The following is a 144,179-nucleotide window of genomic DNA, read 5'->3' as shown; positions in this document are numbered from 1 at the left end:
ACAATGGCACAGAGCACAACCTACGCTGTAGACACTGAGATTGCCCACGTTTATGATGACACATACACCACTGAGGAAGAGCTGCCCCAGGGGACAGTAGTGGGCACACAACTACATGCTACTGAATGGTAATGACTGCAACACACGTCACCATCCCTGCAATATGTGTATCGCACACTCATGCACATCATGTCACAGGCCACTACATAGGACATGCGCGCTGTAAGGCATGACACATGAGAGACCAACTCCCATGTCTGGAGTCAGCATCAGTGCCAACTGACATGGAACCCACATGCAGTGAACTTGACAGTGCACAGGCAAGGTCCCACAACCTGTTACACACCACCCCCACACATGATGCTACAGTCATTGTTCTCGTGGACAAAGCGCCAGCCTACATTACCTTGTGAAGGAGTGACTACACACAGACCAGGGAACACATTGCAAGGAGGGGAAGGGTGGCAGGGGCACAGCGCTATACTGGGGCAAACAGGATCTGCACAGCACCTTTAAACCCTGCCAGTGAATTCATGCTACTGTGCCCTTACAAATGCCGGTGACACACAACAAACACACATGTACCTACCCCCTTCCGGCTGCTGCATCGCCTGTAAGCGCCTCTCCAGGTCTGGAAAGACCACCGGCAGCACACGCCTGTGGAGGTGGCTCAGACGGCGGCGGCCGCGGTTCTTGTGGCTCTCAGGTGAGTCCCCCAGCAGGAGCCGTGCAATCCTCCGCGTCCAGCACCGGATATCCTGCCAGCGTTTCCTCACCTGGGGCAGGCTCCGCCTCCGACCATCCACACCCCTCACGGCACTGACGGCGGTCAGCCAGATCTGCTCCTTGGCAGTGGCGCCTACCTGTGAGGAGGAACAAGTGACACCACATCAATACACCAGCCACATGTCACAGAGAGACATATGGGTACAAATTAGCTGGTTACAACAAGGCATGTCATGCAGCCAACGCATTGCACCTTTGTCATAGGGACATCATCCCCTGGTGAGGGAAAAAGCAGTACGTGCCACAGTGGGTACACAGGTGGAATGATGGCAATGTCACAATCAATGATCAAGGCTCACACTGTGCATCACACCCACCCCTCATGTCTCAGGGCACTGCTGGGAGTGATAGGCCCCCACCCCTCCTGTCCCAGGGCACTGCTGGGAGTGATAGGCCCCCACCCCTCCTGTCTCAGGGCACTGCTGTGAGTGATAGGCCCCCACCCCTCCTGTCTCAGGGCACTGCTGTGAGTGATAGGCCCCCACCCCTCCTGTCTCAGGGCACTGCTGGGAGTGATAGGCCCCCACCCCTCCTGTCTCAGGGCACTGCTGGGAGTGATAGGCCCCCACCCCTCCTGTCTCAGGGCACTGCTGGGAGTGATAGGCCCCCACCCCTCCTGTCTCAGGGCACTGCTGGGAGACATCAGGCACCCCCCCCCCTGGGACCCCCCCGACAGTACATGGCATGTGTGTTACACCTGGACGCAATGGCAGAAGTCACAGTCACAACATAGGGACAGTCTGTGGCAGTGGCCTATGCACTCACCTGATACCCTGGTCGCCCATACAGCATGGAGTACTGTGGGAGGATCACATCCAGCAGAGCCATGTTCTCCTCCAGGGTGAATGGCTGTGTCCTCTCCACAGCCCTTGACATGGTTCCAGGGAATCAGTAGCAGCAGCTGGGTCGACGAATGCAAAGATGTGCAGGCAAGTGCTCCCTCATGGGACCTGGCTGCCTTATATGTGCCCTTCTGCCCAGTCTCATGCACAGGAGTACAGAGTGATTGGTCACTCACATTTGCATCCTATGTTTCCACCAATCCCTTCAAACCTAGCAGTCTGTGGGTTCTCTATCGGTTTCATTCTCCTGCATGATGTCAGCCCCACAAACACATTGCAACAAAGTAGAAGAATTCCAACTGACTTCTGCTGTGCACCTTCCAGAACAATTTCGAATTTTGAACTTGGTCTCCATGACAACCAGCATGCATGTAGGCCTTAATACTTGTCCCCTATGTAATTTGGAGCATCACACACAGGTACGATGCGTTTCGGGGCCCTAGGGCACCCCAAATGCATGGCAACGGCCCGTACATGCATGCCTACGCTCTCCATCACTATGGGTCTGCACGCGTATGCGTACTCCTAGTGATAGTGAGCGTACATGCGAGTGTACGGTCCGTACCACTACGGGTACGCATACGCGTGCAGACCCATAGTGATAGTGATCGTAGATGCGTGTGTACGGCCCCATCACTATGGGTCTGCACGCGTATGCGAACCCGTAGTGGTACGGACCGTACACACGCATGTACGCTCACTATCACTATGGGTCTGCACGCGTATGCGTACTCCTAGTGATAGTGAGCGTACATGCGAGTGTACGGTCCGTACCACTACGGGTACGCATACGCGTGCAGACCCATAGTGATAGTGAGCGTACATGCGTGTGTACGGTCCGTACCACTACGGGTACGCATACGCGTGCAGACCCATAGTGATAGTGAGCGTACATGCGTGTGTACGGTCCGTACCACTACGGGTACGCATACGCGTGCAGACCCATAGTGATAGTGAGCGTACATGCGTGTGTACGGTCCGTACCACTACGGGTACGCATACGCGTGCAGACCCATAGTGATAGTGAGCGTACATGCGTGTGTACGGTCCGTACCACTACGGGTACGCATACGCGTGCAGACCCATAGTGATAGTGAGCGTACATGCGTGTGTACGGTCCGTACCACTACGGGTACGCATACGCGTGCAGACCCATAGTGATAGGGCCGTACACACGCATCTACGATCACTATCACTATGGGTCTGCACGCGTATGCGTACCCGTAGTGGTACGGACCGTACACACGCATGTACGCTCACTATCACTATGGGTCTGCACGCGTATGCGTACCCGTAGTGGTACGGACCGTACACACGCATGTACGCTCACTATCACTATGGGTCTGCACGCGTATGCGTACCCGTAGTGGTACGACCGTACAAATGCCTGTACGCTCGCCATCACGATGGGTACACATACGGCAGCACTCCCACAGTGATTTGGGAACATGCACAGGCCCTCTCAGCAGCAGTACGGCGGTTTTTACACATCACTGTGGTGATAGGCGACACACATGTAGGAATAGGGCGGACATACTTGTCCATGGATGGACATACTTGTCCAGGAATGGACATCAAGGCATCGTCTGTGCATTACTACATGTGTGGGGCACAGGTGTCACAGGCTGTGATGTGGAACATGCCTCCTGAGTGGAGAAGGCACCAGATGTATGATGAGATGTGTACATGTGTACTGTGTGAGGGTGCAATGTGTGCCAGGCATGCCCTTGACTCCTTTGACATGTGTGCATGTGGGACTGCGCACTTGGGGTGAGCGTCACTGGCATGGCACGGACACCAACACACGGAAGTGTCCCATGATGCCCGGTACAGGGGTCATGACACATGACTTGTCACTACCCACAGTGCACAATGTGACTATGTCATATATGTGTCCGGGATTTACATCAGGTTGATGTTGTAGCACCCTCAAAAGCTGCAGCCGTTGCAGCAACCAACATGTGGCTGTGTGTAGATTGTCATTGCACACTGTTCCCAACACCATGCCACATGTGTTATCGGATGTGAGGTGCGCATGTATGCATGGGACACGGAGTAGCGTGACAAGGCCATGTCAGCAAACTCACAAGGAATGTGTGGTGAGTCATGACATGTGCACCTTCATGGCAAGGTGTGTGGGCTGGACTAGTGTAATGTCATGTGACCTGTGGCTCCAGTGTTCCGCTACCAGTCTCTGCAATCGGCATCACACTTCTGCTGATGTGTGGGTGTATGTCACTCCTGTCTTGCGTCGGCAGTGCACTTGCACTGGGACACAGCTATTTCCATGGCGTGGCATGGGGAGGTTCTCAATCACCGTGCGTAGCTGGGTCTTGGAAGGAGTGTCACCTTGCATCCATACGTGTCCTGGGCATGTAGCACATGCCTGACTCCCTATGTGGCATGTGTGTATTGCCAGATTTACATGTGCTCAGTAGACATTAGTTGTTCTCGTAGTGCACTCACTCTTCCTTGTCACTTCCAAATTACTGCAGAGCGCCTCCTGTTGCCCGAAGAATTCCAGACTTGGCTACCATGCAGGAGAATGACAGGATCCGGCTCTACCGCTTCACCCAACCGTTGATTCTAGAGCTGACGGCGAGACTGGCACCACACCTGCAACCGCAGCACAGGTATCCTACGGCACTGACACCCCAGCTGAAGGTAATGGCTGCCCTACATTTTCTGGCCACGGGTACCTTCCAAAATACCATAGCTCATGTTGGTGGCATGTCCCAGAGCATGTTCAGCGGTGTGCTGCATGATTTCTTGGAGGCCATGTTGATTCACCTGGATGACTTCATCAAGTTCCCAACCCCTGAACAGATGACTGAGGTCAAGCGTGGATTCTATGCCCTGGGAGGGATGCCCCATGTCATTGGGTCCATAGATGGGACACATGTAGGTTTGGTACCACCACACGCACGGGAGGTGGCGTACCGCAATCGGAAGCACTACCACTCCATCAATGCCCTTGTGGTGTGTCTGTCCAATATGGTGATTTCACATGTCTGTGCTCGTTTCCCAGGATCAGCACACGATGCCTACATCATGAGGCGTAGCGGGATGCCTGATATGATGATGCAGCTGCGCAACGAACGGGCATGTGTTGTTGGTGGGTACAGTCTGTCTGTCCTGTATTCTGTATAGCCGGCCAGCACGACCGCTACACCAGTTCTAACGATGTCCATGTGCTTCCCATGTAGGGGACGCTGGCTATCCCAACATGCCTTGGCTGCTGACACCTCTCCGCAACCCCATCACGCCGGCCCAGCTCCGCTATAACACCGCCCATGGCCGGACAAGGCGAGTGATAGAGAGGACGTTTGGCATGCTGAAGAGCCGATTCCGGTGCCTCCACAAGACCGGCGGTGCACTCCCTTATGCCCCGGCGAAGGTCTGCAAGATCTTCATGGTCTGCTGCATGCTGCACAACATGGCAGTTGAAAGAGCTGTGCCACTCATCCTGAATCAACATGACGAGGACCATCCACCCGTGGAGGACGAAGGGCTTGGCAATGGGGCTAGTGATGTGGAGGATGTGGAGCCGCAAGAGGACATCCGGACTCGGCTCATACGCGACTTCTTTGCTTAGTGGTGAGTACCAGTGTCTGAGTGTGCACGCATTGGTCCCCGTGTGGCATGCGTTGTGATGTGTGTCTCCACCTGCATGTATGGCACGTGGGTCAGAGGTGTGTGTGGGTGTGTCACTGGAGTGATGGTGGCAGTGATGGTAGTATTTCCCCAGTCATAATTGTGACCTAGCATGTTGTCATCCATACATGTGTCGAGTAACTGCACATGCAAGTGGCTGTGCTTTTTGTGGCTGACTTCTTGTGTGTCTCCCTTCCCCAGGTCCCTGCGCATGCCGTTTGCTGGTTGCATTGTTGTGGCACTGCTATTCCTCATGGACATGACATCGTGGGCTGACTCAGCGTTACAGGCACGGACACGTTTGGAAGTCTCCATGGGGTAAGGGATGCATCTGGGGTGTATTGGGTGTGGCAGTTGTTCACGATGTGTGCACACTGCCCCGGTCGGGGTTTGGTTCCTCTGCAGACATGTGGCATCCCCATGGGACACGACATGCAGCTGGGTACACCTGAATAGATGGGCTGCCTGGTTGTCAGTCATCAGTGATGGGATAGTGGATTGTGATGATGGCATCAATGTGTGTGACACTGCCCTCGGACACATACGGTTAACATTGTCTTGACATGGCGTGGGACTTCCACATCAGCGGATGTATGGTGTATGGCAGGCTCTCCGTGAGCAGCTGTGGGTGTTTAGCTGTTAGCCGACGCTTGTGTGCCAGTTCCATGGCTATCACGCATTTGTGCTGCAGAAGGGGGGTGCCAGTGTTGGAGCCACATGTTACTCCACATGATGTGTTCATGTGTACTTCAAGTTGCCTCTGCAATCCCAAAAACATGACTAATAAAGGTGTCCCTATGCCTCCAAGGTGCCTCTTCTCAGTCAGTGCTGGTGTGTTGGCACGGTGCATCCTGCATGTCTGGCATGGTATTCCCTGATTGTGGCTATGTGTCAATGTGTCGAGTGGCAAGATGCAAGCTGTGTGTGTGTGCTGAGACTGTGTATTGGGCATGATGTCCATGACTGTGTGGGTATTGTGACATGTGCCATCCCCATGCATCCAACGTTGTCCATGACCCCATTCTCTGCATCCACCGGACTCAAGCTTGCAGGACATGGTTCTGCCACCTGTCTACACATACCTGGGTGCCCCCCAGGACACGGGCCAGGATCCCTGACCTCTGCGCATGACTGTTGCTGTACTCAATGTGTCTGTCAGCACGGTTGTTCGGCCACCCCCTCAGCTGGTTCTGACCATCACGGGTGTGTATGGTGCTCCATGTCTGTCTTGCCTAATAAACTGTGACCCATGTGTCCTGTGCCAGACTCAGGCCCCAGGGTGTGGATGGTTGAAGTGAACAGATGACTCAGGCATGTTTAGACTGTACAAGACACATGTTAGGTAATAATGCTACCAGCAGGCATCTACGCTTAATAGTGTGATTTATTATTGGGGGGGGGGGGGACAAAGTGAGGGGCTTTCCGGGATTAGGGAATCCAAAGTTCAGTAGGGGAGTTGGTGTCCTTGCCATTGGAAATCCTCAGAGTCCATGCCACAGTCTTTGTCAACATTGGTCAGCCAGTGACCAGCAGGGCCATGTGGCAGAGAATGTCTCTTGATGCTGTGATGCTGTTGCTCCAGTGGGCCAGGTGCCAGGCCAGGTGTCCTGGGAGATGGTGATGTAGCAGCCACCCTCACGGTCCTTTCCGTGGATGACCCGGCTTCCTGCGGGGAACCTCAGCAGCAGGCCGTGACGACGTCTGGGATGCTCCGTCGGATGTTTCCTCCTCCTCCTCATGATCCCTCCCTGTGGGTGGTGATATTCTCCGCCTTCTGGCACAGGGAGGGTCGGCCATGGTGTCGGCCATCCGACGGAGTTCAGCGTGAATCCCCTGGGACGCCGTCACTTGCTCAGCCTGTCTGTCCTCCATCCTCCGTTGGTGTAGCTGTAGACAGGCTATTAGCTCCGCATGTTGCTGGGCCTGCTGGACCTTGATCCCCTCGAGGACGGACACAACCTGGGCCATGCCCGTGGTGTCCTGCCGGTATGAGTCCAGGATGTTACGGACATGGGAAAATACCGGATCCCCAGCCAACTGGTCAGGCTCGCGCCTCCGCCGTCCTCCACTCCCACCACCCCTGCCCACTTGCGTCTGGCCTGCACTTGTGGGAACATCGGGTCTCCGGGACCCCTGAGGGGTGGCATTGGCGTTGTCGCCTGCCTCCTCCTGGGTGCCCGGGACACCGTGTCCCTCCTGGCGAGCCTGGCTGCATTGTGGTGTTGGGGCAGGGATCCTGGGTGTCTCCTGGGATGTGGCAGGAGTGGGGGTGGTGGTTGGCACGGTTGTACCTGACGCAGGTGCTGCAGGTGGTTGGACACCAGAGGGGCCAGGTCGGTCGGGGTCGTCCGCAGAGTGGTGAGAGTGGTCGCTGCCGGTGGGATCGGTCTCCTGCAGATCCGGATCCTGTGAGTGTTCCCCCCCAGTGTTGGGGGGTGCAGCACGACGTTGACCTGTGTGTGAGAGAGAAAATGTTAATTTTGATCCATGCAACATCCATGTTTCATCCGTTACAAAGTTGGCACATTTCCTCTTGGAATTAGGATCTGTCTTGCATTCCACTCACAGTGCACTTGTGCATGGGTGTGTCCCTTGGACACCAATTTGGCCCCTTTAACTATGTGTGGCACAGTCTTACTTGCTGCGTCAAGTGTGACTGCAGTCAGCAGTGGAGTGTGCATGTGTGGCGAGCCATGCATTTGCGCCTTCCTTGTAGCACTGTACATGTGCACATGGAGTGGATCCACACACTTATATGATGCAGGTGGCTGTCCTTGTGCTCGTGTACAGGTTGTGACATGGCCCTACGTTTTGCCATGATGAAGAGGGGGGGTTCTGGCACTGGCCACCCTTGTCTACATGCACGCAGTCCACCTGCTGACGAGCAGACATTCCCACACACCAAAGGACTGATTTGCTCTCCCTGTGTCTCCCTCCTTCTCTGTCCCCCTCTCCCTCCCTCTCTGTCCCCCTCTCCCTCCCTCTGTGTGTCAGCCTCCTCCCTCTGTCCATCTTCCTGTGTCTCCCTCCCTCTCTGTCCCCCTCTCCCTCCCTCTCTGTCCCCCTCTCCCTCCCTCTGTGTGTCAGCCTCCTCCCTCTGTCCGTCTCCCTCCCTCTCAGTCCCCCTCTCCCTCCCTCTGTGTCCCCCTCTCCCTCCCTCCGTGTGTCACCCTCTGTCACCTTGGCCCAGCTTCCTGGGCACACACTGTTAGCAGATCTTTGAGTGGCCCTTGGCCTGTTGATGTGAGTTTGTTTCTGATCTCCAGGCACCCATTTTGTCTGCTGTGTGTCTGTGCGCTGCTGCTGTGGTGGTGTGTGCTGCCACTCTTTCACAATGTTGGATGTTCATTAGCTGCTGTCATGTGCAAAACAGTGCCTTCACCCCCATGTGTTGATGCAAGGCGTCCGCCATTTGCTGGCAAGTCATTCCTGTGTTGGGACACAGTGTTTGTCTGGCTGTGACCTAGGCCATATGGGCAGAGGGCATTGTTGTCTGCTTTGGAGTCGCACTATGTGATTCTTGGTGCCCAGCCTCCCGCCATCCGGGTTACCGTGTCATGTGTTGTTGTCTTCTGTGGCCTGTGACTTGACATTGTCCAGCTGGGTGCATGGGGCATGGTGGCAGCAGTGGCATGTGCCTGCTCATGGAGTGTGGTTGAGTCATGCGATGGCTTGTGGTGGTTGCGTGCCTGTTATAAATTTTGGTTGTGGTTGCAGTTCCCCCCATGTGAGGTGCGTTGTTTGTGTACTCACCCGGGTCTCGGAGTCCTTCTACTCCTTCAACTGCCTCCACCGGCAGTATGGCCATCACCCTCTCCTCCCAGGGATGGTACTGTACGGCTCTGCGGGAGGGCCCTCCTCCGGTGGCGTTGGCCTGGTCGTGTTCCTCCTGCCTCTTGGCTCTGACCCTCCTCCGCAGATCGTACCACCTGTTCTGGCAATCCTGCTTGGTCCTCCTGGTGTCCGCAACAGCATTCACAGCATCGACGATGGTCTGCCACATGGCTGTTTTGGCTGCCTGGCTGGTGCTTCTGACCAATGTTCCAAAGATCTGTGGCTCGACTCTGAGGATTTGATCAACAAGGACCTCCAACTCTCGGTGACTGAACTTTGGATTCTTGGTAGTGGGCATGGTGAGGGATGTGGGTGGGGATGGTATGGGTGTGGGGGGTGTGTGGATGTTGGGGGGGGTGTGGATGGTTGTGTGTGTGTGTGAATGTGATGAGAGGGTGTTTGTGAGGGTGGTCGTGTGAAGGTGTGCAAGTGTAAGATGTGGTGTAGCTTGTAGTCTGGTTCTGTGGTGTCTGGCAGCAGTGAGTCTGTTGCAAAGGCTCATGGTTTGTGTGTGTGGGCCCTTTTCATTGGTCCATGGGTGGGTGTGGCAGTGTTTGAATTTTGGGTGGGTGTGTTATAAGGAGTGGTGGTGTATTGGGCCTCTGTTTGTTTTTGACAGTTGCAGGTCAGTGATTGTGTTATTTTAGTGGTTGTTGGCCATGTTTAGTGGCTGTGTGCCTTTCGAATGGTGTATTCTTGTGTTGTTTTGTTTTGTCCTTGTTGTGTACGTGCGTTTTGAGCGTGTGTACGGTGTGTACATGGGCCATTTGGTTGTACGATTATGTCCTTGTGTGTGGCTTTGTACGACTCGTACATGCGGTTGTGATGTTGGGGCATGGGGTGCGCTCCGTACTTAGGAGGTTGTGTTGGGGGTGCGCCAGGAACGTACTGGGGTGTAGGTACACGGGGGTATGACACGTACTGGGGTGGGGGTGGGGCTCGAACGTACTGGGGTGTACATAGACGGTGGTACGACACGTACTGGGGTGGGGGTACGACTGGAACGTACTGGGGTGTACATGGACGGTGGTACGACACGTACTGGGGTGGGGGGGTGTACATTGACGGTGGTACGACACGTACTGGGGTGGGGGTACGACTGGAACGTACTGGGGTGTACATGGACGGTGGTACAACACGTACAGGGGTGGGGGGGTGTACATTGACGGTGGTACGACACGTACTGGGGTGGGGGGTGTACATTGACGGTGGTACGACACGTACTGGGGTGGGGGTACGACTGGAACGTACTGGGGTGTACATGGACGGTGGTACGACACGTACAGGGGTGGGGGGTGTACATTGACGGTGGTACGACACGTACTGGGGTGGGGGGGTGTACATTGACGGTGGTACGACACGTACTGGGGTGGGGGTACGACTCGAACGTACTGGGGTGTAGGTTCACGGTGGTACGACACGTCCAGGGGTGGGGGTACGACTGGAACGTACTGGGGTGTAGGTACACGGGGGGTATGACACGTACTGGGGTGGGGGTACGACTGGAACGTACTGGGGTGTAGGTACACGGGGGGTATGACACGTACTGGGGTGGGGGTACGACTGGAACGTACTGGGGTGTAGGTACACGGGGGGTATGACACGTACTGGGGTGGGGGTGGGGCTCGAACGTACTGGGGTGTACATAGACGGTGGTACGACACGTACTGGGGTGGGGGGTGTACATTGACGGTGGTACGACACGTACTGGGGTGGGGGGTGTACATTGACGGTGGTACGACACGTACTGGGGTGGGGGTACGACTGGAACGTACTGGGGTGTACATGGACGGTGGTACGACACGTACAGGGGTGGGGGGGTGTACATTGGCGGTGGTACGACACGTACTGGGGTGGGGGGTGTACATTGACGGTGGTACGACACGTACTGGGGTGGGGGTACGACTGGAACGTACTGGGGTGTACGTGGACGGTGGTACGACACGTACAGGGGTGGGGGGTGTACATTGATGGTGGTACGACACGTACTGGGGTGGGGGGTGTACATTGACGGTGGTACGACACGTACTGGGGTGGGGGTACGACTCGAACGTACTGGGGTGTAGGTTCACGGTGGTACGACACGTCCAGGGGTGGGGGTACGACTGGAACGTACTGGGGTGTAGGTACACGGGGGGTATGACACGTACTGGGGTGGGGGTGTGGCTCGAACGTACTGGGGTGTAGGTACACGGGGGGTACGACACGTACTGGGGTGGGGGTACGACTGGAACGTACTGGGGTGTAGGTACACGGGGGGTATGACACGTACTGGGGTGGGGGTACGACTGGAACGTACTGGGGTGTAGGTACACGGGGGGTATGACACGTACAGGGGTGGGGGTGGGGCTCGAACGTACTGGGGTGTACATAGACGGTGGTACGACACGTACTGGGGTGGGGCTACGACTGGAACGTACTGGGGTGTACATAGACGGTGGTACGACACGTACAGGGGTGGGGGGGTGTACATTGACGGTGGTACGACACGTACTGGGGTGGGGGTACGACTGGAACGTACTGGGGTGTAGGTTCACGGTGGTACGACACGTCCAGGGGTGGGGGTGGGGCTCGAACGTACTGGGGTGTACATAGACGGTGGTACGACACGTACTGGGGTGGGGGTATGACTGGAATGTACTGGGGTGTACATAGACGGTGGTACGACACGTACAGGGGTGGGGGGGTGTACATTGACGGTGGTACGACACGTACTGGGGTGGGGGTACGACTGGAATGTACTGGGGTGTAGGTTCACGGTGGTACGACACGTCCAGGGGTGGGGGTACGACTGGAACGTACTGGGGTGTAGGTACACGGGGGGTATGACACGTACTGGGGTGGGGGTGTGGCTCGAACGTACTGGGGTGTAGGTAGACGGGGCTATGACACGTACTGGGGTGGGGGTTCGACTGGAACGTACTGGGGTGTACCTAGACGGGTGGGGGTATACATATACGGGGGGTACGTGTCGGACGTACGGGGGCTGGGGGGAGTGTTGGGCGCGTATGCGGCACATGTCTCCATGGTTGCTGTAGGAGTTCGGTGCGGACGGTGTTTTTTCCATACGGTTGTAACCTCGGACGCACGGGATGGATCGTGATTCCTCGGTCGGACTTGGATTTTCACGTTTGTAAGGTAAATCGTCCGAGGACGTGTCGGACACATTTTCCAACCCGAGGACGTGTGGGGAATGATTCCCAGTGCGGTTCGTATGGACTTTTTACCATGCGAATCGTGATTGCCAGTTCGTACGGCACTTGTACGATTCGTACGGTAAAAAGACCCGATACGAGTCGCACGGGGGAATTTTTTACCGGATCGTGATCGGCACCCTAGTGCTCTTTTTTTTGACAAGTGACAATCACTTTTACAGACTGACACATTATGAATCCACTTTTCAGATTCTTAAAAAAGCACATGTGCAAACTGCTTTTTCAGACCAGCACCATGTGTAACCTGGGTGACTGCCTACATACCAGCAAGGGCAACCAGCCTTAGTGATGCTGAATGTATTTGCATTACAGACTGAAACCTCAAACCCCACTCACTTGTAAATACTGTGCATGATTCTACATGGAAAGCAGCTGGGTGTGTGCTAAGAGTCTGCTTCTGCACCAAAAAATGGCTCCCCCTTTTTCCTACTAATGCAACTGTGAAATCACCAGAGCAAAACGCAATAAATCTCTACCTGTAATTCCTATTTGCACACAGAGTCATGTTTTCACATTAGTCACAAAACGAAATTTCTTTGCCAATTTGAAAGCACACTTACTGCTCTTTTTTTTGACAAGTGATAATCACTTTTACAGACTGACACATTATGAATCCACTTTTCAGATTCTTAAAAAAGCACATGTCCAGACTGCTTTTTCAGTCCACCACCATGTGTAACCTGGGTGACTGCCTACATACCAGCAAGGGCAACCAGCCTTAGTGATGCTGAATGTATTTGCATTACAGACTGAAACCTCAAACCCCACTCGCTTGTAAATACTGTGCATGATTCTACATGGAAAGCAGCTGGGTGTGTGCTAAGAGTCTGCTTCTGCACCAAAAAATGGCTCTCCCTTTTTCCTACTAATGCAAATATAAAATTACCAGAGTAGTGCACAATAAATCTCTGCCTATATTTCCCAACATGTGTAACCTGGGTGACTGCCTACATTCCAGCAAGGGCAACCAGCCTTAGTGATGCTGAATGTATTTGCATTACTGAGTCCAACCTCAAACCCTTAAACTATTCTTTTTTTATACCAATACACCTTAATTTATCGTGAAAACATAGTCCATATTATTTTACATGTTCCTCACATTTAAATTTCTCCCAAAACAGAAAATAATAAACACAACTTCAACAAAAGGAATTGCATTTCTATTATTCATTTCTTAATTTACCATATACATCCCCTCTCAAACTCTAAACTCACCTTTAAAATTAGTTAGTTGTGAAAGAAATGTGGCACTCAAACAGCAGATTATCAGAGCCAGGATCTCTGTTCTCTACACCTCTCTCCTCTCAGCAGAACCAGATAATGGCAAAGTTTCCCTCTATTTTTCCACACATATACATGTTAGTTTCAAATCTCAGTGCTTGCCCCTTTTTTTCAAATGTAATCACACATTTCTATTGGTTGAAAACCCAACCCTTTTCCAAAAGTACCCTTCCCCCAACTTGACTTCTGCCTAGTACCCTTACCCCAACTTGACTTCTGCCTGCTACCATAGCAACAGCTCATGGAACACTGCTGTGTGGAGTTAGGTCAGAAGTTCGCCAAACAATGTTTCAATTCCACAGAGCAAGAGTGCTTGACTTTTCTAACCTAACAGCAAATCTATAGTACTGTTCTTTGGTAACACATTTTTCTGTACCAATACAAAACATGCTTCTATAAATTTACACATACAGCCTAGTTTTTAGTGTAGAATGGTATGAAACAGCCAATCAGTTCTTTTTTTTTTATAAAAAAATATGTATGCCTCCATTTCCAAACTGTCTTTCATTTCTTTTTACCATTCTACTGAAATACACCTCCTGAGTGCATCCAGATCTCCTTTGAAGATGTTCACAGTGTGGATTGTAGGACACAGCTATGTCTTCTGGAGTGAAAAGTTTGCAGAGAAAACAGGTATGGTGAGAGACCTTGCTTTGCCAAATGTAGACATTAAATGGATTGGTCAGAGAGGGTTAAAGTGGCACCAATTGATGCCATTGGTGAAATCCTTCATGCAAATCCAACACCCTGACCTCATAATAGTGCACTGTGGTGGCAATGACCTAGGCACTTTGACTGGGGTAGGTCTGGAAATGCTTATGAAGGACACCTTTGCACAACTGTTTTCACTTTTCCCTAAAACTGCCTTTGTGTTTTCTAACATATGCCAAAGGCAAAAATGGAACTGGTCCAATCATTTCTGTCCGCAGATTGACAAAGCAAGAAAGCACGTCAACAAATCTGTTTCTGCTTTCCTCCGTGACTATGGTATGGGTTCCATTTACCACAACAACTTGCGTTACGACATGCAAGACATTTATAGAGGAGATGGTGTGCACTTCAATGATGAAGGGAACAGAGTCTTCCTCTTGAACCTTAGACTCTGCATCGGTACTTACTTGTAGGTACCACTAAAAAATAACTTCATAAACACAACGGCTCTTTTTAGAGCCCCCTAATATCTAAACTCTTAAATCTGCATTTCATTTCTTTTATTTATTTTTTTGTTACCGTACGCTTACCGTACGCGTACCCCGTGATTTTTTTTTAAATCAATAAATGTTTTCTTTGTACTTTTCTGTCCTTCTTTGACCCCCTCACAAATGTAAGGGGGTCTGTAACTCTCCTCCTTGCCCCCTTTTCTTGTTATCACTCTTTTTTTCTGAGTGAAACACACGAAATGGCGGCCGCCGCTTCCTGGTTTCGGCCGATTCGAATGTTTTCTAAGATCTAAGAGCCAATCAGAATCGCGCTCGCGCTCGCGCACGCCACCGTACGCGTACGGTAAGCGTACCGTAAGCGTACCGTAAGCTGGCTCAGATATATATATTGATTTAAAGGCTATTTTCTCAGGACCTACAGAACAGATTTACACCAGACCTACAAAAGGCACTTCCTTGACCTGAGGACTACCTCTCTGCCAAATTTCTAGTAATTCTGTTCAGCCGTTCGGGCTGTAGCCCTGTCTAAAGGTCCTATGGAAAAATGCATGGGAAAAACGCGTTTTGGGACCCCCCTTTTATCTCAGCCCCCGCTTGACGAATCCCCCCGAGACTTTCAGGGTAGGAGCGGAGCGTAGCGCCCCACCTATTTTGAAAATCTTGCGAGGATTTGTCGACCGGCGCCAAAGTTATTCAAAATAGAATGTTGCGGATTTCCTATGGAATCGTGGTCCTAACTATAACTACCTACTGGCGACCGCCAGTAGGTAATATATATATATATATATATATATATATATATATATATATATATATATATATATATATATATATATATATATATATATATATATATATATATATATATATATATATATATATATATATATATAGATATATAGATATATTACCTACTGGCAGTCGCCAGTGGGTAGTTATAGTTAGGACATATTTTCCATAGGAAATCCGCAACATTCTATTTGGAATAATGTTGGCGCCGATTGACGAATCTTCGGGAATTTTTCCAAACTTTTGGCCAGCTCCGGTCCGCTCCTATCCTGAAAATTTCACGGTGATTCGTCAAGCGGGGGCCGAGAAAAAAGGGGGGTCCCAAAATGCGTTTTCCCCATGCATTTTCCCATAGGACCTGTTGACGCAGCTACAGCCCGAACTGCTGAACGAAATTACACCAAATTTGGCAAAGAGGCAGTCCTCAGTTCAGACTCGTGCCTTTTGCTTAAATGGTTTAAATCTGTTCAGTAGTTCCTGAGAAAATTAGAGTTAAAAAGATAGATATATCTGGGCGGAGCCTAACCACACATCTTATCGTGAGATCTGATTGGCTGTCAGTACTTCATCCAAGAAGTGTTGGCAGCCATCTTGGGACAAATATACATGATAGCACCTCATTAAAAAAGCATTGCAGTTAATAGAAGGTTTTAAGACTTTAGGTACATTATAAATCACTTGTTGATGGTACCATACTCATTTTAGGAATTGTGGTGAGTTCTAAGGTGATTTTACCATGTGAAAAAGCATTCTGCTGTGATATACTCATTTTAGGAATTGTGGTGAGTTCTAAGGTGATTTTACCATGTGAAAAAGCCTTCTGCTGTGATATCATGAAGAATGTTTGAGAGAAAACTATTTTCTCATGCTTTTCCCACAGAGGTTTGGAAGGTGATCTATAAGCTAAACTGAAAGCATATTTTCAGTAAATTCACATTATCTTTCTCAGTCATGTGAGAATGAAGTCTGACATTCTCAGTAAAACATGTACATCCAACAAGGGCAGAGACTGTCAGTTGATTTCTTTGTGTTCTACTGCAGCTTCCCAGAGTGTTCTAAAGAACAACTAGAGCGCTAACAGTCCTTCTTATGACAAACGTATAGCACACCTGAAGCCATCTTGATTGGAATAAAGTGGTAACACTTAAAACATTTAATTTACAAAGGAACAAAATGAGGGGGTTCATTTTGCCATAGAAATTATGATTAGTGCTGCAGAAAGAAAAATTAGTGCACATTTTGACTACTCAAATCCTCTTCTATTTCATAAAAGAATTCTGACATGCAGACTGAAACATGCACTTTGAATACCAGCAGCAGACTTCCCTGGTGAGCAGTAGCTTTACTACAGTGATCTAATGAGCAACTAAAGTGCTAACATTCAGAATTTATGGCAAATGTGTGACACATCTGAATGCCTTCTTGATGGAACCAAAGTAAAAACTGAAAGTATTTCCTACTGAGGAGACTGCAGTAAATGAGGAAATTAGGAAACTTCATAACAAATAAATCTCCCAAGATGGCCACTAGAGACAAAAGATCCCAAATGTAGCCCAAATATCACCCAGATGTAGCCCAAGTATAGCCCAATGACAGAATGTCCCAGAGTGTTCTAACAAACAACTAGAGCGCTAACAGTCTTACTTATGACAAACGTATGGCACACCTGAAGCCATCTTGATTGGAATAAAGTGGTAACACTTAAAACATTTAATTTACAAAGGAACAAAATGAGGGGGTTCATTTTGCCATAGAAATTATGATTAGTGCTGCAGAAAGAAAAATTAGGGCACATTTTGACTTCTCAAATCCTCTTCTATTTCATAAAAGAATTCTGACATGCAGACTGAAACATGCACTTTGAATACCAGCAGCAGACTTCCCTGGTGAGCAGTAGCTTTACTACAGTGATCTAATGAGCAACTAAAGTGCTAACATTCAGAATTTATGGCAAATGTGTGACACATCTGAATGCCTTCTTGATGGAACCAAAGTAAAAACTGAAAGTATTTCCTACTGAGGAGACTGCAGTAAATGAGGAAATTAGGAAACTTCATAACAAATAAATCTCCCAAGATGGCCACTAGAGACAAAAGATCCCAAATGTAGCCCAAATATCACCCAGATGTAGCCCAAGTATAGCCCAATGACAGAATGTCCCAGAGTGTTCTAACAAACAACTAGAGCGCTAACAGTCTTACTTATGACAAACGTATGGCACACCTGAAGCCATCTTCATTGGAATAAAGTGGTAACACTTAAAACATTTAATTTACAAAGGAACAAAATCAGGGGGTTCATTTTGCCATAGAAATTATGATTAGTGATGCAGAAAGAAAAATTAGGGCACATTTTGACTTCTCAAATCCTCTTCTATTTCATAAAAGAATTCTGACATTCAGACTGAAACATGCACTTTGAATACCATCAGCAGACTTCCCTGGTGATCAGTAGCTTTACTACAGTGATCTAATGAGCAACTAGAGTGCAAACATTTAGAATTTATGGCAAATGTGTGACACATCTGAATGCCTTCTTGATGGAACCAAAGTAAAACACTGAAAGTATTTCCTACTGAGTAGAATGCAGTAAATGAGGAAATTAGGAAACTTCATAACAAATAAATCTCCCAAGATGGCCACCAGAGACAAAAGATCCCAAATGTAGCCCAAATATCACCCAGATGTAGCCCAAGTATAGCCAATTGACAGAATGTCCCAGAGCATTCTAACAAACAACTAGAGCTAACAGTCTTACTTATGACAAAAGTATGGCACACCTGAAGCCATCTTTATTGGAATAAAGTGGTAACACTTAAAACATTTAATTTACAAAGGAACAAAATGAGGGGGTCATTTTGCCATAGAAATTATGATTAGTGCTGCAGAAAGAAAAATTAGGGCACATTTTGACTGCTCAAATCCTCTCCTATTTCATAAACAAAATTCTGACATGCAGACTGAAACATGCACTTTGAATACCCGCAGCAGACTTCCCTGGTGAGCAGTAGCTTTACTACAGTGATCTAATGAGCAACTAGAGTGCTAACATTCAGGATTTACGGCAAATGTGTGACATATCTGAATACCTTCTTGATGGAATCAAAGTAAAAAACTGAAAGTATTTCCTACTGAGGAGACTGCACTAAATGAGGAAATTAGGAAACTTCATAACAAATAAATCTCCCAAAATGGCCACCAGAGACAAAAGAGCCCAAATGCAGCACAAATTTCACCCAGATGTAGCCCATATGTAGCCCAATGACAGAAGTGTGCAAAGCACTTATTTTTTGTGTATTTGCAGTTTTATATAGTGCACACTTGTCAGGTATTGGAGTGCTTTACATGAGCATTGGTTACATCGCACAAGATCAAGTTCATTTTGGTTGTAGACATGGGGAGATTAAGTGATTTGACCAGAATCACAGAATGTTGAGATGAAGCAGAAACTCCAACCTGGTTCTCCAGTTGCAAAGTCTGCAGCTCTGGAAGTAACACCACATCCTCTCCCCTAGGTGCAACATTTAATCAAGTGGTCAACTGGATAAAAAGACATAAAGATTACAAATAATTTAAAAGTTCTTTGTTGCTATTTGAAAACTCAGAAAATATGTCCTCATTTTAGTTTTTTAGAGCACTAACCTTAGTTTTGATGCAAATAAAACCCTCTCATATATGTAATTTCTAAAGGAAATGCGTCAGGCGTTCCACACTTTTGTAATAAATATAGAATGTTAGCAATCTAGTTGTTCATTGGGATACTGTTGAGAGGCAGAGGCCAGGGGCACGGACTCTGAAAATTGAAGGCAGGTAGGAGAGTGCAGAGGCAACAATTTGACCATACTGGGCATGCAGGAAAGGCAGTGGCAGCACAACAGACTATGGAGGGCAGTGGAAAGGGGGGCAGGGGCAACAAACCAACAATACAGGACTGGCAAGAGAGGATGTGGCAATATAATAGACCATTGTGGGCAGAAGGAAGAGGCAGTGGTAGTACAACCATACATGCCAACAGACCCGTTTCAGCCAGGAAACGTCCAATGTTTTTAAGCTCAAATGGGCTTTATTTGATCTGTCTACTGTCTACAATCTCCTCTTTTTCAATGTAACTCAAAGGGGAAAATCAATACCCCAGTTTTTTTTCAAAATCTCCCTCTTACCAAGTTCAAAATGTTCGCAAGTATGGTACATTGGATCATGGTAGGCAGGAGGAATTGGGGTAGGGACATGGACTCGGATATCAGAGGACAGGAGGGACATGGAGAGGTGCACCAAACTCACCCTACAGGGCAGGCATCAGGGTTTGCAGCAGCACAATACACCACACAGGGCATGCGGGACGGGAGTGCAGCACAACAATCCATAGAAACCAAAAGGGAGGGGACAGGACCATGCACATGGACAGCAGAGAACAGAGGGGAAAGAGGCAATGGTAGCTAGCTGACCATAATGAACAGACAGGAGAGAAAGCTGCAGCATAACAGACCATAAAGGGCAGGAGGGACGGATCAGGGGCATTACAATGGAACAGACAAGCCAGGAGGGAGGGAATAGGGGTCTGCACATGGAAACAGAGGGCTGGGGGCAAGGGGGCAGGGCAGGAGCAGCAAGATGACGATGGAGGTCAGGCAGGATGGGCACTAGAAACAAGACACACCATGGAGAGCAAGAGTGAGACTATGATGGCATAGACACAGACCATGGAGGGAAGGTGGGAGGGGGTCAGGGGCAGCTAGCTGACCACACAGGGAAGGTGGGATGGACCATGGCAGCACAGAAGACCATGGAAGGCAAGTGGGAGGGTTAGTGGCAGCACAATGGCTATGATGGGCAAGAAGGAGGGTGCAGGGGCATGCACAAAGGACCATGGAGGATAGAAGGGAGGGTCAGGACCTGGGCACAGACAAGAGAGTTCAGGGGCAGGGGCCTCACAACAGACCACACGGGGCAGGCAGGAGGAGCAGTTGCAGCACAACAGACCAGGGAGGGCAAAAGGGTGTGGCAGTAAAATGGACCATGGAGGACAGGAGGAAGGGGATAGGGGCATGGCATGTGGACAGGCAGGGTGGAGGTGGCAGGGACAGGTTACAGTCATCTGACAATGCTAGGCAGGTGGGAGGGGAGTGGCAGCTCAACAGAACACTCAGAGTAGAAAGGAGTGGCAGGTCCATGGAACATGGTGGGCAAAAAGGATGGAGCAGGGGCATGCACAAAGACATCGGAGGGCAGGGGGAGGAGAATAGGGGCAGCAAGCTAATCACAGAGGCTAAGCAGGAGGTCAATGATGGGCCATAGAATTGGGCAATGGAGGGCAGGAGGAGTGGACTGGTAGATCATGCTAAATGGAGGACAGTGCCAGCACATCAGACCATGCATGGCAGGAGGGAAGAGGCTAGTCCATGGATTCAGACAACAGAGGATAGGGAGGAGGTGGATGGGGCAGCAAGCCAACTGTTCAGAGAAGGTGGGTATTAGGAACTTTATTGTTTTTAAAATGTGTATCTGTGCAAACTACTTAAAATATGAACAAGTATGCAGCATAATCTCACTTTTATTCAGGAAGAAGAGGACGTTTGTGACTGTGATTCTGGGCTCACATGGCAGAAACACCCCCTGACCCTCCACCCCCCATCGCAAAATGTAATGCCCGTGAAAAGGGTAAGTGGACGCAGTGTTATATAGAAAATAGTCCTGAGAGCACGATTGAAAATGAAAACTAGATATAGTATATGGTATAAACTATGCACCAAAAACTGTGATATAAGATGAACCGGGGCGTGAAATAGAATATGCAATACATTGTGTGCAATGACAGATTTATTGGAGAGTGCAAGATAGCACAGGCACTAGCGCGTGCTATGCGATATGCACCTTGGAGTGTAATATGCACAGGGCAGTGTTGTGCAACCTAACTAGTCTCTAAAGTTGTAATATAAAATATGTGCTGGGGAGTGTAACGTTGCATATGCACTGTGACAAAGATATGGATCCCAGATTGTAATATGTATGGCATAGCGCTGTGCGTTATAACATAGGCATCGAGGAAGGCACGTTAGATGGGGCAATATAACCCGTGCAAAGGCAAGTGTGGAATGACCTATTCACGGGGTGGTGTTACAGTGCACATGGGCTAGAGAGTGTCATAGCATAAGCACTAGCTGGTGGAATACAACACAGAGGTGTGTGGCACTCGGCGGGCACTGGTGGGTGTAACACAGCATTGGGCTCAGCCAGGAGCACGCTGTGACTCTCAAGTGAGGTTTGTCTCCTTTCCAGGGGCGCCGGGATTAGGCACGGTAGGGCGTCAGACACATCAGAGCTTCACTAGCGGTGTAAATACATTCCACGTGGATTAATTGTATGCATAGTCGCCTTTTAATGAATATCACGCAAATCGTCATGGTGATAGGTACATACGGTTTGTCCAGCATGTCCTAGGTGTTTCTATAAATATATATTTTTTTAAATTATAAAAAACAAAGTCCAGCCCCGGGGGAGGGGGTCCCCGTGGCTATAAGTGACCTGAGGAGGAGGGCAACACAGCCCCCCTCCTAAAGAATAAAAAAAAAAAGGCCATGTCCCGGGGGTTGGGGTCCCCGGGCCGATTAAGGCCTTGAAAGGGCCAAATTAATTTTTTGCAACAAAAAAAATTAGGGTGCAGGCCCTGGGGGATGGGGCCCCCAGGGCAAATAATTTAGAAAAAGAAGGGGGGCACACAGCCCTCCTTCTTAAAATAATAAAATAAATAAAAGACCGGCATCGCGCCGGAGGCCATGCCCCCTCCTTGCAGCACTCTGCAATCGCGCCCCCTGGCCAGTTGTAAGTTGGGGAATTAATTCCCCTTCAATACTGAGGGTCCCTGAGGGCCAACTAGCCCAACAGGTATCTCCAGTATGCGCCAGGGAGCTGTGTTGCAGACAGGTGTTCTGAGGCCACGCTCCTTTTTACACCTCTATGCAACGCAGCTCTGTGGTGCTTTCTGGAGGTACCTAGTGGGTTAGTTTGACCCTAGGGACGCTTAGGATTCAAGGGGACTTAATCTCTCAACTTAGAACGGCAACAGGGCGTGTTTACACAGTGGTGAAGGGAAGGGACGGGGCCTGAGATGACGTGTGCAAACACACCCTGTGGCGCATTTTAAGTTGGGGATATAATTCCCTTTCAATCCTGAGGGACCCTGGGGGCCAACTAGCCCACCAGGTGCTTCCAGTAAGAGCCACTGCTCTGCGTTGCAGAGAGGTGGTGCAGGCCGTGCCCCTTTTTACACCTCTCTGCAATGGCACTTACTGGACGTACCTAGTGGGCTATTTTACCCCTAGGGACCCTCAGGATTCAAGGGGACTTAATCTCCCAACTTAAAAAACGGCCACAGGGCGTGTTTACACAGTGGGGAAGGGAGGGGACGGGGCCTGAGGTGACGTGTGCAAACACGCCCTATGGCACGTTTTAAGTTGGGGAAATAATTCCCCTTCAATCCTGAGGGCCCCTGGGGGCTAACCAGCCCACCAGGTGCTTCCAGTAAGCGCCACTGAGTTGCGTTGCAGAGAGGTGGTCCAGGCCGTGCCACTTTTTACACCTCTCTGCAATGCAGCTCTGTGGCGCTTACTGGAGGTACCTAGTGGGCTAGTTGTACCCTAGGGACCCTCAGGATTCAAATGAACTTAATCTCCCAACTAAAAACGGCCACAGGGCGTGTTTACACAGTGGTGAAGGGAGGGGACAGGGCTTGAGTTAACGTGTGCAAACACGCCCTGTGGTGCGTTTTAAGTTGGGTAAATAATTCCCCTTCAATCCTGAGGGACCCTGGGGGCCAACTAGCCCACCAGGTGCTTCCAGTAAGCGCCACAGCACTGCGTTGCAGAGAGGTGGTCTAGGCTGTGTCCCTTTTTACATCTCTCTGCAACGCAGCTCTGTGGCGCTTACTGGAGGTACCTAGTGGTCTAGTTGGACCCTAGGTACCCTCAGGATTCAAGGGGACTTAATCTCCCAACTTAAAACGGCCACAGGGCGTGTTTACACAGTAGGGAAGGGAGGGGATGGGGCCTGAGGTGACGTGTTCAAACACGCCCTGTGGTGCGTTTTAAGAGGTAGTTTTAATCCCCTGCCCTATTATATACTAGCGGCTTACAGAGGAGGTCATGCTAATCACAGGAGGACACCAACACATAGTGTTCCCTAGTGTATGTAGGTGTTTTCACTGTATTCTGAGTGTCTTTTAACATAGCACTGGCTCTAGGACTGGTTAGTCAGACTCAGTTACCACCAGTATCCGTCTGAAAAAGTTGAGGGTGCAGGATGATTTTGCAACAAGTCTTCTTCTGTTTGTTCTTTCTGCACGTTATCCTTCTTCCTGCACTTTTCTTCGTCTTTGAGGACTTCTCTTGCTTCTTTCTGCATTTCTTTTTTTTCTTTCTGTGCATTTTTCTTCTTTCTTCACATGTCCTGTCTCTGTAGGCATAGTTAGAAATTAGCAGTTAAAAAACCTTTGAAATTCACTGAAAAAGCCATAGGTTTCAGGGGCGTTATAGTTAGCTGGGCTTTTCACTCGTACAAAACCATTGAAATTCCCCCGTTATAGTTAGTTCAGTTAATTATAACTCGCGCTCCCGCAATGCACTGCTGATGACGTCACATATTACATCACTCATGACATGGTCAGTGACATCACTCATGACATTACTGATGACATCTCAAATGACATCACTGATGACATCATCCTTGTGATAGAGTGGCAGACCTTCTCTCCCCCTAATATAACCTTTGATACACACATTCAAAAATAGAAACTACAATTTTCAAAACAATGGACATACCAATACCAGTTACAACAACCTATTCAGTAATTCTAAGATCCACATACACATCCACTCATTCACCAACAGTCCTATACAGTCACTCATACATGTACTCACTCCTCATATGTACTCATACACCTATACATCCTGTTACACAACACCACTCATCCATAGAGTTACTCACACACATAGTCACTCATGCTAATAAAGAATCAAACATCCATGTACTTGCATATACAGTTATACACACACCACCACACTCTACAGAAACTTACACATGCTTAGTCTTTTAAACAGTCACTTATAGAAACACATACTTATTCATACAGGAACTCTTTCAATCTCTCACTCTCACATATAATCACATATATACACCAATCGTCACATATACTAGTTTAAAACATATGTAGTTACTCATAAAGACACTATTGAGACAGTCATTCACTCACTAACACACCCATGCACGCACTCATCCACCCATACAGTCCTGCACACATGCTGTCTTCAACACATACAAACAGTGAGTCACTCATTCATATTCCTATGCACTACGTAATACCCCCCACCGAATCATACAGACACTCATAATGATACTCAAAAAACCGACTAATAACCTATATAGACACTCATGTAGCTACTCACCAACCCATGCAGCCACTTATACACAAAGTGAGAGACTGATACAGATATTTACATATTTAAACATTACTCACTAAGCCATGTATTCACTAAGATACACTTAATCAGTCAGTTATACAATCAATTTTTCAAAAACAAATCCTCCATTTAGACACTTATATACCCATTTATTCTTCCATTGACCTTGAGATATACATATATAAAACATATGTAATTTTCAGAAGAACACATATTCACGGGATGATGTCATCAGTGATGTCATTTGAGATGTCATCAGTGATGTCATGAGTGATGTCACTGACCATGTCATGAGTGATGTAATATGTGACGTCATCAGCAGTGGATTGCGGTCGCTCGAGTTATAGTTAGCTGAAATAACTATAACGGGGGAATTTCAATGGTTTTTTACGAGTGAAATGTCCAGCCAACTATAACATGTGTGAAACCTATGGTTTTTTCAGTGAATTTGCTAGGTTTTTTAAATGCTAATTCCTAACTATAACGTGTGTGAAACCTATGTTTTTTAAGTGAATTTGGAGGTTTTTTAAATGCTAATTTCTAACTATAACGTGTGTGAAACCTATGGTTTTTTTTGTGAATTTGTAAGGTTTTTTAAATGCTAATTTATGTATGTATTATTATATTTTTTATATATTTATTTTACAATAAACTACCTATGTATATAGTTATAGATTGACTGTATCCTGTAATATGGAACGGCTCAGCTCTTTTTTTTATTAATTTGGATAAAGTTCAACAGCATAGTTAATATCTTCTATAAACTTATAAACAGTTTAAAATGTTTTTTTTTTTTAAGGGTTTTTCACCGTGTGCGCACTGTGCGCGCCCCGTGCGCGCACCGTGCGCGCACCCTGCAATTTTTTGAAGAAAAATAAAATGTTTTTTTCACCCTTCGGGGTCCTTCAGGGAACCCCTGACAAAGGCTAGGGGGTCAGGAACTCTCTACCCTGCCCCCTTTTCACGTTCTCCACCTTACTTTTTCACTGTCACACACAAAATGGCGTCCGACACTTCCTGATTTCGACCGATTGGAATGTTGACTGACATCTAACCACCAATCAGAATTACGCTCGCGGACATTTGGTGCGCGCCCCGTGCGAGCACCGTGCGCGCACGGAGCGCGCATATAGATATTTATGTACTTTTAACTGCAATTTTCTCAGGAACTACTGAACAGATTGACACCATATATGCTAAAGGCACATGCCTGACCTGAGGACTACCGCTTTGCCAAATTTCAAGTAATTCTGTTCAGCCGTTCGGGCTGTACCTTCGACTAAAGGTCCTATGGGAAAATGCATGGGGAAAACGCGTTTTGGGACCCCCCTTTTTTCTCAGCCCCCGCTTGACGAATCACCCCAAGACTTTCAGGGTAGGAGCTGAGCGGAGCGCCCCATTAGTTTTGAAAATTTCACAAAGATAAGTCAACCGGCGCCAAAGTTATTCAAAATAGAATTTTCAGATTTCCTATGGGAACTCGGTCCTAACTATAACTATCTACTGGCGACCGCCAGTAGATAATATATATATATATATATATATATATATATATATATATATATAGTACAGAAGTTTTACAAATTCCTTCTGACGACGAGCTGCTGCTGCTGACATATCGGAGAAAATGCGGCAGCTAGGAACTTCGCGAGTTGAAAATTGTCTCTTTTGGATGGCCCTGGTCAATATCTGTTCTTTGACCTGAAAATCTGTGAATTTCACTAGGATTGTAACCGGCAACTTTGAGTTCGGCTATTGCTGGGCTGGGACCCTAAATACTCTTGTGATAGTAAGATCTCCTGAGAATTCGGGCAACACATTGTCCTTGATAAATGTCTCGACCCATGCTCCTTCACAACATTCTGGAACCACATCCAGCTTCAGGTTGGAGCGTCGTGAGTGATTTTCCAGCTCTTCCAGCTTACTTTCGAGTAAGATTTTCTTCTTTTTATCCAAAGTAGCCTGGTGCTGCTTCGTGTTCATCTGATCTTCAAGCTGGGATATCCGAGATTCGGCATCTTGCATTCTTGCCGGATAGCTACCAACTGCCTCTTCGATTTTTGAAAATGATGATGCAATGCTCTTATCTCGCTTGCTTGAGTTGCTTTAAGGTCATGTATCTCATCCAAGATAAGATTTAACATGGTTTTGATATCATAATGGACGACGCCCACTTCTTCTGACGTCTGTTTTCCTTAGGGTTCTTCTGATGTTTGCCAAGCCTGATCTTGCTGTCCTGCCTCTGGGATTTTACCCTAGATGGAGGATAGAGGCTAACCGTCCATTAAGACCCTCTTCTGCTGTTCTAGGGGTCGAGGAGGCCCCTTTTCTTTTTCCAATACCATCTGAGGCGAAGTAGGAGCTTGAACGCTTTGTGGCACACTCACTTCCATATTACTGACAGGCTCTTGCTCTTGAACTTGAAATTTTGCGAGCAATGAGGATATTTTAGATTTCATAAAATACGGGTATGCCTGGGTTTTCCTTTGAAACAAGCTAGAAGAATCTTCCTTTGAGATCTCTTGATTCGACCTCTCCTCTATATTTCCTATTATCCAGCTATCTTTATAAATGTCCTCTTTACCGGCTAAGCCAGATTGTGCTGGGGGTAGCTCCTCAGAGCCTAATTCCTCAGCTGATCTTCCCTGCTGAGGATTTTCCAAAGTTTGACTACCCCCTTTAACCCCTACTCTGTGGTCCAAAAAACATCCTCTTCTGAGCTCAGAGGTCCTGATATTAGGGCTGACCCTCGGCAAGCATTTTGCGACCGCTCGGCTCTTGCTGCTGCTGAAGCTGTCTTCATCTGAGCTGTTCGAATTTTAGATTTAAAACCTACATATGAGCCAACATGAGCCATTACATTGGCAATCTTTAAATGCTTCCCCATCATGACATGGGTCAAAAAGCCAAACCGCAATGTATTTTCCTTATACGGAAGATAACTGCCCCAATGGCATCCAAATATGAAAAGCTATATGCAAAATTATATGCCTGCTCCTTTTACTGCTTTCTCAATAATTCTCAAATTCAACGCTTTAACGAACATCAAAGGGCGAGATAATAAATTGCTGCTGCCCACCATCAAAAAACAGTACTACCCGCACCTTATATTTAAAAAAAAAATTGTAGATTTAAGCGCTCTACAATGTGTAGGATTCAGCTTATCCTTTACTACAAAAGAGATAATGTTGGGGTTAAAGGTGTGTGAGCATCTTGCTATAAGGAGTTTTTTATCTCTCGTGTTAGTAGCTGCTTGTTTGTGCATTGCGAGTGAGTGGATTTCGACTAATCTTCCTTCTTTCTTTGACTGGCTGGTATTTAGGAAAGACATTTATGAAAGAGAACGAGCACTAGCAAAAACAAGAACTATACATGCATTGCAAAAATTTGGTCGAATATGGCAATATTTTGAGTAAAAAAGGCGGTTATTATGATTTATCTGTAACTATAGGAATTTTGAATTATTATCTGCTTTGCAGGACCTAACTTTACTGAAAATGTAGCTTATTATGCTATAGTGCTTATTATGATTATTAGTTGGTTTTTTTGCATCTCTCTTTGTGTATATGACTCTTAAATATATTGTACCCTCTGTCAAAATGTTAAAATGAAAAAAAAAACATTTAAAAAAAGATTTAAGCGCTATGACAGCGCCTGCCAAGAAGCATTCACCGCTTCAGAGAGTGCCCTCACAGCTCCATAGCGCCTGCCAGCAGTTAATATTCCTTTTGATTACTCACAGAGCCAAAAGAGCCAGACGATGGCTGCCTTGGTCTCACAAAAGCACACCACAATTCCTGTTTTCTTTTCCCCAGGGCTCAGCTCCCATTGCCTTCCCTGCCATCATGACAGTACTCCACAGCATCTGAAGTAGTGCCCAATGAGGGACCTCTTGGGGCGTCCCAGGCAGCAGCAATAAAGATACAGAAAATGTAATGTCTCTGAGGCCCTAAAGAGCCCACTCAGCTTGGGTTGCCAATCTGTGAGGGAGCGGCCTGACCTCTATACCTTCGCCATCTGACTTCGCAGCTGAGCAGACCGCCCTCTGCCACTGCTGCACTCTCTTTTCGGCGGACCCCCCACTGGGCATTGAGGTCCATTCAGGAGCAGGAAGGGCCTTCACAATATCCCGGGCAGCACACTTGTCCGGCACGAAAGATAGAAGCAGGCTTTGGGTGCCTCTGCGTCTCTGCATCTCCTCATCTCGCTGCTGGCTTTGGAATCAGCTCAGAGACAGGGGGAGGGGCTACGCAGTCACCTGCGGCTATCCGAGGTGGGATTTGCCATAGCTGCCCATCCCATTTTCAATGGAAAATTGATTGGTTTACGTTTGAATGGATTTAAATGTAGAATTCCATCAATCAATCAGGTGTTTGTTAAGCACGACTACTCACCCGTAAGGGTTTCAAGGCACTGGGAGGTGTGGGGGGGTCACAGGTTCTAGTCCATCAAGGAGGGTTTCTGTCAAAGAGCCAGGTATTGAGGTTTCTTGAGAAGATGGGGAATGATGTTGTCTGTCTGAGGTGGTGCGGAAGGTCATTCCAGGCTCTGACCACGCGGAAGGAGAAAGAGCGGCCTCCCGATCTGGTGTTTCTGGCACGGGGGACCACGGCGTAGGAGAGCTGGGCTGATCGTAGGGTCCTTTGGGGTGCGTGGAATTTGAGTCGGCTGTTCAGGTATGTTGGTCCGTTGTCGTGGAGGGCTTTGTAAGCGTGGATTAGCATCTTGAAGGTGACTCTAGCTTCGATGGGGAGCCAGTGGAGTGTGCGCAGTAGCTGGGAGATGTGGCAGTGTCTTGGCAGGTTGAGGACCAGTCTTGCGGTGGCGTTTTGGATGTTTTGTAGCTTGTGGTGAGGTTTATGTTTATTCCGGCATAGAGTGCATTGCCGTAGTCGAGCCTGCTGGTGACCAGGGCGTGAGTGACGGTCTTTCTGTGTTCGAGGGGGATCCATTTGAAGGTCTTACGTAGGAGGCGGAGGGTGTGGAAGCAGGAGGACGAGACGTAGTTGATCTGGCGGTGCATTTTGAGTTCTGAGTCCAGGATGATTCCCAGGTCGCGTGCGTGGTCCGTGGGGGTGGGCGGGCGTCCGAGGGTGGGGGGCCACCAGGAGTTGTTCTATGCATCGGGGTTTGGGCCCATGATGAGTACTTCCATTTTGTTGGTGTTTAGTTGTAGGCAGCTGTTTTTCATCCATTTGGCGACGGCTTCCATGCCTTCTCGGAAGTTGTGTCTGGAGGTGTTGGGTCCGTTAGATAGGGAGAGGATGAGTTGGGTGTCGTCTGTGTATGACACAATGTTGAGTCCGTAGGTTCTGACGATGGGGGCGAGCGGAGCCATGTAGACGTTGAAGAGCATAGGGCTGAGGGAGGACCCCTGGGGGACTCCGCAGGTGGTATGTGTAGGGTCCGAGAGATAATTCAATGGGAAAAGTTTTTGTTTTTCATCAGAACACTGCTGGCATGTTAAATTTCTTCTTCTCATGGCTGACCAGTGAGGAGGCGTGTACTGGTACAGCATTCAAATTAAAGTGTTGTGACAATAGAAACAAATTATCCCCTCAAATTTTTCATTTACTCTAAGGCTTAATTATTCTTCCTTGACCTATCCCGATTTATGCCATAAGTTACTCCTTTAAACAAGGCTGAACCTTCAAAGCAGTACAGAATCTCAACTGTCCTCTCAACCCAAAAATATTTATACACATATAGAATCATGTTCTACAGTTTTATGGCTAATGGGTTTATGATCTTGGAGATGGCAAAGGTTCTCAGGAAGCGAGATTTGGATTTGGGGTTCATGTGGTATAGTTTTATGTAATTGAAAAAAAAAAGTATCCTATTATGCACTGCCAGGCTGGGGCATCCCACCCTATTCTATCAGCTTGCTGTTGGTACCATTGTTTTTCGTGTTGGAGGTCGAGACATGCTTTAATTTGGATGTGACATAATATTTGCATTTACAATCCAATCCAATCCAACGGCAGGTGGGACTTGTGAAGAGCCATACAGGCGGCTTCTTAATGGTACCATCTTTAGATACTCTCCACATTTGCTGTAGAATAGAGACAAGAGGGTGGACGAGTGATGTGTATTATAATAGGAGGGATACGTGTGTATACCAGTCAGCGTAGACGGAATGTGTAAATTATCTTATACACAGTTCAATGATGGGCTTCAGATGTTCCATCTGTCCAGCAGTTCTGAATAAAACCTAAAAGAAAATGTAGAGTAAAAAATGTCTTGTGGAAATTGTAAAACTGGATGAATGACCCAACTGCATGCACTACTTTAGGTAAGTTAACTGGATGAATTAAAAAACTTTATGGAAACAATAAAAAGACTTTAAAAAAAAAACTCTATGGAAAAATACACTGATCAAGTATGCGTGACCTCTGCACACTGCGAGGGCATTTTCCGTGAGAAGATCAGTTGTCTACACAGATGAAGACGCAAAGCCTTTAGATAGATATGCAAAATACAGAGCTATAGCAGGTTTGATTTAGTGAACATTTATTATTTTGATGTGGATGTTTAGGGGAATGAATTATGAATTTTTTCAATAGATATTTTAATAACAGAGCTGACAGTACAGGTTCAGGCCAAATGCGGTCCACCTGGCGCGTTGAACTTAGTATTATTTTTGAAAATGTGTAAAACAAACGACAGAGGAAGATTCTGAATTCTAACCTTGTTTTATACACATTGGCTGTTTTAACAATGGAGAGGCAACTCAGATGTTTCGCAAATATAAGTGAAAATGTATCCACGGTAAAAGCATCTAGAGTATTATAGATGGTAAATATTTATGATCTAAGCAGCAATTGTGAAACTCAGCAGGCAGAACGAGGAGGCCACCGTTTTTGCTGCTATTGATGGCATTCTTTGGCTCCACCTCTCCTGTAAAGGTGTAAAAGAACTAGCAGGTGAGGGATTGAAAGTGCAGCTGTCCCTTGACATGTTTGAAGACCTTGGAGGTCATTCTCCGTGAGTACATCATAGCACAGCTCTCTTTGAAACATGAAGAGAAGCCTGCTTCCTCACCGAAGAGTCCCTCACCATCATAAGCATATCAATTAGGGCAGCTTGAATGTCCCCCAAGAAATCCAGGGGAATACTGTCAAGCGTGCCTGAACAAATTAACATCCAGAGAATTCAGAGCGAATCATCTTTTGTCAACCGAGTCCAATCCGCATTTCAGAATCTGTATTGAAGCATCAAGGCTATCCTTACCCAACTCAGAAAAATGACCACCCATGTGATAATGGAATCTCATTGCAGCCAGCTTCCCCCTGTACCACCCGTCGTGGTGGTGGCAGTGCTTAGGGACTTACAGCTACAGCAAAAACGTCGCACCCAAAGGAGTCAAGGCTTTTGGAACCAGGGCCTGGGGATGCCATAGGAAAGGCATGGGTAGTACAAGTTTATTTAAATGCATGAACCACCACGTATCGGTGATAATGTTCTATCAGAGGAGGCCAGAAGCCTATAACGCCGAGTGATCTGCCTGTGAAGTGCTGGGCACAAAAAGTAGGTTAGATGGAGGAAAGAAACTCTGCAGAGGTTCCACGTGGTCTGCTAAAGGTCCTCAGCCTGAAATATATCCATGAATGGAGAAATAATCTCGGGAAGAAGAAACGAGCATCGTGGACTAACATTCCAACTCACTGAACAGTTCTGGGGCTGTTTCTTCAAAGAAGAAGATTTCTGCTTTCCCTGGTAGTTTTTATGGGAAGACCCTTTAAAGGATCTATGAGACGTAAGAGGAAGGGTATGGAGACCATTGTAGAGTCCTCTTATGGGTCTGAACAAAGAAGAATGTGCCCCAGACACCACTTACACATGTCATTGGGCTCTGACAGGGAAATCGTGTTGTGACATTGATTGTGGTTGATGCACAAGACATTATAAAATTACCTTATTTTGAATCCACAACTGCCTGGGTAGTGACGATCGGTGCCTTGGGTTCAAACCACCTGATGTTCACCCTAGATTAACACATAGGAGCAAGGGAGTTGTACGTGCATTGCTTCGGTGTACCAAAACCTCTGCAGATTTATGATAGCTCCAATAATATGCTAGATTTACTTCAAAAAGCAAAACACAGATAATCCTAATGCCCTATTTACCTCACCTCCTAAAACCCCGTACTTCAATTTGTTTAGGTAAAAAACTGTGATATACCCATAGGAAAATCACAGTGTAGACAGGATACACAGGGGTGTGCACACTTTATTCTTATTTATGCTAGAAATCATGGGGAAAAGTGCAGTGAAGATGAACAAACAATGCTTCATACAATTTGGCCTGCCTCCCAAGGGAAAATGTGTGTCTCTGCATCGTGCATTAGGGAATTGAGATAATCTTTGGGTTTTTTACAGTGGAATGTGCTAATAGACACATGCTTTCTCTGTCTATTAGGGAGGACAAATTATAATTTCAATGGCAATGTTTTGTTAAATTGGGAAACATTACAGTTTCAGGAAATTGCAATATTTTTTACCTTTAGTCTATTTGAATTGGGAAATGCCCTTTCGCCATACACAAGCTCTAAATGTTTAGCCAAAAGCAGGGACAAAGAGCTGAATGTTTTTTACACATCAGGTAGCAAATATTTAGGGCCTTATTATGAGTTTGGCAGTCCGACCGCCGTAGGATTGTGTCCGCCAGCAGGCCACGGCGCTGGCGGTCCAAAGACCACTGTATTACGAGTTGACCATGGGGCCAGCGTGTGAAGGCAGAGATCTTGTAGTGGTGGTGAGTATTTTTCACAAATATATCGATGCCTATGTGCATTTCGACTGTAGATGCATCGGATGCACACATATGCATGATATATGTGGAAAAATACCATATACCCATTAATGGGGTTCAGCCTATGTGGGCAGTCCTGGCAATGAGTGTATGGTTCGAAAAGGACTCACCTGTACATCGCCACAAACAGGGTCGTTATCCTTAGCGTGAAGATCCTGCTGTGAAGGGGGGACCTGGAGAAAAAGATCCAGGTCAGAATCTGCCTGGAAAAGGAAGAAAGGAGTGAGTCCTTCATCACCACCACATTGAAGCTGGCGGTTGGACCGCCGCTATCCAATCGTGAAACAGGCTACTCATAATACGAACAGTGGCACAGCTCCCCTTTACCGTCCTATGATGGCTGCCTTTCCCCGACTGTGAAACCAGCGATCTGCTAGCAGTCTTGGTGGTCCAGCAGCTGTCTTCGCAAAGCCGATCCACCGAACTTGTAATATGGCGGTCACACCGCTGAGCTCACTGTGCTCGGACTGCCACCACCAATATGGTGGTCCATGTGGCTGCCATACTGAGAATAAGGCCAACTGTCTGTGTAACAGGTCCTAGGATCCCACTAGGTCTCCAATAAGGACAGAACCTTGTTTTCACGCAAGGAAATTGACAGTGTAAATGGCACACCCCATGACATGGAAACAGCCTTTACAACAATGCCTTTATGACACAAACCCTCATACTGCCACTGACACAACCGCTCACTCACCAATACAGCCAATCACTCACTCACATGGCTACTCACACACCCACTTATACACCCACACAGCCACTCACACACCCATATAGCTACTCAGACACACACTCACACACTGATACTCACAGCCACATACATATTATATGGCAAAAGTAGTATCACTCATTAGTAGTACACCTGGTATACTAATTAAACATTTTTAATAGCTAAGTATGTATGCTTAACCCTCATTAACCCTTAGAAAACACTTACACTCACTCATTGGATGATGTCATCGGTTATGTCATTTGAGATGTCATCAGGGATGACATTGATCATGTAATGACTCATGTAATATGTGAGATCATAAGCAGTGCAGTGCGGGGTCATAAGTTATAATTAACTGCTGATTTTATATGGTTTTGTACGAGTGAAATCTGAGCCTACCTTTAACCTTTGTTTTTTTCAGTGAAAATATGTATATATACATCATGCTCACTCCAGTTATTGTTCACCACCTAAACAGCTGCCTAAAGTGTATAATATATCACTTCATGGATACAGCACAGCGGGGTTATAAACTCATTTTGTTGAATTTTGAGCACCATAAAACAACAGGAAGCATATGCATTTCGGCAAACGCCTCCAACCAGGCCAACCCATTTGCATTCACCATAATGCCTGTATACAGTCCTTCTTCCGTTGCATTACCACACGGATTCAACAACTAGACCACCACTTTTACATTTACGCTTTCAGTTTGCCTGCACCATGACAGTTAAAACTTTGAAAGTCTAAAGTTCAATATCTTGTATACATCTATTGCACATCCCTCACAGCTCTTATTGTGTTTCTTATCTCATGTTTCTGTTTACATTTTGCTCACCACATATTCTTTCTCAGTCCTAGTCTCGAACACTTCAATGTCAAAGCGGGTGAAACCAATTGCTTTCCACATAAGACCATACAGTATCACAGTGCAAATCAGTATCAGCAATAATCAATTGTAAACATTTCAAAGCAGCTGGTTTAAATAGCAGCATTTCAGATCGAGCTGAATCAATTGATTAATTTATTTTCTCTTCATACCTAGGACAGTCCCCCGTATTGTATCGTCAACAAAGATCAGTTGATTTCTTTCATTTCATGTCAAGGATTATCCTCACATCATACCATGTGTCTTGGATTCTTTACGTTGTATCCACACATAAAAGGGTCAAAGTATAAATTAAAATCTGACATCGTCTGTGTTGCTACGCAGTCCAATTTGCATGTAGCTACAGAGTGTCACAGTTCAAACCTGCTTCAATCATATTCACTTTTCTGTTTTCACTGCAGCAGTTAGCAGCAATTGAACTATATAAAGTGTCATAGTGCAAATTTAATTCCTAGTCACAATAATTCATATACAATCCAATTTCCAAAGAGCTATAAAGTGTCACAGTGCAATTAAACTCCAACCATGTTCACGTCAATGTTCTCATGACAACAAAATATATAATAGCACATTGAGCTAGGTAGGATAGGCTGTGTTAGTGACTCAGCCGCTTACTGTTTGTGGCATACAGCTATTATTTCAACACAATGCGTATGAAATCCCTTTTCTTTCTCCTACATATATTAAGGAGTGCCATGACACAAACACAATTGTAATACTAGCTAACATAATGGATCCATGATAGCATGTTAATTATCATAACTCTAGTATAGCTATTTGCTCTCCTCAGGATGTAATTTGTCCCAAAGTGTTCTATACATATGGACCGATCCTTATGTATCTTAATGATGTCAATCTAACAGTGTCCTTGAGGTATGTGTGTTTCAACATGAGACATACATAGTGCAATGTGTCATTCTGTGTAAATTAAGCAAGGAACTGATCCAATCTCTAATCAATATACGACCTTATCATGCAATTGTACAAATTGGCTTCATAAAGTGTCATTCTGTAAGGAAATCAAATTCATGGTGGCAGTAGCTGATCTATCACTGACAGTGTTGCATACTCAAATACTTTTCAAATTATCATCAAGGTATAGACATTCACTATGATGGTTTCAATGCTATAAAAATGTTCAACGATTCAACCAGTTTAACTCAATGACACAGCGACTGAATTGAGATAGAGCACTTCTAATGTTCGTGTGCGCATCTCTAATCAATATCACATGGCAATAAACTCTTCATATTTCCCCGGATAATCATTTAGGGCCCAATATTCACCACGAGCCCCATACTGTGTTCTGTTTGACAGGACGCATACTGTCCAGTGTACCACTGAATTTGCATGTGGAGTTCCGCATCAAGATTATGACCCCATAGTTGCTCAGAGCCCAATAAGATAATCATCTTAGATTCACATCTCTGTAACTCCAATTCACATTTTGTGGATGTGCCTTAATGTGTTTGATCCAGTGGCGGCACCTCCACTATGGCGGAGGAGCGTCAACTTCCCCACTACTTTTAAGCAGTGCAAAGAAGCATAAAATGATAATAACTTCTAGTTGACATGTTCTGGTGCTTTGCGGGCCGGTGGGTGGGCGGTGCTGCTCTACTCTTGGATAAGGGCAGGGGAGGAGTGGTATGCTAACTCCTAAGGGTGCAATGACTGTTTGGTCTGCCCTCTTGGGCCGCCCAAACCTGTCATGCGCACTTTCCCCTTTCGCCATGCAGGCTACATTACAGCCTGCATGGAGAACAAGTACAGGCTCCCATTCCTTTGTTAAGCGTCCAACCTGCCACGATGTTGGAGAAGGCTCTTCCACCCATTCTGGCTCTGAGGCTGTGTGGGGATTCAACGAGGGCAAGGTCGGCGGAGTGGAGGTTTCTCTTGTGTACGTGAAGGAGATTTTTTTTGTTGAGACATTGGAGTCTGGTGTTCTGTAGGTGTGGGTGAGTATCTTGAGGGTTACTCCCTTCTTGACGGGGAGCTAGTTGAGGTCATGCAGGTGTTGGGTGATGTGTTCATGTCGAGCGATCCCGAGGATGAGTCTGGCTGCGGTGCTCTGTATGATCTGGAGCTTTTGGAGCAGAGATTTGTTGATCCCTGCATAGAGGGCATTTCTGTAGCCCAGTCAGCTGGTTATGAGTGGGTGAGTGACAGTATTTCTTGAGTCGGGGGGATCCATTTCAAGGTCTTGTGAAGGATGCTGAGGGTGTTGAAGCAGGTGTATGTGACAGCGTTGATCTGTCAGGTTATGGTGAGGGAGGAGTCGAGTATGATGCCGAGGTTCCAGGTGTGGTCCGTGGAGGTCAGGGGCTGCAGAGGGCAGTCAGCCACCAGGTGTTGCCCTATGCAGAGGGGGATGGAATGAGGACGAGGACTTCTGCCTACTCCAAGTTAAGCTTCTGACAGCTGCTACTCATCCAGGATGCGACGTCCTTCATTCCTTCCTGGAAGTCTGATGGTGAGGGCGTCCTTGGTGATAGAGAGGATGAGCTGGGTGTCGGCACTGGATACTATGCTGGATCCATGCTGTCTGACAATGGCTGTGAGGGGTGCCATGTAGATGTTGAAGAGCGTGGGGCAGAGCGACGATCCTTGGGGTACTCCGCAGTTGATCTCTGTGGGTTTGGAGAGGAAGAGGGAAGTCTACCTCATTTCATTCTGCCGGTGAGGAAGGAGCAGATCCAGGTAAGGGCGGTTCCCTGGATGCCGGCGTGATGGAGTCTGGCGGTGAGAGTGCGGTGGGAGACAGTGTCGAAGGATGCAGAGAGGTCAAGTAGAATCATGGCAGCGGTGTAGCCTTGGCCGAAGAGGGTGCGGATGCATCTGTAGCGGCGAGTAGGGCGGTCTCGGTGCTGTGGTTGCTGTGGAATCTGGGTTGGGAGGGGTCAAGGATGGAGTTCTCTTTGATGAATTTCATTAGTTGAACATTGACGATCTTCTTGGTGACTTTGGCTGCAAAAGGGAGGAGAGAGATGGGTCTGTAGTTCTTGAGGTCCATCGGATCTGCTGAGGCCTTCTTGAGGAGGGGCTTGACTAATGCTTGTTTGCAGTCATCTGGAAATGTGCCGGCTTCGAAGGTTGCATTGATGGTACGTCATAAATCAGGTGAAATGGTGTCGGCGGCTCTGTGGAAGATGTGCGGAGGGCAGGGGTCCATGGGGGATCCTGCGTGAATGCTTTTTAATGGTCGATGCAGTGACTTCGGTGGTGACTGGGGTCCAGGAGGAGATGGTGGGCTGGTTGCCGTTGCTGAGTGGAGCAGTGTGTTTTGTATCCGGAGCCAGTTTGTTGAAGTTGTAGTAGAGGGATCTTATTTTCAGCTGGAAGTAGGAGTCAAGTTTGTCGCAGAGGTCCTGGAAGGGTGTAACGTCTGTGGCTTCGTTGGAGGGCTTGGTGAGTTCCTGAATGATGCTGAAGTGTTCTTTGGCGTTGACGTGGATTTTGTTTAGGATGAAGGTCCTTTTGGTGGATTTGATGAGTTGGTGGTATTCTGTCGTGGCATTCTTGTAAGTGGTGTGGTCCTCCGAAGTTTTGCTGTTTCTCCAAATCTTCTTGAGAAATCTGCAGGTGTGTCTGGATTCTTGGAGGTCGGCGGTGAGCAAGGTGGCTTTCCTGGGGCATTGTCTGTCAGGGTTGCGTAGGGGGGCGAGCTTGTCTGCGCAGTTGGTTATCCATCTGTGAAGTTCTTTGGCTACGGAGTTGGTGTCGGTCGAGGTGGAGGAGCATCGCTGTTGAGGGTGGAGCTGAGGTGCTCCTCTCTGACCTTGCTCCAGTTCCTTCATGGGGGGGGTGTAGGTTTGGGGTGGTGGGTTTGTCAACGTGGAAGTGTATGCAGTGGTGGTCCGTCCAGGGGGTTGCATGGTGTGGCTGAAGTGGATGTTGTTACTTCCTGTGAAGATGGGGTTGTGTGTGTGTCCTGCCTTGTGGGTAAGGGTGGTGATGAGTTGTTTCAGTCCAAGGTTGGCAAGGTTGTCCAGGAGGGTGGCAGAGTTGGGGTCGCTGTGGTTTATTGAGGTGGAAGTTTAGGTCTCCGAAGAGTATGTAGTCCATGGAGGTGATGGCGTGGGTGAGATGAGGTCGATGATAGTAGTGGTGAACATGGTTTGAGGTCCGGGGGTCTGTAGGCAAGGGTGCTGCATTGGGTCGTTCTGAGGCTGCTCTGGATCTGGATCTGGAAGTCATTCGTGCTGGAGGTGGTGAGTTGGAGGGAGATCTTGTGTGATGGTGAGTCCTCCTCCTGGGCGGTTGGGGTGGTCCTTCCTCTGGATCTTGTATCTGTTGGGGATGGCGGTAGCGATGTCGGGGTGGAAGTGCGGTTGGTCCACCTTTCCACGAGGAAGACGAAGTCTGGTGAGAGGGTGTCGAGGAGGTCCCAGATCTCATGCAGCATTGAAGTTGAAGTTGAAGTTGAAAGGTTTTATAGAGCGCTCTACTACCAAGCGGTTTCTTGGTGCTGAACAAAGACTATCATGAGAAACGTAGGGAGGATACTACAATGAATAGGCCATGGAGAAGAGGTGGGTTTTAAGAGCTTTGCGAAAGTCCATGTGATTGATTATTTGGACCTGGCTGCGCTTTCATCCGGAGAAGAGCAACAGTGAAGATGTGGGACCCAGCGCAATGGTAAGTTTATTTTATTTTTACATTTAAAAAATATATATATATGCGCGACCCTTAACCCCCTCGCGTGACCTGCCTGCACTGCCACCTGTGAGCCATGCTGGCCGCAACTGGTTTGAGCCCATAATACTGGAAGCTACTGGAATTCCAAAGGAGAACCTCCCAAAAATGCTAAGGACAGAATGGTTCCGTTCTAAGCGGTGGTCATATGCTGAGGATGGAACTGTTCTGTTCTCCGCACATGACCACCAAATCCCTCTGCTGTTCACAGCAGAAAGATTTCATGTTTTTTTTAGCCTCAGGAGCTGAGGAAGAGCTTCCCCAGCCACGAGGCATTTTTTAAATGTAATGCATTGGCACACTGGCGTCATTACATTGAAAGTGAAAACGAAATTAGCTGATTGGCTCATTTAGCTTTCACTGATTTGGTGCTCATTGGGCTACCTCAGCCCCCCCAAGCACTGAAACACACAAGAGAGGTATCATTGGAAAGGGGACAATCTTCCCTTTTCAACGGTACCTTTCCCTAGTGGATCTGTGCTTGAGGATTGCCACAGGAGGGTGATCCCCGAGCCTCAATCCACCACTAGACACCAGGGAGTGTTCAGTGGCCCCTTGCACAAGGACTTTTGCACCCCCAGTCAATTCAGTCTTTCTGCCCCCCTTGGGGGGCAGATGTGGGGTACAGCCCCCATCCTGCCTTCCCAGTGGGGCAGAAAACCCTCTAATTAGGCACCAGTGACAATTTTTTTCTTTCCATAGGGGTGGGAGCTAACCAAGAATGGGAATGCCAATGCCCTCATCCCCCCAAAATAATGTGCACTGTCCCCCCCGGGGGGGGCAAATATGGGCTACAGCCCCCAATCTGCCACCTCAGGCATCAGGGACTATTTTTGTCTTTGTAAAGGGGCTGCCCAGAATGGTCATGCCGATTCCCCATACCCTCAAACCTATGGACAGTCTTCCTGCCCCCAGGGGCATCATTTTTTATTGGGAGACCTAGGGGAATGCTGGGTAGTAGGACATTTTTTTGCAACATTTTAGGTTTGCAGGGGAGTCTGGGTAAGAAATCATTTAGGGATCCATTCAAGCCACACCTCCCTTGACGCTCCTAGGTGTCCAGTTTTAAGAAATGTCTAGCTTTGGTAGGTGTCCCTAGATGGTCCCCGAGCATGGGACCAAAAACACAGGTGACCCCCATGTAAAACCAGGTCGTTTTGTGATGGATAATTTTGATGTCTCCACAATACGTTTTGGGCCCTTGACTGTCACGGGCACTTGGCCGACCCACACAAGTGAGATGGCATTTATTATCGGGAGTCCTGGGGGAATACTTGTAAGTTGTAAATTGGTGCTGGTCCGGGATACCACAACTTTTCCACATAGATATGTGATGAAAATGCAATTTTGTAGCTAAATTTGAGGTTTGCAGGGGATTCTGGGTAAGATCTATGCACTTTTATCATTACAGAGAGAGGTCTCAGCACAGAGGATAGTCTCTCCATACACCCTACTATGCACAACAGTCATCTGAGAGAGAGGTCTAAAAGGAGAGGAGTGTAGGCCTGGGTGGAAAAGTACACTACGCTCACGGAGTGTGCGTAGTTTGCGTAAATACGCGTGTCGCGAATCACATGTAGCACAGTGTAAAAACGCGTAGCGGGGATTTTTTGCTCGCTCGCGGTCCTCAACGTCAAGTTGGCGACCGCGAGCGACCAATAACAACATTCTGGCGACACTTTTTCCTCGTTTGCGATCGGCAACATCAACTTGACGATCGCGAGCGTGGAAAATAAACCTCCTGGTGAGATTCTCACCGTGGGGAGGTCAGATTTTTCATTGCGAGTGGTCACGTATGCTCGCGACCGCTCGCGATGAGAAACTACCAGTCTGCGTTGAGAAAGCTGCCGCTCGAGTACAAATCTACACGAGTGGCAGAAAACGACCGCTTGCACAGTGCATGATGCCGTTCGCAATGATTGTGGACAAGCATCCGGCACTGTGCAATCATTGCAAACAGCATTTCCCTACCGCACTACCCAGTTTGCGTAGCTACGCATAGCTGCGCGTAGCGTGACTACACAAACTACGCCCAGGGTTAGAGGAGAGGGCAGTCGCTCCCCACATCCTACCACACCCACCATCCATCATCTGAGAGAGAGGTCTGAAAAGAGAGGCTATTCCCTCTCCACACCCTTCCACGCACACCGATCATTACAGAACGAGATCTCAGCAGAGAGGACAGTCCCTCTACACACCCATCATCTGAGGGCGAGATCTGAAAGGAGAGCCGAGTCCCTCCCCACACCCTACTATGCACACCTGTCATTACGGAGAGAGGTCTCAGCAGAGAGGTCAGTCCCTCCACAAACCCTACTATAGGTGCCTGTTATCTGAGAGATTGGTCTAAAAGGCGAGAGCAGTCTCTCCCCAGACCCTACTACGCACACCTATTATTACAGAGAACAGTCTCAGAAGAGAGGCTAGTCCCTCCGCATACCCTACTAAGCATACCAGTCATCTGAGAGAGAGGTCTAAAAAGAGAGGACAGTTCCTATCCACACCCTACCATGCACACCCTGAGAGAGATCTCACCAGAGAGGTCAGTTTCTCTTCACACCCCACTACGCACACCCATCATTACAGAGAGAAGCCTCAGGAGAGAGTCCAGTCCCTTTACACACCCTACTTCTAGCACCCGTCATCTTGGAGAGAGTTCTGAAAGGAGATACCAGTCCCTCCTCACACCCAACTATGCATAATTATCATTACAGAGAGAGGTCTCAGGCTAGAGGCCAGTCTGTCCACATACCCTACTATTTACACCCATCATCTGAGAAAGAGGTCTGAAAGGAGAGGGCAGGACCTCCACACACCCTGCTATGCATACCTATCATTACAAAGAGAGGCCTCAACAGAGGCTACTACCGCCACACACCCTACTACACGTACCTGTCATCTGAGAGAGAGTGCTAAATAGAGAGGGCTGTCCCTCCCTACACCCTACTATGCACATCCGTCATCTGAGAGAGAGGTCTGTAAAGAGAGGTAATCTGTCTCCTCATGCTACTAACCACACTCATCATTACAAAGAGAGGTTTCAGCAGAGAGGCCAGTCCCTCTACAGACTTGTCACCTAGAAAGGTGGTCTAAAAAGAGAGAGCAGCCACTCCCCACACCCTATTATGCAGACCTATCATTACATAAAGAGGTCTCAGAAGAGAGGCCAGTCCTTCCCCAAACCCTATTACTAATACCCTTAACTGAGAGAGAAATTTAAAAGGGGTGGGCCGTCTCTCCCCACACCCTGCTATGAACATCTTTCATTGCAGAGAGAGGTCTGAGCAGAGAGGCCAGTCCCTCCACATACCGTACTATGCACACCAGTCATCTGAGACAAATGTCTAAACAGAGAAGGCAGTCCCTCCCACACCCTGCTACACACACCCATCATCTGAGAGAGAGGGCTCAAAGAAGAGGCTTGTCCATTCATACAGTCTACTGCGCACGCCCTGTTATCTGGGAGAGAGGTCTCAAAGGAGTTCATCCGCACACCCTACTATGCACATCTGTCATCTGATAGAGAGGTCTGAAAGCAGAGCGCAGTACCTCTCCACACCCTACTATAGACACATCATTACAAAGAGAGGTCTCAGCAGAGTCCAGTCCCTCTACACACCCTACTACACACACCAATCATATGAGAGAGAGGTCTGAAAGAAGAGCCAGCTCTTACGATCCTACTATGCACACCTATAATTACAGAGAGAGGTCTCAGAAGAGAGGCCAGTCCCATTAAACAAACTACTACCAACACCAGTCATCTGAAAGAGAGTTCCAAAAAGGAGAGCCCAGTCTCTCCCCACACCCTACTGCATAAACTTCACTACAGAGAGAGGTCTCAGCAAAGAGGCCAGTCCCTCACCAAACCAAACCTGTTATCTGAGAGAGAGGTGTGAAAGAAGAGGCCAGTCCTCCAAACACCCTACTGCGTACACCCATTATTACAGAGAGAGGTCTCAGCAGAGAGGCCAGCCCCTCCTCAAATCCTACTATATATACCTGATATCTGAGAGAGTGGGCTAAAAGGTGAGAGCAGTCTCTCCCCAGATCCTGCTACGCACATCTATTATTACAGAGAAAGGTCTCAGAAGAGAGACTAGTGCTTCCACATACCCTACTATGCATACCCATCATCTGAGAGAGAGGTCTAAAAAGAGAGGACAGGCCCCCCAAACCCTACCTCACATACCCATCATCTGAGAGAGAGGTCTGAAATGAGAGGCCAGTTCCTCTCCACACCCTACCATGCACATCCTGAGAGAGATCTCTCCAGAGAGGTCAGTCCCTCCCCACACCGTACTACGCACACCCATCATTACAGAGAGATGTCTCAGGAGAGAGTCGATTCCCTCTACACGCCTACTACGAGCACCCGTCATCTTGGTGAGTTCTTAAAGGAGAGCCCAGTCCCTCTCCATACCCTACTATGCACACTTATCATTACAGAGAGTGGTCGCAGTGGAGAGGCCAGTCTGTCCACACACCCTTCTATGTACACCCATCATCTGAGAGAGAGGTCTGAAAGGAGAGGGAAGTCCCTCCCCACACCCTTCTATGCACACTTATCATTACAAAGAGAGGTCTCAAGAGAGGCAAGCCCCCCCACTCACCCTACTACACACCCCGGTCATCTGAGAGTGGTAAATGGAGAGGGCAGTCCCTCCCTACACTCTCTTATGCACATCCATCATCTGAGAGAGAGGTCTTTAAAATGAGGCTAGTCCGTCTCGTCACGGTACTAACCACACCCTTCATTTCAAAGAGAGGTGTCAGCAGAGAGGCCAGTCCCTCTACAGATGTGTAATCTGAAAAACTGGTCTAATAGGAGAGCAGCCTCTCCCCACACCCTATAATGCAGACCTATCATTACATAGAGAGGTCTCAGCAGAGAGGCCCTCCACAAACCCTATTACGCTTGCTCTTAACTGAGAGAGAGATCTAAAAGGGGAGGGCGGTCCCTCCCCACACCCTGCTTCGCACATCTTTCATTTCAGAGAGACGTCTCAGCAGAGAGGCCAGTTCCTCCACATACCCTACTATGCACACCTGCATCGGAGAGAAAGGTCTAAAAAGAGAGGGCAGTCCCTCCCACACCCTTCTACACAAACCATTCATCTGAGAGAGAGGGCTCAAAGAAGAGGCTAGTCCATACATAGAGCCTACTACGCACCGCCCTGTTATCTGGGAAAGAAGTCTCAAAGAAGAGGTCTGTGTATCCACACACCCTACTATGCATATCTGTCATCTGATAGAGAGGTCTGAAAGCAGAGCGCAATCCCTCTCCACACCCTACCACACACACATCATTACAAAGAGAAGTCTCAGCAGAGAGTCCAGTCCCTCCACATTCCCTAAAACACACACTCATCATATGAGAGAGAGGTCTGAAAGAAGAGCCAAGCCCTTTCCTACATCCTACTATGCACACCTATAATTACAGAGAGAGGTCTCAGAAGAGAGGCCAGTCTCTTTAAATAAACTACTACCAACACCAGTCATCTGAAAGAGAGTTCCAAAAGTAGAGCCCAGTCCCTCCCCACACCCTACTGCGTAAACTCTACTACAGAGAGAGGTCTCAGCAAAGAGGCCAGTCCCTCCTCAAACCCTTCTATGCACACCTGTTATATGAGAGAGAGGTGTGAAAGGAGAGGCCAGTCCTCCTAACACCCTACTGCGCACACCCATCATTACAGAAAGAGGACTGGGTAGAGACGTCAGTCCCTTTACACACACTCCTACGCACACTCTTCATTACAAGAGTAATGGCACCTCAAAAAAGATTGCTGGTAACATGTCTTTATATCAGAATAACAATAACAGAGCAAATAAGCAAATTCTATTGAATATTTATCTGTTTAATATTAATACACATGTTACAGAGAATCTGCAACCTGTGAGCCATATCCATTTTGTTACAATATGAAAACATTAAGAACACCACATATATTTCATATAAGACATTCTACCATACATACACTTACAAAAATAATTAATTTACTTTAAAAAAAACACTAGAAATTTACTGAAAAAAGCAAACGTTAAAGTAACATTATAATAAGCTGTAACAAAAATATCTGTTCTTTTTTTTTTTAAATCTAAGAAATTTACTAAAAAAACAAAGGTTAAAGTAACATTTTAGTTAGATGAATTTATCAGTATGAACATTAACGTTTTGAACTAAGAAATTCACCAGTTATAGATAGCAGAGCTAACTATAATTTGAGCCCCTGCCATTCACTGCTTATGGTTTCACATATTACATCATTCATGACATGTTCTGTGATATCATTTATGACAACAATGATGAGATCGTAAATTACATCATTGTTGATATCACTGATGACATCATACAATGAGTGTGCTAGTTTGTTTTATAGTTTGCATAGTGGAGGGTAACTGCCATATTACTTTTCTACCTAATTTTGTCAGCCTGTGTCTAGATAATGAGTGTAACTGTTTACAAAATGCATGTGATCCTAATGCATCATAGGTGTGAAAGGTATTGAACACGTTATAAATATTTGTATTGGATTTTAACTCTGTGTTCAGGTGACATTTGACGCTTTGTGTTCAATATGTTCCACACAAATTGTTTTTGTACTGCAGAAAAAGTTTCCAGCAGGGCAAAGGTTCTGTGTAGTACAAAATAGGTGGCATATTTATGAAGAATACGGCGCAGGGCAGTGCAGCAAGTCGCCTTGCTGCACTGTGCTGCATCACAGTGATAGGGCAGGAATGCAATATATTTAAGGCATACAGTGCTTTTATGTCCTTTTCCCCTGAGCTGGCTGCCCTTTTGGCAGTCTGTCGCCAATGCAGGAACCTCTGCACCATTGTGAAAGAGTGAGTGTGTTGCAGGCAGGATTGTTTTTGTGCAAGAAGGGACACCTACCTTTACAAAAAAAGACATTTTGCTCTTTCTATGTGTGCTGCACAGTGCAGCACACATAGAAATAGGAAACAGCAAGGGGACGTATAGATATTTCTCCTTGTTTCACCTCCCCAGGAAGATTTTGGCAAATTCCCAGGTTTACAAGTAATTGTAAATCTGGGAATGCCCAAAATCCATAGAAATTGCATGTGTACACTCAACCCAATGCCCATGGAGCACATACCCAGGGCAGAGTAAGGCAACGCAGTAAATTATATCAATAATGAATGAGATTTATAGAGTGCACGGCTACCTCCAACGGAGTTGTCCCGGGAGATCAACAAATTGATCTGTGTTGCCTCACTCCAGATTTATGAAGCCACTCAGAGCCCTGCAAAGTGGCTTTGCGTGGCTTCATAATTCTGTCCTAGAGGATTGCGTCATGCATGTACCACGTTGCATGGTGCAAGCCATGACGCAAATCTTCCATAAAAATGCCCTTAAGTATTGTAAGCAGTCTTAAGTAACAGAATCGTCTCAGCATGACAATTTCTACTTAACATAGAAGACTAGGGCCACCAGGGATTAAGCTATGCACATGTGCTTGTTTTGCTCAAGAAGATGATTTATCTGTAAAGTTTTCACCACAGTATAAAAGCAGCAGGTACTGTGATCTTTAGCACCTTCAGATCTCTATTATGTTGAGTGAATAGTTACGTTTGGTAAGGTTTAGCATAGAGTTAGGGGTGGGCGGAACTGACGGAGTTACTGTGAGCGGGCAGAATGCAGTACGCAGTGCTGCTCGCGCTGATTTTTAGTGCCAGGTAACCCTGGGCGTAGTTTGCGTAGTCGCGCTTCGCGAAGCTTCGCGAAGATGTACTTGCACTACGCGAGCTACGCGAAGCTTCGCGAGCTTGCGTTGGTGCTTGGTGCACCTGTGCGCGATGGCTTTTTCTTGTTCGGGAGCGCGGTGAGCGTGTTCGGGGAGCTGTTTGTATGCTCGGGGATAATATCTCGCGATCTTACCCATGTGGTCGCCAACGGGCGTGGCCATCTTGTTTTTCAATTGTCCCGCCCGCTCGCGATGCCTTATTTCCTGTTCCGGTTCGCGGATAGCATGTTCGCGATTTGCATGGACGTGTTCGGGAGCGCATTTTATTTGTTCGCGATGAATAGTGCATGTTCGCGAGAAATATCGTGAGAACTTACCCACGTGGTCGCGAATGGGCGCGGCCATCTTGTTTTTCACTCTATGCTATGGTTCTGTGCCTACTTTTCTTTCCTCCCTTTATCTTTGCAATCCTTTGTCTTTAAAGAATTTTTTCTGACTTTTTGTAGTTATCATCTATCTCTCTCTTTGCCTAAGTTTATATTTTTCATTTTATTTCTACTTTTACTGTGTTTTTTTTACTTTTATAAAGATCTTTCTTTCTTCTTCCCCCTAACTTTTTTTTCCCCTACTAACTTTTCTTTTCCGCCTCCCACCCACCACAGAACCATGGCCAAGGGCACAGCTAGTGCCAAGGGCAAGAGACCTGCAGGAGCAGCAGGCAAGGTCCGCCTGCCTTGCGGCAGAATGCGTCCTGCAGGGGTGCAGGCCCGGCAACTGTTTGGGGAGGAGGAGGTGGCCGCCCTTGTTTTTTTCATCCAGCGCCACCTCCCCTTGACCTTGGCAGCAGGCGGCAGGCTCCGGGTACGCTACCCAGGAGCGGCACCGTCGGTGGGCGAAGGTGCGCCGGGCAGTGTTCCGGTGCTCTGGGTTCCGGCGCACCCACAATCAGCTAGCCTAACGGTGGTCCGACATCCTGGACCGGGAGCAGGACCTGTTGGACCTACTAGGTGTCAAGGTCATTGGGCTTGGCGAGTAACTTATTGTGTATAAATTAAATTTGACGAACAACAAGATTACTGCTGCGTGCCAAGCGTTGCTGGTAAATTACGTTCCAAAAAGCAAAATCTTCTTTGATTTAAGGACCCAGGTGCTCGGTGGTACTCTTACTTGTTTGCAACTTAGTTTGCGCTAGCTTGTGCTGATTATGTAAGAGTTTATTTTACAGAACTGAAGTTAGGTAATGCGATTTGCTAGAGAGACTCTAGTCCTTCCATTGTCCTACTGTGAAATAGTGGTGGATGGATATTGGATACTAGGTTTAGTTTGTTAGTATTAGTTAATAATTGTTTTATCATGCGGTCTGCGTGACGCCTCCTCTGTCACTGAGTGCTGCTTACCCCAGTCCTCCGTAGAACCTTTTGTACTTTGTTTAGTGAGTGGTAGGCTTAGCATGGTCAGTCAGTAGCAGAACTAGATCAGAATCATGCAACCAACCCACAATTTGTTGTATGTATGTATGCACAAATGTATGCATGTGTCCTCCAGCTCATCTATGCATTTGATGGCTGAAAAAAATGGAAATGCAGACTTAGTGAACAATTGGCCCGTCTGGAATAGGTGGTGTAGGTCAGGTGGTACTCACTAGGTTTCGTATTGTAATCAGAATGATTATGGAACACTGGAGTGTTCATAAATAAGTAGACGATCCGTGAATGCAGGAAGAAGCCAGTAGTCGATCCATCTGATTAGATAGGTCAATTTTATTGCAATTGTTGTTTCCTAAAATGTTGTTTGACTTATTTTTCCAAATGATTTATTATTATTTGTTTCACAGTACTTCTTAATGTTTGTCTCTTTCTTTATTATATTTTACATGCTCATCAGCACCACCCAGGGGCAAGAAGACAGGGTCGGAGTCAGCGGGAGAACCACAGGACCGCTCCTCTACCGAGGCTCCTGCTGCTGGCCCCAGTAAGTCCTCCAGTGGTTATATTGACATTTAGATTTCCCTAACTTTTACTGCATCTTTTTTTTCCGAACTATAAATTATGGTTCCTCTTTCTAATTCTATTTTTTATAAAAGCTTACTTCTTTGACCTTGACTATCTGTTTCCAAATTCTGTTTATCCCTGCCTCTAACTAAGTTGCTTCTAACTGCCTCTGCTATGACTCTCTGTACTACTACTACTACTATTACTATTATTACTCTGTCTGTAGCGAAGCTTGCACAGTTGCCCACTCTTTATTGAAGGTTTTCTTTGGAATAATAAAACTCTGATTGACCAATAGCTCTAGCCACTGTGTCCTGTCCTTTGGGTTGTCCTCTTCTAGTCTTCTCAATGTTGAGGCTTTGACAATTAAATTTACCACAAACAAAATGGCCAACCAGATATTTGACTAGTATTTTTGATCGGATAGTACATGATACTACTATTGTCTAGTGATTCTGCAGAGCCACATACATAACTATGCACAACAAATAAGGATGTTGGTGATGGAAGGTTGGACCTTACTGATCACACCTCAGTCTGAAGAACCCACGATCCCCTGACTGACTAGCTATAGTGTCTCACATTAGGGTCCCACTCCCGACCCCCCCCCCCCACGAAGGAGATACACAATGATGATGATGACTGAGAAAGACAACCCAGAACATAATAACACCATTTTGCTCACTCACTTGTGTAAGTCCCCCCCACCACACCAAATACCACAGAGTCTATATGTAAGTTCAAAAGGTTTATTTGAAACAAGTAACAAACTCTGTACATCGTTAATATGAAATTTAATTTACCACAGCCATAGTCAATAAGCCAGCAAAAAGCCTAAGATTAAAACAGTAAACATTTACAAGTGCATGACAACAAGAACAAGAGCCAAGATCTTTTGAATTCTGGAAGACCCCTCACCGTAGAATGTAGAAATACTGGTTACATTATCTTGCATCATAATAAGCTCTGTGAATCTCTGGTTTGTAGAAGGGAATCTTCCGCCTATTATATGAGAAAAATGCTGCGCGTTAGCCGTTGGATAGTATACTGGTGAATGCAAGCATTTTGCAGTCATGGCAAAAAGTGTAACATGTATGTGATGGCTAAGCAATATGGACTAAACAAACTCAATAAGTGGGTTGTTTTTCGACCTCTTCACTTGTACGCAACAGTCAAGTGGCCTCAAAGGTGTCTACTGCACATGTCAATAAGCTGGCAGGTATAATTAAATATGCGCCAAAAGAGTAGTAGTTGACATGATGAATCTAAAAGGGTTACACATGGCTCAGGCTAACTTTCAAAAGAGTAGAGTAGGACTAGATGACCCTAGGAACCATATCACTACTAGTGTCTGTCTACTGACTGTACTTACTTTCTAGTGCTGATGTATGTTGGATTAACTTTTTTTTCAATGTTCTAAGTGAACACTATTAAAATAGGGGGAGGTTACCAGGCATCTAAAAATTTGTGATGTTTTTTTCTAGGCACACTACCATCCACCAGTGCCGGCGGGGCCAGCGGTGATGCGGTCATTCCGGAGGGGGCAGGAGAACTGGCGGCACCTGCAGGAGAGACAGGGGGGGAGCCAGCAGCAGTGGCCAGCGGCGGTAAGTTATATTCATTACTTCTTGGCATTACTACTAGATGTAAGTGTGTTCACTATTTCACTGTACTGTGCGACTTATTAAGTTGTAGTGAACATTATACAACGGTTGAAGAAGACACCCTTTACTTAGCATTAGCAGCGTGAGTTGAGTAACCAATGGCCTCTTCTATTTGACTCCAAAATCAGCTGGGAAGGTTTTATGGAGAAGACAAACTCAGATCAGATGACCTTGATGGATGTGTTGAACAAAGAGGGAAAGAACTAAGGGTGGAAGGACGGGCGAGATAAATAATATGACTGGCTGGCAGAGAAGGATATGTTGTTGGAAGCATGCATAGGTGGCTGATAGTAATCAGCTCAGATGCATGGGTTGTTGAAGGATGGGTGGAAGGTGAAAGAGAATGCCTGCCTGGGTGGACGACACAGTATGGGTGGATAGTGCTAGATAGCAAGAATCAGCGGTGTTTGGTTCAAAATCAAACTCAAAGCCAAGGCAAGCAAGGAAGGAGCGGAAGCATGGGTGGTTGTTGGTGAAACCAACTAAGTATGAAATATATAAAAAAGGAGGATAAACGTTTACCTTAATGGATGTATGCCTGGATGTACTATCATCAATAGACAGTATAGGTGGAAAGTGTCACTGGAGATTCTTACTTTGAAGAAAATGTAAAAGAAACTGCGCCACAGTAGCAAAGCGTAGGGGAATATAGGTAGTAGTATCAGAATACAGTCAACTTGCAGTAGTTTGCAAGCACGTCATATATATATATATATATATATATATATATATATATATATATATATATATATATATATATATATATATATATATTACCTACTGGCGGTCGCCAGTAGGTAGTTATAGTTAGGACCCTGTTTCCATAGGAAATCCGCAACATTCTATTTGGAATAACTTTGGCGCCGGTCGCCGAATCCTCGCGAAATTTTCAAAATAGGTGGGGCGCTACGCTCCGCTCCTACCCTGAAAGTCTCGGGGGGATTCGTCAAGCAGGGGCCGAGAAAAAAGGGGGGTCCCAAAACGCGTTTTCCCCATGCATTTTTCCATAGGACCTTTAGACACAGCTACAGCCCGAACGGCTGAACAGAATTACTTGAAATTTGGCAGAGAGGTAGCCATAAGGTCAAGGAAGTGCCTTTTGCAGGTCTGGTGTAAATCTGTTCAGTATTTCCTGAGAAAATAGCATTTAAAAGCATATATATATGTGGGCGGAGCCTAACCACACATCTCATCCTGAGATCTGATTGGCTGTCAGCACTTCATCCAAGAAGTGTTGGCAGCCATCTTGGGACCAATATACATGATAGCACCTCATTAAAAAGCATTGCAGTTAATAGAAGGTTTTAAGACTTTAGTTACATTATAAATCATTTGTTGATGGTACCATACTCATTTTAGGAATTGTGGTATGTTCTAAGATGATTTCACCATGTGAAAAAGCCTTCTGCTGGGATATCATGATTGAGAGAAAAATATTTCCTCATGCTTTTACCACAGAGGTTTGGAAGGTGATCTATAGGCTAAACTGAGAGCTTATTTTCTGTAAATTCACATTATCTTTCTCAGTCATGTGAGAATGAAGTCTGACATTCTCAGTAAAACATGTACATCCAACAAGGGCAGAGACTGTCAGTTGATTCCTTTGTGTTCTACTGCAGCTTCCCAGAGTGTTCCAAAGAACTACTAGAGCGCTAACAGTCCTACTTATGATAAACGTATGGCACACCTGAAGCCATCTTGCTTGGATTAAAGTGGTAACTCTTAAAACATTTAATTTAAAAAGGAACAAAATAAAAAGTATGATTAGTGCTGAAGAAAGAAAAATTAGGGCACATTTTGAGTGACTTCTCAAATCCTCTTCTATTTCATTAAAAAATTCTGACATGCAGACTGAAACATGCACTTTCAATACCAGCAGCAGTTTTCCCTGGTGAGCAGTAGCTTTACTACAGTGATCTAATGAGCAAAAAGAGTGCTAACATTCTGAATTTATGGCAAATGTGTGACACATCTGAATGCCTTCTTGATGGAATCAAAGTAAAAAACTGAAAGTATTTCCTACTGAGGAGACTGCAGTAAATGAGGAAATTAGGAAACTTCATAACAAATAAGTCTCCCAAGATGGCCAAATGTAGCCCAAATATCACCCAGATGTAGCCCAAGTATAGCCCAATGACAGAATGTCCCAGAATGTTCTTAAAAACAACTAGAGCGCTTACTGTCTTCATTATGACAAAAGTATGGCACACCTGAAGCCATCTTGATTGGAATAAACTGGTAACACTTAAAACATTTAATTTAAAAAGGAACACAATGAGGAGGTTCATTTTGCCATAGAAATTATGATTAATGCTGAAGAAAGAAAATGAGGGCACATTTTGAGTGACTTCTCAAATCCTCTTCTATTTCATTAAAACATTCTGACATGCAGACTGAAACATGCACTTTTAATACCAGGAGCAGACTTCCATGGTGCAGTAGTTTTACTAGAGTGATCTAATGAGCAACTAGAGTGCTAACATTCAGAATTTATGGCAAATGTGTGACATATCTGAATACCTTCATGATGGAATCAAAGTAAAAAACTGAAAGCATTTCCTACTGAGGAGACTGCAGTACATGAGGAAATTAGGAAACTTCATAACAAATAAATCTCCCAAGATGGCCACCGGAGACAAAAGAGCCCAAATGTAGCCCAAAATCACCCAGATGTAGCCCAAATATAGCCCAATGACAGAAGTGTGCAAAACACTTATTATTTTGTGTTTTTGCAGTGTTATATAGTGCAGACTTGTCAGGTATTGGAGTGCTTTACATGAGCATTGGTTACATCACACAAGAACAAATTCATTTTGGTTGTAGACATGGGGAGACTAAGTGATTTGACCAGAATCACAGAATGTCGAGCTGAAGCAGAAACTGCAACCTGGTTCCCCAGTTGCAAAGTCTGCAGTTCTGGAAGTAACACCACATCCTCTCCCCTAAGTGCAACATTTAATCAAGTGGTCAACTGGATAAAAAAACATAAAGATAACAAATAATTTAAAAGTGCTTTGTCGCTATTTGAAAACTCAGAAAATATGTCCTTATTTTAGTCTTTTAGAGCACTAACCATAATTTTGATGCCAATAAGACCCTCTCATATATGTAATTTCTAAAGGAAATGCTCTAGGTATTACAGTTTTGATTACATCAAGATGATGTCAGGCGTTCCACACTTTTGTAATAAATATAGAATGTTAGCAATCTAGTTGTTCATTAGGATACTGTTGAGAGGCAGAGGCCAGGGGCACGGACTCTGAAAATTGAAGGCAGGTAGGAGGGTGCAAAGGCAACAATTTAACCACACTGAGCAGGCAGGAAGGGCCGTGGAAGCACAACAGACTATGGAGGGCAGTGGAAAGGGGGGCAGGGGCAACAAACCAACAATACAGGACTTGCAAGAGAGGCTGTTGGAGGGAAGATCTATTACGGGTCAAGGAAGCTAGGGGCGGTCCCCAGATCCCCGGGAGCCACCACAGAACTGAGCAGGAGAGTGAGTCAGGGACAAAAGGGGCACCTTAATTTGAGCCGGGGTGCCTAGGAACGCTTGCTCCAAAAATGAAGAAAACAGACATATGAGACATGGAATTGGAGGCAGAATACAATGGCAGTTTAATGAGAAGATGCAACTTCAAAGAAACCGCAGAATAGAGACATAAAGTACAAAATACAGAATCCAGATAATCATACAGCTGTCATAATATTCTCTGTATCTCAATTAATGTACTGACAGAGAGAGAGAGAAAACACATCTATAAATGCATCATGAGAAACAAGTTACACCAAGGAAAATGTTACCTATGAACACTCACGTTTACTCTTAGAGCAAGCATTCCTGCAATTACAATACAAAATCTTTTAAATGCAAAAGTAAAGAGAACAATGGTTAAACATAAGATGACATTTCATATAGGTAAAATAGAATAAGACACTTCAAGCAAAGCAGAGCAAGACATTTTAAGCTCCCAGCTCTTGGGGAAAACCTGCACTGCCTGTTAACCTACATACAGACGGCGAGGTAGTCCGTCGATATCTGTGGGTGCTCCCTTTTTATATCATTTTGTGGGCTCCTTTGCACGCTACATCTACCTACATATGCTACCCAAAAGCTTCGTCTGCAGATTTTACCAGACATTTCGTCATTTACCCACTTAATGCTGACAATGGACTGGGTGAAAAGGTCAGTCTCTCAGGCCAATCGCTTATCGTAAGTTCCATAGAGCAAGCAGAAAATAATGGGTATTGTACGGGAATTCAATATATTCATGTATAAAATCTCCTCAGTTCTCCTAACTTGACACTCTGCGGTTGCCACTTCCTTAAAAGCGGGAAACCTGCCCAGGAAGCAAGTACCAGTCCAGGATGCAGCCTACTGTATGTCGACAGCTTCAGGGGGATGTTGAACTTTGATACCGAGCACGGAGCACTCGGGTAGGGTGGGGGCTACTAGTTTGGATCAGAAGGCCTCGCAGACCTGCCTTCAGACTGCTATACACTAAAATTGCAGAGCTATGGTCAATTTAACAAAGAGGCCTACATATTAAACAGAAGGGCCTACACAGGGGTTTATGCTGGCTGAGTGGTAAGGATGTCTCAGGATAATTATATAGCAACACAGGACCCGCTGGTCAATTTAATACGGCCTACAAATGCAGCTGGCAGGGCAAGGACAAGGGTCTCATACTTCAGGTGTGGACAGAACGGGCCAGGGGCCCCTGTGATACAAAATCTACCCTCCTTCAAGGCTGTGGCAATGTAATAGACCATTGTGGGCAGAAGGAAGAGGCAATGGTAGTACAACCATACATGCCAACAGACCCGATTCAGCCAGGAAACGTCCAATGTTTTTAAGCTCAAATGGGCTTTATTTGATCTGTCTCCTGTCTACAACATCCTCTTTTTCAATGTAACTCAAAGGGGAAAATCAATACCCCAGTTTTAACTCAAAGGGGAAAATCAATACCCCAGTTTTTTTCAAAATCTCCCTCTTACCAAGTTCAAAATGTTCGCAAGTATGGTACATTGGATCATGGAAGGAAATGGGATAGGGACATGGACTTGGATAACAGAGGACAGGAGGGAAATGGAGAGGTGCACCAAACTGACCCTGCAGGGCAGGCATCAGGGTTTGCAGCAGCACAATACACCACACAGGGCATGCAGGACGGGAGTGCAGCACAACAATCCATAGAAAGCAAGAGGGAGGGGACAGGACCATGCACATGGACAACAGAGAACAGAGGGGCAAGAGGCAATGGTAGCTAGCTGACCATAATGGACAGACAGGAGAGAAAGCTGCAGCATAACAGACCATAAAGGGCAGGAGGGACGGATCAGGGGCATTACAATGGAACAGACAAGCCAGGAGGGAGGGAGTAGGGCTGGGGGCAAGGGGGCAGGGCAGGAGCAGCAAGATAGCCATGGAGGTCAGGCAGGATGGGCACTAGAAGCAAGACACACCATGAAGAGCAACAGTGAGACTGTGATGGCATACACACAGACCATGGAGGGAAGGTGGGAGGGGGTCAGAGGCAGCTAACTGACCACACAGGGAAGGTGGGAGGGGCCATGGCAGCACAGAAGACCATGCATGGCAAGTGGGAGGGTTAGTAGCAGCACAATGGCTATGATGGGCAAGAAGGAGGGTGGAGGGGCATGCACAAAGGACGATGGAGGATAGAAGGGAGGGTCAGGACCTGTGCACAGACAAGAAAGTTCAGGGGAAGGGACCTCACAACAGACCACACGGGGCAGGCAGGAGGAGCAGTTGCAGCACAACAGACCAGGGAGGGCAGAAGGGTGTGGCAGTACAATGGACCATGTAGGACAGGAGGAAGAGGATAGGGGCATGGCATGTGGACAGGCAGGGTGGAGGTGGCAGGGACAGGTTACAGTCATCTGACAATGCTAGGCAGGTGGGAGGGGAGTGGCAGCTCAACAGAACACTCAGAGTAGATAGGAGTGGCAGGTCCATGGGACATGGTGGGCAAAAAGGATGGAGCAGGGGCCTGCACAAAGACATCGGAGGGCAGGGGGAAGGAGAATAGGGGCAGCAAGCTAAGCACAGAGTTTAAGCAGGAGGTCAATGATGGGGCATAGAATTGGGCAATGGAGGGCAGGAGGAGTGGACTGGTACATCATACTAAACTGAGGGCAGTGGCAGCACATCAGACCATGCATGGCAGGAGGGAGGAGGCTAGTCCATGGATTCACACAACAGAGGATAGGGAGGAAGGGGATGGGGCAGCAAGCTAACTGTTCAGAGAAGGCGGGTATTAGGAACTTTATTGTTTTTAAAACATTGTGTCTGTGCGAACTACTTAAAATATGAACAAGTATGCAGCATAATCTCACTTTTATTCAGGAAGAAGAGGACGTTTGTGACTGTGACTCCGGGCTCACTTGGCAGAAACACCCCCTGACCCTCCACCCCCTATCGCAAAATGTAATGCCCGTGAAAAGGGTAGGTGAACACAGTGTTATATAGAACATAGTCCTGAGAGCACGATTGAAAATGAAAACTAGATATAGTGTATGGTATAAACTATGCACCAAAAAGTGTGATATAAGATGAACCGGGCGTGAAATATAATATGCAATACATTGTGCGCAATGACAGATTCATTGGAGAGCGCGAGATAGCACAGGCACTAGCGCGTGCTATGCGATATGCGCCTTGGAGTGTAATATGCACAGGGCAGTGTTGTGTAACCTAACTAGTCTCTAAAGTTGTAATATAAAATATGTGCTGGGGAGTTTAACGTTGCATATGCACTGTGACAAAGATATGGATCCCAGATTGTAATATGTATGGCATAGCACTGTGCGTTATAACATAGGCATCGAGAAAGGCACGTTAGATGGGGCAATATAACCCGTGCGAAGACAAGTGTGGCATGACATATTCACGGGGTGATGTTACAGTGCACATGGGCTAGAGAGTGTCATAGCATATGCACTAGCTAGTGGAATACAACACAGAGGTGTGTGGCACTCGGCAGGCAATGGTGGGTGTAACACAGCATTGGGCTCTGTCAGGAGCACGCTGTGACTCTCAAGTGATGTTCGTCCCCTTTCCAGAGAGTAAAATAAAAAGTATTACACATCCGGCAGTGGATGTGTGTTTTATTAACCGTGAGGGGGGTTTCTTGCATAGTTTTGGTCAAATTTTTGTCGAATCCCCTTTGAATGGCTTGGTGTGCATGTGTATTAAATGTGCCCGTCAATAGCTACCCATGTTTGTATAAATAAACGACAAGGGTGTCTACCAGGATTAGGCACGGTAGGGCATCGGACATGTCAGAGCTTCACTAGTGGTGTAAATACATTCCACGTGGATTCATTGCATGCATAGTCGCCTTTTAATGAATATCACGCAAATCGTCATGGTGATAGGTACGTACGGTTTGTCCAGCATGTCCTAGGTGTGTCTATGAATATATATTTTTTAAAAATAATAAAAAACAGTGGCCGGCCCTGGGGATTGGGGTCAAAAAAATATAATTAGGAGACTGGCCCTGGGGGATGGGGTCATCAGGGCCAATAAATTAGAATAAGAAGGGGAACCAAACAGCCCCCCTTCTTAAAAAACTAAAATAAATAAAAGACTGGCATCGTGCCGGAGGCCATGCCCCCTCCGTGCAGCACTCTGCAAACGCGCCCCCAACAGGCATCTCCAGTATGCGCCAGGGAGCTGCGCTGCAGCCAGGTGTTCTGAGGCCAAGCCCCTTTTTACACCTCTCTGCAACGCAGCTCTGTGGCGCTTACTGGAGGTACCTAGTGGTCTAGTTTGACCCTAGGGACCCTTAGGATTCAAGGGGACTTAATCTCTCAACTTAGAACAGCCACAGGGCGCGTTTACACAGTGGTGAAGGGAGGGGACGGGGCCTGAGGTGACGTGTGCAAACACGCACTATGGCACGTTTTAAATTGGGGATATAATTTCCCTTCAATACTGAGGGCCCCTGGGGGCTAACTAGCCCACCAAGTGCTTCCAGTAAGCGCCACTGAGCTGCATTGCAGAGAGGTGGTCCAGGCCGTGCCACTTTTTACACCTCTCTGCAACGCAGCTCTGTGGCACTTACTGGAGGTACCTAGTGGGCTAGTTGGACCCTAGGGACCCTGAGGATTCAAATGAACTTAATCTCCCAACTAAAAATGGACACAGGGCGTGTTTACACAGTGGTGAATGGAGGGGACGGGGCCTGAGTTAACGTGTGCAAAAACGCCCTGTGGCCTGTTTTAAGAGGTAGTTTTAATCCCCATGCCCTATTATATACTAGGGGCTTACAGAGGAGGTCATGCTAATCACAGGGGGACCCCAACGCATAATGTTCCCTAGTGTATGTAGGTGTTTTCACTGTATTCTAAGTGTCTTTTAACACAGCACTGGCTCTAGGACTGGTTAGTCAGACTCAGTTACCACCAGTATCCGTCTGAAAAAGTTGAGGGTACAGGATGATTTTGCAACAAGGCTTCTTTCTGCTCTTCTTTTTGTTCTTTCTGCACGTTATCCTTCTTCCTGCACTTATCTTCGTATTTGAGGACTTCTGTTGCTTCTTTCTGCACTTCTTTTGTTTCTTTCTGTGCATTTTTTCTTCTTTCTTCACATGTCCTATCTCTGTAGGCATAGTTAGAAATTAGCATTTAAAAAACCTTTGAAATTCACAGAAAAAACCATAGGTTTCAGGCACGTTATAGTTAGGAATTAGCATTTAAAAAACCTCAGAAATTCACTGAAAAAACCATAGGTTTCAGGGGTGTTATAGTTAGCTGGACTTTTCACTTGTACAAAACCATTGAAATTCCCCCGTTATAGTTAGTTCAGCTAACTATAACTCGCGCGCCCGCAATGCACTGCTGATGACGTCACATATTACATCACTCATGACATGGTCAGTGACATCACTCATGACATCACTGATGACATCTCAAATGACATCACTGATGACATCACTGATGACATCATCCTTGTGATAGAGTGGCAGACCTCCTCTCACCCTAATATAACCTTTGATACACACATTCAAAAATAGAGACTAAAATTTTCAAAACAATGGACATACCAATACCAGTTACAACAACCTCTTCAGTAATTCTAAGATCCACATACACATCCCCTCATTCACCAACAGTCCTATACAGTCACTCATACATGTACTCACTCATCATATGTACTCATACACCTATACATCCTGTTACACAATGCCACTCATCCATAGAGTTACTCACACACATAGTCACTCATGCTAATAAAGAATCAAACATACATTTACTTGCATATACAGTTATACACACACCACCTTACTTACTTCTACGGAAACTTACACATACTTAGTCTTTTAAACAATCACTTATAGAAACACATACTTATTCATACAGGAACTCTTTCAATCTCTCACTCTCACATATACTCACATATATACACCAATAGTCACATATACTAGTTTAAAACATATGTAGTTACTCATAAAGACACTATTGAGACAGTCATTCACTCACTAACACACCCATACACACACTCATCCACCCATACAGTCCTGCACACATGCTGTGTTCAACCCATACAAACAGTGAGTCACTCATTCATGCACCTATGCACTACGTAATACCCCCCACCGAACCATGCAGACACTCAGACTGATACTCAAAAAACCAACTAATAACCTATATAGACACCCATGTAGCTACTCACCAACCCATGCAGCCACTTATACACAAAGTGAGAGACTGATACAGATATTTACATATTTAAACATTACTCACTAAGCCATGTATTCACTATGATACACTTAATCAGTCAGTTACACAATCAATTTTTCAAAAACAAATCATCCATTTAGACACTTATATACCCATTTATTCTTCCATCGACCTTGAGATATACATATATAAAACATATTTAATTTTCAGAAAAACACACATTCACTGGATGATGTCATCAGTGATGTCATCAGTGATGTCATTTGAGATGTCATCAGTGATGTCATGAGTGATGTCACTGACCATGTCATGAGTGATGTAATATGTGACGTCATCAGCAGTGCATTGCGGGCGCGCGAGTTATAGTTAGCTGAACTAACTATAACGGGGGAATTTCAATGGTTTTGTACAAGTGAAAAGTCCAGCTAACTATAACACCCCTGAAACCTATGGTTTTTTCAGTGAATATATATATATATACATACACATACATACATACATACACACACACACATAGACACACACATACATATAGCTGAAAAAGCATGGCAAGGTGAAGGACATGCGGCTTGACATGCGGCCAAATCCAGTGAACCCTGTGTGAAAATCCACAAATTGTTAACTGCATTAAAAATTGTCCTTAACTCGATACATTTACCTCATGAGAGAATACGGATGCAAACTGAGTATGTAGCTACGAATAACCGGATAATGGGGTAGTCAAAGGGAGCACGACTTAATGATAGGGTGATTATCCGCCCCACGTTTTGACCAATCCTGTAGTTAGAAAGAGTGATTTAGCAACTTTAGTGGGATGGACTCTGTATGGTAAGGATATAACGAATAGGTGATTTAGGGGCGGGGTTGGAAGCGAGGGTGGCAGATGCGGCTGCTGCATTAGGCGTAAGGAGAGAAAGGGTGTGCTGCTGATTATCGGGCTGCAGAGAGGCCTAGCTGTTCCAGTCCTAGCCTTATCCTGATATTTGAGTCTTTGATCCCTGACTCTTTGTATGGGGGTCCCCTGCTGCTACCTAGGCCTGAGTTGTGGTTTTCCTTGTTCGTATTCTTTGGGTTGGTATTCTTTGATCATTCAAAGTTATAATCCATGTTCTTTTGTCTCTTCATCTATCTTTCTCAAATCGAGATTTGATTATGCTCATGTCTGATGTCTCTTCATTTATCCCCTCCATGCAACTTATGTTATCTCGAGATTGATTGTTGACAGATTCGAATGTATTTTCTCTCATGAGGTATTTTTCTAAGATTAATGCATTTTGAGTTAGATCAATTTAACAAAATTGCAACCAATGAGTCTGTGATTATTTTTGTCCAATTATTATTTGAGTAAATGTTGCCTTGAATTTTTCAACTAATTGGTCCATTGACCAAGAAGATGGAAATTTGAACAATAAGGTTTATAGTGTGGAATATGATCTGTCCAAAATTTCAGTTATTGAATATGAAATGGTAAGAAATTTGTAAACTTGACACCAGCGCCACAGGGACTTGGGTGTATGTATATGGGCCAAAGTAAATTAAATATTTAAGTGTTCATCCCTGTCCCAAATTATTGGGTCTGCGCTGGATCACACACATATATATATTTTCTACTGGCGGTCGCCAGTAGATAGTTATAGTTAGGACCGTGTTTCCATAGGAAATCTGCAACATTCTATTTGGAATAACTTTGGCGCCAGTTGACGAATCCTCGCAAAATTTTCAAAATAGGTGGGGCGCTCCGCTCCGCTCCTACGCTGAAAGTCTCGGGGGGATTCGTCAAGTGGGGGCTGAGAAAAAAGGGGGGTCCCAAAACGCATTTTTCCCATGCAATTTTCCATAGGGACCTTTAGTCCAAGGTACAGCCCGAACGGCTGAACAGAATTAATTGAAATTTGGCAGAGAGGTAGTCCTCAGCTCAGGGATGTGCCTTTTGCATATATGGTGTCAATCTGTTCAGTAGTTCCTGAGAAAATCAAAAGTAAAATCACATATATATCTGGGCGGAGCCTAACGACATCTCATCGTGAGATCTGATTGGCTGTCAGTACTTCATCCAAGAAGTTTTGGCAGCCATCTTGGGACCAATAAACATGATAGCACCTCATTAAAAAGCATTGCAGTTAATAGAAGGTTTTAAGACTTTAGTTACATTATAAATCATTTGTTGATGGTACCATACTCATTTTAGGAACTGTGGTGTGTTCTAAGGTGATTTTACCATGTGAAAAAGCCTTCTGCTGTGATATCAAGAACCATGTTTGAGAGAAAACTATGTTCTCATGCTTTTCCCACAGAGGTTTGGAAGGTGATCTATAAGCTAAACTGAGAGCATATTTTCTGTAAATTCACATTATCTTTCTCAGTCATGTAAGAATGAAGTCTGACATCCTCAGTAAAACATGTAAATCCAACAAGGGCAGAGACTGTCAGTTGATTCCTTTGTGTTCTACTGCAGCTTCCCAGAGTGCTCTAAAGAACAACTAGAGCGCTAACAGTCTTACTTATGACAAAAATATGGCACACCTGAAGCCATCTTGATTGGAATAAAGTGGTAACACTTAAAACATTTAATTTACAAAGGAACAAAATGAGGGGGTTCATTTTGCCATATAAATTATGATTACTGCTGCAGAAAGAAAAACTAGGGCACATTTTGACTTCTCAAATCCTCTTTTATTTCATAAAAAAATTCTGAAATGCAGACTGAAACATGCACTTTGAATACCAGCAGCAGACTTGCCTGGTGAGCAGTAGCTTTACTACAGTGATCTAATGAGCAACTAGAGTGCTAACATTCAGAATTTATGGCAAATGTGTGACACATCTGAATGTCTTCTTGATGGAATCAAAGTAAAAAACTGAAAGTATTTCCTACTGAGGAGACTGTAGTAAATGAGGAAATTAGGAAACTTCATAACACATAAATCTCCTAAAATGGCCACCAGAGACAAAAGAGCCCAAATGTAGCCCAAATATCACCCAGATGTAGCCCAAATGTAGCCCAATGACAGAAGTGTGCAAAACACTTATTTTTTGTGTATTTGCAGTTTTATATAGTGCAGACTTGCCAGGTATTGGAGTGCTTTACATGAGCATCGGTTACATCACACAAGATCAAATTCATTTTGGTTGTAGACATGGGGAGATTAAGTGATTTGACCAGAATCACAGAATGTTGAGCTGAAGCAGAAACTCCAACCTGGTTCCCCAGTTGCAAAGTCTGCAGCTCTGGAAGTAACACCACACCCTCTCCCCTAGGATGCAACATTTAATCAAGTGGTCAACTGGATAAAAAAACTAAGATTACAAATAATTTAAAAGTTCTTTGTCGCTATTTGAAAACTCAGAAAATATGTCCTCATTTTAGTTTTTTAGAGCACTAACCATAATTTTGATGCAAATAAGACCCTCTCATATATGTAATTTCTAAAGGAAATGCTCTAGGCATTACAGTTTTGATTACATCAAGATGACGTCAGGCGTTCCACACTTTTGTAATAAATATAGAATGTTAGCAATCTAGTTGTTCATTGGGATACTGTTGAGCGGCAGAGGCCAGGGGCACGGACTCTGAAAATTGAAGGCAGGTAGGAGAGTGCAGAGGCAACAATTTGACCACACTAGGCAGGCAGGAAGGGCAGTGGCAGCACAACAGACTATGGAGGGCAGTGGAAAGGGGGGCAGGGGCAACAAACCAACAATACAGGACTGGCAAGAGAGGCTGTGGCAATATAATAGACCATTGTGGGCAGAAGGAAGAGGCAGCGGTCATACAACCATACATGCCAACAGACCCGTTTCCGCCAGGAAACGTCCAATGTTTTTAAGCTCAAATGGGCTTTACTTTATCTGTTTCCTGTCTACAATCTTCTCTTTTTCAATGTAACTCAAAGGGGAAAATCAATACCCCTGTTTTATTTCAAAATCTCCCTCTTACCAAGTTCAAAATGTTCGCAAGTATGGTACATTGGATCATGGTAGGCAGGAGGAATTGGGGTAGGGACATGGACTCGGATAACAGAGGACAGGAGGGACATTGAGAGGTGCACCAAACTGACACTACAGGGCAGGCATCAGGGTTCGCAGCAGCACAATACACCACACAGGGCATGCGGGACGGGAGTGCAGCACAACAATCCATAGAAAGCAATAAGGAGGGGACAGGACCATGCACATGGACAACAGACAACAGAGGGGAAAGAGGCAATGGTAGCTAGCTGACCATAATGGACAGACAGGAGAGAAAGCTGCAGCATAACAGACCATAAAGGGCAGGAGGGACGGATCAGGGGCATTACAATGGAACAGACAAGCCAGGAGGGAGGGAATAGGGGTCTGAACATGGAAACAGAGGGCTGGGGGCAAGGGGGCAGGGCAGGAGCAGCAAGAAGACCATGGAGGTCAGGCAGGATGGGCACTAGAAACAAGACACACCATGGAGAGCAACAGTGAAACTATGATGGCATACACACAGACCATGGAGGGAAGGTGGGAGGGGGTCAGGAGCAGCTAGCTGACCACACAGGGAAGGTGGGAGGGGCCATGGCAGCACAGAAGACCATGCATGGCAAGTGGGAGGGTAAGTGGCAGCACAATGGCTATGATGGGCAAGAAGGAGGGTGCAGGGGCATGCACAAAGGACCATGGAGGATAGAAAGGAGGGTCTGGACCTGGGCACAGACAAGAGAGTTCATGGGAAGGGGCCTCACAACAGACCGCGCGGGGCAGGCAGGAGGAGCAGTTGCAGCACAACAGACCAGGGAGGGCAGAAGGGTGTGGCAGTAAAATGGACAATGGAGGACAGGAGGAAGGGGATAGGGGCATGGCATGTGGACAGGCAGGGTGGAGGTGGCAGGGACAGGTTACAGTCGTCTGACAATGCTAGGCAGGTGGGAGGGGAGCTCAACAGAACACTCAGAGTAGATAGGAGTGGCAGGTCCATGGAACATGGTGGTCAAAAAGGATGGAGCAGGGGCATGCACAAAGACATCGGAGGTCAGGGGGAAGGAGAATAGGGGCAGCAAGCTAAGCACAGAGGCTAAGCAGGAGGTCAATGATGGGCCATAGAATTGGGCAATGGAGGGCAGGAGGAGTGGACTGGTACATCATGCTAAATGGAGGGCAGTGGCAGCACATCAGACCATGCATGGCAGGAGGGAGGAGGCTAGTCCATGGATTCAGACAACAGAGGATAGGGAGGAGGTGGATGAGGCAGCAAGCTAACTGTTCATAGAAGGTGGCTATTAGGAACTTTATTGTTTTTAAAATGTGTGTCTGTGTGAACTACTTAAAATATGAACAAGTATGCAGCATAATCTCACTTTTATTCAGGAAGAAGAGGACGTTTGGGACTGTGACTCCGGGCTCACTTGGCAGAAACATCCCCTGACCCTCCACCCCCCATCGCAAAATGTAATGCCCGTGAAAAGGGTAGGTAGCCGCAGTGTTATATAGAACATAGTCCTGAGAGCACGATTGAAAATGAAAACTAGATATAGTATATGGTATAAACTATGCACCAAAAAGTGTGATATAAGATGAACCGGGCCTTGAAATATAATATGCAATACATTGTGCGCAATGACAGATTCATTGGAGAGCGCGAGATAGCACAGGCACTAGCGCTTGCTATGTGATATGCGCCTTGGAGTGTAATATGCACAGGGCAGTGTTGTGTAACCTAAGTAGTCTCTAAAGTTGTAATATAAAATATGTGCTGGGTAGTGTAACATTGCATATGCACTGTGACAAAGATATGGATCCCAGATTATAATATGTATGGCATAGCGCTGTGCTTTTAACATAGGCATCGAGGAAGGCACGTTAGATGGGGCAATATAACCCGTGCAAAGGCAAGTGTGGCATGACATATTCACGGGGTGGTGTTACAGTGCACATGGGCTAGAGAGTGTCATAGCATACGCACTAGCTGGTGGAATACAACACAGAGGTGTGTGGCACTCGGCGGGCACTGGTGGATGTAACACAGCATTGGGCTCAGCCAGGAGCACGCTGTGACTCTCAAGTGAGGTTTGTCTCCTTTCCAGAGAGTAAAATAAAAAGTATTACACAACCGGCGGTGGATGTGTGTTTTATTAACCGTGAGGGGGTTTCTTGCATAGTTTGGTCGAATTTTTGTCGAATCCCCTTTGAATGGCTTGGTGTGCATGTGTATTAAATGTGCCCGTCAATAGCTACCTATGTTTGTATAAATAAACGACAAGGGTGTCTACTTGGAGAGTACCCACCAGCGGGGGCGCCGGGATTAGGCACGGTAGGGTGTCAGACATGTCAGAGCTTCACTAGCGGTGTGAATACATTCTACGTGGATTCATTGTATGCATAGTCGCCTTTTAATGAATATCACGCAAATCGTCATGGTGATAGGTACATACGGTTTGTCCAGCATGTCCTAGGTGTTTCTATAAATATATATTTTTTTGAAATAATAAAAATCAAAGGCCGGCCCCGGGGGATGGGGTCCCCGGGGCCATACGTGGCCTGAGGAGGGGGGCAACACAGCCCCCCTCCTAAAGAATAAAAAAAAAAAATAGGCCATGACCCGGGGGTTGGGGTCCCCGGGGCCAATTAAGGCCTTGGGAGGGCCAAATTAATTTTTTTCAACAAAAAACATTAGGGTGCAGGCCCTGGGGGATGGGGTCCCCAGGGCTAATAAATTAGAAAAAGAAAGGGGGCCACACAGCCCTCCTTCTAAAAAAAAAAAAAAAAAAACGGCATCGCGCCGAAGGGCACGCCCCCTCCTTGCAGCACTCTGCAAACGCGCCCCCTGGCCAGTTGTAAGTTGAGGAATTAATTCCCCTTCAATACTGAGGATCCCCGAGGGCCAACTAGCCCAACAGGTATCTCCAGTATGCGCCAGGGAGCTGCGTTGCAGACAGGTGTTCTGAGGCCACGCCCCTTTTTACACCTCCATGCAACGCAGCTCTGTGCTGCTTACTGGAGGTACCTAGTGGGCTAGTTTGACCCTAGGGACCCTTAGGATTCAAGGGGACTTAATCTCTCAACTTAGAATGGCCACAGGGCGTATTTACACAGTGGTGAAGGGAGGGGACGGGGCCTGAGGTGACGTGTTCAAGCACGCCCTGTGGTGCGTTTTAAGAGGTAGTTTTAATCCCCTGCCCTATTATATACTAGGGGCTTACAGAGGAGGTCATGTTAATCACAGGGGGACCCCAACGCATAGTGTGCCCTAGTGTATGTAGGTGTTTTCACTGTATTCTGAGTGTCTTTTAACATAGCACTGGCTCTAGGACTGGTTAGTCAGACTCAGTTACCACCAGTATCCGTCTGAAAAAGTTGAGGGTACAGGATGATTTTGCAACAAGGCTTGTTTCTGCTCTTCAGTTTGTTCTTTCTGCACGTTATACTTCTTCCTGCACTTTTCTTCGTCTTTGAGGACTTCTGTTGCTTCTTTCTGCATTTCTTTTTTTTCTTTCTGTGCGTTTTTCCTTCTTTCTTCACATGTCCTATCTCTGTAGGCATAGCTAGAAATTAGCATTTAAAAAACCTTTGAAATTCACTGAAAAAACCATAGGTTTCAGGCACGTTATAGCTAGGAATTAGCATTTAAAAAACCTTAGAAATTCACTGAAAAAACCATAGGTTTCAGGGGCGTTATAGTTATCTGGACTTTTCACTCGTACAAAACCATAGAAATTCCCCCGTTATAGTTAGTTCAGCTAACTATAACTCGCGCACCCGCAATGCACTGCTGATGACGTCACATATTACATCACTCATGACATGGTCAGTGACATCACTGATGACATCATCCTTGTTATAGAGTGGCAGACCTCCTCTCCCCCTAATATAACCTTTGAAACACACATTCAAAAATAGAAATTAAAATTTTCAAAACAATGGACATACCAATACCAGTTACAACAACCTACTCAGTAATTGTAAAATCCACATCCACATCCACTCATTCACCAACAGTCCTATACAGTCACTCATACATGTACTCACTCATCATATGTACTCATACACCTATACATCCTGTTACACAACGCCACTCATCCATAAAGTTACTCACACACATAGTCACTCATGCTAATAAAGAATCAAACATCCGTTTACCTGCATATACAGTTATACACACACCACCACACTTACTTCTACAGAAACTTACACATACTTAGTCTTTTAAATAATCACTTATAGAAACACATACTTATTCATACAGGAACTCTTTCAATCTCTCACTCTCACATATACTCACTTATATACACCAATAGTCACATATACTAGTTTAAAACATATGTAGTTACTCATAAAGACACTATTGAGACAGTCTATCACTCACTAACACACCCATGCACACACTCATCCACCCATACAGTCCTGCACACATGCTGTCTTCAACACATACAAACAGTGAGTCACTCATTCATGCACCTATGCACTACGTAATACCCCCTACCGAACCATACAGACATCAGACACTTATACTGATACTCAAAACCCAACTAATAACCTATATAGACACTCACGTAGCTACTCACCAACCCATGCAGCCACTTATACACAAAGTGAGAGACTGATACAGATATTTACATATTTAAACATTACTCACTAAGCCATGTATTCACTAAGATACACTTAATCAGTCAGTTATACAATCAATTTTTCAAAAACAAATCATCCATTTAGACACTTATATACCCATTTATTCTTCCATCGACCTTGAGATATACATATATAAAACATATGTAATTTTCAGAAAAACACATATTCACTGGATGATGACATCAGTGATGTCATCAGTGATGTCATTTGAGATGTCATCAGTGATGTCATGAGTGATGTCACTGACCATGTCATGAGTGATGGAATATGTGACGTCATCAGCAGTGCATTGCGGGCGCGCGAGTTATAGTTAGCTGAACTAACTATAACAGGGGAATTTCTATGGTTTTGTACGAGTGAAAAGTCCAGCTAACTATAACGCCCCTGAAACCTATGGTTTCAATGTTGATTGTTGTCATGGCACTGACATTTGGGATTATATTCAAAGAATTGGACTGTTTTACTTGTATTATATATTTACCTTTGTCTCAATTTTTGTCTCTCCCTCTTAGACTGGACCTATGAAGCCTACAAGCACTACTGTTATTGTTAAGTGATACGAGCACGGAGACTCAGAGGGTTGTCCACAACCACCTTCTCCTTCTCCCTTTGGGAACATAGGACCATGGGCCACATCATTATATTGCACCTTGTGATTTAAGCTAAGTGCACTCCCAGTTGATAAAAGTATAGTATGTCGGGATTGCTTATGGAGACACTGGTTTAGTGATTATTGTCTTTCACACACTGAAAGTTCGTTCTTCAAAACGGGTACTACACCTTAATTTTTCTTTCTTTTTATATATATATATTTTTTCTGTTTCATGCAGTCCGAATGAGATATTTGTTCCAATGAGACATTGTAAATTTGGCTATGAAATGCATGTATCGTTTTTTTCATTTCTTCTTATCATATTATGCCATGACAATTTCCTTGACCACAGAAATATAACGCTGTGAAATAAATGTTGTTTATTTAATATGAGTCACCGCAGTAAATAACACAATTGCGTTTTGTAATACTTTTAGGAAGTCTTTTCTTTATTTCCTTTGGAGGTCTGTAAATAGACTGAACTCTGAACTTATGGTCATGTGACCAAGAGCTTGTATGCTCGAAACGCGTCTTTTTGCCCTGTGATTAAAACGAAGATTATTGGAAACTGGATTCGTGTGGCTCTTTCTTGCATCAGGAAAGGATTTGCGAGTTGTTTGGGAATATATATATATATACACATACATACATTTCCCAAACATGACCTCCACTGCACTAGGTCACAAATTGAGGCGCACACTAGAGAAATTACTTTTTAAATATTTATTACACCACACGACTACTCGGACAGACGCGTTTTGGCTTGCACGCCTTCTTCAATGTAAAAAAAAAAAAATATATATATATATATATATAATATATACACATGTATACACATACATATGCATATATATATATATATATACACATACATACATATGCATATACATATATATATATGTGTGTGTGTATGCATGTATGTATATATGTGTATATGCATATGTATGGATGTGTGTATATATATTTATATATATATACACACACATATCCATACATATGCATATATACATACACATACATACATATATACATTCACTGAAAAAACCATAGGTTTCACACATCTTATAGTTAGCTGGACATTTTACTCATAAAAAAACAATGAAATTCCCCCGTTATAGTTAGTGCAGGCAACTATAACTCACGCGACCGCAATCCTCTGCTGATGCTAATACTGTATTTAGACACTTATTTGCCCATGTCTTCTTCCATTAAATATTAGCTATACATATATTACAAATATTATTTTTTTCATAAAGACACATATGTCATCAGCAGAGCATTGCGGTCGCGTGAGTTATAGTTGCCTGCACTAACTATAACGGGGGAATTTCATTGGTTTTTTATGAGTAAAATGTCCAGCTAACTATAACATGTGTGAAACCTATGGTTTTTTCAGTGAATTTGCAAGGTTTTTTAAATGCTAATTCCTAACTATAACGTGTGTGAAACCTATGGTTTTTTCAGTGAATATATATATATATATTTATATATTTATATATATATATATATCATCAAGCGGAAGCCCCTTCCTCCCACTCTGGGGACCACTCCCTACCTATTATTATTAATGTATTTTCGATTGGGTCAGCCAGCCTGCAAAGGGTGGCCTATCTGTTGTTTATGGTTATTGGTTACACAATCAATGAAAGCAAAGCACCCTCTGCAGTAGCGGTTGGTGGTGGGAGTGCTGGCGGGCGGTGACATGGGGAGGGGCAGGGTGGGTGGCACTGGCGAGTAAACTGTGTATTACGGCCAAATACAGGTAATCAACATAAAAATAAATAAAATTATTTTCCTTGTGCGCACTGCACCGCCGAATGCGATGCAGTGCGTCCAACAATTTTTTATTTTTTTTAATGTATTGTTTAATTACCTGTGATTGTCTTTAATCCATAGTTTACTATCCCCACCCTGCACCTTCCCACGTCACCGCCCGGCAGCACTCCCACCACCGACCGCTACTGACCTGATGTCGTATTACCATCTATAATATGAATATAAGCAATAATCATTGGATCAGATAAATAATCAGCCTTTTTGTAGTACCCAGGGCAGGGTGTAAGTGAAATTGTTCATTTGCCTTCATGTAACAGACAGAGTATGGCCAGTGCCACCGGCCGTAAGGCGTCATACAAAAATATGAGCTTCCCCACCTGCAGTAGTAGTAAATAAAATTAACGTGAGTCTACATCATGTGGCTCATATCTGTTTCTCTTGGGTGCAAGCTTAGCTGACTGAGCTGGCATGCCGGCTACAACAAGGTTATGTAATTGCGCTGAACTACAGATTAGAACAACACGACTGGTGTACCGGAGTACATAGTACGGTAATTATGTCAGAAACTCCCACAAATGTTAGAGTCCAAGGAAGTAGGAGTAGAGATACTTACCACCAAATCACAAATGTTATGAACTGTGCTTGCTAGTGATACTGTGACACTATGGGGTTGATTCCGATCCTGGATTTTTTTTTCCCGTACGACTCGTATCCGTATTTTTTTTCGTACGAATCGTACAAGTCCCGTACAAACGGCGAAGTATGTTTTGTACGTGAAAAATACATACGAATCGCCTCAGGAAAAGTCTACGAGACGTCCCCGGACAGTTTTACATACAAATCGTAAAACTGAAGTCCGAGCGCGCAAGTACGATCCGTACCGCCCGTCCGAAAACACAAGCGCATGGAAAATGACCCGTACGGAGCGAACTTTGTACGACCCCTACCCCGGGGTCGTACAAACTTTGTACGGCCCCCCCAGCCTCCCACCCCTCCCGCGTATGTCCGCACCGTACCCCCCACCCCCGTATGTATGGACCGTACCCACTACCCCGTATGTACGGACCGTACCCCCCACCCCCCGTATGTACGGACCGAACCCCCCACCTGCATATGTCCGCGCCGTACCCCAGGCGTAACCCCTACCCGCGTATGTCCGCACCATACCCCAGGCATACCCCCCCACCCGCGTATGTCCACACTGTACCCCAGGCGTACCCCCACCCGCATATGTCCACACCGTACCCCAGGCGTACCCCCCACCCATGTATGTCTGCATCATACCCCAGGCCTACCCCCCACCCGCGTATGTCCGCACCGTACCCCAGGCGTACCCCAATCCTCGCGTATGTACGGTCTGGACATACGTGGGTGGGGGGGTACGCCTGGGGTACGGTGCGGACATACGTGGGTGGGGGGGTACGCCTGGGGTACGGTGCGGACATACGCGGGTGGGAGGTACGGTCCGTACATACGGGGGGTGGGGGGTATGGTCCGTACATACGGGGGTGAGGGGTATGGTCCGTACATATGCAATGTTGGGGTACGCACCATACATGATTTCACGTATGATGTGGGTGATGGCGTGTACATCGCATAGCGGGCCCCCTTTTCATCGTGCATCGCAGCGTACTTAGCTTTTCCGTCACTTTTTGGCTCCCATAAAAATATAGCTGTGCGGAGTGCTGTAGGTACGAATCGTACTTGCGGTCCGTAAAACGCTGCCTGTCGCGGACGCGCTGTCCAGGATCAGAATTGTATGTATTTTTTCGCCGTACGGTGTTTTTTACGATTCGTACGGAAATGGTATTTCTGTACGAATCGTACTTGCTGGTTTGTAAGGTGGAATTCCCGGGTACGAGTCGTACGGAGAAAACGCTCCGTACGACCATTCGTACCCGGGTTTTACAGGATCGGAATTGGCACCTATGTGTTGAATGATTTTAGTGTTTCTGTTTTGCTAAGAGTATTGGCTACAACATGTTCTTTTTCTTTCTTGATATACATACTCCTTCCACATCCACACCAAAACCATCTCGGAAGGAGTTTGCCGCCAGGGCCCGACGCCGTAAACTGGAGGCCATTTGCGAAGAATATCGCCGGCTGGTGGCTCAGGCGGAGGAGGAGGAGGCGGCTGCAGCTGCAGCCTCCTCCAATGCCCCGGGCCCCAGTCAGGCCCTGCCTCCAGTTTCACGGCGCCGTGGTCCGGCAGCCGCCCGCCGCCATGCCTCCATCTCAACCACTGCTGCCCCCCACCCTGCATGTAACTGCAGGGCATTTCGCCGCCAGCTGCTCCGCCGGATAGCCCGCTTAGAGGAGAACCTAGAGGAGCGGGTCAAAATCCTGGTGGACAAACACCTGAAGGCCCGTAGACTATAGAGGACCTTGTCATTTGCCCCTTCTTTAATTCCTTTTGTTGGTGGGTGGGTTTTTGGGCATTGGGGATTCGTTCGAACATTGGGACTCTTGGACTTTCGTTTCGTTTCGTTGTGGACATTGGTTGGGGTTAGGGAGGGGGGTGGGTTAGGTCAGAGTGGGATAGTTTATTTTTGTTAGGGGATATTACATTTTATACTATTTACTTATACGATGTTAATGTTTTGTGGTGGGTTACTGTTTTCCGAATTCAATCTAAGTTACATGGTTTGTTACTTTGTTTCCGTGCTGCTGCATGCCCACAGCCAGTGTTTGATTTAAAAGATCTGCCGATTTTGTAACACACAAACCGATAGATGCAGTACCCCTCACTGAGTTATTTTTAATTGTCATAATAGTACTGTCAGTCTCTCCTCCTAGTCCATACCTCCCACCAAACTTATCTTACCTGTGATTGATGATGAAGTTCCACACACTGATTGCTGCGTGGTTGGTTTCCCAAATGAACGGAGAAGATGCCATTATTGTGGTGGTAGTAGTAGACACTGGCAATAGCATTTGAAAAAAGAAAGAGAAAGTCACTTGACTGAGAGACTGTGGGAGGAGTAGTAGAACAAAGTAAACTACAGCATGGGTGGGCAAGCAGAAGATCCTTGCCCTGCCTTAGTTGAAATTCAATTAGTGTTGCACATCTGCCCCAGCAAGCGTGTGATCAATTGTTGGTGAACATTTAATGTAGTCACATCACACCTCAATATAAATCACACAGCCCGGGGGTAGAGGGTTAGGGATTGATGAATGGATGGGAAGTGGGGTTTTGGGAAAGGTTTGAGAAAGAAAAACAGACAGTATGTATGGACACAACAAAAGTAAAACACAATCTTGTAAGACGACCATGATCCATTATCAAAGAAATCAAAGTATAAAGTGAGAAAAAGCAAATGCATGCATGCTGAGGAAGAGAACTTGATGGTTAATGATAATGAGTTGTACTTACTAACTACTATTACCCAATGAGACAGTACAGGGAAGAAATTATTAATATGAAATTTGCCTTGCCTGTCTGCCGCCCTCAGAGCTCAGACCGAACCAAATTACATGCTGGACCGGGCTTACTTTTATTTTTCAAGCTAGCAAAGGAAATGAAAAAATAGTTGTAGGGATCAATTACCAAACAAACCACAACACACAGTCGTAATGATTGAAGAGAAAAAATGAATCAAATACATTTAAAGACGAATTATGAATGATACTAAAGTTACTGTATTATCCTGGTCCAAATGTGGAGTTGCATCATTCTCGTCATTCCTCTTGGTCCTCCCTTCCATGGACACTCCGCACATCAATCTTGGGTACCACTGCCTGCCTGATGCGGATTGGTAAGGTAAGTGTGAGTTGTTTCTCCCACTATAGCACAGGTTAAAGGCCGGCCTGTAAGTGTAGATGGAAAAACAAACAGGGTATTGAAAAATTACTGCATTTAAAACAATAAACTCAATTACAGTGGAGTGCAAGAAGAGAAGACAAGACTCTGGAGAGAACACTTTCAGACTGAGGCAGCTTGGATAGGATACATAGTGTCTACTCTACAGCATTAAGCTACAACAACAACGGGACAAGACTCAAGAGCCAGCACAGCCACAGAACAGGAGAACCGCGGCACAGGCCAGGCACCCTACCCCTTACTTACATTTTGACCGACCCAGACAAATGTCATATGCACTGCAGCAACCTAGCATTTTCCAAATGAAGTGACTAAATCAATGCGCCACTGTCCCTCATACCACTACACTCTACTCCAGTCCACACCACTACACGGACATGTAGCCTAGGTCTGTTGTGGTTCTTGTTCAAACTGTTTACCTTTTAAGTCAGCCCATGAAGCGCAGTTATTCCATCAATTATCTCCGATCCAACTGGCTGTGTGCAAAGATAGTATGCTCAGCAGCATCATGATGATGACCGTGTGGTACGTATTCTCCAACACCAACTCAGTCTGTAGTGACTGATTAAGTTTATAATATATTCCATATTACAAAATTGCAATGGATATTGGCCGGCACCTGCTGTGGTAGGAGTACAATGTGGTTATTAAACAACAAGGAAACATTAACTGTCACCTCACCTGAGTCACTTTTACTTTGTCGATAAACTAGTATAGTTCTACTTCATGCACATTCATTCGTAGTCAGCCAGCATCCAATGCAATGCATGCCATCATTCACAATAATCACTCATTACCTGTCTTGCTGTTCTCTTTGGCTGTCAGATCTGATGCCTGCCTAGCCTTCTGACAGTCAGTGATGAGTTTCTTTCGGCTTGGAAACAAAACGGAATATAGCTGGAGTCATGTTTCACTTCTTATGGAGGGACTGTTAGAGGCAACATGTATTGTACTATTCTCCATCTCCATCCAATGTCTGGCTTGCTTGAAATGTATTTAGGGAGAGTAAGGAAGATGGAGCAGGACCCTGAGGAGTGGAGTGGACAGTTATGCACAGACGTGCAACTCCAATAGGGAAATAAAAATAGGAGACTGTTGATGGATTTGTTGTGATTAGATTTTGAACCAGAAAAACAGATACCCAGTCACACACAAATAAAGGAAGGGAGAACAATTTGAAAGCCTAGTTGTCAGGGAAGAGGAGCTCGTCCTCAAACTCTGGGGGTTCCGACAACGTAAGTCTAACAACCCACTACTTATGTCATCGAAGTCGCTCTCCTCTTCCTGCTGTGATTCACGTATTTTGTACTCCGGTGGTATAAAGTGTTGATTCATTTTGATCATGGTTAACCTCTCAACGCTTTTGAGCGAGAGACTGGTCCTTTTGAAAGTAACAATGGCACCAACAGCACTGAAAACACACTCTGAAGAGACACTTGCAACAGGGCAAGCCACATACTTTATCGCCAGCCTGCTGAGCACTGGCCATTGGCTTCTTTTCCCATACCAATACACCAATGGGCTTTGTTCCATGAAGACCTCTGTTGTGTCATCTAGATAGGCCTGAACCATCCGCTCAATGTTTAGGGGTGCTCCGATTTGCTTGGCTTCTTTTGCCTTTGCATCAGTCATGGACGTACAAAACCCTTTCCGTAGAAACCAATCCCCTGCTGTTTTTTTTAAATGTGCCTGATGATCCTGTTGGTGCTGTTGATGTTATTGCTGGCAGTGTTGTTGACTGCTGGGAGGCAAACGCACTGCTCTCGGCCTCTGAAGTAGAAATTGACTCTGGGTGCCCTGCAGTACTTTTTCTGCCCTGGGGGGGCGGGCCTCTAATTAAGATCCGTTCATTTTCAAAGTCAGTGGCTTCCTCAGCTATCAAAGTTTTGTACTGAGCAACATCCACTTCTGAAAAAGGAATTACTTCATTACTGCGCAGCAATAATTTGTAACGTGGATCCAAAATTGAGACAGTAATGTAATGTGGATGTGACACAATGTTATTTTGAATCCTTGTATCGTCAGATAAGCGAGCGACTAAGGTGTCTGCCAAATAATATGCGTCTACTTTGTCATCCACACCTACGTACATTTCTGACACCTCCTTCAGCTCTTGCTCTAGCATGTACAACAATGGGATAGCTTGGCCCATAGTACAGTCCTCCCTACTCACTTCACGTGTGAAGACCTCAAAAGGAAGTAGCATCTCTGTCAGGCATTTGACGAGGTCCCATTGGGCCATCTCAATGGTCATGCCTTTCACAGTAGGATCTCCTGACCTTTTCATGACATAAGCATTAAGTGGTATGTACTGCTCAAACAGACGCTCAAGCATGTAATACGTTGAGTTCCAATGTGTTGGCACCTCCTGGATGAGTGCTTTGACTGGCATTTTATGCTCACGTTGAATGACCCTCAGCTGCTTCCGGGCTTTAAAAGAATGGTTGAAATGTGTGCATATTCTTCTGCAGGTGGTCAGTAAGCTGCTGAATTTGCTTTCATTTTTCAGGAAGTCTTGAACAGCAATGTTAATGCAGTGTGCCAAACATGGGACCCTGAAATAGCCACCATCTTTCATGGCCCTAACTACATTACTGCCATTGTCCGTGGCAACAAAACCAATGGTAAGCACTCTTGGTCACAGCCACTCAAACACCTTGCTGTTAAACTCATCCAAAATGTTTGCAGCAGTATGAGTTTTCTCCATAGCAAACATGGCTACAGTTGCATGTTTGCGAGTGTCTTTAAAAATCTCAGCGGTGTCAACAACACCTTCAGATATCTTATCTTTAACACCCGAAAAAGAGACCCAGTGTGCAGTGATGCACATGTAATCAGTGGCTTGGCAACTGGTCCACATGTCTTTTGTCAGGTGTATACTCTGAACAGCACTCTGTCTTAAGGCTTTTCCAAGCAATTCCAGCACGTCGTGATGTAGTGCTGGAACAGCAACTCTTGCGAAATAGTAGCGGCTGGGAACTTTCCATTTTGGGCAGATGGTGGTCCCAAATTCAAGAAAACCCACCCCTTCAACAAAAGAAAAAGGGAGAAGGTCCAGCTTCGCATTGTACAAATGTGCTATTGGGTGGTTGCGTTCGTACTGCCCCTCCGGCCTAGTAAACATGCTAAGAATGGTAGGCTGCATGGTATTCCTTCCTGTGGTCAACGTCGCACTTTTTGGGCCAGCAGTACTCCTTGGTGTCTCAGGCTGACTCTTACTCTTGTGCCAATGAGATGTGGCTGAGGATGTGGGCGTTACCACTGCAGTGCTGGGGACAGGGCTACTTTGTGTACCACTACCACAGAGAATGTCTCCCTCTTCTTCCTGTTCCACCGTGAGCGGACTTTCTACTCGTTTATGCCCAACAGCAATGGTTCCAGTTTTCATGCGACTAAGGTGCTCCTCCCACTGGATTGCGTAGTGCTTTTTCAGATGGGTCATTTGGCCCCCGGTACCATAGTTTGTACCAAGCTTACCATGACTAACAGAGGTATGACAAACGGAGCATATAGCAATGTTCTCCTCCTTTCCGCTAACCGTAAAGAAGTCCCACACTGGGGAGCTTAACTTTTGTCTCCTGCTGGAGGTGCCACTCCCACTTCCAATGCCGGATGAACTGGAGGGTGTGTGTTGAATTTGACTCTGTGCAGTACCACTACCTACTTCTGCTGAGGTGGTGCTTGTGCTGGATGTAGGACGCTGCCGGCCCTTTGCTAATGTAAATATGGAAGCTGGAGGTCATGTTGGTGTTACCTGTGTTGGAGGTATGCGTGCTACATCCCTCGCAGCCATTTTGGATAGTGTAAAAATGTTGGTCTCCATCTCCTCAGGCCCGGGAGTGATGTTCGTGATGACAGGCTCATCATCATCATCATCATCCTGCTCTTCTACATCAACCTCCATAAGTGTAAGGCTTTCTGGAACCTTCCTTTTCCCATGCCTGCTCTTGTGACGTGTTTCCCTCTCAGACTCAGTTTGTGGCTTCCAAGGGGCATCTAGATCATCAGAAGGGGGCTTGGTGAAGAACTTGATGTACTAACCCTCCTTTTCCTTGCTGGAGTTTTGGAAGCCAATGGAACTTCTAAAGGAGTGGCTTCCTCTTCTTCCTCTGCATGAGGCTCAATTTCCTGAACTGCCCCTACTTTGGGAGGAACCACAGCTACTATTGCAGGCGGTGAATGCGGCTGTTGACCACTTATCTGCTGTGTTCCCTCCTGCGTTTGAGATAGCGATAAGTTTAGTTCAGGCTCAGCATCACTGCTTTCCACCATAAGGCTGGCTACCTCTTCCACACTCATCTGCTTGGGCCTGGGTTGGTGGGTTGGGCCCACTGATGTGGAGGTACTGCCCCCAGCTTGGCCCCCCGACACCGCTGCTGCAGGCATCATTTTTGGTGTCCCAAAAAAGGTTTTGGGAGGCACACCAGACTTAAGTAACACTTCCTTCTTCTTCTGTTCCTTCTTCTCCATGGCAACTTTCTTGGTACCGGAGGACCTGCTACCTGCTTTCTTTGGGGGCATCTTCTACAGATGTCAAAACAGCACTCAGTTGCACAAGTTGCAGAGATGCCTGGTCAGGTCACTCACACGTCACGTTGTGTACAGCAGCAGGACGTCGGTCTGGCACCACAACGGTCGATGATGATGACACACCTCCTCTGTCTTTTGTGCACCTAAAAGCAAAAAAGCCAGAAGAACATCAGTCAGAAGATCAATAATATAATCTATAACTTCTTAGTGTCTGGTCACAATTATTAAATTTGATCAAGTCAGTAAACAACAACAGTATAGCCATTTAAGAGACTGACAAGGCCAGGGCTCCTGGTGTACTTGTACTGTGTACACTCAGGAAGAAGAATAGCAAAGAACAAAAACATAAATGTAGTGTAGCCTGATTGCCCTAAATAAAAATGTGTGCATCTTATGGGATGGATGCAGCATCAGGGAGCAACAACAACGAACATATACACATAAAGACTAAAGGCATTTATTTACAACACCCAAAAAGGGAAATGTACCCCCGAAAAAAAGTAAAGCCCACATTTTACAATTCAATCCAAAGCCAAACATGATGTTGAAATTTAACGCACAACACAAAAACAGTTGTTTAAATTCCATGCACCCGTGATGATTGATGAGTAGTACCCCTGGGCCTACTGTACGACTAGGCCACAAGCTTGGAGGCCTACGGAAAAAGCACAGTGGCTGGTACCACAAAATGGCCACCACCACATGGCCAGGCCACTCACAAAAACAAGAAAAGGTCAGGAATACAAGACAGACAATGCAGGCCTATTGCAAAAACACAATGCCTGCCTCCACAAAATGGCCGCCACACATGCTCAGGCCACCCACCACAATAATAACAAAAAAGTGATTACAAAGGACAGGAACAGGAAGTTGTAGTCTCTGTGGGACTTACTTCCTCTCTTAAAAATATATATTTTTTAAATAAAACCTTCTCCGTGCTCCAAAACTACAGCAGAATGACAACCTGAGGAGTTTTTTTTTTGCAAAATGCACAAAATCAGCGTTTTCGAGAAGGATTTATGTTGCTCGCGACATATTGTTTGCCCGATTGCAAATGCTGCGTGTTCGGGATCGCGAACTGTACAAAAAGGCTTTATCGCGTGCGCGAACACGCATATTGAGAGCGCAGAAATGATGAAAACTGTAAGTCCGCGTTGTCGCGCTGTGCAGAGTTACCGAAAGTATGCGAGCTGAATCCCTAGGGTTACCTACTGGCTGAAAAGCCCTATTTATTTAACACACACCCAAAAACTGCTATTCCACCCCAAAAAACACCTTTTGCAATGAAATCCAAAGCCATCCATGATGTAAAAAAATAATTCAACAGACAACACAAAATGTAAATTTAAATAATGCACCAAAGATTTGAGGATGACTACCTCTGGGCGCACTGGCAGACTAGGCCACAAGCTTGGAACAGAATGGCAAAAGCAAGCACACTGCTTGGATGGCTCCACAAAATGGCCGCTACACACCCACAACAACAAGAAATGGAAGACAGTCAATGTAAGCCTATGGCAAAAGCACAATGCCTGCCTTTCTAAAATGGCCGCCACACACATGCTCAGGCCACCCACCACAATAATAACCAAAAAGTGATTACAAAGGACAGGAACAGGAAGTTGTAGTGTCTGTGGAACTTACTTCCTCTCATAAAAATATTTTTTTTAAAATAAAAGTGACACCGTGCTCCAAAACTACAGCTGAATGACAACCTGAAGGTTTTTTTTAGCCAAATGCACAAAATCAGCGTTTTCGAGAACGATTTATGTTGCTCGCGAGATATTGTTTGCCAGATTGCAAATGCTGCGTGTTCAGGATCGCGAACTGTACAAAAAGGCTTTATCGCGTGCGCGAACACGTATATTGAGAGCGCGAAATTTACGAAAACTGTAAGTCCGCGTTGTCGCGCTGTGCAGAGTTACCAAAAGTACGCGAGCTGAATCCCTAGGGTTACCTACTGGCTGAAAAGCCCTATTTATTTAACACACACCCAAAAACTGCTATTCCACCAAAAACACCTTTTGCAATAAAAACCAAAGCCATCCATGGTGTAAATAAAAATCAACAGACACCACAAACTGTAAATTTAAATAACGCACCAAAGATTTGAGGCTGACTACCTCTGGGCCTACTGGCAGACTAGGCCACAAGCTTGGAACAGTCAATGTAAGCCTATGGCAAAAGCACAATGCCTGCCTTCACAAAATGGCCGCCACACACATGACCAGGAGGACACAACAACAACAAGCATAAGCCAAGGGGAACAAAGAAAAGAAATGCAGGCCTTTATGGAAAAAGAAGCACACATTACTAAACTACCACCACAAAATTGCCACAAGCCACATGGGCACTCACAGTCACAACAGGCCATGGAAAACAATGAACTGAAGCAGGCCTATAATATATGACCGGACAAAGGAGGCCTGCTAAACAACACAGCTTTAATACAAATATGAAAATCAACAGGGCTACGAAAGGATTGCAAAGAAGTTACACATCAAGCACACACATCCAACAAGGGTATTTCACACACACACACACACACACGCACACACACACACACACCAACAGTGAAATACACCACAGCCACATTTAGCATTTCACTCCTATGCCATCCATGCCCTACATGATGTTGAAATTCTACAGACACCACGAAACATGGACCCATGGGTACCCTACTGGCTGAAATTGCAGAGAAAAACAACTAGGCCCCCATTGAAAGTACAGGCGACCCGCCACAACAATAATTTTTAAAAACAATGAAAATCCCAGAAAAATGTAGGTACAAACAAGCCCCAATGAAACAAACACACCAATTTTCCAACTTACTTGTAGTAAATTAAATCTCAAATCAAAAAGTCCTCAAATAAATCCAATCCAATGGTATGATGCAGCAGACAGACACAAAAAGTGATCCTTCCAGCTCCAAATCCAAATGAAAGTGAACAGCACATGCACAAAGCACTGGGAGGAGCCTGCTGGACAGGAACAGGAAGTTGTAGACTCAGGGCCGCTTCCTTCCTCTTGAAAAAAAGAGTTTAAAAAATTAAAAGACTACAGCAAAATCACAATCTGAGGAGTTTTTCTGAGCAAAATGATCATTTTAGAGAAGGTTTTATGAAGCTCAGGAGATATTCTTCGCCAGATTGTAGTTTTTGCATGTTCGGGATCGCGAACCTTACCAAGACAGCCGCCGGAATGACGTGTTCACGTTCGCACACTCTCGCCGGCTTGGGCAGCCGTATTACAAATCTCGTGGCGCTCGCGAACGGACAGAAAAGCAAGTTGGCGATCGCAGAATCACGGTAAGATGTTACCGCGCGCGCGAGAATGAATATTGAGCGCGCGAGGAAGCAAAACTACTATGCTACGCGCTAGATTGCGTAGCAGTCTGCAACTTCGCACTCTACCCGAATCGCGAAGTTACCTAAACTTCGCAACCTCTGCGAACGGAGCGTAGTTGAACGCCCAGGCTTAGTGCCAGGATCTTGTTCTGCACTGTAAAATCAGCACAAATGCACCATGCAGCACGCCAGAGTGTGCTGCTTCTATCTTCTGCTTAAGTAGAATTTCCACTTGAGCGGCAGCTTTCTCAACATGAACAATCGTGACCTGCCATGACCGCCCCCTTTGAAGAATGTCACCAGGAGGCGTTCTAGCACCCAACAAAATCGTACCAGAGGACGCAAATTCTTGCTCGTTTATGAGAGAAAACTCCACGATAGGGCAGTTGATGGATGTTTAATGAAACTCCTTGTTACAAGTCTAACACGGAGTGCACAAAACTCCATGAACTCCGCCAGTGGATCAGAGTTTATCGCCCACTTCTAGATAGAGTGTGCACTGTTCTTAGTAGATACTCTTTAATACTCTTTGGTGTATTTCTCATGAGAGTTTCACTGTCTGCAAACAGTGTGGTACAAAGTAAACTCTCTCCATAGAGTAAACAGTGCTGACAGTACCCACTTTTCCACTCATATGCACTTCATTTCTTGTTGTAGGTTCAGTGACTGTGAGATGTATGATACAGGGAAACACTGTCCGTAGTAGAGCATTAGTTGTGTCACAGGGCTTGAGTATCTGGAGGAACTTGGTTTTCCCTGAACAGTTGTATACATATTGAACACTGTATGCAGTACAGTTTACCTTTATATTTGTGGTTGATAGTCAACATAACTTGGCTACCCATGAAATGTATGGTACAGGGTCAATGTTGGACATAACACAAGCTTGCTTCATCTATAGGGGTTTTATGTATAATAGCAGTTATGTTAAATGTTATGTTAAATTAATTTATAGAGCGCAACGGTTACCCTGGGGTGTCCTGGCGCTGTTACCAAATCCTATGTAGCTAAATTACCAAGGAGCTTACAGTGGAGTGCGCAGATTTAGAGGATGAATAGCCATGTTTTTAATGCCTTTCTAAAGTACAGTAGATCATGCAGATTTCTGAGCTGAGCCGGAAGATCATTCCAGGCCTTAGCTGCCCCCATGACAAATCTTCGGCCTCCCCATGAGAGCTTTTTTATCTTGGGGATAGAAGCCAATTTCGCACCCAAAGACCGCAGATTTCTAGTGTGTATGTACCACTTTAAATGCTTTTTTATTTTTTTATTTTTTTTATCCTCATTCGCCATTAATCTCACTTCAAATTGCGCTCAAGGTGTCTGTACTTACTCTCAGAAACTGAGGAATTTAGGCTGTTAGGAATGAACGCCCGCCTACTAGAATCAGAAGCACCATAGAGGTCAACCTGAAAACCACTGAGATCTCATCTCCCAAGCTCTTAGAGCAAGATGACATTCACCGACAAGCCCACCACCAAACCTGGTGGTACACGGCTTAGCCAGAAGAATTTAAAAAATGGCATAATCATTGGATTATTTTAGGAAAAAAAAAAATAAAAAAAACTCCATGATTTTTACTTTATCATCTGGTCCGCCCATCTAAGTTGTAAAGGCTTCCAAAAGGCCTTCTTTTTGTCACTCCCTTGTCTGGCCAAATCCAATTTAGAGACTGCTAATACTGAAGACTGCCAGTCCAGCAGAGTAGGAGAACTTGATTCCGTCCATTTTATGCAGATTTGTCTCCTAGCTAATAAAATGGAATAGAAGAGAAGCAGTTCAGCAGGGCCCTTGATGTTGTCTGCAAGGCCAAACATTATCAAAGCTAAATTCATATTAACAGTGCGGCCCAAAACACTCGTCAGGAAGTCGCCAACCTCTCTCCAGAAGCTGACCAGGGCAGGACATTCCATGAACATATGTATGTCTGAAGCTGATACCTGACCACATTTTTTACAGCTAACTGTTGGCCCTTTGGAAATTAGTGACAACTTATGGGGAGTAAAATAGGCCCTATGGATGGTAAATAGATGATTCCTTTTTAACCAAGTTGGTTTCACAACTTCGTGTAGAGTCTTACATGATTTCTGCCAAAGTTTAGACCAATCTTGTGTAGGTAAAGAGCCCCCCCATAGTTCCTCAGCTAGCTTGAATTCGCCGTCTACTTCGTCCAATAGGCTTTGATACCAGAAGGAAACTTCTTTCCTGCCCGGGAGCTTATTTACAAGCTGATGTTCTAGAATGCTGCCACTATCCGAGGTAATTTTCCGTAAACAGGTTTGGGCCCAACTTATGATTTGATAATATTTGAAGCGAGAGAGACCTCCCCCAACCTTATCCCGGAGAAGTTCCCAGGAAATAAGGGTGCCTCCAAGGAGGAGGTCTCCCCGAACCGCCAGCCCTGTCCCTTTCAAGGGTTGTCCCATAGAGGGGCTAGGCTGGAGAAATAATCAAGCCCTACCGCACTTCTCACCTTAGTCCAAGTTTGGGCTGCACCTTGGAGAACCTTCAGCTTGATTTTTTTTAAAAGCTTCGGGTCCCCAATTTAAACAGAAAGCCCTCTTCTGCCAGTTTAGCACCCCTAAGCATGGCCAAAAACATCCCACCACTACCGAAGTTCACAGGCATTTTCAATAACATGCGTGAGTGTGAGAGTTGGAAAGCCCAAGCATACAACTGGATGTCCGGCAACGCCAGGCCCCCCTTTTCTCTTCTCCGCCTCAACTTTTTCTAAGCGATTCTCGGTGATTTAGATGCCCAAATAAATGAATTAATTTCCCTCTGAAGTTTGTCAATCATGGATTTTTCAAAGTAAAGGGGAATACAGTTAAAAAGAAATTTAATCTTTGCTAAAATTGACATCTTGATCAGATTGATTCTTCCAATAATGGTCAAAGGAAGTGTAACCCAAGATTTCAACAGCCTTTTACATTTCTTTACCACTATACCCAGATTAATCTCAGCGATCTTTGTAATATCCTGAACCACATGAACTCCCAGATACCTCATTTTGGAGCTGGGCTGGTAATGCTGGTATGTCACTGTTATATTCCAAGTCATAAGCTCTGTTTTTGCCGCATTGATCTCATATCCAGAGACAGAGCCAAAATCCTGAGCTAGGCCAATAACTGTTGGGAATGCTGTTTGTAGATCAGATGAAAGAATCAAGATATCTTCGGCATACAGGGCTACCTTCCTCTCCCACTCCCCATATTTAAAAGGCTGAATATTAGCATCTGACCTAAGACGCTGAGCAAATGGCTCAATGTAAAGGTCAAATAAAAGCGGGGAGAGTGGGCAGCCCTGTCTAGTGCCTCTGGTGATACTAAATGGGTCTGTAACATTCCCATTAACCAGTATCCTGGCCATAGGGCTATGATAAATCAACTGGACCATGTGACAGAACTTTTCCCCCAAGCCAAACTTCCTCAGAGTCTCTGACAGGTAAATCCAGTTTACTCTGTCAAAAGCCTTGGTGGCATCCAATGTCATAGCCACTAATGGGAGAGAATATGCTGAGGCAAGGTCGACAGCACCAATTAGATCATACGTGAGGTCAGAAAGCTGTTGGTTCCTGACGAACCCCTTCTGATCTAAGTGAAGAACATCTCCTATCATAAGACCCAATCTCGCTGCCATAATAGAAGTAAAAATCTTATAGTCTACATTTAAAAGCGAGATGGGTCTATATGACCCGCAGCTTGATGGAGGTTTCCCGGGTTTCAATATGAGAGTTATTAAAGCATCATTCCAAGAAGCTGGGAGCCCTAGACCGATTTCCAGCACATAGTTAAACAACTGCGTTAAAACGGGGACTATCTTATCTCCCAGCAACTTATAAATCTCCGATGGAAGACCGTCAGGGCCTGCTGCTTTCCCTGTTTTGCAGCGTTGAATAGCTTCTCTAACCTCCGCTTGAGTAAACGCTTGGTCCAGATATTTTTGTTGGTCCGACCCAAAAGAGGGAAGGGGAATATTCCCAAACCAATTCTGAACTCTGGCTGGGTCTACCCTTTGGTCCTCGCGATAAATCTCCTGAAAATAGGTCTGGAAGACCTGGCTAATTTCCCCATCTGAGGAGAAGGTTACACTTTCGCTAATAATCTCTTTAATGTTATTTCTTGCTCGGTCAGACTTTGCTTTCCAAGCAAGAAGCTTAACTGCACCCTCCCCATATTCAAAATGGGCAATTTTACTAGCCTCCCATCTACGTATAAGCCTGGATTGGAGAATGTTCTCCAGCTGCCCCTTTAAAGTGGCCAATTTAGTTTTTTGTTCCTCCTGGGTTTCAGGAGAGGCTAGAAAAGATAATCCAATCTCTACTTCTTTTATTTTCTCCTCAAGAGATGATATCTCCGCCTTATATCTTTTATTACTGAAACTGGCTCTACTGGTAATCTGACCCCGTAGGAAGGCCTTAAAAGAGTCCCATACATTAGTTATTAAGGTTGACCCTAAATTTATCTTAAAAAACCATTCCGTTTCCTGCAATAAGAAAGTTTTTTCATCCTTCATTGAAAGTAAAGAACGGTCAAACGACCAGGTGCGAACGGGTGCTACCATTGGATGAATTAAACTTAGCAGGACCCCCGAATGATCTGAAAGATGATTAGCCAAGTATGAAATATCTTTGACTTTTTCTCTCAGTAAATTATTTATTAATATATAATCTATTCTCGATTGATGTTGATATTTATAGTTTCTAAACGACACACCTGGTTGCGAACCTGCCCTTTCTCTCCAAATATCTACTAACATAAATTGTTCCATAGCCTCCAAAAGGAATTCCCGGGATTTCAAAGAGGTCACAGCTCTACTATTTAGAGATTTATCCAGCACAGGATTTAAGACAATATTAAAATCCCCAGCTAGAATTATCGGATCAGTGTAGTCTAATAGGTGGGAGAAAATGACCTTGAGACTAGAAGGGTCATCAAAATTTGGTCCATAATAACCGACCAAAATATACAAAGTCCCCTCCATCCTAACCTTAACAATCAACCATCTACCACCTTGGTCCACCACTTGCTGTAAGACCTGTGCCTTAGCGGATTTCTTAAAAATTATGAGAACTCCTCTTATGTTGGTTGTCTGGTTCGTACAGACATATGAGTCCACCCATCTTTTATTTTTAAGGAGGGAAGATATCTCTTCTTTCATCTGATGGGTTTCCTGGAGAATCAAAACCTGGGCCGATGAATCTTGGAGATACTGTAATATCCTATCTCTCCTCGGCCTGGTTCGCAAGCCATTGATGTTCCAAGATAAAATTTGTATGGGGCTCATATTAAGTCATCTGAGAATTGGTATATGAACCAGCCCAGCTCCAGCTCCAAACACTATTCCTAAAGATAACGTAAGTACAAACAACAAAAATTGGAGAATGATTTTTTTTTCTTTTTTTTCTTTGCTACACCCTAACCCAACCCAGTGTCCCCCCCAACCCCTCCACCCTCTCTGGTAACCCATCCCCCAATTATCTGGACAGATGGAGTCCAGGTAAGAGCAACCCAGAGACAGCCGTCCAGTCATGTGAACAGAAAGCAAAAGAAAGATAAAAAAAAAGACTACATTAACACTTTAATAGTTCTAATTCCAATTCTACTTATTTCCATGTCAAAGCTTTCTCTCGCATACAATCTAGAGTTATTTAATTTCTCTATATGAGAGAGAATAAATAAGAACAGCCCATTCCCACACCTGCCTACCTGCTAGCTACCTATAGTAGACTACATTGTACTGACCCTACTTATAGACCTACTATGGCCCCCCTTTACTGATGTTATTGAGCAGCTCATCTGCTTCTTGCACCGATCTTATATTGTGCATTTTGTTGTTATACATGACCTTTAAAAAGGCCGGAAACTTTAATTGAGCTACTGCTCCCAGCTTTTTGAACTCCTCCAGCCTCTTGCCCAGTTCCCATTGCCTCTCCACTGTGCATCTTGAAAGGTCTGACCGTATCTCGAAGGAAAAATCCTTAGCCCGCACTGATTTCAATTTCAGTGCAGAATTAAGAATCCTATCCTTCAGAGCAAATGTAAGAAAGTTAATGAGAATTTTTCTGGGTTTGGGCCTGCTGGGTATCCTGCGAAAGGGGTCCCTATGTACCCTCTGTATATCCCGACTAAGTTCTTCCTCCGAGTCTTCAAGCTGTAACGAGGTCTTAACCCTTTCCGTGCTTGTGACGGAGCGGTTCCGTCATGCGCGGCGGTCGCGCTGTGCGCATGACGGAACCGCTCCGTCATGGCCCAGCCCGCGCACGGAACCTTCAGCGTGGCACGGAAATCCGCGCCGCGCTGAAGGGGTTAAGTAATGAGACAATATAGGTGCATATATCGGACCCCTCACAACCTTCAGGTACATTCAGTAAGCGCAGGTTGTTTCTGCGTGCATTATTTTCCAACTTCTTGATCCTCTCTCCAAAGTCCCGATGTTCAACCCTCAGCAATTGCATATCCAATTTTGCCTGCCCCAAACCTTCTTTTAGTTCATCTACTTTATTCTCAAGGGCGGTGGTCCTGGAGTTTTTTTTCCAGAGATTCACAGTAACTCCTTATTTCCCCTTGATTCACTGCAGATGCAGCGAACCCCCTTTCTATATCTGCAGATAATTTAGCAAAAAGGCCTTCCAGGCCTGCTGGTAGAGCGGGGGATTGTGAGCCTGGCGGACCTAGCGACGTATGTCCAACTCTATCTTGCACCTCATCCATTTTACTGCTTACAAGATTGGCCAAAATGTCGTTGCTCGAATTACTGCTAGCCTCTGGAAGCCCCTCCGACTCATTTTGCTGAGGGGTCAAAACTAAACCTTGTTCTGGTATTGCCTCCATCCCGTTAATAGGAGTAGTGCCCAAACAATAACCTGCTGTTATGGGAGAAGTTCTATCAGGCGAGCACTGCACCAAGGATTCGGGTTGTACTCCCACAACCAACACCTCTGGTTGAATCCTAAAATAGGAACGTAGCGACGGAGTCACTTTGGCAACACTAGTAGTCCCCTTGGCCCTGGTTCTTAATTTCTTGGATTTAATCGACTTCCCTTTCACTGGATAAACCTGGCAGAGTCCCCCCTTGAAAAGCTATCTCCCGCCTCCAATCCGCCGGACGGAATATTGGCAATGGCAGTGGGAATATGTGGTGGATTGTTGTCAGGGGTATCTCTCCCGCAATCTGCTATACTGGAGGCTGCTTTAATTTTTTCTATAGACTTTGCCTTCTTATTATCCACCGCAGCCCTCTTCTTATTTTGCCTTTGTGCTCTTCTAGTCTCTGTACATGGCAGGCTTACGGCAGCAGGGGGGGAATTATCTTGTGGGTCTTGTGATTCCTGTAAGTCTTGGAGGACCTGAAAACGACCCAACAGATGTCCTAGTGAAGGACCCGACCCCCTGACCTCCAATACACCACCAGTTTCTTGATCCAGTTCACCAGCCGCCTCTCACCCTTCCAACACCTTACCAGTGATGCAGTCCTCCTCCCGCGCAGGAACTACGTGGGAGAGATCGAATTCTCTCACTCGCCGAAAAAAGCTGCCAATGCTTTTCCCATTCCCCCTGAAAGAGCCACGCGCTGCTGCCTTACGCCCTCTTCGCAGCTCCAGCGCGGCTGACAGTAGGCGGGGGGGGGCGAGGGAATACGTGTCGCTGCCTCCGCCTCCTCTCCACACATTCAGGCGCTCAGGCGCTTTGCTGCCCGGGTCGCGAGTCTCGCGTTTTCTCCGCAGGAGGGGAAGGAAACTCGTTGCAAGTCCGAGGGTGAACAAACGAAAAAATGCAGGTAGTTACATTAATCTGAGCTTCTTGCTCAGTTCTCACTTCATATTTTCACAAATACCGCTTCATCGGGTGACTGGAACGGAAAACTCCGGGAGCTCCGGACTAGCACGACTAACGTGCAGCCGCCATGTTCCCACTTTAAATGCTTTTGCAAATAGTCAGGCCCGGTGAAGTGGAGAGCCTTGCTTAATGTTTTGAAGAGTTTCCTTTTCCTGACTGGAAGCCAGTGTAGCTTCTGAATTTCTTTGGAGATCGGTGCAAATTTGGGGATCCCGGTCAGTAGTCTGGCTGCTGCGTTTTGAAGCCTTTGTAGCTTATTCAGAAAACGTTCCTGGATGTTTAAATAGAGACTGTTACAGTAGTCAAGTCTGGACATCACCAAGGCAGAGACCACTGTTTTCTGGCTTCCTGACAGCAGGAACAGCAGAATTTTTTTCACTGTCCGCAGCACAAACGTTGTAGAAGAAGAGACTGAATTAATTTGGGCCCCCAGATTCAACTTGTCATCTACAATTACTCCCAATTTTTTTACTTTTTGAACTGGGACTGGGAGGTTCCCCATACTAGCAGGCCACCATTTAGCATTCCAAAAGTTTGGTGCATTTCCGAACACTAGGACCTCTGTTTTATCGGAGTTCAGCTTTAGGCAGTTTTCCGCCATCCAGTGGCTCACTGCCATCATGCAGTCATGAAATCTGTTTACCAAGCTGCCCTCCTGTCCTGGCTGCAAGGATACCACTATTTGGGTGTTGTCTGCGTAGGATGTTAAGTCACAACCCAAGGTTTTAATAATGGGGGCCAATGAGGACACGTAGATATTAAACAGGGTCGGGCTCAGGGACGAACCCTGGGGGACTCCGCACGGTAAGATAAACGGTCTTGAACGGAAGTCACCCATGGAAACCACCTGGGATCTGTCAGCCAGAAAGGATTTTATGAGATACCAGGCTTTGCCCTGGATACCGCATGCCCAGAGCCGATCCAACAAGCGTTGATGGTGGACTGTGTCAAAGGCAGCGGATAGATCTAATAGTATCAAGGCTGCTCTTCCTCCCGAATCTACCGCTCTTCTGATCTCATCCGTGGTTTTCAGAAGTACTGATTCTGTACTGTGGCCACTTCGGAAACCATACTGCGTTTCATCTAACGCCTGAGATCTGAGAAGAAAGGCCGCTAGTTCTATATTGAGGGCTTTTTCCACCATTTTGGCTGGTAATGGGAGCCTAGATATAGGGCGGAAATTAGAGGGTTCCAATGGGTCTAAGTTGGGTTTTTTAAGGAGGGGTAAGATTGATGCTTTTTTCCAGAGCCTGGGGAAACATCCGATCTCAATCATAGAATTGAATACTGGGGTCAGAGCTTTACTCAAAGGTTCGGCTACTGACTTTGCAATGGACACCGGGCAGGGGTCATAGGGTGATCCCGATCTAACTGTTTCCAAGAGAGAGCGTACTTGGACAAGAGGTAGAACCTCAAATTTCTCCAGGACTACATTAGGGGCATAGTTCCCCCTCTGATCACCCTCGTCACTCCCCACTGTCGAAGAGCCATTCTGGGCCGAGAAGATCACTTCAACTTTATTCAAGAAAAAGGATGCGATCCTTTCACAGAGTTCTGTGCTTGGTTGCAATTGGACAGAACGCGAGGAGGACAGGTCCAGAACAGTTTTAAAAAGGGCTGTGGCCGAGTCTTTAGCGATCTCAATTTTATTAACAAAAGCTTTTTGTTTAGTGGCAAACAATAATTGTTTGTAATTTACTAAACCTTTCCTATATGCCACCTTATCAGATTCCTTATAATTTTTCCTCCATAGACGCTCCAGCCATTTACAGGTATGTTTACCCTGTTTCAGTTCTTCTGAAAACTAGGGGGCCGACGGAGTGAGTCTTTTGGGTCTAATGCTCCTAGATGGAGCAAGTTTGCTACAGGTAGTATTAACCCAACATGTATAAGAGATCGCCCCTTCTTCTGCTTCTAAATTTGCAGGACTAATGGAGGCAGAGAGGAGATCTTGGAGTTCCCCTGTATCTAATCTATTCCAGGGTCGGAACTTAATACGTTTCTTGCTCTTTGGCCCCCCTAGTGCGTGTCCCTGACTAACAAGGTCAAACAAGATGGCCAAGTGATCAGTCCATGACAAAGGTCTGACTTCTGTGACCTGCAGGACGGGGTGGTTGGAAAAAATGCCATCAAGCGTGTGTACTGCCAAATGAGTAGGATCCATAACCTGTTGTGTAAGTTCCACGCTGTTCATAATATCTAGAAGCATGGCTGTGTCAGGGTTTAGGAGCACCTCCAAATGATAATTAAAGTCTCCCAAAACTGTATAAGACCTCTGACAGATGCTGTCTTCCAGCAAGTGACCAATAGCAGAAACAAATGTCTGCTTATTGTTCGGGGGTCTGTATAATAAAATGCCTTTGAAAGTGTGGTGACTCGATATATTAAAATTAAAGGCCAATGCTTCACATCCCGCGTTGGCTATAGGGTGAAAGATTGCCTTAAAAGATCTGGGGTAGATTATAGCCAAACCCCCCCCTTTCTCCCCCCCTCCCCTGTTCAGTACGTGGCACACAAAGCCTGGTGGTGTTGCTTCCAATAGATCCGGGCCTGAGGCATCATCGGTCCAGGACTCAGTTATAAACGTCAGCTGGATGTAATTATCCTCGATGAAATGTGCACATTCAGTGCTGTGTTTAATTAGGGATCTGGCATTTACCAAAGCACATTTGCAAGCCAGGGCCTGGGCCTTTCGGTGCTAAAGCCCAGTCTCGTTATCCTTGTACGGTGCCAAATATAGCAGGTCTGTTAGCCTGGAATTGCAGGAGACACAAGCCCCCGATTGGAGAGGCTTCTCTGTATTAAATGCCCACACCTCGCAATTAGGTGTCCTCCCTCTCCCTCTTAGACTCATAAGTTCCAATTTCGAGTAGACATACCGAAAGGAAGTACCCATGACCGGTGACACAGGGGCTGTGGCAGTCATGATCCTTCATATTATTCTAAGCTATTTTGAACTTACTTTCAGGCCTCTAATGCTATACTTGTTTATAGAGCAATGTGTGCAAAAGAAGTTTGGAAGCCTGGATGATGTCATCAGTAATGTCATCAATGATGTCATTTGAGAAGTCAACAGTGATGTCTCAAATTATGTCATTGAACATTTCATGAGTGATGTAATACGTGAGGTCATAAGCAGTGATGGTGGGGGTGCAAGCTATAGTTAGCTCTGCTAACTTTAATTGGTGAATTTCTGTGTTTCATTTTTGTTCAAAATGTTAATGTTGTCACTGACATATTCACCTAATTATAAAATAACTTTAACCTTTGGTTTTTTTCTCAGTGAATATCTGGTTTTAATTTTTAACATAATGTAATATTTCCTTACCATACGTTAAGCCAACCCCCTGCTGTGCACATCTTTTGCTCATGTGTGGCATGGGGCTAGCTGCATGGCCTGTGTTGCAGCTAGGCCATGCTTCCAACTCCCTGCAGGAAGCCAACCCCACGCTGAGCACAGCCTTAGGCCATGTGCAGCAGGAGGTTGATCCCAGGGCTTGGCCTGCTGCCACACCTTGTGGAAAGCTCACGAGCTGACTGCCAACCCCATAGTCCTTTCCGTGCAGAGGGTGGCCTGTGGACCCCAAATCTTGGGGCCAATGCATATACATATATTGAGTGGAGAGGGACCGTGCAGCCCCCTACCTGACCATTAATTGGCCCCAGGGACCCCATCTCCTGGGTCCAAATAGAAATACAATTAAACAGGTGAGGAGGTGGTGCATCCCCTTCCCTGAGCCTTAATAGGCCCAGGCCAAATACAATAGAGAGTGGGAGGGGGGCCTGTGGCCCCCCTCCTGAGCTTTATTAGGCCCCAGGGCTCCTATCGCCATTCCCCACAGCCATAATCTTTTTTAAAAGAGGAGAGTGGGCTCCATCCCCTTGGGCCTTAGGTATTGTAAATGGGAGTGGGGCTGTATGCCTCCCTCTCCAAGGATCATTAGCCCTGGGGACCCATCCTCAGGGCCCTAATGTAATTTAAAAGGGAGCGAGGCTCGTGGCTCCCCTCCCGAGCCTTAATAGGCCCTGGGGACCCCATCCCTCTGGGCTGTTTTTTTTCTAAACAGGAGGAGGACCGCATGGACCCCCTTATTAGAACCTGGAGACCCACCCCCTAGGGCCTTACGTAATTTAAAGTGGAGGGGGCCTAATGGTCCCCCTCCCCAAGCCTTATTAGGCCATGAGGACCCCATCCCACAGGGCAGGTTTTTTTTTAAAGGGGAGGGGTGTCATGCGCCCTCCCTACCCAAACCTATTTAGGCCCCAAGGACCCCATCCCCCGGGGAACACTGTTTAAAAAAGGCTGGTTCCACTGTGCCTTCCCAGGGCACCCACCATGCGGATGTTGGGGACTGCAGGGGGATCCCAGATCCCCTGCAGCCTTAGCCGGCTCCCCAGAGCACATGTGGAGCTGGCTGGGGCTAGAGGGCTGTGGGTCTCCGTCCAAAGCACCCAACGACCCTCAGCCTGCATTGCTCCTGCTTGCAGGGAACAGCTATTTATGCTGATCTGTTTCCCTGCCCGCATTGGGGCAGGCAGGGAATAAGATCAAAAGTCAGGTCCCAGACAATGGGAGCATCTTTTGAAGAGAGTTCGCTCCCATTTGTTGGGATGTAAAAGAAATGCTCCCACTAGATGGTGCGGATTAGGCAGGGAAACTGCTGAGTCCCGAGGGTAGGCTGCCGATACCCAGCAAGTGAGCTATCCCTTGGGGCTATAGAAGGCTCGGGGGACATGTGTCCCCTCTCATTTAATCTAAGTAGCAGCCCTGGCGGATGGGGTCCCCAAGGTCTTTTAAAGGCCCCCTCCCCTAATTATTTCAATTGGGCCCCTATTTAAAAAGCTTCATTGCCCGCTGCTGTCACATTAATTAAAAATGAGGGGGGCCACGTGGGCCCCTCAATAAGCCTTTGTAGGCCCCAGAGATGCCATCCTCTGGGCCAGCTCAGTGACAATGTCAAGGGGATCCCACCCTGGGGCACGGTAGTTTCCCTGCACTACTTACCGTGGCCAGGGAAACATGTGGTTGCTCTCGCCTGGCTGGAGCAATATTTAAATCTACCACCAAGTGAGAGAAATCAAATAAGTCTGCTCCCAGCCGACGGAGATTTATAGATGCTCCCGCTGCCTGGAAGCAGACTGGATGGAGCAAGCAGAATAAAGCTGCTCCCTCTGGTCGGGAGCAGTGCTGGCTCCTGCACCATGCGGGGAGCCGCCTGGGCCCCAATGTGGTGGTTGATGGGTACCCCGGGTGGGCACCGGGGCACCCACATATAATTAATATAGGCCCAGGAGGATGAGGCTCCTAGGGGACAATTAGGCTCAGAGAGGGGAGGTTAGAGCAGCCCCCTCCCATTTAAAAAATAGATGGCCCAGGAAAATAGGGTCCCAGGGTCACAAGAAAGCTCGGGTAGGGGGACCATGCAGCCCCCTCCCCTTTTAAAAATACACACAGCACCAGGGGATGGGGTCCCTGGTGCCTAATAAGTCTTGGGGAGGGGGGTTACATGCCGCCTCCCCTTTTTATTGTATTTGGTCAGTGTGATGGGATACCTGGGCATATTAAGGCTTGGGGAGGGGAGAAGCATGCACCCTCCCCTTGGATTTTGGCACCAGTGGATGGGGTTCCAGGGGCCCAAAAGGGCTCAGGGAGGGGGGCTGTGCAGTATCCCTCCCCTTTTTCATTCTATTTAGCACTGGAGGACGGGCTCCCAGGGGCCAAAAGAGGCTCAGGAGGGGTGTCTCACAACCTCTTTCCATTTAAATAAAATACGTCCCCATAGAATGGGGCCCAAGAGCACTCAGAGAGAGGGGCCACAATCCACCTTCCTTTAATTATGTCATTTCACTCTGGGTGGTATGATCCCAGGGGCCTTGGAAGGATCAGGGAGAGGGGAAACATGCCTTGCCTCTTTTATTGGCTTTGGCCCCAGAGATAGCATACCCTGGGCCTAATAACGCTCAGAGAGGATGACTGCATGGCCCCCCCCCATTTTTTATCATATTTGGCCCCGGGGTATATGATCCCTGTGGCCAAATCAGGCACAAGGAGGGAGCCACATGCTCCCTCCCCTGCTTCATTTTATTTGACCCCAGGGGATGGGGTCTCGGGCCTCTTAAGACTTGGGGTGGGGGGCCACGCAGCCACTCCTCTTTTTATTGGATTTGTCCCTGGGGAATGAGGTCTGCGGAGCAAGTCATAGATCAGGGGCTGTATGCCCCCCTCCCTTTAATATACATGTTTTGGCTCTGGGGCATGTGGTCCATGTGGCATAATGGCCAACTTTATGCTGAAAACCCAAAAGCTGTGCACAGCATGTGGTTGGCAGCCTGCCAGGGGTTTGGCTACTGGGTCTGGAGGCAGATGCTGCAGCAGCCCCCATGCCCTGCATGACCAAATGTCGTGGGCAGGGTGGGGTTGTCTGCCTGCGTGGAATTGGACTCAGGCCTGGCTGTAAGCCAGGCCCTGTAGCCAACTCCATGCCATGCACAACCAAAGGCCATTTGTGGCATGGGGTTGGCTGCCTCTTGGTGTGCCTGCAGGGAGTTGCAGCTAGACTCTGCTGCCTACCCCACATTGTGCATAATAAAAGGCAGTGAGCAACATTAGGTCGGCTGTCCGCAAGGGGGGATTGCTATCGCTGGGTGGGTTGACTACTGGACCTTGTCAAAGCCAGACCCTATTTCCAACCCCCTGTTCTGCTTGACCGATGAGGTTGGCTACCTGCGGGGCTCTTGGGTGCAGGACCTGGCGACAGGCCAAACTGTGCAGGACAGCCCCACCGCTCATGACCTGCAGTGGGGGGTTGACTTTACGTATGACAATACAATATTCCTGTACGTTAAAAAAAACTGAAATTCACTGAAAAAAACAAAGGTTAAAGTAGCATTATAGTGGAGTGTGATAAATAGATCTTTTTTGTTTAAAAAAACCTTAGAAATTCACTGAAAAAACAAAGGTTAAGGTAACATTATAGTTAAGTGTGATAAAAAGATCTGTTTTTGTTTTTAAAAAAACGTAGAAATTCACTAAAAAAACAAGAGTCAAAGTGATGTTATAGTTAGTTGAATATGCCTGTGGCATAGAGTGGAGTGGCTTGAAGTGCAGTGCCCATACTGGAGTGGCGTAGAGTGGAGTGGCATACAGTGGAGTGGCATGGAGTGAAGTGGTGTAGAGTGGAATACCATAGAGTGGAGTGGCTTTGAGTGGGGAAGAGTCAGGTGGCGTAGAGTGAAATAGCATAGCGTGAAGTGGAGTAGAGTAGAGTGGAGTGGAGTAGAGTGAAATAGCATAGAGAAGAGGGATGTATAGTGGAGTGGCATACAGTGGAGTGGCAAAGAGTGGTGTGGCATAGTGTAAGTGACGTAGAGTGGAATAGCATAGAATGGAGTGCCGTAGAGTGGAATACCATAGAGTGAAGTGGCATAGAGTTGAATGGCGTAGACTGGAACAGTGTAGAATAGAGGATGTAGAGTGGAGTGGCTCAGAGTGGAGTGTCGTACACTACAATTGTGTAGAGTTGAGTGGTGTAGAGTGGACTAGCGTACAGTGGAGCGGCGTAGAGTCCAGTGGCTTAAAAATTAATAGTGTAGAGTGGCGTGGTGTAGACTGGATTGGCATTGAGTGGAGTGGCATAGAGTGGAGTTGCATAGAGGTGAATAGCATAGAGTGGCATAGCATAGAGTGAAGTGGCATTGATTGGAATGTGTAGAGTGGCGTAGAGTTGAGTGGCAAACAGTAGAGTGCTGTACAGTGGAGTGGCATAGAGTGGAATAGTGTGAAGTGCTGTGGAGTGGCACAGATTGACATAGAGTGGAGTGGCGTAGAGTGGAATAGCATAGAGAGGAATAGCATAGAGTGGAGTGGTGTGAAGTCCAGTGGCGTATACTGGAGTGCATAAAGTGTAAGTGCCGTAGAGTGGAGTGGCGTGGTATGAAGTGGTGTAGAGTACAATGCCTTAGAGTGGAGTGGCATAGAGGGACATGGCATAGAATGGAATAGCGTAGAGTGAAGTGGCGTAGAGTCTATAGGCATTAAGTGGAATAGCATACAGTACAGTGGTGTAGAGTGAAGTGGCATACACTCAAATAGCATAAGGTGGGGTGGCATAGAGTTGAGTAGCATAAAGTGGAGTGGTGTAGAGGGGAATATCTTAGAGTCGAGTGGTGTAGCATAGACGGAGTGACATAGAGTGGAATAGCGTAGAGTGGAGTGGCGTTCAGTGGAACAGTGTAGAGTGAAGTGGCATAGAGTGTCTTTGAGTGCTTTGTGCTATTCCACTCTACATCACATGTAGTGTCCTTAGCGAGTTTCCAGCAGTGTGTACGGAGGTGCACGAGTTATAATAGTTTGAAGGTGGAGTGTAAATTATGAATTTAAATATAACTATGCCTTTAGAATTTCTAATGGTTGTGTCGTTTAAATCTGGTTTGAATAAAAAGAATAAATAAAGTTGAATTAATTTGAAGGTGGTGTGTAAATTATGAAAGGCATTTAGGAGTAGTAAAGTTGGGATTCCTAACTTTGCTACTCCTAAATGCCTTTTGTGAATACCGAAAGTCGTAAAGTTAGGATTTTGTCTCAGTTTAGGAGTAGTAAAGTTATGAATCCTAACGTTACTACTCCTAAATGCCTTTTGCGAATACTGAAAGTCGTAAAGTTAGGATTTTGTCTCAGATTACTTTTGTGACTCGGGCCCAACATTTTTTACCTATACATTTTATTTTTGGAGTGAATGTATGTGGTGTGCAAAATCCCTTGGCAAGGTCCTGCACTTCATAATAAATATATTGAACGACGCAAAGCGTGCATTGTGTTAACGTGCACTTGACATCTTTTCTCCCCACAAAATATTTTCTTTACCCATGTGGACACACAAATCAATGCATTATTTTACAATGCACACAACACAGGATTCCGAAATCATACAAATAGGAGAGAACAATTGTGGATAAAACGTCATTACATATAGGGGCAGATTTACAAGCCCCTTGCACCACTTTTGCGTCACTTTTCCCATGTTAAAAGTAACGCAAAAGTGGCGCAAGGGGCTTGTAAATCTGCCCCATAGTGTTCAAGCAGTATTTCAGTCCCTCTGAGCTCCTCCTTCCAACAAAAACATTTTTATTTTCACATTTTACATAGGATAGTTCTTTAGCTCTGTCTCTTTCTATTGTTAAAAACTCATTGAATCATTTAAAAAATGAAACAGAAATAAATTCCAAACTACACACCTACATAACTTTGAAAATATTTACATATTGTCACGATGTGCAAATGCAGCATTAAATATAGTAAATCTCAACTAATATGCACATATTCCATTCACCATATTTTAGTAGTTTGTATTCTGGCTATGATATTTTTGTAGCACAGTATTTACGACTCAATATTTTATTATTAAACCCTAACCCTAACCCTTACCCAACCCAGTGTCCCCCCCAACCCCTCCACCCTCTCTGGTAACCCATCCCCCAATTATCTGGACAGATGGAGTCCAGGTAAGAGCAACCCAGAGACAGCCGTCCAGTCATGTGAACAGAAAGCAAAAGAAAGATAAAAAAAAGACTATATTAACACTTTAATAGTTCTAATTCCAATTCTACTTATTTCCATGTCAAAGCTTTCTCTCGCATACAATCTAGAGTTATTTAATTTCTCTATATGAGAGAGAATAAATAAGAACAGCCCATTCCCACACCTGCCTACCTGCTAGCTACCTATAGTAGACTACATTGTACTGACCCTACTTATAGACCTACTATGGCCTCCCTTTACTGATGTTATTGAGCAGCTCATCTGCTTCTTGCACCGATCTTATATTGTGCATTTTGTTGTTATACATGACCTTTAAAAAGGCCGGAAACTTTAATTGAGCTACTGCTCCCAGCTTTTTGAACTCCTCCAGCCTCTTGCCCAGTTCCCATTGCCTCTCCACTGTGCATCTTGAAAGGTCTGACCGTATCTCGAAGGAAAAATCCTTAGCCCGCACTGATTTCAATTTCAGTGCAGAATTAAGAATCCTATCCTTCAGAGCAAATGTAAGAAAGTTAATGAGAATTTTTCTGGGTTTGGGCCTGCTGGGTATCCTGCGAAAGGGGTCCCTATGTACCCCCTGTATATCCCGACTAAGTTCTTCCTCCGAGTCTTCAAGCTGTAACGAGGTCTTAAGTAATGAGACAATATAGGTGCATATATCGGACCCCTCACAACCTTCAGGTACATTCAATAAGCACAGGTTGTTTCTGCGTGCATTATTTTCCAACTTCTCGATCCTCTCTCCAAAGTCCCGATGTTCAACCCTCAGCAATTGCATATCCAATTTTGCCTGCCCCAAACCTTCTTTTAGTTCATCTACTTTATTCTCAAGGGCGGTGGTCCTGGAGTTTATAAGATCTACTTTTTTTTCCAGAGATTCACAGTAACTCCTTATTTCCCCTTGATTCACTGCAGATGCAGCAAACCCCCTTTCTATATCTGCAGATAATTTAGCAAAAAGGCCTTCCAGGCCTGCTGGTAGAGCTGGGGATTGTGAGCCTGGCGGACCTAGCGACGTATGTCCAACTCTATCTTGCACCTCATCCATTTTACTGCTTACAACATTGGCCAAAATGTCGTTGCTCGAATTACTGCTAGCCTCTGGAAGCACCTCCGACTCATTTTGCTGAGGGGTCAAAACTAAACCTTGTTCTGGTATTGCCTCCATCCCGTTAATAGGAGTAGTGCCCAAACAATAACCTGCTGTTATGGGAGAAGTTCTATCAGGCGAGCACTGCACCAAGGATTCGGGTTGTACTCCCACAACCAACACCTCTGGTTGAATCCTAAAATAGGAACGTAGCGACGGAGTCACTTTGGCAACACTAGAAGTCCCCTTGGCCCTGGTTCTTAATTTCTTGGATTTAATCGACTTCCCTTTCACTGGATAAACCTGGAAGGCAGAGTCCCCCCTTGAAAAGCTATCTCCCGCCTCCAATCCGCCAGACGGAATATTGGCAATGGCAGTGGGAATATGTGGTGGATTGGTGTCAGGGGTATCTCTCCCGCAATCTGCTATACTGGAGGCTGCTTTAATTTTTTCTATAGACTTTGCCTTCTTATTATCCACGCGGCCCTCTTCTTATTTTGCCTTTGTGCTCTTCTAGTCTCTATACATGGCAGGCTTACGGCAGCAGGGGGGGAATTATCTTGTGGGTCTTGTGATTCCTGTAAGTCTTGGAGGACCTGAAAACGACCCAACAGATGTCCTAGTGAAGGACCCGACCCCCTGACCTCCAATACACCACCAGTTTCTTGATCCAGTTCACCAGCCGCCTCCCACCCTTCCAACACCTTACCAGTGATGCAGTCCTCCTCCCACGCAGGAACTACGTGGGAGAGATCGAATTCTCTCACTCGCCGAAAAAAGCTGCCAATGCTTTTCCCATTCCCCCTGAAAGAGCCACGCGCTGCTGCCTTACGCCCTCTTCGCAGCTCCAGCACGGCTGACAGTAGGCGGGGGGGCGAGGGAATACGTGTCGCTGCCTCCGCCTCCTCTCCACACATTCAGGCGCTCAGGCGCTTTGCTGCCCGGGTCGCGAGTCTCGCTTTTTCTCCGCAGGAGGGGAAGGAAACTCATCGCAAGTCCGAGGGTGAACAAACGAAAACATGCAGGTAGTTACATTAATCTGAGCTTCTTGCTCAGTTCTCACTTCATATTTTCACAAATACCGCTTCATCGGGTGACTGGAACGGAAAACTCCGGGAGCTCCGGACTAGCACGACTAACATGCAGCCGCCATGTTCCCACTTTAAATGATTTTGCAAATAGTCAAGCCCGGTCAAGTGGAGAGCCTTAAAAACCGTGCTTAATGTTTTGAAGAGTTTCCTTTTCCTGACTGGAAGCCAGTTTAGCTTCTGAATTTCTTTGGAGATCGGTGCAAATTTGGGGATCCCGGTCAGTAGTCTGGCTGCTGCGTTTTGAAGCCTTTGTAGCTTATTCAGAAAACGTTCCTGGATGTTTAAATAGAGACTGTTACAGTAGTCAAGTCTGGACATCACCAAGGCAGAGACCACTGTTTTCTGGCTTCCTGACAGCAGGAACGGCAGAATTTTTTTCACTGTCCGCAGCACAAACGTTGTAGAAGAAGAGACTGAATTAATTTGGGCCCCCAGATTCAACTTGTCATCTACAATTACTCCCAAATTTTTTACTTTTTGAACTGGGACTGGGAGGTTCCCCATACTAGCAGGCCACCATTTAGCATTCCAAAAGTTTGGTGCATTTCCGAACACTATGACCTCTGTTTTATCGGAGCTCAGCTTTAGGCAGTTTTCCGCCATCCAGTGGCTCACTGCCATCATGCAGTCATGAAATCTGTTTACCGAGCTGCCCTCCTGTCCTGGCTGCAAGGATACCACTATTTGGGTGTTGTCTGCGTAGGATGTTAAGTCACAACCCAAGGTTTTAATAATGGGGGCCAATGAGGACATGTAGATATTAAACAGGGTCGGGCTCAGGGACGTACCCTGGGGGACTCCGCACGGTAAGATAAACGGTCTTGAACGGAAGTCACCCATGGAAACCACCTGGGATCTGTCAGCCAGAAAGGATTTTATGAGATACCAGGCTTTGCCCTGGATACCGCATGCCCAGAGCCGATCCAACAAGCGTTGATGGTGGACTGTGTCAAAGGCAGCGGATAGATCTAATAGTATCAAGGCTGCTCTTCCTCCCGAATCTACCGCTCTTCTGATCTCATCCGTGGTTTTCAGAAGTGCTGATTCTGTACTGTGGCCACTTCGGAAACCATACTGCGTTTCATCTAACGCCTGAGATCTGAGAAGAAAGGCCGCTAGTTCTGTATTGAGGGCTTTTTCCACCATTTTGGCTGGTAATGGGAGCCTAGATATAGGGCGGAAATTAGAGGGTTCCAATGGGTCTAAGTTGGGTTTTTTAAGGAGGGGTAAGATTGATGCTTTTTCCAGAGCCTGGGGAAACATCCGATCTCAATCATAGAATTGAATACTGGGGTCAGAGCTTTACTCAAAGGTTCGGCTACTGACTTTGCGATGGACACCGGGCAGGGGTCATAGGGTGATCCCGATCTAACTGTTTCCAAGAGAGAGCGTACTTGGACAAGAGGTAGAACCTCAAATTTCTCCAGGACTACATTAGGGGCATAGTTCCCCCTCTGATCACCCTCGTCACTCCCCACTGTCGAAGAGCCATTCATGGCCGAGAAGATCACTTCAACTTTATTCAAGAAAAAGGATGCGATCCTTTCACAGAGTTCTGTGCTTGGTTGCAATTGGACAGAACGCGAGGAGGACAGGTCCAGAACAGTTTTAAAAAGGGCTTTAGCCGAATCTTTAGCGATCTCAATTTTATTAACAAAAACTTTTTGTTTAGTGGCAAACAATAATTGTTTGTAATTTACTAAACCTTTCCTATATGCCACCTTATCAGATTCCTTATAATTTTTCCTCCATAGACGCTCCAGCCATTTACAGGTATGTTTACCCTGTTTCAGTTCTTCTGAAAACTAGGGGGCCGACGGAGTGAGTCTTTTGGGTCTAATGCTCCTAGATGGAGCAAGTTTGCTACAGGTAGTATTAACCCAACTTGTATAAGAGATCGCCCCTTCTTCTGCTTCTAAATTTGCAGGAATAATGGAGGCAGAGAGGAGATATTGGAGTTCCCCTGTATCTAATCTATTCCAGGGTCGGAACTTAATAAGTTTCTTGCTCTTTGGCCCCCCTAGTGCGTGTCCCTGACTAGCAAGGTCAAACAAGATGGCCAAGTGATCAGTCCATGACAAAGGTCTGACTTCTGTGACCTGCAGAACGGGGTGGTTGGAAAAAATGCCATCAAGCGTGTGTACTGCCAAATGAGTAGGATCCATAACCTGTTGTGTAAGTTCCACGCTGTTCATAATATCTAGAAGCATGGCTGTGTCAGGGTTTAGGAGCACCTCCAAATGATAATTAAAGTCTCCCAAAACTGTATAAGACCTCTGACAGATGCTGTCTTCCAGCAAGTGACCAATAGCAGAAACAAATGTCTGCTTATTGTTCGGGGGTCTGTATAATAAAATGCCTTTGAAAGTGTGGTGACTCGATATATTAAAATTAAAGGCCAATGCTTCACATCCCGCGTTGGCTATAGGGTGAAAGATTGCCTTAAAAGATCTGGGGTAGATTATAGCCAAACCCCCCCCCTTTCTCCCCCCTCCCCTGTTCAGTACGTGGCACACAAAGCCTGGTGGTGTTGCTTCCAATAGATCCGGGCCTGAGGCATCATCGGTCCAGGACTCAGTTATAAACGTCAGCCGGATGTAATTATCCTCGATGAAATGTGCACATTCAGTTCTGTGTTTAATCAGGGATCTGGCATTTACCAAAGCACATTTGCAAGCCAGGGCCTGGGCCTTTCGGTGCCAAAGCCCAGTCTCGTTATCCTTGTACGGTGCCAAATATAGCAGGTCTGGTAGCCTGGAATTGCAGGAGACACAAGCCCCCGATTGGAGAGGCTTCTCTGTATTAAATGCCCACACCTCGCAATTAGGTGTCCTCCCTCTCCCTCTTAGACTCATAAGTTCCAATTTTGAGTAGACATACTGAAAGGAAGTACCCATGACCGGTGACACAGGGGCTGTGGCAGTCATGATCCTTCATATTATTCTAAGCTATTTTGAACTTACATTCAGGCCTCTAATGCTATACTTGTTTATAGAGCAATGTGTGCAAAAGAAGTTTGGAAGGTTGGATGATGTCATCAGTAATGTCATCAATGATGTCATTTGAGTAGTCATCAGTGACGTCTCAAATTCTGTCATTGAACATTTCATGAGTGATGTAATATGTGAGGTCATAAGCAGTGATGGTGGGGGTGCAAGTTATAGTTAGCTCTGCTAACTTTAATTGGTGAATTTCTGTGTTTTATTTTTGTTCAAAATGTTAGTGTTGTCACTGACATATTCACCTAATTATAAAATAACTTTAACCTTTGGTTTTTTTCTCAGTGAATATCTGGTTTTAATTTTTAACATAATGTAATATTTCCTTACCATAGGTTAAGCCAACCCCCTGCTGTGCACATCTTTTGCTCATGTGTGGCATGGGGCTAGCTGCATGGCCTGTGTTGCAGCTAGGCCATGCTTCCAACTCCCTGCAGGAAGCCAACCCCACGCTGAGCACAGCCTTAGGCCATGTGCAGCAGGAGGTTGATCCCAGGGCTTGGCCTGCTGCCACACCTTGTGGAAAGCCCACGAGCTGACTGACAACCCCATAGTCTTTTCCGTGCAGAGGGTGGCCTGTGGACCCCTAATCTTGGGGCCAATGCATATACATATATTGAGTGGAGGGGGAGCGTGCAGCCCCCTACCTGACCATTAATTGGCCCCAGGGACCCCATCTCCTGGGTCCAAATAAAAATACAATTAAACAGGTGAGGAGGTGGTGCATCCCCTTCCCTGAGCCTTAATAGGCCCAGGCCAAATACAATAGAGAGTGGGAGGGGGGCCACAGGCCCCCCTCCTGAGCTTTATTAGGCCCCAGGGCTCCTATCGCCATTCCCCACAGCCATAATCTTTTTTAAAAGAGGAGAGTGGGCTCCATCCTCTTGGGCCTTAGGTATTGTAAATGGGAGTGGGGCTGTATGCCTCCCTCTCCAAGGATCATTAAGCCCTGGGGACCCATCCTCAGGGCCCTAATGTAATTTAAAGGGGAGCGAGGCTCGTGGCTCCCCTCCCGAGCCTTAATAGGCCCTGGGGACCCCATCCCTCTGGGCTGTTTTTTTTCTAAACAGGAGGAGGACCGCATGGACCCCCTTATTAGAACCTGGAGACCCACTCCCTAGGGCCTTACGTAATTTAAAGTGGAGGGGGCCTAATGGTCCCCCTCCCCAAGCCTTATTAGGCCATGAGGACCCCATCCCACAGGGCAGGTTTTTTTTTAAAGGGGAGGGGTGTCATGCGCCCTCCCTACCCAAACCTATTTAGGCCCCAAGCACCCCATCCCCCGGGGAACACTGTTTAAAAAAGGTTGGTTCCACTGTGCCTTCCCAGGGCACCCACCATGCAGATGTTGGGGACTGCAGGGGGATCCCAGATCCCCTGCAGCCTTAGCCGGCTCCCCAGAGCACATGTGGAGCTGGCTGGGGCTAGAGGGCTGTGGGTCTCCGTCCAAAGCACCCAACGACCCTCAGCCTGCATTGCTCCTGCTTGCAGGGAACAGCTATTTATGCTGATCTGTTTCCCTGCCCGCATTGGGGCAGGCAGGGAATAAGATCAAAAGTCAGGTCCCAGACAATGGGAGCATCTTTTGAAGAGAGTTCGCTCCCATTTGTTGGGATTTAAAAGAAATGCTCCCACTAGATGGTGCGGATTAGGCAGGGAAACTGCTGAGTCCTGAGGGTAGGCTGCCGATACCCAGCAAGTGAGCCATCCCTTGGGGCTATAGAAGGCTCGGGGGACATGTGTCCCCTCTCATTTAATCTAAGTAGCAGCCCTGGCAGATGGGGTCCCCAAGGTCTTTTAAAGGCCCCCTCCCCTAATTATTTCAATTGGGCCCCTAATTAAAAAGCTTCATTACCCGCTGCTGTAACATTAATTAAAAATGAGGGAGGCCACGTGGGCCCCTCAATAAGCCTTTGTAGGCCCCAGAGATGCCATCCTCGGGGCCAGCTCAGTGACAATGTCAAAGGGATCCCACCCTGGGGCACGGTAGTTTCCCTGCACTACTTACCGTGGCCAGGGAAACATGTGGTTGCTCTCGCCTGGCTGGAGCAATATTTAAATCTACCACCAAGTGAGAGAAATAAAATAAGTCTGCTCCCAGCCGACGGAGATTTATAGATGCTCCCGCTGCCTGAAAGCAGACTGGATGGAGCAAGCAGAATAAAGCTGCTCCCTCTTGTCGGGAGCAGTGCTGGCTCCTGCACCATGTGGGGAGCCAACTGGACCCCAATGTGGTGGTTGATGGGTACCCCGGGTGGGCACCGGGGCACCCACATATAATTAATATAGGCCCAGGAGGATGAGGCTCCTAGGGGACAATTAGGCTCAGGGAGGGGAGGTTAGAGCAGACCCCTCCCATTTAAAAAATAGATGGCCCAGGAAAATAGGGTCACAGGGTCACAAGAAAGCTCGGGTAGGGGGACCATGCAGCCCCCTCCCCTTTTAAAAATACACACAGCACCAGGGGATGGGGTCCCTGGTGCCTAATACGTCTTGGGGAGGGGGGTTACATGCCGCCTCCCCTTTTTATTGTATTTGGCCAGTGTGATGGGATACCTGGGCATATTAAGGCTTGGGGAGGGGAGAAGCATGCCCCCTCCCCTTGGATTTTGGCACCAGTGGATGGGGTTCCAGGGGCCCAAAAGGGCTCAGGGAGGGGGGCTGTGCAGTATCCCTCCCCTTTTTCATTCTATTTAGCAATGGAGGATGGGCTCCCAGGGGCCAAAAGAGGCTCAGGAGGGGTGTCTCACAACCTCTTTCCATTTAAGTAAAATACGTCCCCATAGAATGGGGCCCAAGAGCACTCAGAGAGAGGGGCCACAATCCACCTTCCTTTAATTATGTCATTTGACTCTTGGTGGTATGATCCCAGGGGCCTTGGAAGGATCAGGGAGAGGGGAAACATGCCTTGCCTCTTTTATTGGCTTTGGCCCCAGAGATAGCACACCCTGGGCCTAATAACGCTCAGAGAGGATGACTGCATGGCCCCCCCCATTTTTTATCATATTTGGCCCCGGGGTATATGATCCCTGTGGCCAAATCAGGCACAAGGAGGGAGCCACATGCTCCCTCCCCTGCTTCATTTTATTTGACCCCAGGGGATGGGGTCTCGGGCCTCTTAAGACTTGGGGTGGGGGGCCACGCAGCCACTCCTCTTTTTATTGGATTTGTTCCTGGGGAATGAGGTCTGCGGAGCAAGCCATAGATCAGGGGCTGTATGCCCCCCTCCCTTTAATATACATGTTTTGGCTCTGGGGCATGTGGTCCATGTGGCATAATGGCCAACTTTATGCTGAAAACCCAAAAGCTGTGCACAGCATGTGGTTGGCAGCCTGCCAGGGGTTTGGCTACTGGGTCTGGAGGCAGATGCTGCAGCAGCCCCCATGCCCTGCATGACCAAATGTCGTGGGCAGGGTGGGGTTGTCTGCCTGCGTGGAATTGGACTCAGGCCTGGCTGTAAGCCAGGCCCTGTAGCCAACTCCATGCCATGCACAACCAAAGGCCATTTGTGGCATGGGGTTGGCTGCCTCTTGGTGTGCCTGCAGGGAGTTGCAGCTAGACTCTGCTGCCTACCCCACATTGTGCTTAATAAAAGGCAGTGAGCAACATTAGGTCGGCTGTCCGCAAGGGGGGTTTGCTATCGCTGGGTGGGTTGACTACTGGACCTTGTCAAAGCCAGACCCTATTTCCAACCCCCTGTTCTGCTTGACCGATGAGGTTGGCTACCTGCGGGGCTCTTGGGTGCAGGACCTGGCGACAGGCCAAACTGTGCAGGACAGCCCCACCGCTCATGACCTGCAGTGGGGGGTTGACTTTACGTATGACAATACAATATTCCTGTACGTTAAAAAAAACTGAAATTCACTGAAAAAAACAAAGGTTAAAGTAGCATTATAGTGGAGTGTGATAAATAGATCTTTTTTGTTTAAAAAAACCTTAGAAATTCACTGAAAAAACAAAGGTTAAGGTAACATTATAGTTAAGTGTGATAAAAAGATCTGTTTTTGTTTTTAAAAAACGTAGAAATTCACTTAAAAAACAAGAGTCAAAGTGAGGTTATAGTTAGTTGAATATGCCTGTGGCATAGAGTGGAGTGGCTTGAAGTGCAGTGCCCATACTGGAGTGGCGTAGAGTGGAGTGGCATACAGTGGAGTGGCATGGAGTGAAGTGGTGTCGAGTGGAATGCCATAGAGTGGAGTGGCTTTGAGTGGGGAAGAGTCAGGTGGCGTAGAGTGAAATAGCATAGCGTGAAGTGCAGTAGAGTAGAGTGGAGTGGAGTAGAGTGAAATAGCATAGAGAAGAGGGATGTAGAGTGGAGTGGCATACAGTGGAGTGGCAAAGAGTGGTGTGGCGTAGTGTAAGTGACGTAGAGTGGAATAGCATAGAATGGAGTGCCGTAGAGTGGAATACCATAGAGTGAAGTGGCATAGAGTTGAATGGCGTAGACTGGAACAGTGTAGAATAGAGGATGTAGAGTGGAGTGGCTCAGAGTGGAGTGTCGTACACTACAATTGTGTAGAGTTGAGTGGTGTAGAGTGGACTAGCGTACAGTGGAGCGGCGTAGAGTCCAGTGGCTTAAAAATGAATAGTGTAGAGTGGTGTGGTGTAGACTGGATTGGCATTGAGTGGAGTGGCATAGAGTGGAGTTGCATAGAGGTGAATAGCATAGAGTGGCATAGCATAGAGTGAAGTGGCATTGATTGGAATGTGTAGAGTGGCGTAGAGTTGAGTGGCAAACAGTAGAGTGCTGTACAGTGGAGTGGCATAGAGTGGAATAGTGTGAAGTGCTGTGGAGTGGCACAGATTGACATAGAGTGGAGTGGCGTAGAGTGGAATAGCATAGAGAGGAATAGCATAGAGTGGAGTGGTGTGAAGTCCAGTGGCGTATACTGGAGTGCATAAAGTGTAAGTGCCGTAGAGTGGAGTGGCGTGGTATGAAGTGGTGTAGAGTGCAATGCCTTAGAGTGGAGTGGCATAGAGGGACATGGCATAGAATGGAATAGCGTAGAGTGAAGTGGCGTAGAGTCTATAGGCATTAAGTGGAATAGCATACAGTACAGTGGTGTAGAGTGAAGTGGCATACACTCAAATAGCATAAGGTGGGGTGGCATAGAGTTGAGTAGCATAAAGTGGAGTGGTGTAGAGGGGAATATCTTAGAGTCGAGTGGTGTAGCATAGACGGAGTGACATAGAGTGGAATAGCGTAGAGTGGAGTGGCGTTCAGTGGAACAGTGTAGAGTGAAGTGGCATAGAGTGTCTTTGAGTGCTTTGTGCTATTCCACTCTACATCACATGTAGTGTCCTTAGCGAGTTTCCAACAGTGTGTACGGAGGTGCACGAGTTATAATAGTTTGAAGGTGGAGTGTAAATTATGAATTTAAATATAACTATGCCTTTAGAATTTCTAATGGTTGTGTCGTTTAAATCTGGTTTGAATAAAAATGATAAATAAAGTTGAATTAATTTGAAGGTGGTGTGTAAATTATGAAAGGCATTTAGGAGTAGTAAAGTTGGGATTCCTAACTTTGCTACTCCTAAATGCCTTTTGTGAATACCGAAAGTCGTAAAGTTAGGATTTTGTCTCAGTTTAGGAGTAGTAAAGTTATGAATCCTAACGTTACTACTCCTAAATGCCTTTTGCGAATACTGAAAGTCATAAAGTTAGGATTTTGTCTCAGATTACTTTTGTGACTCGGGCCCAACATTTTTTACCTATACATTTTATTTTTGGAGTGAATGTATGTGGTGTGCAAAATCCCTTGGCAAGGTCCTGCACTTCATAATAAATATATTGAAAGACGCAAAGCGTGCATTGTGTTAACGTGCACTTGACATCTTTTCTCCCCACAAAATATTTTCTTTACCCATGTGGACACACAAATCAATGCATTATTTTACAATGCACACAACACAGGATTCCGAAATCATACAAATAGGAGAGAACAATTGTGGATAAAACGTCATTACATAAAGGGGCAGATTTACAAACCCCTTGCACCACTTTTGCGTCACTTTTCCCATGTTAAAAGTAACGCAAAAGTGGCGCAAGGGGCTTGTAAATCTGCCCCATAGTGTTCAAGCAGTATTTCAGTCCCTCTGAGCTCCTCCTTTCAACAAAAACATTTTTATTTTCACATTTTACATAGGATAGTTCTTTAGCTCTGTCTCTTTCTATTGTTAAAAACTCATTGAATCATTTAAAAAATGAAACAGAAATAAATTCCAAACTACACACCTACATAACTTTGAAAATATTTACATATTGTCACGATGTGCAAATGCAGCATTAAATATAGTAAATCTCAACTAATATGCACATATTCCATTCACCATATTTTAGTAGTTTGTATTCTGGCTATGATATTTTTGTAGCACAGTATTTACGACTCAATATTTTATTATTAAACCCAATGTGACTTCCCTTGCTTCCCTTGCTCAGCCTTGCATCCAATTTGCCAACATTTAGGGACACCATCTCTTTGCCGTGCTTGTTTGATCTATAGGGGCAAAGGAGTGACTGAACACCATTTTGCTTTATGTGCATGCTCTGCCTCCATATCTGCCCTAATTAGGATATCTAGAACGTCCCTCCCCACTAAACAGCCTGGGAACATTTTTGATTGTGCAGCCTCTCCCAGGGTCGGACTGGCCTATATGGCAATCAGGCAGTGATCGATGGGATGGTCTGACAAGTCAGTGTGTGGGCCAGTTTTTGTTCAGTTTGTAGGCGTTGATTTCCCTGATTTTAAAACAAACATTGCCTGCAGCAAACAAAAATTCATACAGTCTTCCATTCAATGTAAATTATACAGACAACATGTCTTTATAAGTTCAAAACTGGCCTGATTTGCCATTTCTTTTTCTATCTGGTTCGCTAAGGTGGGCCAGTTACATTTTGGTGCACAGGCCTATATTTTGTTCCAGTTCTACCATGGCCTGTCCCGTTTACCATGTTCTAAGTCTTCTCAGAAAACATGCGTGGCCATACTCAGGAAGCCCAGACTATATTTTCTTAAATGACTATTTGATCTCTGACTATTTAGAACCTGCCCCTACCCCCCTTTGGTAGAAACTCCCTATTAGTTTTCTAACATTATGGGTTCCTCTGAATTGACCCTCCTGTGAATCAAAAAAGCTCTACATCATCAGGTTTTAGTGATATCAGACAAAATACAGGCCATAATGTGTTACTGCTACCCACAAGTCTAGGACTAAGCGTACACATTCAGAGATGGGTTGATGCTATGCCATCCTGGAAGATTGGACAAATGTTGCCCATGGCATGAATAGAGTGACATGTCCATTGAATCAAGGCCCCGCTGTCTGGATCCATGTGGAGGTTGACACAGGGTATTGAGCCAGCCCTGGAGCCACATGAGTCTGCAGTCAGCTTGCTACGACTGAACCCAAAACATCAGCTGCCATGACAGGTTTAAAGCATCATAGTCCTATGACTCGTTGTGCCCTGTCTTTATTTTAAAAAAATTCTATGTGTAATGTACTTACTTAAGGGGGTTTTCAGTCACATTTCTTCATCCATCTGTCTGTTGTTGTCATTCACATGCTACTTATGTCTAGTACAGCATACATCATGGGCATGGGGCAATGGCTCAGGCTTCTTAAGCCACTGGCTAACTTCATTTTGACTAAATCACTGGCATAATATCGAGGTAAACAACATCATGTCCCTATTCTTATAATAGTAATTAAAAAAACATATAGAGAAAAATATCGTTGACAATAATATCGTCAAAAATATACAAACATTTATTTTTTATATAAATAGAATAAAAAAACGTAAATGTTAAATATTTTAATATATACATTTAAATTAATATGAATTAAATTCATTCCACTAATATTTAATACTATAGATATGTATATATGTATATATATAGTTTTTTTTATAAAACCTAAATATTTCAACATATAGCATTAATATAATGTAAATTAAATATGTTTAAATAATAGTTAATAATATAAATAAATATTTACTAACTTAAACCCACAAACATATATTTGAACGTATGTATGTTTATATACACATATATAATAAACTATTTAAAAAATGTTTTTATCATATATTATATTTTTATAATGGTTTTTAAATTTACCAGTATAATTTAATTTAATATGAATTAAATTCATTCCACTAATATTTAATACTATATATATATATATATATATATGTATATATATATAGTTTTTTTTATAAAACCTAAATATTTCAACATATAGCATTAATATAATGTAAATTAAATATGTTTAAATAATAGTTAATAATATAAATAAATATTTACTAACTTAAACCCACAAACATATATTTGAACATATGTATGTTTATATACACATATATAATAAACTATTTAAAAAATGTTTTTTATCATATATTATATTTTTATAATGGTTTTTAAATTTACCAGTATAACAAAGATATATATATAAATATATATATTTTTTTTTTTTTTTTTTTTTTTTTACCATCACGAGACTGCACCACGAACCGGAGGGCTCTTCGCTTGTCGTGAACGCGTGTCTACGTGGTGAGTGATCATCGTTTGCCTTTCTGCGCGCCGAGTGAAACTCTAAGCCTCAGTCCTGAAAAGCAATAGGGAGCATGTTAATGGCAAGTTCCCTCCTCCCCGAATAGTTCCGTTAATAATTGGACATCAGCATTGGAAAACATGTCAAGCCTCACTGAGAGAGAGGAAGCGGCCGCAGATATATTTAAAACAAGCATTGGTGCTACCAACACACAAGCCAAAGGTGATTTAACGCAGAAGTCGCCAGAAAGTAATTTGGCCATACTGTACCAAACTTTGGAAAAAGTACAAGAAAGAGAATTACGAAAATGGTGGGAAGGGACTTCACTTCAAAGATACATAGACTGTGACAGAATCCCGAGAGGTCTCCGCATCTTTACCGTCCCCTCTTATGAACATCCAGATCCGGCTCTCTTAAAGGAATGGGCAGAACATACCACGGATTCTGCCAAGGGAATGGTCAGGATCCTCATCAAGTACGCTTGGAGCGACCGAGAAAAACTCCTGGTGGAAATCAAAAGGTTGGAAGATCTAATAGCCAAAGAAAAGGATGTCACCTAGCAGAAGAGTTAAGGAGTGCCATGATTAAACGCCTCAAGGACTATGAGTCTATCATCCGCAAGCGCAAACAAACCAAGTTCTTGAGAGATGAGCAAGACTACGCAACTGGACGAGTCTTGACTTTTGCCAAAAAGTTTGACGGACCCAGGAGAAAAATGAACCAACAAGGTACGAGCAGGAGTGGCTACATAGACACTTCAGAATCGGAAGTTGAAACATCAGAAGGTGAACAAAGTACAGCACCGCCAGAGCCAAGCAGAAACATGGAATCCTCTCCACCCCCTCCTTTTTTTCAGGAGTACCAACTCATGAGGGAAAGCCGACAACGACCAACACCAAGAACCCACCCTCCGCAACAAACCCTGCCACGAGGGAAAAGAAACGAAAAACAAGGAGAGGAAAGAAAGGCAGGGGGAGACAATACAACCCCGAGAGTTACACGGAGCAGAGGGAGGAGGGGGAAATGGTAAATGAAAGGAAAAATGAAATGACAGTCATCAATTTATCGAACAAGATTCTGACACAGGAAGAAATTAAGGTCCTGCAGCTAGGACCTACTTTTTGTCCCACCGCAGGCTTTGACTATGCACGGACTTGAATTGACCTGTTTAAATACATCAGAAAGCTGAAATTTCAGAAAATATATCTTTTGCATCCAAAAACTGGAGGTCTGACAATAACAGAAGATTTAGGAATAAGCGAATCAGATGCCCTAACAGGTCACGATCTGGAAACTTTGATAACAATGAGGGAATTAAGCTCCTCACTTCCAGACACGCCGTCAGGCGAATCACTGACTGATGAATACCTGGCAGGATCTGGTGTCAACCAAGTAGGCGGACACAGTAACCTCAAGCTGAAGTCTCGAGCAATTCCGAAAACACCTTTTGATGCCATCGATGTCTTCAGTGAGGCAGTAATTCTAGATTTGAAAATCTTGGCCAACCGTAAAGATTCTGATGAACGTCGCTACAATATCCCTAGGAAATATTGGGAGGCCCTAAAATCTTTGGAGAAAGACGAAACCATTGAAATTAAACCTTCAGATAAAGGGGGAAACATGGTGGTTTTTAACAAAGAGCAGTACCAGGATGAAGCGATGCGGCAACTTAACGATAAAGACTGTTATTTGCCAATATCCAGAGCAATTTATCTTGAAAGCATCGACAAATACCATAATCTCCTACAAATTTGGAAAGCAGATGGTCTGCTAAATCAAGATGAATTCCTATTCCTGAAATGTGAGGCACCCACGATTCCAACTTTTTACCATCTTCCTAAGGTGCATAAAAGTACAATCAATCCCCCCGGTAGACCCATTGTGGCGTCCATCAATAGTCTATTGGAAAACACATCTATCTACATAGACCTATTTTTGGCCCCACTAGTAAAAGACTTGGCCTCCTACATCAAGGACACACAAGACTTCCTAAGATTGATTGAAGGAACTGCCTGGGACACTGATATGCTACTTATAACTCTGGACATTACCAGTCTATATACCTGCATTGATCACAACAATGGCATCTTGGCTATAGATTGGTTTCTGAATAGAAGACCGATGAAATATTACCAACATAACAAAATGTTGATACAAATGATCACTTTCTGTCTTACCAACAACATTTTCACTTTTGCAGGAAAGTTATATCGACAACTGCGAGGGACCGCGATGGGAACGTGCTTCGCCCCCAGCTACGCGAATCTTTTCGTGGGCTGGTGGGAGAAGCACGTGGCCTGGGGCGAGGCGAATGAATGCTGGGTGGAAAAGATCGCTCTTTGGGCACGATACATAGACGATCTTTTTATAATTTGGCGTGGCAGTCGTACCTCGGCTGAGGAATTTGTGGCTTCCCTTAATATAAATGATCTCAACTTAAGATTCACGGGGGAAATCAGTGACAAATCTGTCACATACCTGGATCTAGAAATCTACGTAGACAATGATACACTGTCTACCAAAGTTTACAGAAAGCCCACAGCAGGCAATACCGTCCTGCATGCTGACAGCCACCACCCACGCAGTACCATCAAGAATATACCATTTGGGGAATTCATACGCCTCAAAAGGAACTGCTCCAAAGCACAAGACTATGCCCAGGTAAAGACAGAAGCCACCAAAAGAGTCAGGGAAAGAGGCTATAACAACGCAGACCTCTCCATAGCTGATACTAAAGTCAAAGAGATTGACAGGAAAGATCTATTAATTGCTAAAAAAGCCACTGAATCAACAGAAGGACAGGTTAGGATGATAACCAATTTTAATGAAAAATCTAGTCAGATCATGCAGATCTTCAAGAAAAATTGGCACATCCTACAAACAGACAACATTCTTAAAAGGAAATTACCAGCACACCCAGTCATTACCTACAAGCGTAGCCTATCCATTGGCGACTACCTTGTTCATAGTCACTTTGATCCGGTCCCAAGAGTCAAAAACAGAATAGGCCTTACAGGATTTTATCCCTGTAACCGCTGCAAAGCCTGTAAATTTAGTGAGAAAACAACAACATACTCAGGCAGACCCAATGACCCCAGACCTGTACGCAAGATGAAACTTTTCCTCAACTGTAATTCAGACTTTACTGTCTATTGCCTCACTTGCCCGTGTGCCAAAAGATACATAGGAAGTACCATACATCCTACTAAAAAACGCATTTTGGAGCACATGCGGGCAATTTCCAACAAAGATCCAGCATATCCGGTTGCTCGACATTTTGAGCAATATCATCAGAGCAACCGTGATCTCTTAAAATTCTATTGTCTGGATCAAGTAGGCAAGTCGGAGAGGGGTGGCGATAGAATACGAAAACTTCGTATTCTGGAGTCAACATACATAATAGATCTCCAAACTAAGGCCCCAATAGGGCTTAACAATGATGAGGAACTATGGGTCCACCTGTGAGAGGGTGAAAACTTTTAAACCTTAGGTCGGGATATCTATTGTACCTAAGACACCCCTGCATTGGGTCTCTAATGTTACAAAATCTTATTTAGATCAAATATAATTGTCACATGTTGTTGTTTTATTCCTACATGTTCCTCCTTCTTTTTCCACTCCGGTAACAGCACATATCTAAGTACTCTCTCTCAGCAGTTGGCTTTCTGCCCATTCAGGGCTTTATTAATACACAAGGACAGGTGACTAGGTAATCTGGAGGGAATGCCTGACTTTAGGGGGGCAGCTTGACAAACTAAACATTATACGAACTAAGTTCGAGCATTCAGTATTATTCTAGTCTGCTTACCCCCTAAAACTTGTAGATTAACTAACAACTTTGAGGATTGCATACATCCTGTAGATCCTAGTCAGTCCAAAAACTATTTTAGAACATTATGTATCTAAAATCGTGCGTCTTTCCCATCTCGAACAACGCAATATATAAACATCCTATTATCACCTGTCACTTATGCTGTTTGCCAACTTGAAAAAAATTTTAATCTGCACATATGTTATTTTTTGTATGAATGCTAGGCACTTTATTTGTTTATATTTGCTACTAGAAGATGGCCGCCATGAATTTAGATACAATGTTGCTGCTAACCCATCTTCTATGTTTACGCATTCATTGTCATGTGACACTTTGTTGAACTTTAAATGTGCCGTTTTAACATAATGGAAACTGACATTGAAAAAGCCAGTCGGCGAAACGCGTCTGTCAGCGTTTCGGGGGTAGCACGGGGGGAACTTGCCAAATAAAGCATTTATGCTTTGAAAAACATTGTCCCTGGATTTTTGCTGGAGTGCTCTTCATTTTACACGTTTATACGTGTTGGTTGTTTCATAAATATATATATATATACATTCACTGAAAAAAACAGAGGTTTCAGGGGCGTTATAGTTAGCTGGACATTTCCCTCGTACAAAACCCTAGAAATTCCCCCATTATAGTTAGTTCAGCTAACTATAACTCGTGCCCCCGCAATGCACTGCTGATGACGTCACATATTACATCACTCATGACATGGTCAGTGACATCACTCATGACATCTCAAATGACATCACTGATGACATCACTGATGATGTCATCCAGTGACTGTGTGTTTCTGTAAAGTTTAAATATGTTTTATATATTTATAGTGAAAGGCCTGTGGAAGAATGAGTGGGTGTATAAGCGTGTGAGTGGATGATTTTCTAGGTGCGTAACTGACTCTATAAGTGAGTCATTAAATGTATCTTACTGCAGACTAGTGACTAAACTGTGTGACTGTCTGTATGTGTCTGTGTGTTGGTGTATAAGTGGCTGCATGGTTTTGTGAATAGCAATATGAGTGTCTATATGGGTTATTGATTGGTTGTCTGAGTTGGTTGTCTGAGTATCTGTAAGGATGCCTGAGTGTTTGTGTGGGTAGGGTATGTGTGACTCTGTGCATAGATGTGTGAGTGGGTGACGCTATGGGTGCATGGTTTTAAGAGTGCAACTGTGATGGACTGTATGGTTGGGTGACTGTATGTAAGGGTGTGTTAGTGATTGAATGTATATCTCAGTTGTACATGTGTCAGTAACTACATATGTGAAACGCAGTGTATATGTGTGTAAGAGTATATAACTATCTATATGTGAGAGTGTGTGATTGCGGGAGTGGCTGTATGGATGAGTGTGTGCTTGTATCAGTAATTTTATAAGAGCGTCAGAATTTGTTAGTATTTTTATGAGTAAGTGAACTTGAGTGTGTTTAACTGTATAGGTGAGTAAATTGGACTGTGATTATTTATTTGCATGACTGACTAGGTGTGTCAGTACATCAATGGATTATTGGCGGTGTGTGAGTGTCTATATAGGTGTATAAATGCATATGATAGTCCTGTACGGAGTGACTGTAAGTATGAGTGACTGTACAGGTGAGTGAGTGGAGATGTATGTAGACCTAAGAGTCAATGAGTGGGTATGTAGTTATTGGTATTGGAGTATCTATGGTTTTCAAAATGGCCGTCTGAAATTTTGAGTCGGTGTATCAAAGTTTATATTAGGGTATGAGAAGATGCACTAATTTATCACATGGATGACGTCATCAGTGATGTCATCAGTGCTGTCATTTGAGATGTCATCAGTGATGTCATCAGTGATGTCACTGACCATGTCATGAGTGATGTAATATGTGATGTCATCAGCAGTGCATTGCGGGGGCGCGAGTTATAGTTAGCTGAACTAACTTTAACAGGGGAATTTCTAGGGTTTTGTACGAGGGAAATGTCCAGCTAACTATAACGCCCCTGAAACCTATGGTTTTTTCAGTGAATTTCTAAGGTTCTTTAAATGCCAATTCCTAACTATAATGCCCCAGAAACCTTTGTTTTTTTCAGTGAATTTCAAATGTTTTTTAAATGCCAATTCCTAACTATAACGTGCATGAAACCTATGGTTTTTTCAGTGAATTTCAAAGGTTTTTTAAATGCTAATTCCTATCTTTAACTTATCTCTGAAGATATCATGTTTAATGATTTTGATTGGATTTCTATATTTTTCAAAATCAGTGTGTCAATTTCATAAATTTTTTTGTATTTAAATACTTTTTTATCACCATTTTTTAAACTTATTTTTTCAATTAATTCTTTTAAAAATTAAAAAATATTATTTGAATTTAATGGGTTTTTCAAACATATTGTTTTATATTTTTCAAAATAGTTTTTTAACTATATGTTCAAAACTTTATTTTATATATTTTTTTCCATGTTTTTGGATCCGCGCACCCTAAGTGCACAGCTCCCGATCCCTACGCGATAGCATCCGCGCATGGTATGCATCGGGTACGTGTTTAGTGCGCGATTGCAATGCGACCGGTACGCGACTCCCAGCCTATATGCGACACGTTCGATGTACGTAACGTGACGTTTGCGCGCTTCCGCGATGCGTCATCTGCGTCTATGACGCGGTAGGTGTGCGGATCCCGCGAAATATTTAACATTTTAAAAAACATATATACATGTATTTCATGTGAATATTAATTGAAGACAAACTCTAAAGTAGTTTTAAAACTAATATATTTTTACATCTAATCCTATAATTTTTTTTAATTCAATTCCGCGGATGCGCGCTGGGTGCGTGCTGCGTAAGCGCAGTGTGCGCGGATCCCATGTGACCTGCAAAAAAAGAGATTTGATTGGTTCATTACACTTCCTCTTCTAACTATTGAAAGACCCCACCCAATTCAATCATTCTTCTTTGACCTTCTTTGGAGGAGCATCTCTTTGCAGAGAAGAAGATTTTTTAGACTAAGTTTACACTTAGCTCTAACTTATCTCACCTAAAAATGGCTTCAGGGCATCAGGCATGACCTGCATCTCCTCATACATCTGGGGATGAATTTTTGGTGGAGGCACCACCCAAAGAACGTTTTTCTTCAGTGATGTGGAAATGTTTTACTTTTCCCGAGGGGCAGAATAAGACCAATGCCACCTTGGTCACGTGCAAGATTTGCAAAAGAGTACTGTCACGGGGGGATCCTAACAAGAAATACTCGTGCGGCACGGCAAGTATGATGAAGCACCTGAGGACCCTTCATCCAAACAATCTTGCACGACAAGAGTGCAAACGGATGAGAAACACTCCTGCTCCTGCGCCTTCCACCTCATCGCAGCCGAGCACCTCAAGAGTGCATCCATCAACCCAAAATTTGGACATCCGTCCTCAATTTCAATATTTAAAAATATTCTGCACTAAGTGCAATGCGACTTTGTGCTACGGTGAGCAGTCGATCGATCTGATCTGCCACCGGCAAGAAAGTCACAATTGCTAGTTTTTTTTTTTTTTTTTTTTTTATTGTTCCCTGAAGTTCATTGTTTGGTTCCTCCTTTTTTTTTTTTTTTTTTGCAGAAAAACCAAAAATAATTAAAAATTGTTCAGAAACCCCCCAAAAAAATATAAAAGAAGAAAAAAAAAGTTCTTGTAAGAACTAACTTTCCTGGTTGAAAAAAAGAGCTAAATTTCTTTGTTAGTGTGTGAAAGTTTAGATGAATGTATGTGTAGTCCATAATTGACTGAATGAATGCATTAGTAGCGTATGGTGAATGTATAAATGCAGAACTATGAGGATGTGCTGCAGCATCACACAGTAACCTCTTTAACTGCAGTGTGCTGTAGTACTTCCGAAGCACAGGGATGCAACATATGTACATAAATATGTTGCAAATCTATGCTTCTCTCTGCACGGCTGCTTAAACTGCAGCCATGTGCAAGGATATCTGTGTCATGTGCTCTTTGTTTTTCTACAGGAAGACACACCTTCCTGCACAAAAACAATGAGAAAATGTATTTTTCTCCTTCAATGTATGCTGAACATTTCAGCATGCATTGAAGATATAATAATTGTGGAGAAATTAAAACAATTCTCCTTGTTGTGCTTTCCTACACCAATTTTAGAATGGTGCAGCATTCACACACATATCGAGATTTATGATTTCTGATAAATCTAGACATGTGTCTTGTTCTATGAGTATTAAGTGCAATCATGCACAACAACACTTATAGAACACCCTTTCAGCACAAAGTGGTGTGCATGATGAGGTTGTATTTACATGGAATATAAAAAGTGCACAGAGTGCCTTTTCCTCTCTTTGTAAATATGAAAGAATATCTTGCACAATAACTATGTTACAAAAAGTGACATATTTCCGTTTTTAAAATTCTTTGCAAATGATAAAAGGTAAGCACAGAGTTTTGTCTGCAAAGATGTTCAAAGAAGAATGATTGAAATAATTGCGGTCCTTCAATAGCTAAAATGGGAAATATTATGAACTCCTCAAATCTCGTGGAGGTGGAGATTTCGGCCATGGCTAAATCTCCGCCACCGGCCGGAATCCCCACCTCCGGACCGGAAGCTCTGCCTCCGGCCCGTAAGCCCCGCCTCCGGGCCGGAAGCCCCGCCTCCGGGCCAGAAGCTCTGCCTCCGGGCCGGAATTTCCGGCCCGAGTGCGGACGTAAAGTTAGTAGTCGTAAATCCATTCTGTGAATACCAAAAATAGTAAGTGCAGTCTGTGAATACCAAAAGTAGTAAGTGCATTTTGTGAAATACCACAAAGTAGTAAGTTTAGGATTTAGTCTTAAGTTCATTCAGTGAATCGGGCCCAGGGTGTTTGCTAGAAGTGTATGAATACTGATTGGGGAATTGAAGGTGTGAAAGAGAACTGTGTAGGTGATTAGAGGCCTGCATGCATAGTGAATATGCATTTGAAGCAGTCTATGTGCTAAGGCCTGACTCACTGCATGAGTACTTGGGAACTGACGGAATGATTAGATTACAGCAAAGAGAGTGCCTGAGTGAATTTATAAGTGGTTGGCTTTTGACACAGTGAATGGATTAGTACTTGGTACTGAATGGGTCACTAGAGGAGTGCAAAGGGAGTGACAGGATGTTTGCTGGACTGTTTGGATACTGACTAGGGAATTGAAAATGTGAAAGACAAGTTTATAGTATGTTAGAAGACTGCATGCATACTGCATAGACATTTGAAGCAATCTATGTGGTAATGTATGGTTCACAACATGAGTATTTGGAAACTGACTAAATCATCAGACTACTGCTAGGTTAGTGCCTGGGTAAAACTTTTACATTTTCAGTTCTGGCACAGTGAAGAGAATAGTACATGGTACTGCACTTTAGTGTCAAACCTGACTCATTTCATCAATGCATAAGCAAAGAATAGCTTCTAAAGCTACTAAAACTTGACAACATGGCCGATTTTAAAACAGTTATCTGTCAGCAAATACACGATGTTACCAAATGCTTCTCTCACAATCCTTACCCAAATGTACACAGACTCACAGTGTGATTTTAGACAACAACACTATCCCTAGCAGTTTACCAAAACTCATTCACTAGTCTAGAAGAGGTAATGGTACTGCACACAATCTACATATTTAAGTACAGCACATTAGTGTCAAAGCATGACTCATTTAATCAACGCATAAGCAAAGACTTGCTTCTAATGCTACGAAAACTTGACAGCATGACAGGTTTTAAAAGAGTTATCTGCCAAAAAATACACAATGTTACCAAATGCTTCTCTCACAGTGGTTCCCAAATGCACACAGACTCAGTGTGATTCTAGACAACAACCACTATACCTAGGAGTTTACCAACAATCATTCACTACTGTGGAACTGATAAGGGAACTGCACACAATCTACATATTTCAGGACTGCACTATTGTGTCAAAGCCTGACTCATTTAATCAAAGCATAAGCAAAAACTGGCTTCTAATTCTACTAAAAGTTGACAACATGACAGGTTTTAAAACAATTATCTGTCAGCAAATACACGACGTTACCAAATGCTTCTCTCACAGTGGCTCCCAAATGCACACAGACTCACAGTGTGATTCTAGACAAGCAACACTATCCTTAGCAGCTTACCAAAACTCATTCACTACTGTGGAAGGGGTAAGGGAACTGCACACAATCTACATATTTCAGTACTGCACTTTACTGTCAAAGCATGAATCATTTTATCAATGCATAACCAAAGACTGATTTCTAATGCTACTAAATCTTGACAACATGAAAGGTTTTAAAAGTTATCTGTCAGCAAATACACAATGTTACCAAATGCTTCTCTCACAGTGGTTCCCAAATGCACACATACTCACTGTGTGATTCTAAACAAACAACACTATCCCTTGCACTATACCAAAACACATTTCTTCATCTAGAAGGAGTACTACATTTTAATATAGAAACATAACTCATTTCACAAATTCCTAAACAATGAATGGTTTCTAATTCTACCAAAATCTAAAAACAGCACAGTTATCTGTCTGCAAACACTTGAAAAACACAAATGCTTATTACAGAATGGTTTCTACATGCACATACACTTTCAATAAGATTGTAGAGAAAAAAAAGTACTCCCTACACTTTAGCAGGAAAAATACATTAGTCTGATTAAAATAAAATTAGTCTACATGCATCCCCTCACAATTAAATAACTCACCTTTCAAGTTGTTTTGTAGAATAAGAAGTATATCAGTCACACACCAGATTTTCTTTTACAGAATCTCTGCACTGTGCACCTCTCAGCAAAAACAAAGAATGGAAAAGTTTCCCTTTCATTTTCCACACATATACATGAAAACATCAGATCACAATCCTTCACACATAAATTCAAAAGCAAACACACATTTCTATTGGTTAAACATTTTAACCCTTTCCAACTGAAATACATTTCAACCCTTCCCCCAATCTGCCTTCTGCCTGTTACCATAGAAACAGGTCATGGAACACTGCACTGAGCACACAGGTCACAAGTTCAGCACACAATGTTGCTAAACAAGACAGCAAGTGTGCTTGACTTTTCAACATATCAGCTTATCATATATAATGTTCCTTACAATCTGTTTTTGTTAACCAATAAGACTCATACCTATAAAAAACAGAAATATACACCCTACCTTTCAGTGTAGAAAGTAGTCATACAACCAATGATTTCTTGTCTTTTTTCAATTTTATTTTCCTTGGATCCGCGCACCCAATGCGAGAGAATCCGTGCACCCAACGCGATAGGATGCGCGCACCGTGCGCGCATTCGCCGTTTAACAAAAAAAAAAAAGGGGGCCCCAGGTGGTCCTTCTGGGACCCCCTAAGCACCTCTAGAGGGTCAGAGTATTTCCACTCTGCCCCCTTTATATGTTTTACACACTTATTCCCCTTGCTTCTTCAGCCTCGCTTCTACCGAGGCAGAAAATGGCCCCCAACAGTTCCTGCTTTCGAATGTAGACAGACACTCGACAGCCAATTAGCATTCAGCGCGCGATCGGGAGGGTGCGCTCTTGGTGCGGGGAGGGTGCGCTCACGGTGCGGGTAGGGTCCGCGGATCCTCCCCGGCCATAGATATATATGCACTTTTAACTCAAATTTTCTCAGGAACTACTGAACGGATTTACACCATTTAAGCAAAAGGCACGAGTCTGAACTGAGGACTACCTCTTTGCCAAATTTGGTGTCATTCCGTTCAGCGGTTCGGGCTGTAGCTGCGACAACAGATCCTATGGGAAATTGCATGGGGAAAACGCGTTTTCGGACCCCCCTTTTTTCTCGGCCCCCGCTTGACGAATCACCACAAAACTTTCAGGGGAGGAGCGGAGCGGAGCTGGCCAAAAGTTTGGAAAATTTCGCGAGGATTCATCAACCGGCGCCAGACTTATTGGGAATAGAATGTTGCGGATTTCCTATGGAAAATGGGTCCTAAATATAACTACCTACTGGCGACCGGAGTAGGTAATATATACATACATATATATATAGGAGAAAGGTTTACCCCTGAAACGCGTCTGGCGTAGAAGTATTGACTTTGCTGTCCCTTGATGGTTCCTGCTGGCAGGCTGTCTACCAATAAATGCGAGCGCAAATTTTCCTTCGTGTGGCTCTACTTCAAATGGCTTTCCTGTGATTGTAGATTTAAAGGCGGCCCTTACCCGGTCGCGAAGAGGAGCCCACCGCTGCGTGCGGGTCTCAGGCAGCACCACGCTGGCGCTGCCTCGTTTGGAACGAAGGTGAGCTGGAGCCCTTACAGGGAGGGAGCTGGTTCGAAGCTCCGGTTGGCAGCCACAAAGCGGAGCAGGTCCCGCCTTGGACATGTGTCAAATAAGTTGCAATTGGACTGTGACTATGCACCCACTTGGGATAACCATGAAAGCACTACATCACCCATAAGGCCGTGAGGAAGGGCACGCCCACCTGGGCAGGTGATGGAAATTAAGTTGTGCTCACAGTTGCACTTCCAGTCATTCAGCAACAAACGCCACTGAAGAAAGGTTTACCCCTGAAACGCGTCTGGCGTAGAAGTATTGAACTTCTCTGTCCCTTGATGGTTCCTGCTGGCAGGCTGTCTACCAATAAATGCGAGCGCAAATTTTCCTTCGTGTGGCTCTACTTCAAATGGGTTTCCTGTGATTGTGGATTTAAAGGCGGCCCTTACCTGGTCGCGAAGAGGAGCCCACCGTTGCGTGCGGGTCTCAGGCAGCACCACGCTGGCGCTGCCTCGTTTGGAACGAAGGTGAGCTGGAGCCCTTACAGGGAGGGAGCTGGTTCGAAGCTCCGGTTGGCAGCCACAAAGCGGGGCAGGTCCCGCCTTGGACATGTGTCAAATAAGTTGCAATTGGACTGTGACTTTGCACCCACTTGGGATAACCATGAAAGCACTATATCACCCATAAGGCCGTGAGGAAGGGCACGCCCACCTGGGCAGGTGATGGAAATTAAGTTGTGCTCTCAGTTGCACTTCCAGTCATTCAGCAACAAACGCCACTGAAGAAAGGTTTACCCCTGAAATGCGTCTGGCGTAGAAGTATTGAACTTTGCTGTCCCTTGATGGTTCCTGCTGGCAGGCTGTCTACCAATAAATGCGAGCGCAAATTTTCCTTTGTGTGGCTCTACTTCAAATGGGTTTCCTGTGATTGTGGATTTAAAGGCGGCCCTTACCCGGTCGCGAAGAGGAGCCCACCGTTGCGTGCGGGTCTCAGGCAGCACCACGCTGGCGCTGCCTCGTTTGGAACGAAGGTGAGCTGGAGCCCTTACAGAGAGGGAGCTGGTTCGAAGCTCCGGTTGGCAGCCACAAAGCGGGGCAGGTCCCGCCTTGGACATGTGTCAAATAAGTTGCAATTGGACTGTGACTATGCACCCACTTGGGATAACCATGAAAGCACTACATCACCCATAAGGCCGTGAGGAAGGGCACGCCCACCTGGGCAGGTGATGGAAATTAAGTTGTGCTCTCAGTTGCACTTCCAGTCATTCAGCAACAAACGCCACTGAAGAAAGGTTTACCCCTGAAACGCGTCTGGCGTAGAAGTATTGAACTTTGCTGTCCCTTGATGGTTCCTGCTGGCAGGCTGTCTACCAATAAATGCGAGCGCAAATTTTCCTTCGTGTGGCTCTACTTCAAATGGGTTTCCTGTGATTGTGGATTTAAAGACGGCCCTTACCCGTTCGCGAAGAGGAGCCCACCGCTGCGTACGGGTCTCAGGCAGCACCACGCTGGCGCTGCCTCGTTTGGAACGAAGGTGAGCTGGAGCCCTTACAGGGAGGGAGCTGGTTCGAAGCTCCGGTTGGCAGCCACAAAGCGGGGCAGGTCCCGCCTTGGACATGTGTCAAATAAGTTGCAATTGGACTGTGACTATGCACCCACTTGGGATAACCATGAAAGCACTACATCACCCATAAGGCCGTGAGGAAGGGCACGCCCACCTGGGCAGGTGATGGAAATTAAGTTGTGCTCTCAGTTGCACTTCCAGTCATTCAGCAACAAACGCCACTGAAGAAAGGTTTACCCCTGAAACGCGTCTGGCGTAGAAGTATTGAACTTTGCTCTCCCTTGATGGTTCCTGCTGGCAGGCTGTCTACCAATAAATGCGAGCGCAAATTTTCCTTCGTGTGGCTCTACTTCAAATGGGTTTCCTGTGATTGTGGATATATATATATATATATATATATATATATATATATATATATATATATATATATATATATATATATATATATATATATATTATCTACTGGCGGTCGCCAGTAGATAGTTATAGTTAGGACCGTGTTTCCATAGGAAATCCGCAACATTCTATTTGGAATAACTTTGGCGCCGGTTGACGAATCCTCGCAAACTTTTCAAAATAGGTGGGGCGCTCTGCTCCGCTCCTACCCTGAAAGTCTCGGGGTGATTCATCTAGCGGGGGCCGAGAAAAAAGGGGGGTCCCAAAACGCATTTTCCCCATGCATTTTTCCATAGGGACCTTTAGTCCAAGGTACAGCCCGAAGGGCTGAACAGAATTACTTGAAATTTGGCAGAGAGGTAGTCCTCAGGTCAGGGAAGTGCCTTTTGCAGGTCTGGTGTCAATCTGTTCAGTAGTTCCTGAGAAAATCAAAAGTAAAATCATATATATATGTGGGCGGAGCCTAACCACACATCTCATCCTGAGATCTGATTGGCTGTCAGCACTTCATCCAAGAAGTGTTGGCAGCCATCTTGGGACCAATATACATGATAGTAACTCATTAAAAAGCATTGCAGTTAATAGAAGGTTTTAAGACTTTAGTTACATTATAAATCATTTGTTGATGGTACCATACTCATTTTAGGAATTGTGGTATGTTCTAAGGTGATTTCACCATGTGAAAAAGCCTTCTGCTGGGATATCATGAATGAGAGAAAAATATTTTCTCATGCTTTTCCCACAGAGGTTTGGAAGGTGATCTATAAGCTAAACTGAGAGCTTATTTTCTGTAAATTCACATTATCTTTCTCAGTCATGTGAGAATGAAGTCTGACATTCTCAGTAAAACATGAACATCCAACAAGGGCAGAGACTGTCAGTTGATTCCTTTGTGTTCTACTGCAGCTTCCCTGAGTGTTCCAAAGAACAACTAGAGCGCTAACAGTCCTACTTATTATAAACGTATGGCACACCTGAAGCCATCTTGCTTGGATTAAAGTGGTAACTCTTAAAACATTTAATTTAAAAAGGAACAAAATGAGGGGGTTCATTTTTCCATAAAAAGTATGTTTAGTGCTGCAGAAAGAAAAATTAGGGCACATTTTGAGTGACTTCTCAAATCCTCTTCTATTTCATAAAAAAATTCTGACATGCAGACTGAAACATGAACTTTCAATACCAGCAGCAGTTTTCCCTGGTGAGCAGTAGCTTTACTAGAGTGATCTAATGAGCAAAAAGAGTGCTAACATTCTGAATTTATGGCAAATGTGTGACACATCTGAATGCCTTCTTGATGGAATCAAAGTAAAAAACTGAAAGTATTTCCTACTGAGGAGACTGCAGTAAATGAGGAAATTAGGAAACTTCCTAACAAATAAGTCTCCCAAGATGGCCACCAGAGACAAAAGAGCCCAAATGTAGCCCAAATATCACCCAGATGTAGCCCAAGTATAGCCCAATGACAGACTGTCCCAGAGTGTTCTTAAAAACAACTAGAGCGCTTACTGTCTTCATTATGACAAAAGTATGGCACACCTGAAGCCATCTTGATTGGAATAAACTGGTAACACTTAAAACATTTAATTTAAAAAGGAACACAATGAGGGGGTTCATGTTGCCATAGAAATTATGATTGATGCTGAAGAAAAAAAATGAGTGCACATTTTGAGTGACTTCTCAAATCCTCTTCTATTTCATTAAAAAATTCTGACATGCAGACTGAAACATGCACTTTTAATACCAGGAGCAGACTTCCATGGTGAACAGTAGTTTTACTACAGTGATCTAATGAGCAACTAGAGTGCTAACATTCAGAATTTATGGCAAATGTGTGACATATCTGAATACCTTCATGATGGAATCAAAGTAAAACACTGAAAGCATTTCCTACTGAGGAGACTGCAGTACATGAGGAAATTAGGAAACTTCATAACAAATAAATCTCCCAAGATGGCCACCGGAGACAAAAGAGCCCAAATGTAGCCCAAAATCACCCAGATGTAGCCCAAATATAGCCCAATGACAGAAGTGTGCAAAACACTTATTATTTTGTGTTTTTGCAGTGTTATATAGTGCAGACTTGTCAGGTATTGGAGTGCTTTACATGAGCATTGGTTACATCACACAAGAACAAATTCATTTTGGTTGTAGACATGGGGAGACTAAGTAATTTGACCAGAATCACAGAATGTCGAGCTGAAGCAGAAACTCCAACCTGGTTCCCCAGTTGCAAATTCTGCAGTTCTGGAAGTAACACCACATCCTCTCCCCTAAGTGCAACATTTAATCAAGTGGTCAACTGGATAAAAAAACATAAAGATAACAAATAATTTAAAAGTGCTTTGTCGCTATTTGAAAACTCAGAAAATATGTCCTTATTGTAGCCTTTTAGAGCACTAACCATAATTTTGATGCCAATAAGACCCTCTCATATATGTAATTTCTACAGGAAATGCTCTAGGTATTACAGTTTTGATAACATCAAGATGACGTCAGGCGTTCCACACTTTTGTAATAAATATAGAATGTTAGCAATCTAGTTGTTCATTAGGATACTGTTGAGAGGCAGAGGCCAGGGCCACGGACTCTGAAAGTTGAAGGCAGGTAGGAGGGTGCAAAGGCAACAATTTAACCACACTGAGCAGCCAGGAAGGGTCGTGGCAGCACAACAGACTATGGAGGGCAGTGGAAAGGGGGGCAGGGGCAACAAACCAACAATACAGGACTTGCAAGAGAGGCTGTGGCAATGTAATAGACCATTGTGGGCAGAAGGAGGAGGCAATGGTAGTACAACCATACATGCCAACAGACCCGATTCAGCCAGGAAAGGTCCAATGTTTTTAAGCTCAAATGGGCTTTATTTGATCTGTATCCTTTCTACAATCTCCTCTTTTTCAATGTAACTCAAAGGGGAAAATCAATACCCCAGTTTTTTTTCAAAATCTCCCTCTTGCCAAGTTCAAAATGTTCGCAAGTATGGTACATTGGATCATGGAAGGAAATGGGGTAGGCACATGGACTTGGATAACAGAGGACAGGAGGGACATGGAGAGGTGCACCAAACTGACCCTGCAGGGCAGGCATCAGGGTTTGCAGCAGCACAATACACCACACAGGGCATGCGGGAAGGGAGTGCAGCACAACAATCCATAGAAAGCAAGAGGGAGGGGACAGGACCATGCACATGGACAACAGAGAACAGAGGGGCAAGAGGCGATGGTAGCTAGCTGACCATAATGGACAGACAGGAGAGAAAGCTGCAGCATAACAGACCATAAAGGGCAGGAGGGACGGATCAGGGGCATTACAATGGAACAGACAAGCCAGGAGGGAGGGAGTAGGGGTCTGCACATGTAAACAGAGGGCTGGGGGCAAGGGGGCAGGGCAGGAGCAGCAAGATAGCCATGGAGGTCAGGCAGGATGGGCACTAGAAGCAAGACACACCATGAAGAGCAACAGTGAGACTGTGATGGCATACACACAGACCATGGAGAGAAGGTGGGAGGGGGTCAGGGGCAGCTAACTGACCACTCAGGGAAGGTGGGAGGGGCCTTGGCAGCACAGAAGACCATGCATGGCAAGTGGGAGGGTTAGTGGCAGCACAATGGCTATGATGGGCAAGAAGGAGGGTGCAGGGGCATGCACAAAGGACGATGGAGGATAGAAGGGAGGGTCAGGACCTGTGCACAGACAAGAAATTTCAGGGGAAGGGGCCTCACAACAGACCGCACGGGGCAGGCAGGAGGAGCAGTTGCAGCACAACAGACCAGGGAGGGCAGAAGGGTGTGGCAGTACAATGGACCATGTAGGACAGGAGGAAGAGGATAGGGGCATGGCATGTGGACAGGCAGGGGGGAGGTGGCAGGGACAGGTTACAGTCATCTGACAATGCTAGGCAGGTGGGAGGGGAGTGGCAGCTCAACAGAACACTCAGAGTACATAGGAGTGGCAGGTCCATGGAACATGGTGGGCAAAAAGGATGGAGCAGGGGCGTGCACAAAGACATCGGAGGGCAGGGGGAAGGAGAATAGGGGCAGCAAGCTAAGCACAGAGTTTAAGCAGGAGGTCAATGATGGGGCATAGAATTGGGCAATGGAGGGCAGGAGGAGTGGACTGGTACATCATACTAAATTGAGGGCAGTGGCAGCACATCAGATCATGCATGGCAGGAGGGAGGAGGCTAGTCCATGGATTCACACAACAGAGGATAGGGAGGAGGGGGATGGGGCAGCAAGCTAACTGTTCAGAGAAGGCGGGTATTAGGAGCTTTATTGTTTTTAAAACGTGTGTCTGTGCGAACTACTTAAAATATGAACAAGTATGCAGCATAATCTCACTTTTATTCAGGAAGAAGAGGACATTTGTGACTGTGACTCTGGGCTCACTTGGCAGAAACACCCCCTGACCCTCCATCCCCTATTGCAAAATGTAATGCCCGTGAAAAGGGTAGGTGAACACAGTGTTATATAGAACATAGTCCTGAGAGCACGATTGAAAATGAAAACTAGATATAGTGTATGGTATAAACTATGCACCAAAAAGTGTGATATAAGATGAACCGGGCGTGAAATACAATACATTGTGCGCAATGACAGATTCATTGGAGAGCGCGAGATAGCACAGGCACTAGCGCGTGCTATGCGATATGCGCCTTGGAGTGTAATATGCACAGGGCAGTGTTGTGTAACCTAACTAGTCTCTAAAGTTGTAATATAAAATATGTGCTGGGGAGTGTAACGTTGCATATAAACTGTGACAAAGATATGGATCCCAGATTGTAATATGTATGGCATAGCACTGTGCGTTATAACATAGGCATCGAGGAAGGCACGTTAGATGGGGCAATAAAACCCGTGCGAAGCCAAGTGTGGCATGACATATTCACAGGGTGGTGTTACAGTGCACATGGGCTAGAGAGTGTCATAACATATCACTAGCTAGTGGAATACAACACAGAGGTGTGTGGCACTCAGCAGGCAATGGTGGGTGTAACACAGCATTGGGCTCTGCCAGGAGCGCGCTGTGACTCTCAAGTGATGTTCGTCCCCTTTCCAGAGAGTAAAATAAAAAGTATTACACATCCGGCAGTGGATGTGTGTTTTATTAACCGTGAGGGGGGTTTCTTGCATAGTTTTGGTCGAATTTGTGTCGAATCCCCTTTGAATGGCTTGGTGTGCATGTGTATTAAAGGTGCCCGTCAATAGCTACCCATGTTTGTATAAATAAACGACAAGGGTGTCTACCGGGATTAGGCACGGTAGGGCATCAGACATGTCAGAGCTTCACTAGTGGTGTAAATACATTCCACGTGGATTCATTGTATGCATAATCGCCTTTTAATGAATATCACGCAAATTGTCATGGTGATAGGTACATACGGTTTGTCCAGCATGTCCTAGGTGTGTCTATAAATATATATTTTTTTAAAATAATAAAAAACAGTGGCCGGCCCTGGGGATTGGGGTCAAAAAAATATAATTAGGAGACAGGCCCTGGGGGATGGGGTCATCAGGGCCAATAAATTAGAATAAGAAGGGGAACCACACAGCCCCCCTTCTTAAAAAATTAAAATTAATAAAAGACTAGCATCGTGCCCGAGGCCACGCCCCCTCCTTGCAGCACACTGCAAACGCGCCCCCTGGCGAGTTGTAAGTTGGGGAATTAATTCCTCTTCAATACTGAGGGTCCCTGAGGGCCAACTAGCCCAACAGGCATCTCCAGTATGCGCCAGGGAGCTTCGCTGCAGACAGGTGTTCTGAGGCCAAGCCCCTTTTTACACCTCTCTGCAACGCAGCTCTGTGGCGCTTACTGGAGGTACCTAGTGGTCTAGTTTGACCCTAGGGACCCTTAGGATTCAAAGGGACTTAATCTCTCAACTTAGAACAGCCACAGGGCGCGTTTACACAGTGGTGAAGGGAGAGGACGGGGCCTGAGGTGACGTGTGCAAACACGCACTATGGCACGTTTTAAATTGGGGATATAATTTCCCTTCAATACTGAGGGCCCCTGGGGGCTAACTAGCCCACCAAGTGCTTCCAGTAAGCGCCACTGAGCAGCATTGCAGAGAGGTGGTCCAGGCCGTGCCACTTTTTACACCTCTCTGCAACGCAGCTCTGTGGCACTTACTGGAGGTACCTAGTGGGCTAGTTGGACCCTAGGGACCCTCAGGATTCAAATGAACTAAATCTCCCAACTAAAAACGGACACAGCGCGTGTTTACACAGTGGTGAAGGGAGGGGACGGGGCCTGAGTTAACATGTGCAAAAACACCCTGTGGCCTGTTTTAAGAGGTAGTTATAATCCCCCTGCCCTATTATGTACTAGGGGCTTAGAGAGGAGGTCATGCTAATCACAGGGGGACCCCAACGCATAATGTTCCCTAGTGTATGTAGGTGTTTTCACTGTATTCTAAGTGTCTTTTAACATAGCACTGGCTCTAGGACTGGTTAGTCAGACTCAGTTACCACCAGTATCCGTCTGAAAAAGTTGAGGGTACAGGATGATTTTGCAACAAGGCTTCTTTCTGCTCTTCTTTTTGTTCTTTCTGCACGTTATCCTTCTTCCTGCACTTTTCTTCGTCTTTGAGGACTTCTGTTGCTTCTTTCTGCACTTCTTTTTTTTCTGTCTGTGCATTTTTTCTTCTTTCTTCACATGTCCTATCTCTGTAGGCATAGCTAGAAATTAGCATTTAAAAAACCTTTGAAATTCACAGAAAAAACCATAGGTTTCAGGCACGTTATAGTTAGGAATTAGCATTTAAAAAGACTCAGAAATTCACTGAAAAAACCATAGTTTTCAGGGGTGTTATAGTTAGCTGGACTTTTCACTTGTACAAAACCATTGAAATTCCCCCGTTATAGTTAGTTCAGCTAACTATAACTCGCGCGCCCGCAATGCACTGCTGATGACGTCACATATTACATCACTCATGACATGGTCAGTGACATCACTCATGACATCACTCATGACATCTCAAATGACATCACTGATGACATCACTGATGACATCATCCTTGTGATAGAGTGGCAGACCTCCTCTCACCCTAATATAACCTTTGATACACACATTCAAAAATAGAGACTAACATTTTCAAAACAATGGACATACCAATACCAGTTACAACAACCTCTTCAGTAATTCTAAGATCCACATACACATCCACTCATTCACCAACAGTCCTATACAGTCACTCATACATGTACTCACTCATCATATGTACTCATACACCTATACATCCTATTACACAATGCCACTCATCCATAGAGTTACTCACACACATAGTCACTCATGCTAATAAAGAATCAAACCTACATTTACTTGCATATACAGTTATACACACACCACCACACTTACTTCTACGGAAACTTACACATACTTAGTCTTTTAAACAATCACTTATAGAAACACATACTTATTCACACAGTAACTCTTTCAATCTCTCACTCTCACATATACTCACTTATATACACCAATAGTCACATATACTAGTTTAAAACATATGTAGTTACTCATAAACACACTATTGAGACAGTCTATCACTCACTAACACACCCATACACACACTCATCCACCCATACAGTCCTGCACACATGCTGTCTTCAACACATACAAACAGTGAGTCACTCATTCATGCACCTATGCACTACGTAATACCCCCCACCGAACCATGCAGACACTCAGACTGATACTCAAAAAAACAACTAATAACCTATATAGACACCCATGTAGCTACTCACCAACCCACGCAGCCACTTATACACAAAGTGAGAGACTGATACAGATATTTACATATTTAAACATTACTCACTAAGCCATGTATTCACTATGATACACTTAATCAGTCAGTTACACAATCAATTTTTCAAAAACAAATCATCCATTTAGACACTTATATACCCATTTATTCTTCCATCGACCTTGAGATATACATATATAAAACATATTTAATTTTCAGAAAAACACACATTCACTGGATGATGTCATCAGTGATGTCATCAGTGATGTCATTTGAGATGTCATCAGTGATGTCATGAGTGATGTCACTGACCATGTCATGAGTGATGTAATATGTGACGTCATCAGCAGTGCATTGCGGGCGCGCGAGTTATAGTTAGCTGAACTGACTATAACGGGGGAATTTCAATGGTTTTGTACAAGTGAAAAGTCCAGCTAACTATAACACCCCTGAAAACTATGGTTTTTTCAGTGAATTTCTGAGGTTTTTTAAATGCTAATTCCTAACTATAACGTGCCTGAAACCTATGGTTTTTTCTGTGAATATATATATATATATATAACCTACTGGCGGTTGCTAGTAGGTAGTTATTGTTAGGACTACTTATGCATAGGAAAAGCGTTTTTTGATTTGCCAATATCTTTGGTGCCGTTTGACGAATCTTCGTGAAATTTCCCAAAAAACAGTGTTGGATCGCTCAGTTTTTGATTTGCCAATATCTTTGGTGCCGTTTGACGAATCTTCGTGAAATTTCCCAAAAAACAGTGTTGGATCGCTCAGTTTGTGTGTTGAACATTTCACGGGTGGTTCGTCAAGCGGGGACCGAGAAAAAAGGGGGGTCCCAAAGCACGTTTTCTCCATTTATTTTCCATAGCAACTTTATTACAGGCTACAGCCTGACCTGCTGAACGGATTTACACCAAATTTGGCAAAAAAGGTAGGTCTTGGTTTAGACTGGGTCCTTTTTGTTAAATGGTGTAAATCCGTTCAGCAGTTCCTGAGAAATTGAAAAAAGATTTGGCCGTTATAGTTAGTAGAGCTAACTATCACCGGTGCACCCGCAATGCACTGCTAATGACGTCACATATTACATCACTCATGACATGGTCAGTGACATCACTGATGACACCTCAAATGACATCACTGATGACATCATCCATGTGATAATCTGATGCACCTCCTCACAGCCTAATAAAATCTTTTATACACCCACTCTCAAATACAGACTACTAATATTGAAAGCATGGACAGACCAATAGTAATTAGTACACACCCAGTGATTCATAGGTCTACACGCACACATCCACACATTCACCCATACAGTAACTCATACATGCAGTCACTCATCAATACAGCACTATCATATGCACTCATACACCTATACATACACTCACACACCACCACTCATCCATAGACTTACTCACACACCTACTCAATCATGCAAAGAATAAATCACACCCATTTACTCACCTATACAGTTATAGACAGACCACCTCACTTATTTATACAAATACTAACACACACTCTCCTATACAATCACTGATACAAGCAGACATTCATCCATACAGCCACTCTCACAATCAATCACTCTCACATATAGTAATGTATATAATCCAACACTCACAGATACTGCCATTCACATATGTAGTTACTCACATATATATCACTGAGACATCCATTCACTCACCAACACACCCATACACACACTCACCCACCCATACAGCCCTTCACAGATGCACTCTTGATCCCATACACCCAGTGAATCACCCACTCACACATCTATGCACAGAGTCACCCACCCCCCAGCCACTCAAAAAGACACCCAGGCACCCATACAGATACTCAGACAACCAATCAATAACCCAAATACACAGTCATGTAGCTACTCACCAACCCATGCAGCCGCTTATACACCAACTGACAGATGGATACAGACATTTACACAGTTTACTCACTAACCCATGCATTCAGTAAGATACGCTTAATCAGTCACTTATACAATCAGTCACGCACCTACTAAACCATCCATTCAGACACTTATACACCCACTCATTCTTCAAAACACCTTGGCATATATAGATAGACATATTTGAACTTTACAGAAACACACATTCACTGGATGATGTCATCACTGATGTCATCACTGATGTCATTTGAGATGTCATCACTGATTTCATCAGTGATGTCACTGACCATGTCATGAGTGACATAATATGTGACGTCATCAGCAGTGCATTGCGGGGGCGCGAGTTATAATTAGCTCTATTTACTATAACGGCCAAATTCCTCTGGTTTTCTACGAGTGAAATGACCAACTAACTATAACGTCCCTGAAACCAGTGTTTTTTCCAGTGAATATGCGTATATATATTTACATACTCATAAAAAATAAGAAGTAAAAATAATAAACTGGAAAAGAAATTAAAATATTTCTAATTTATTTAATTGTGCATAAAATGTTAACAATATATAAAAATATGTTTCACTAAAAATATCTTTAAAATGGCATACATTTATATATATATAAAATACAATTAAATACACAACCACATAATAATAATAATAATAATAATAATGTATATTTAAGCAATATATAAATATTTAAAAATAATTAAACTTTATAAATAATAAATATACTATTCCAACTAAAATGTATACAACAGGAGAGAAAGTGTTAAACTCAGGAGGGGTAAAATTTACTATTACCACTGCAGTCTGTGCAACAGTAGGGAAAGCCTTGGACTCAGGAGGGGTAAGATGTACTATTCCTACTTCAGTGTGTGAAACAGTAAGGAAAACGTCAGGCTCAGAATGGATAAAATGTACTATTCCCATTACTTTATATGTCAACGTTTTAACAAAAATTAATCAAATTACATAATTATTACAATGGTTGACAATTATCAATGAAAGAAATAATATAAATATAATTAGAATACTGCAATATATTCTCACAATCATAAGAACCAACAAATAAAATACAATTGAAATTATGAAGCATAGCACAATTAACATATACCATAACAAATAACACAATTTAAATAAATGAATACATCATATTAAATGTATTATTACTTAAATATTATCCCACCCTATATCTACAAAATAAACAACACATACCTCAAATATAACTTAACAAATATATTTTCACAATTTACATAATTATAAATTAACTAATCAATAACAAATTATTAGCTATCAATCAATTATTTTTTAATTAACTTCCCAACCTGTACCCATAAAACCCAACAACCCACACCAAAAGTAAATCTAAAAAAATTATATTAATTACACAATTTAATTAATTATCAATTAAACAACTACTAATAATTAACTAAAAACAGATTAATTCTATTTAATTAACTTCCCTCCTTTTACACCTACAAACCCAACAACCCTTCACCTAATATATAACTTAAAAAATATCTTAATTACACAATTTACATGATTAATTACCAATAAAACAACTTATAGGAAAACCTTTTATTATTAATTAATTATAATTACTTTAATTCCCAGCCTGTACCCCTACAAACCCCACAACCTGCACCTGAAACTTAGCTTAAAAAATAAATGAATTTCAAAATGTGCATTGTTAATTATCAGTTAAATTAAATAATGAACAATAATTACAAATGAATTAATAATTCATTATAATTAATTTACTTCCCACCCTGTACTCCTACACACCCCACTACCCACTACAACACTGAAATCAGAATAGATAAATTACATTTTAAAACAACTAAACATTTACAAACTATATTAAAAAACATTAACAATAACTATACAACTAGATTACAACATATACAATAAAAAATATACTAAAATACATAAAAAATAATTAAAAAACAATATTATTGACAATATAGATATTTTTGTAAACAATATGTACATATATCAAGGCCACTTGAAGGTCGAAACGCGTCATGGCGGACATGAAGGGTATCTAATAAACTAAAACTTTGCACCAACTTTTGGGTCTGTTCCGTCTGTTGTGCTGAGGGATTGCAGTGGCGAAGGCTTCCGTATATATATATATATTTGCACGCTGGACTGCACCATCTCGCAACTGCAAAAATAAAGTTACTAAACAACGCCCACTATGGGCGGTAGCTATAAAGAACATGCGTGAGCCTCTGTGAGACATTTTTAAAGCTGCCCATGAAGAAGAGATTCCTATCTCGAAACGCGTCGGCATGAAGATTGCTACCGGAATGATCGTTTTGGTCTGCCAGGAATAAATAAACCGTATGGTTAACAACATCAGCTGTGTGCATCCGGAAAAGCTTTGGCGGAAAAATTATATATATATATATATATTCAGTGAAAAAACCATAGGTTTCACACACGTTATAGTTAGGAATTAGCATTTAAAAAACCTTAGAAATTCAGTGAAAAAAACCATAGGTTTCACACATGTTATAGTTAACTGGACATTTTACTCGTAAAAAACCATTGAAATTGCCCCGTTATAGTTAGTTCAGCTAACTATAACTCGCGCGCCCGCAATGCACTGCTGATGACGTCACATATTACATCACTCATGACATGGTCAGTGACATCACTCATGACATCACTGATGACATCTCAAATGACATCACTGATGACATCACTGATGACATCATCCTTGTGATAGAGTGGCAGACCTCCTCTTCCCCTAATATAACCTTTGATACACACAATCAAAAATAGAAATTAAAATTTTAAAAACAATGGACATACCAATACCAGTTACAACAACCTATACAGTAATTCTAAGATCCAAATACACATCCACTCATTCACCAACAGTCCTATACAGTCACTCATACATGTACTCACTCATCATATGTACTCATACACGTATACATCCTGTTACACAATGCCACTCATCCATAGAGGTACTCACACACATAGTTAGTCATGCTAATAAAGAATCAAACATACATTTACTTGCATATACAGTTATACACACACCACCACACTTACTTCTACGGAAACTTACACATACTTAGTCTTTTAAACAATCACTTATAGAAACACATACTTATTCATACAGGAACTCTTTCAATCTCTCACTCTCACATATACTCACATATATACACCAATAGTCACATATACTAGTTTAAAACATATGTAGTTACACATAAAGACACTATTGAGACAGTCATTCACTCACTAACACACCCATACATACACTCATCCACCCATACAGTCCTGCACACATGCTGTCTTCAACACATACAAACAATGAGTCACTCATTCATGCACCCATGCACTACGTAATACCCCTCACCGAACCAGACACTCACACTCATACTGATACTCAAAAAACCAACTAATAACCTATTTAGACACTCATGTAGCTACACACCAACCCATGCAGCCACTTATACACAAAGTGAGAGACTGATACAGATATTTACATATTTAAACATTACTCACTAAGCCATGTATTCACTAAGATACACTTAATCAGTCAGTAATACAATCAATTTTTCAAAAACAATTCATCCATTTAGACACTTATATACCCATTTATTCTTCCATCGACCTTGAGATATACATATATAAAACATATTTAATTTTCAGAAAAACACACATTCACTGGATGATGTCATCAGTGATGTCATCAGTGATGTCACTGACCATGTCATGAGTGATGTAATATGTGACGTCATCAGCAGTGCATTGCGGGCGCACGAGTTATAGTTAGCTGAACTAACTATAACGGGGCAATTTCAATGGTTTTTTACGAGTAAAATGTCCAGTTAACTATAACATGTGTGAAACCTATGGTTTTTTTCACTGAATTTCTAAGGTTTTTTAAATGCTAATTCCTAACTATAACGTGTGTGAAACCTATGGTTTTTTCACTGAATTTCTAAGGTTTTTTAAATGCTAAGTCCTAACTATAACGTGTGTGAAACCCATGGTTTTTTCAGTGAATTTGCAAGGTTTTTTAAATGCTAATTTTGTTTTTTTTCTTCTATTTTTTTAAACATATTTTTATTTTAATTTTCTATCCTTTTTTAAAGACTATGGTTAAATTTTTAAAATTCTATAATATGTTTTTTTTAATATATTTTATAAAATAAACATGTAAAATTTATTAGCAATACATTTTTTCCTTTTTTTAAAATTTTTTTTTAGTACGCGTACCGTAAGCTTACGGTAAGCGTACGGTTTACGCAACGTCCGTAATTTATCTACGCTGTTTGCGTATAGTTACGCAATTTGCGTAGCCGCGCGTCCTCCGCGTGGGACGCGTACGCGTGTATGCCACACGCGCACGTTACGCGGAAGTGTCGGGTAGTGACTGTTATGCGCATGCGCGCAAGCGCGTGTCTTTTTTACGCGCATGCGCACTTTTGCCGTAAGCGTACCGTAAGCGTACCGTAAGCGTACGGTAGGTCATGTGATCATGAAACACATGATTGGTTGAAACTACTTTCAGTTCTAGAACTCTCCTACACCACACCCATTCCCCTCATTTCTGCTTGTGATCCCTTGGGAGAAGGAGCTGGTTTGTCTTTGGGATACGATGGCAGAACAGCAGAGCTCTTCTGAGAGTGAGGCTAGCACTAGCAGCACTGTCTTGAGGCAGAGATCGAGGAAACAAAAGCCCTTTTATGTATGGGATTATTTTACTTTTCCTGAAGGCCAGCAAAAGGTGAATGCACCCTTAGTAACTTGCAGGCTGTGTCATCGTGTACTTTCTAGAGGTAATCCTGACAGGAAGTATTCCTTTGGGAATCACACCATGAAGAGACACCTCCAGGATGTACACAGAAGGACACATGGTCATCTTTTTGGAGGTAACTCTTCAGAAAGACAAGCAAGTACATCCACAGCAGCTCAGCCTGGACCATCATCTGCAGGGCTGACTCCTTCTTCTGCAGGTCAGGTGAGCCCTTCATCTGTGGAGGGAGCATCTCCTTCTGCTGGCCCTCTGGAAATTAACCATCGTTTTCTGAGGGTTGATATTCGATGTGCCTCTTGTCATGATCTAATTTGTCATAGGGAGACCAGTGTTTCCCTAGTGTACAACAAAATAGATCAGCACACTTGTCACAGAGACTAATTTTTCCATGCTTTCTTTCCTCTGTCCCTGCATGAACACAACGGTTCTTTTAAGAGCCAACCTTATCTTTCATCTTTTTTTTACATGTTTTTAAAAACTTTTTTTTTTTTTTTTTTACCGTACGCGTACGGTGCGCGTACTTTTTTTTTATTTTTTTTAAAAAACACTAAAAATCAATTATCACATTACAAGGTCCTTGAGAGACTACAATTATTATTATTGACTTACCATACTCACTCAAAAAAATATTTATTCATTTGTTTTTTTAAAAAATAGCTTTAAAAATGGTTCTAGTTTTCGAAAATTTTCTATATGAATCTGAAAAAAAAGAAAAAAGTATTAATATTTTTAAAACATTTTATAATACAGTACACATATTTACATTTTTTTCCCAAAAATATTTTTGCCTTATTTTTGCTGTTTTCAGAATATATTGCATTTCACTATAAATTGTGAAAG

The sequence above is a fragment of the Triturus cristatus genome, chromosome 2_2, assembly GCF_964204655.1.
Source record: "Triturus cristatus chromosome 2_2, aTriCri1.1, whole genome shotgun sequence".
NCBI classification, from domain to species: Eukaryota; Metazoa; Chordata; class Amphibia; order Caudata; family Salamandridae; genus Triturus; species Triturus cristatus.
This window is presented reverse-complemented; position numbering follows the sequence as displayed.